This window comes from Danio aesculapii, chromosome 16, assembly GCF_903798145.1.
Source record: "Danio aesculapii chromosome 16, fDanAes4.1, whole genome shotgun sequence".
Taxonomy (NCBI): domain Eukaryota; kingdom Metazoa; phylum Chordata; class Actinopteri; order Cypriniformes; family Danionidae; genus Danio; species Danio aesculapii.
In genome coordinates this window covers 48,270,520-48,396,309 of record NC_079450.1, presented here as the reverse complement: position 1 = coordinate 48,396,309, position 125,790 = coordinate 48,270,520, and the positions used below count along the sequence as shown (strand labels likewise).

The window sequence follows — 125,790 nt, the reverse complement described above, 5'->3', positions numbered from 1 at the left end:
AGACCCTTACAGTCTCCGATATGTTACCAATTACAGATAAACTACACACGGCGTACATTTATTCCTTATTTGGGTTTAAAAACAACACGCAACATATAGCACAGTCAGTACAAACCTCTCATCTGTATCTTTAATCACCAGCACATGTAGCCTCTGTTAGAAAGTCATTGTGTCATTCTGAGATCATAATAGTCTAAAAGGTGATGATAAACATGGCAGTTTGTTCATGATTCAGGTTGCTGAAACAATTCGCTCCTTTGTTTTTTTGCGCTTGACTCTCGCATTTGTCCTTTTCTAAAAGGATTGGATATTTCGGAAGCGCTTCAAAATGCATGTTATTACCATCAGCTCAAGAAGTTCATTATTTCAAATATAGATGCGCGCACGAGTGATCACGAGCTCCCTGGAGAAAGCGAAACCGCTCGCACTTCGTAAAACAAAAACGGGACACGGCAGATTTTATTGTTCTTGACTTTGTGGTTGTTCATCAAGACAACAACAAGGTTTGTTTAAGCTCGGGTCAACCGTGGCTTGTTATTATATGTATATAGTTTTACCATGTAATGTCTCGGCTGTATATTTAAAATGTTTTCATTCTGGCGAGCCCCACGAGCGAGTGACGCTTCTCTGTAGACAAATAGCATTCAGTTGCATGTCTTTGGGTACCCTTTAGTCCTGCTCGGTACCCTTTGCAATGGGTAACCAAAAAGTGGTACGGTATGGTTCACTTTTAGGTACCTTTTGACAGTGGAAACGGCCATGAAAGCGTACTGAACCAAACCGTACTATACCGTACCACTCAGTGGAAACAGGCCATTAGGGAAAAGGGAGATGGAAAAAAGCCCCTCTCAGACTGTCCTTAAAGTAGAGCAGTATGAGGTCAGGGGAAAAAAGCATAGAACATTTGACAAATAAAGCACTGTTTCCATCCAATGTGTCTAAGAGAACAAAATTGCCAATTCCTGATAAACTGACGCCAAATATCTAAAAGAAATATGGAATTTTACGTTGTAGGAGAAGGTACTGTAGGCCTTTTTTTCTTATCTAATAAATTACTTGCACCTCAGAAGATAAACCACAATGCTTTTGAAGGCTTGAGACTGATTTTTGGCACGCAGATGCTCAAGACTGTTCTGACTGTTCTCAAAACTTAACTTCTATAGCGCTTTTACACTGTACATTGTGTCAAAGAAGCTTAACATTTGAAGTTCTTTTAACTGAAACTGTGTCAGTTCAGCTTTCAGAGTTGAAGTTCTGTTCAGTGTGGTTTAATCACTGCTGAAAGTCCAAACACTGAAGAGCAAATCCATCGATGCGCAGCTCAAAGTCCCAAAACTAAGCAAGCCAGTGGTGTGGAACTTCACCACTTGACGAAAGTGAAGGAAAAAACCTCGAGAGAAACCAGGCTCAGTTGGGTAAGACCATTTCTCCTCTTGCCAAAGCCATGGGATCAACGTGGAGACTCGTCTGTCACTGGGCTCCCCACGACTACCACAGCATCTGCTAAGAATACAGCCTGGTCCATGATTATGGAGACCTCGGGATGAAAACAGACTAACATAAGCATAGATGTCATTCAAATTATAATGTCTTTTGGGAAGTGTCCTTGGCTCCGGTTGCCCTAATTAATGCAGCCTAACAATTCTTGGGGACTTTGATAAAAGGAAAAAAAAATACAATCCAGTCCACAATTACTTTTAATATTGAAAATACGTTAATTTTGTGTGTTTTTTTCACCAAATCAGTGACATCATTTATGAATTTGGCAATAAAAGAGTTAAAGTCCTGTAATGTTCTAAACAATTTGGTAGTTTTGATCAGGACTGAGGTTAATGTATGCAAAAAAAATGTGAAAAATATGTATCTGATGCATTTTTAACAGCAGTTTAATTTAGTGGATGTTTTCATCTCTAACATAAAAGGGTAGTAAATTTAAGTATCATTGAGATTTTTTTTTAATTTAAAGCATTTGCTCAAAATATGTGTCAAAATAAGATTTATCACCAAAAATCATTCTGCTAGCTGAAACACAGAAAAAGTTATGACCAAATTAAAGGGGAAATGAAGCAGTCAAATTTACATTATTTTGTACATTGATTTCCACTTTAATAAAAATATATGAAACAAACTTGATTAATTTAACAATTTAGAAGAAAACTGCATGTTTTACTATAGAATTTAGACCTTGGGCGCTGCCATCTTAGAATGACGCTGTGTCGGACATCATGGGGTTGGTTCCGTTCCCTCAGCTAAACAGATACAGTGGAAGTAAAGGACTGAACACGGAGACTGCAAAGCCTAACTTAACCCAATGCGTAAAGTTGTGAACTTGGAGCTGGTGCAAATACAAGCATCAGATGTGGGTCTAATATAGAAATATATATTCTATTTTTCTTTTCCCCCCTTTTACTTACCGATCATTTGATGCGCTTTGGTCCACTCTCTGTATTATGCTGCCTGTCTGGGTTTCAATCCTGGGTTCAACAAGGTCCGGTGGCAACATAATGGGTGCAGGTACTTTCACATTTCACTACCACAGCCCACACTTTTCGTGTTCAAACCAAACTAAGATCGGTGCAGTTTTTCACATGGCAGGTTTTTACATCCTTCATACATGTTGAGAGATCGAATTGATAAGGGAATATGTCTTGACATAATCCACACAGACGTTACTTAAGCCCAATTCCAATTCTATTTTTGTCCCCGTTCCCCTTCCCCTTGGCCCTTAAAACTGAGTGTGAAGGAGAAGGGCTTCAAAATGTACCCCTAAGAATTGGGACACCACTACAGCACCAGCACACTTCATCATATGTCATTGTGATCTCTTGCTTCATATGAGATCAGACGATCGCGACTGCTGTAGTTATTCCAGTTGTTTTATTTTTTGGTATTTATCTTCAGGAAATCACTGAAGGCATATATTATGTTATCATAACAATATAATGTGAAAATAAGATCGTAGTTGTACTGTGCATTTACAACGTGGCCATATTCATCTATGTAAACACACCAAAAACAACATTAACATTATAGCAGACACTGTAAAAGGTCATTCCCAGCCACTAGGCCTTTTCGGACAGGGTATTGTAGTGTCATCGAGTGTCAGAATGTTGTAGGACTGCTATGCATTAGTTATTATTATGGATTATAGGTGGCGAAATTTATCGGTTCTTATTTTAACATTTTTTTTAAAAGCATGACGGTAAAACACGAATGCGGTTATGAATGTATTAAAACATGTGCTTGTGTGTTGTAAAATTCGAAATAATGACAAAAAAATACTAGTTTGTGGATCTCCTTACTTCCGGGTGCAGCTATACTGCTGTTGTAGATGGTGTATTCTGGGAAATTTTCTTACCCCTTGGTTTTGTGTGTGGTCCTGAAAAATTTCAGTTTGAACGGGTATCTATAACTTCAAGCTAAAGAGAATTGGGACTGGGGTAAGGGGAAGGGCTAAGGGGTAGAATTGGGATTGGGCCTTAGTAAAGCGTGAAGTCATATATCATTTTAATCATTGTCTGTATGTAAATCCCCCTGGTCAGGCAGCGCTGGAGCAGTGTGAGAGAGTGGACCAAAGCACATCAAACGAAAGCTATTATCAAAATAAAAATACTCACCTTAGTACACAACTTAAATGCTTGTATGTTTTGTATTGGCACCAGCTCTGCGATGCACGTCCACAACTTCATGCATTGGGTTAAATCAGGCAGCGTAATACAGAAAGTGGACCAAAGTGCATCAAATGATCGATAATTAAACGGGAAAAAATAGAATAAATATATATATATTTTTTTAAAATAGACCCACATCTGATGCTTGTATTTGCAGCAGCTCCACGTCCACAACTTCATGCAATGTGTTAAATTAGGCTTTGCAGTCTCCATGTTCAGTCCTTTACTTCAACCGTATCTGTTCAGCTGAGGGAACGGAACCAACCCCGTGACGTCAGACACAGTGATATTCCAAAATGGCAGTGCCCTAGGTCTAAAAGCTATAGTAAAACATGCTCTTTTCTTCTAAATAGTTACATTAATGGAGTTTGTGCTGAGTTTGTGTTTGTAATGTGCTGAAGAAAACGCTTAGATGACCCAAGAATACAATTTTAGAATACAAAAATACAATTTTAGTCTGAACTATCCCTTTAAAACTGATTTTAAAGGCTAAATGTTATGAATCAAAAATAAGAGACTTGATTATAGATACTGGAGTTAACAAACAAACAAACTACAAGTCAATATTTTCTCTTTTAAATGTGAACATTCCAGTTCTTTTGAACACCCTTTCTTATCGTTATACACCCCAGAGTCTGTCCCATCTGCCAGACAACAAACATTTTCCTGCAGGCTTAAACTGACCTTCTGGGCTACGCCCCGCCCCGCTCTGACCTTTGACCCGCTGGTATGCAGAGACGCCCATTCCTCAAACAGCATTGGTGGCCTTAAGAGGCTTTTGTTAAGTAATTTAGCCAAAACAAAGACTCCTTGTGATAGTACTCTTTAAACAGGACGACAAATATTTCAGTGAGTGATTTAAGGAGCAGTTACCGTAACCTTGTCTTTAAACGCTATCGCAGCGAAGATCGTTTTTCTGCAACTTCTTTCATTGGGGTGAACAAATAAAAGCAACTGAGATCTGAGAGACGGGCTCAAATACTCCCCTCCAGTCATCAGATGTCAGTTTACAGCATCCTGAGGTTGCTTTCATCAATCATGAGCAGGAGGCGTCTTCCTTTGCTGTCAGTGAGAAGTTCCACAGTCGTTCAGAACAAAGAAGGCTCATCGGATTACACAGATTCTAGACTACAGAGCTGAAGGTTTATGTTGGAGTCGTCCTTGTAGATTGCAGTGAAATTACTGTCCTAATTTCGAATATAAGTCGCTTTCCAGAACCTTTTATTTCAATGTTCCTCGCTGGTGGAATGATCTTCCCATCAATAGTTTTCACGTGTTGTCACTAGGCATGGGACGATAACCATCAAGGTATATCGCGGTTTGGAAGAACCACCAAATTTTTCTGTAATAGTTTCTAAAGTATGTCTAAGATTTTTTATTTATTTTTTAGTTCAACAATACCTCCAGCAGAAAAGCTGTCCAAAGATGTTGTTTAAATGGTAAAGAAAACTGTGTTTTTGAAACAAATGAAGACAGCAGAAGTCAATGATTTATTCTACTTATTTAGCCTGACATGTCTACTTTTCCGAAATATTTTAAATGTTACTCAAAATATAATATATTGTGTTCAAAGGGGGGAAAAGGTTGTTGATTTTTACCCAAACATTTAAAAAGAATATATTTTAGAGCAGTAATCACAATACCATGGTACCGTGAAATCATGATATTTTTATCCAAGGTTATCATACCTTCAGAATCTTATACCAGCCCATGCCTAGCGTCACACCATTAGGGCAACGCACCTGTGGCAGGCAAAACATTACTATCTCCCCCTGACTGTCAAGTCACGGGTCCAAAAATGGATAACTGTTGCGCAATAGGGTTTACCCGACCTGTGCTTCTGCAGAATTCCTTCAGCCAGAAAGCAGAAATGTATGGGTTTGTGCGGAATGATAGCATCATTGACCCATAACAATGCATGGTACCTATACCTGTCAATGCGTTTGTAGGATTTTTATACAGTTTCTATTCTAATTTGCAGGTCAAGTGTAATTCAAGTATAAATTAAAAGTTAAAGTATAAATAGCAGAGGTGAACAGATTTTCCCTACCAGCAAATATTAATCTAAATAAAGGAAACGATTATAAAAGCAAACACTTAAGTGCCATAATAGCATCACTAATGATTAAACTGCTGAGGAATATCCAAAAGATAATGTTAGATGTAAGAATTGGAGCTCTGAGAGGGACATGACGGTTTTATATGACTGAAAAACAGGGCAGTATATGGATCGCAAGTGCCCACAATTTACAGTTTGCGATCATATCTCGGTTCTGTTGATATGTGATCTAAACATTCATAGTTTGAAACAGATTGAAATATGACCGGTTTGTGCTGCTTTTCTATGGAGATCCCAGTGTAGCTGCCATTATGGCCTGTTGTTGTTTTTTCACTGATATCATTTAAATGATATCATTTAATGACAAAAAAAAAAACAAAACATCTTTTCCATGATCACTTGAAACCTTCTGAACAAAAAGACCCCCCTCTTTTCTCCCCCAGCACACCACACGACTACCTCAAAATCATGCAATTCTGAGTGTACCTCACACAGGTGAGTGGGCTTGACAAACCACCTGTAGCGAACACACACTTTCACCTCTTTGACACTTTAACCGACACTTGCACCAGACTCTTTCTTACTATAACTCCATGTCTTCAAAAAAAAAAAAACTGTATTAATGAAGTGTGCCTCACACAGGTAAGTGGGCTTGACAAACCACGTATAGAAACACTCTTCTCTCTTTTTAAAAAAAAAAAAAAACACTTCCCCTCCTTACTCTTAATTGTCTGCGCACTAACCGTTCTTTTGTAAAACTAGCACTACTTGTATGTACACTACCTGACAAAAGTTTTTCGGCCTATCCAAGATTTATGAACAACATATAATAACTTGACTTTAGTAGATCATTTGGTATCAGAAGTGGCTTATATGAAAGGCAAAGGCCTCTAGATTACACTTATCAAAATAAAGTATGATCATGCCTTGATTTTTAGTTAGGACATTAAGGTCTTAAATTTGCTCAGACAAAACTTTTCACTTAACAGAAATAATGTACAGTAGAATATAAAGTGATTGTGCAGAGGGAAAATAAATTATTATTGGACTGCATCCATACATCTCTGCATGAATCACTTAAATCTACTTTTCAAGCTGTTTGGACAGACATATGTGTAGGGATAGTGTATAGACCGTCATATTGGGGTGAAATAAACACATCCAATCCTTTTTTTTTTTTTTTTTTCAATTTAACAACATAAAAACGGTGGACCAATTGGAGCGGTTTTGAGACCGACTGCAACTTGACATAGGAGTGCGTTTTCCCCTCCCACCAAAATGATTGACAGCTGCGTATTAACATGTGTCCGTAGTAATCCATATAATCATATTAACAAGACAGGACGAGCGCAAAGCAACTGGGAATAAAAAGTCTGTTCAGTTCATTAGGATTATCAATCATCATCAAATGTGATCGAGTGAGTTTTACAAGTTTGAAACGTTTATTAAACAGTGCATGTGTGTCATGAAGTACAACGATTTAGCTTAGCTTTACTTCATCAGCACAGCCGTGTGTCAGAACACTTATAAAAGACGCATCATTTCCAGTTTGTGGACAATAAATCAGGTTTATTTTGTACATTAACATAACAGATATCCATACAGCACTGGATATTAACCTGTATCCTGTCACATATGGGTGCAAAAAGAGTGCAAAGCAAAACGCGCGCTTTCTGTGTATGTATCTGTATGTGCTTGAACACAACAACTGTTCAAACAACACAACAAATGCATCAAATACTCATTGGTAAAGTTCTTACTGCAGTACGTTATGTGAGATCTGCTTCCTTCATGTCTGTCTGTTGTCTGAAGCAGCCAAGGGAGGAGATTAAGGCACACTGACAGGCATGTGGAAACGGTGGGCGTGAAGGACTAGCCTTAAAGGCACAGTTCACAAAAACCACCTCTTAATGCTTTAGAGCTATAAAATAGAAACTTCTGAAAGGTATAAATATTCTGATGGGTGTTTTGAGCTGGAACTTTACAGACACATTCTGGAGACACAAAAGACGTATATTAAATCTGGAAAAAGGGGTAAAATAGGTGCCCTTTAATAATAAAGTCATCTGGAATGGCAAAGAAAGCGTTCTTGCAGGATTCCCGGTGTTCATCAAGATTCTTTGGATTTATCTTGAATGCCTCCATCTTACTCCAGACATGCTCAATAATGTTCATGTGTGGTGACTGGGCTGGCCAATCCTGCAGCACCTTGACCTTCTTTGCTTTCAGGAACTTTCATGTGGAGGCTGAAGTATGAGGAGCGCTATCCTGTTGAAGAATTTACCCTCTCCTGTGGTTTGTAATGTACTGGGCAGCACAAATGTCTTGATACCTCAGGCTGTTGATGTTGCCATCCACTCTGCAGATCTCTCGCACACCCCCATACTGAATGTGAATGTAACCCCAATCCATGATTTTTTTCTTCACCAAACTTGACTGATACTGTGAGAATCTTGGGTCGATGTGGGTTCCAGTAGGTCTTCTACTGTATTTGTGATGATTGAGATGCAGTTCAACAGACGATTCATCAGATAAATCTACCCTCTGCTGCTTTTCCAAATGACCAACTAGAAATCTAGAAGTCAAGTTATTATTTGTTGCTCTTACAACTGGGATAAACGACAACACATTTGTCCGGTAGTGTATACTACATGTAAATAAAGTGTAAACTTTTCAAGTGTAGTCCCGTCACGTATAGCAAATCGGTGTGCAGGTGAAATGACATGAATTGCTAAACAATATACTCTTGCAACATAAAAATATAAAGCCTGTCCAAACAACGGTGAAACGCAATTGTGTCTCATTTAACAAACGGTTTTATTTACTGGGATTATCGGTCCTTACACTGAATTCTTGCCATTAGCCAATCAGTGCATTGCTAGTCGTGGTTTTAAAGATCTGTTTATATACACTTATGCACATGCATTCGTTTCAGATATCTTAAAGCAGATATTTAAATCAGGCTCGGAAAAAAAATTGTTCCAAATTAGTCGATCAGCTATCACAAATAAAACACCCAGGATCTGACAAATAAATGTTTTAAGTGAGGTCTGAAGAACTGACCCCTGATAGCACTCACTTTCACAGTTAGTCAAAATGGCCTTCTTTTTCCGCCATGAGTGGGTGTGCTGCTGAATAAAGCTGTTCCGTTAGCATAACAATGGAAAGAAAAACCATGGCTGCGTCCAAAAGCTTATGCTGCCGACTTGTTCCAGTGACCCCGGAGGCAGTGTTTCTCCACAAAGGACCTCTTTAAATGGATTTCAGAAAGTCTTCGGAGACAAAATAACGATTTAATCAGATACAACAAAACAGAGAGTGCTTTGGTGATCATTAAGGGGATATTTGCTAACTAAAATAGTATCTTCTCACTAGAAATCCCATCAAAAGTTGGTCAAAAACATACATTTACACCTAAACTGCCACACAAGCAACGCTTTGTGATTCCATCCTTAATTTTTAGCTCAGAAGTGGAATGCACAGGATTGATGGATATTGAAGGGCTGTGATGGATACATCTATGCTGGCTTTAATATTGATTAAATAATGGACCTTTCAAGACAGTATATGACAATTTGGACTTGTCTTGATGTCTTCTTACCTTAGAGCAGTGTTTCTCAACCACGTTCCTGGAAGACTACCAACACAGCATGTTTTGGATGTCTCCTTAGTCTGTCACACCCATACCTGCCAACACTCCTGTTTTTCCTGAGAGTTTTTCCGGAAAACTCCTGGAATTTAATCCGCGGGGTTTTGGTTGGGTGCAGTAGGACCGGTTGGTCACACGCGGGGGCTCGTCCGGGATGGGAGTGAGGTTTAGGGGGTGAGTGTAATGGAGGCCAGCTAGTGAAGTGCTTTGCAGGTAAACCTCACTCCTCTGTCCTCTAAAGACAGACGCTAGAGGCCATGGTCTTAGGCTCCTTAAAGCAACCCACTCCCATACAAAGAATCGCCGGTTCCATCCGAGCTCAGAGCAGGTTAGATGCAGCAGGAGCGGTGGGTTACATACATTTACATCTGATTTTTTATCATTTTCATCTTTGTAGAGTTGACATAACCTACATTGTATATAATGCATTTAAAAATAAAGGTGACTTGACTAATCTCTCCAAACATCCCCAAATTATATATTTTTAAAAGGCGTGTCCCTGTAAACCGGCTTATGTGTGTACATCCAAGTCAAAACAATGTCAACATACATCTTTGTTTCCCAGTAAACCCCATAAACCTGTACACACACAGCAGGCTTTACTGGTTATACAACAGACTTAAATGTTTAAAATCTTCAATATTCATAATTTAATAATAATAAAAAACACAAATACAGAATCCAAAGAGGTACAACTTTATTTAATTGTAAACAACCAAACATAAAAAAAAAAAACTGCATAGGAAATGTTTAAAGTCCACAAAGACGATAGAACAAGACTGCAGACCACTTCATATTTTATATAGTCTCGTCAGCCTTATTCAGAGTAATAAATGACCGATCTGTTGCTTTGGTTGAGGGGGTGACACTGATCTGATGTAGAGTTACACACACACACAAAAAAAAAAAAGAAAGAAAGAGAGAGATGGTGGGCCTCTTGGAGGGCTCCTCAGCCATTATAATCCACCTGAGAAGACAACTGACCTGGAATCAGCGTTTGCTACTTTGATTCTACCCTAATCGTTGTATTTTAAAAGGCAAAATTGATTCCAGGTCAGAGCTTTGGGGCAGAATCTCCCCAAAGCCATCGCTTAGCCTGTCTCACAGCCAAGCCTCTTAAAAAAAAAAAGCACTGAGACTTTACGGGTTTTGGAAAGTATTGATGTACACATGTCAGTGCCTGGAAAATGCGGTCTAAACATTTATTTATAACTATCTGAGAAACACAGTTGCCCAAAACTAGTGTTTTATCAAGCTTGAAGGCATTTCTGATCATCTCAAGGCAAATGAAGTTTGTAGCAGCCTTTGAATGCAAACATGTCCATATATTGGTTAATTATTTCTTATGATGGTAATGATAGTTTAAAAAAAGAGAGAGAGAGAGACATGCTGGTTTAAAGGTTATGAATTGTTCACCCCCTCACTGTGACATGGTTGAAAATGATCCCATGGAATTTAATAACAGCATTTTTTACCATCGAAACAACACACAAAAAGCTCATGAGGTACTAAACAAAAGGATTCACTATCAAACTGTAGGAAACAAATATTGAATTTTAATCAAATCTCAAATCTCTACAAAGCTACCTGAGTTGTTTTAATGTGTGTGTATACACATCTCTTTTTTCCTTAAGATAATACAATCAATAAAAGGGTCTACGACCACACAATTCTGAACTTACATTTTCTGTTATTCCCCAGTAAGGAAGAAGTCATAAGCTGGAATACACCAGAAATGGTGACAAAACCCGTACAATTAGAGACCAGAGGTCCAAAAAAACAACACAAAAAAAAACCGGCTATGATCTGAAATTCAAAGACACGGACTGAGTTCAACAAAATATCTGGATCACAGTTTCAGTCCTTGAATTGTCTCTCAAACGTACACTTGTAACGTGTCTAAATCACCGCTAAAGGGGTTTTACATACTTTTATCTACACTGATCTCTCTCGGGTTGTCAAATCCCACATAAAATGGCCGCCTGATTCTATAGCCAAAAACAACACTACCACCACACAGTCGGAGATCAGTTTTCATTGATAACCGTGGGAGCTGGATTCAAACGTTTACTTTAATAATCTCTCCATCTTTGGTCCTGTAGGGCACCTGCTCAAAACCTCGTGTTTCACACAAACTCCGACGTCCTCGGTTAAAACATAGACAGCGTGTTCAAATTTAAGAATGATCGACGCCAAAATGATTGGACAAACAAAAGCAAGTAAAATAAAAGGTTTTCATAAATAACATCCACACGCTGAGGTTTCATTTGAACGAGGTCTTTGGCAGTTTTCCAGTTCTGATTCGATTCCAAAAAAAGCTAAAGCTAAGCTGCGGTAAGGCATCTGAATGGAGCTCGATGAGGTTACCTTACTCTGAAAAGCTATCTAGGAATAGTACAATCATATAGTCAACCACTCACCACAACTTAAATGATAATTCACTTTTTTTTGTTTGTTTTTGGTACAGTATAAAGTCCTTCCTCCATTTTACATCCACCCATCAACAAGAACTTTAACAGCATGCAAAAATAATAATATAATAATAATAAAAATACATTTAAAGTTGCCTCTTAAAGAGAGCAGGGATTCAGGGAGAAAACTTTACCGCTAAATAGTCAACAGATCAAATGTGATATTAATACTGTAAGACAGGGAAGATCTGTGTTGGTGGAAGCAGCAAATCTTTCTTTATTGCATAAACTCTTTACATCCATCAAACGGGGGTCTTCCGATACCCACACTAGTCCTATCGATTTTCGAAATCTAACTGTCTACTCTTAAAACGTAACATCATCATATAATAATAATAATAATAATAATAATAATAATTCACATCTCTCCTTTAAATCGCAACAAAAATATGCCTGAGGATCCACATTGAAGATCTTGTTTAGAATGAGGTAATACGCAAAGAAACGAAAAAGATCCACTTTACAAATACTCGACGCAAAAACCGTGACTTTCGGAATCCTTTTTTGGCACATGCCTACTTCCTATAGTCACCCTTTGGCAAAGACATTCAAATTTCGATTTATCTAGCATCACGAAAGGCACAGGTAACTACATGCAAGCACGTTAATACTCATGACAGGACACAAGATGACTGCAGCCTACAGGAAAACGCGAGCACTTTCCAAAATAGGTCTCCCACGTTTTCCCGATTTCAAATTTTACCTCGAACGCAAAACATCATGCTAGTTAACCCCAAAGGTTAAGGTTCTGGAAGTGGGCCTGCCACACATATGTACAGACTAGTCGGTGGTGCCACGCGCATTCAGAAAGCAATTCCTAAGCTCATCCGTTACGAAAAACATGTGACAAGAAAAACTGAGAACAAAACGAACAAGGACCGGTTAATCCCAGAACGATTTTAGTGATTAATTATTCTCATTCGCAAAACTTCACACAACAAGAAACGTTTTGAGGTATGATGTAATCTTAGTGACCTACACTTTTTCCGTCCGAAAGAAGTTTATATTTGGAGACTCGTGTGCTTTTGTTTTGCTAAATACCAGTGCTATATATTTCTACTCCTCTTTCTTCTTCTAATCAATTGAACGCAGAAGCAAACAACACTTTAAAGTGGTTACCCACAAGTCAGGCACAAACTATCCGATTTCAAACTGGGCTCAATTGATTCTAAGTGTTTTCAAATGATGTTACGCTGACGGAGTGAATGGTCTCCCTGGAGATCCTGCTTTAAATAGGCACAGGAAACACTGTAGGCTATGCTGTAATCAATAGAACAACAAAAACCAACTTGTGATCTAATGCAGCTGTTTATAATGAGACTCCTACAAGCTCTGCCTCAAAATAAAAATAAAATGTCCTCAGTCTGAGAGGAACTGGATTATATCCTTGTTTGCCAGTCATTCATTCATGTGCCTATATTTTAACTTTTTATAAATACCTTGCCTGAATCGTGCATAAGAAAAAGAAAAAAGATAAGGGCTAAGCCATTTTTAGACTTTGATATTCTATCTAGTGTCTACATTCTGTCAATATGTCCCAATGCTAAAATAAAACAGACATGAAGATCTTCTTTGAAGAAGACCCACTATTTTTTCCCAATCATAATTTCTAAAATAGTCATGGTATTTGTTTGTTCTGCTGCTGCGTTTCTCACAGTCAGAGCAAAACTCTTGATTATATCATGAAGGTCTTAAGGTCTTTAAATTATTTGTCTAGCAGTCTCTTTCATTAGTTACACAACATTCATTTTTGGTAACTGCTTGCATAATTTTCAAATGGAAAAGACCATAAAGTGAGGTAAATGGTGTAATGAGGCTCATAGACCCAGAGGTATAATACGGTAAATGAGGTAATAAGTTTAGATGAGGTACGAGATAAAGATGATGTCCGATTTAAAATGTACACAAAAGTCAAAAAAAGAACACATAGCAGTAGATATATCAAAACCTTATCCTAATGTTTCTGCCAAAACATGCAGCTCTGTTTTCGTCCATAGTTATGAGAAACATTCAGGGATATAACTTGCGTTCTGTGCACAGTAACAATCAAGGGAAAATTGTGCGAACTGTGCAAATATCCAAACATTGCTTCATTTAGGTTTTTTTTTTAGTTTGTCTTTTTTTCTTTTATCTGTCATGTCCCTCACATTCTACGAGAAAAAAAAAACCACTGAGGTAGACAATTTTTTTTTTACAAAACTTCACCGACTAGGTCTCTGCACAAACGCGAGTACATTCATACATAAGCTAGATGAGGTAGGTGTAATGCAGAGAGAAAATATTTCAAGAATGCAAGAAATTCCCTGAGAAAAAAAAAGGAAAATAATAAAAAAAAAAAAAGATTTGAAGACACATACCAAAAGCGAAATGCTCTCAGCTTGCAGCAGTCAAAACTGTGCTGTAACGGCAAGCATTTTGGTGTTACGTGATCATTGAGAATCGTACAAAACTATAAAGTCCTACAACTGCTGTCACCTCGCTAAGATCAAACTGCATTTGCTCCTGATAGATGTGCAAAATCTCCTTTTTCTATTTGTCCACAGTTTTGGATTTCAAATCTTAAAAGGTCAGAACATGAGGATTCGATTGTTTCCGAAATCCACGGCCACAATCACTCCATCTGGGGTCACTGCTATACCAGAGGGGCGATCCATTTGGCCAAAGCCATTACCGTGAGTCCCAAACTTGCATAAAAAGTTGCCGTTGGGTTCGAACACCTGAATGCGATGGTTGCGGGAGTCCGCCACGATAATTCGATCCTCCTGGTCCACAGCTACACCTTGTGGCCGCAAGAACTGGCCATTCCCAGTTCCCTCGGATCCAAGGAAGCGTGCGGACTGGCAGTCAGGCCTGATGACGAGCAGACGATGATTGTTGAAGTCAGTCACAACAAGGTGACCTTCCTGATTGAAGGCCACGCCACGAGGGGAGTCGAAATGTTTCCAGAGGGCACCTTCGAATCCATACTTGTTGAGGAAAGTTCCGTCTGGCCCAAAGAGTTGCACGCGGTGGTTGCGTGTATCTGAAACCAAGATCTTCCCCTCAAAGTTGACGGCCACATCCCATGGGTAGTTGAACTGACCATTTTTGGTTCCCTTCTCACCAAACTTGAGAAGAAACTGCCCATCGAAGGTGAAGATCTGGATGCGGTGATTGTCCTTATCTGCCACAATGATTCTCCTCTGGCTGTCACAGGCGACCCCAGCGGGGCGGTCAAACTGGCCCGGTCGTGAGCCCAAAGTGCCAAACTTGTGGTGGAATGTGCCACAAGGCTTGAAGATCTGCACGCGGTTGTTGCTTCGGTCAGCGACCACCACATAGCCCTCCTTATCCACGCAGATGCCCCAAGGTCGACACAGTTGCCCGTCCCCATCCCCCTCTCCACCAAAAGACGCCATGGTCAAACCGACACCACCGTAACTGCGACCCGACTTGACCATCACTTTGAAGGGGCTTCCCTCAATGTGCTGATTGCATATAAGCACAGACAGCAAATGCTCCCCCTCACCTTTAGGCAGATAGCTGACTGTGTACGTTCCATCCTGGTGGTCGGAAACTTCTGCACTGGACAGATTACCATCTGGACTCATAAGCACGACCGAGACACTGTCACCACCGGACAATCTGGGCTCTCCATCATGATCGTATCCTACAACAGTGAAGGAAGCTAGCTTTCCTTGCAGCGCCCTCTTAATGCCTTCTCCGTGAGCTTTGGATGCTGTGGCAAAAGCTCCACTGCTGATGAGGCCCAAGGACTTGATGGCAATAAGAAGAGCCTGGTCTGGAGGGGTGAACACGATGCGATCGTCTTCCTGGGGCTGTAGGATGCAACGGAGAGATTTGAGCTCCTGTAGTTGATTTAACATGTGCTCGCGGGCTAGCAGGACATCTATGCTACGGCCCTCTTCAAGAACCTGTGTCACTGTGGCAATAGTACTATCCAGCTTTGTGAGATTCTGGTGTAGTTTCTCAACCTGCAGGTAGAGTGACTTTGCCTTCACCTGGCGGATCTTCTCCACCTGTGCAGAACACAAAAATTGTACCTGAAGTTTCAGAATGTATTCCAACCCAACGCAATGACTATATCATACCAAAACATACAGACAGACTTTCAAAAGACTTTCATTTACCTTCCAAAGCAGCTCGCATTCCCGTTCTTCCAGGGCTTTCTTATGACGGAGAGTGATTGTTTTTACTTCTGACTGCACAACCTTAGCCTTCAGCTCCACCTGTTCAGCAATGGCCTGGGCTTTCTCGATGCTCAGCTGAAAGAGAATTCAAAAAAAGGGCTTAGAGTTAAAACCGTTTGGTCATTTTCAGTCACAGTTTAGTATATCGTAATAACCAATAATAGATAGACCTTCCTAAAATAATAGAGCCATGCCTTGATTTTGAATGATGCCACACAAGAACATTTGGATTCGCATTTTGGATAACCATGGACCAGGGATATTACGGAACAAGCCAGGAGTTATGCTTCTATCATCTTTAATTCCAAATAGGTATCAACACTACAATTTACACGGTGTGTGCGTGCACATTTGTCCTCAGGGTGTGATCTGTACCGCCCTCTTGTTTTACCAAGAAGATTCAACCACTCTTAACACATATCAGGAAAACTGGTTAAGATCATTTGTAGAACCATCAAGTTAATCTGGTCTTTACCTAGGTTTGTTGAAAGGAAAGCAACCCACAATTGGCCTGATTACGACCTGATAAAAACTCTGACCTAGGTTAAGGGTTAAAGATTAAGAGGAAGAAAAAAAAAGTGTGGAAAGGATTTGGGAAGATTTAGTGTGAAGGAAAACACAAGATCACCTCATCTGAATGCAAGGATAGAAGAGAGAGAGTGGGTCTAATGCATAAAGCATAAACATCACATAATGTAAATGTGCCCTGAACAAAAACTAAGAGTCCCTGATTCATTTGAGTGCCTTTACAAGCTATGTTTCCATACACATTTGGATACACATAAAAGAAACTGCATTTTTATGGGATAACTAAAATGGGAGTTATGGACTGGAATTAATAAACCAGCGAACAGGCCACATTGCACAACATTGGAAATGTTGTTTTGGTCTTTAAAATCCTTCAGCCAAAATCCATCATCAAAGTGGTTCAATATTATTACCTCACAGAACTTTCTAGAGCAGGAATGTCCAAACTCAATCCTGAAGGGCCGGTGTCCTGCTGAGTTTTGCTCCAACTTGCTTCAACACACCTGCCAGGGAGTTTCTAGCATATCTGGTAAGAGGTTGATTACCTGGTTCAGGTGTGTTTGATTAAGGTTGGAGCTAAACTTTCCAGGACACGGGCCCCTCCAGGAGCGAGTTTGGACACCCCTGTTCTAGAGCGTCTGCACTCCCTAATAGTAGTCAAATGCCTCAAAATCCACCGCATGTTAATTAGGTTTCATCCTCTACAAGGTAATTTAATATACAAGGGGAAAAAGGCCACAGTTCATTCTCCTAGTCCAGAAAATTCTTTTTTTCTTATTGAGTTTGGTGCCAGTTTATCAGGAAGAGACGATTTTGTTCTCTTTGACTCACTGAATGGAAACTATGCTTTATTCGCAAAAGTGTGTGATAATTTCGCACAAATCAAATGTGCATCTTTGAATAGTAACGTGGCTGCTGAAATTTCTGGAACTTTACCTCTTTTCTCTGTGTTGCCCCTCGAACAGTTACATATTGTGGTATATTGCCAGAAATTCGGGGTTTGAGGTCTCGGCTGGTCACTGGTTTGAGTCTCGGCTGGGACAGTTGGCATTTCTTTCTTTTTTTAAATATTTTTTTTCTTTAAATGAATAGGACAGTAGAGAGTATTGCGATGAAAACATGGGGAGCAGAGAAAGGGAAAGGAATGGCTTAAGACCTCGAGGCAGGAATCAAACTCTGGTCGCCGTGAGCACCAGAGTGTGCGTCAACGGACTACCACTACGCCATTGGTGCTGTTAGTTTTCTGTGGAATTTGCATGTTCTTCCCGTGTTGGCGTGGATTTCCTCCAGATGCTCATTTCCAAGTCCAAAAACATGCGCTTTAGGTGAATTGAATAAACTAAATTGCCCATAGTGTATGTGTGTGAATGTGAGAGTGTGTGGGTGTTTTCCAGTACTGGAAGGGCTTCCGCTGTGTAAAACATATGTTGGATAAGTTGGTCGCTGTCATTCCGCTGTGACGCCCCCTGACCAAAATTGTCAGCACGGTGGCTCAGTGGTCAGCACTTTCGCCTCACAGCAAGAAGGTCACTGGTTTGAGCAACCTAAGGGACTAAGCCGAAGGAAAATAAATGAATGAAAAACTAAATTCTTTATTACACAAAATTGTACTTATATGAATGATACTTCACACTGTTTGATGCTTTCCACTTGTATATATTTACAACTGACCCCTAAGATTGAGCTGTCAATCACTGAACACAAACCAGTTAAGAGACACATATGGGAACTGGGAGAACGTAGTAAGCAGCTGCAAAATGACAGGTTCAAATCCAGTAAATGAGATTATGCAGTGCTAAGGAAGACTAAGCTGTCAGGGGTCGGTTATGGAATGGGCCCTTCATGGGCAGCGTGCCTCTAGAATGGAGATTATGTCCCCGAGCTGAGGTTATTGTTAAAACCTTGCATGCGCTTTCAAACCTATAAACGTTTGGAGACTTCCCATTTAACACCATCTAGTAACAGGATTAGAGACACACTAGAACACGCAGCCAATCAAGCTCATGAAAACACAGGTCAGGCACTTTCAGTGTTACAGGGCTGAGCCTGATCAACCTTTAGGAGAGGTTTATGTAATGGCAGTGTAAAGCAGTCAGTATGTTTGTAAATAATGGTCAGTGCAATGGAATGCAGTATCCCATAAGGTGTGAAACAGTATTCTACATTTTAGGGATGGGTGATAAGAGACTAATAACAATTATCGTAATTTTTAAAAATCCCTCGATAAATGATTCAATTTCAAACACTGCTTCTTTTTTTTTTTACTAACCATAGATGTTATGTTTTTTAATTACATGTGTGTATTTGAATACACACATAAATTATACATTTTGACTTGTCACAAGCACTGCAGACCTCTTTCTATACTTTAGTGCAAGTGTAATGATATTAATTTAGCAGTTGACGACGTGTTCTAAATGTTCTAATCACACCGGTGTGAGTAATCGCACTTGGAAAAAGGTTAAACAGGCCTGATAAAACAGCACTGACATTTTTAACACAAATGCATACAAGGGAATCACTGAGCCACAATTCAGTTAGTAGGAATTTCAAACCTCAAATCACCAACATTTATTACAGATTTAAACCAACTACAACCGTAGTCATGGCAGAAATGTAGGGCATTCATTGAATTGTACACTCACCGGCTACTTTATTAGGTACAACTGCTAGTTGACGCAAATTTCTAATCAGCCAGTCACATGGCAGCAACTCAAAAGCATTTAGGCATGTAGACATGGTCAAGGCGATCTGCTGCAGTTCAAACAGAGCATCAGAATGGGGAAGAAAGGTGATTTAAGTGACTTTGAATGTGGCATGTTTGTTGGTGCCAAATAGTCTGAGTATTTCAGAAACTGCTGATCTACTGGGATTTTCACACACAAATATCTAATTTACAGAGAATTTTTCGTAATAGAGAAAATATCCAGTGAGGGGCAGATCTGTAAGCACAAATGCCTTGTTGATGCCAGAGGTCAGAGGAGAATGGCCAGACTGGTTTGAACTAATAAAAAGGCAACAGTAACTCAAATAACCACTCGTTACAAAGGAGGAATGCAGTAGAGCTTCTCTGAACACACATGTCCAACCTTAAGGCAGATGGGCTACAGCAGCAGAAGACCACACCAAGTGTCACTCCTGTCAGCTAAGAACAGGAAACTGAGGCTATAATTCACACAGGCTCACCAAAACTGGACAATAGAAGATTGGATAAACGTTGCCTGGTCTGATGAGTCTCGATTTCTGCTGCGACATTTAAATGGTAGGTTCAGAATTAGGCATCGACAACATGAAAGCATGGATCCATCCTGCCTTGTACCAACGGTTCAGGCTGGTGGTGGTGGTGTAATGGTGTGGGGGATATTTTTTTGGCAAACTTTGGGCCCATTAGTACCAATTGAAAATTGTGTCAACACCACAGCCCACCGGATTATTGTTGCTGACCATGTCCATCACTTTATGACCACAGTGTACCCATCTTCTGATGGCTACTTCCAGCTGGATAATGCGCCATGTAATCAAGCGCAAATCATCTCAGACTGGTTTCTTGAACATGACAATGAGTTCACTGTACTCAATTGGCCCCCACAGTAACCAAATCTCGATCCAATAGAGCACATTTAAGATGTGTTGGAATGGGAGATTCACATCATGGATGTGCAGCCCACAAATCAGATACAAATCAGAACAACAAAATCTCTAAGGAATATTTCCAGTATCTTGTTAAATCACTGCCACGAAGGATTAAGGTAGTTCTAAAGACAAAAAGGGTCCACCCCAGTACTAGTTTTAGGTATACCTAATAAAGTGGCCTGTGAGTGTATTTTACAATGAATTTGAACAAATTACTTCCATTATCATTTTAATAATTCACAGTACTTACATTTCTATGTACATTTACATGTATTTGTGTTTTGTCCATTAGTATAATAGTGCTTTATAGTGTTGGTAGTAGAGGTGGAATGGTTTACAGCATAAAACACACAGCCTTGTATAGTATATTTTTTTAATCCTCAAGGTCATGTAATCAATTTCCAACCTCAATTTTTGGGTGAACTATCCCTTTAAGAAGATAATATTGAGAAATGTCTCTGAAATGGTGTTAACAACATTTTTAGAAAGGCAACATGACAAGATGAATGACATGTTTGGGTTCAATTATCTAATTAAATTGCTTGTATTTGGAAAGTACAATTCAGCATCAGTGATTTTTTATTTCACATCACATTTAGTTCAATAAGAAAAGTCAAGCACGATTCTGTATCATGAAAAATCCCATGTGTGGGAAGCCCACTGGGGTGTATTCAAATGTTCCCGGCATGTTTGAAAAGCCGAGGCACATAAACTGCTATTGGAATTCATTCCCTTTAACAGAAACCTCTTCTGCTTTTCACTTTCAAATTTTCCAAGGTTTCCATGCCAACTAACTCTGCGTCAGTGGAGAAGGACGGATCTAAACAGCCCTAATGGGTGCTGTTTTCTCCCCCTACCGAGCCTCTTTGAAGAGTGTCAGAGAAATAGAAACATTTCCTCTGTGAGCGGCTAATGATACGCCCAGCGAGGGCCATTAGGATGCTGAATAGGGGCAGTAAGCGAGCACTGGCCCGGTGTTCCTCCCTCTCTTCTGTTGTCTTCATTGAGGTTGAGTGGGGGTGAAAAAAATCACAGTGATGCTAATGGAAAGCCAGCTTGATTCTACAGGCCCCCTTTTTTACAATTCGCTTTACTTCCACAAAGCTAAGGGTCATGTGGTTGCAATGTGCATTAAATGTACAAAAATCAAGTATTTAAATGAATTTACAATAGACATCTATGGAGCGAGTGCACTGGAAAGTGCTAAAATAATTTTTCAATAAATTAAATTTTTTTTTAATTATTTGTCAATCGATATCTAATGTTGCATTTATTTAGGTATTAGAACTGCTTTTGTATATGAAGGAGTTTTAGATCTTTATTTATTTGACTATTCTTTTAGTATGCACTTGTAGATTTGTACCATGTATTTTGGTGATTTCTTTCCCTATTAAATTTGAGGCCAGAGACTTCATGGAAATCCCTGAATTCCACCGATGTGTTCAATAATCCACAAGATCATGAAATATTATAATTTAAAATAACTTTTAATATTTAATTGCTTTAATATTTAATTCATTTTATTAATGTGAAGGCAAAATGTTTCGTATTTTAGTAGGGCTGCACATTTGTCTGGTAATTTTTGGTATAATCAGCAGTAAATCGCCAGCATGTGCATTCAGATGGAGCAGCGTTTACTACACAAAGCCAAAGTTGACTGACGAGCTACGCAAAATATTGCAATTTATATAATCATGCGATATTTATATTAGATAATAGTGGTGTAACGGATCACAAATCTCATGCTTCGGATTACATTATAGTTTTTTAGTCCCAGATTGGACCATTTTTCAGATCAGCCAAAAAGGGAGGAGACAAATGTAATTCGTTTTCCATTTACTACAAAAACAGTACTGCAAGACACTTTTGGTTTTAACAAACAGAACTTAGAACCTGTAATTTTATTCAAAATATTCCAGTGCTTCCCACAGGTTTAAAATATACTGGCAGTGGTAGCCGAATTGAAGCACACCTTTTACCCACAGCACATAAAGGGTCAACCACATGTGACAAGCAAAAATAATGTGATTTTTAACTATATTTTGATTTAGTTTCACACTGTTATACACACATTTTCTTCTCAATGGGTTAAAGTTCTAAAAAAAAGCTGTTGAAATAAAAGAAAACCACTATTTCTCTTCCTTTTATGCTGTTTAGAAGCCATGTGCACCCACTGACAGGTTCTCTCTCTCTCTAAAGTTGCTTTATTGGCATGGCATTTATAATGTGATGCCAATAAAGCATATAGTACAGTATAGCCAAAGCATTTTAGATATGTATAACGTAATATATTAGCATCATTAAGTGAAGTTTCATAAACTAATTTCGAGAGGAGCATGTGATATGATTGAGCACGTCTGGCCACTCATCTGTAATCAGTAATAATCCAATCAGAGTGATCCTAGTTTACTATAAATGGATCATTTTCTCCCAACTGCTCTAACTTCGTTTGGAAGAATCCCCCCTTCCACCCCATCTCCTCCCTTTCCTCCCTTTTCTAAAGGGGGAGCTCTCGAGACCTACCTGATCTCGGATCTCCTGATATGCTTATTGACCGGGCGGGAGCCCTGGGCTCAAATATCTCCGAGCTCAGAGTTCTCTCCTGGGACAGCATGCCAAACCTGCTTTAAACACCAAGCATATCTAACTGGGAACTCTTGAAATTAATAAAATTTACAGCAAATGAGAAATAAATAAGAGAACATATGAATAAAAATTAAAAATGCGAAAACTTATAATAATTACAAGAAAAGTGTAGATGAATTAAATAAAGCAAAGTAGTTGATTAACCATTTCTAATGGTGTACAAATATTTTGCATCCAGTAGCCTATATTTTGTTTTCTCCGAGTTTAAAGCTTATCTGAGTCGTTAATTGAATAAGCGTTTAACATTTCTCTCTCGGCTGTGCGCACCACAGTCAGCTGCGAAAAGATAATGCAAAAACGCAAACAAATAACGCCAACTTTAGGAAAGGCGAAAGTAAAACCCGTATCCCGAACATTTTAGGAGATTCAGAAACTACGGTTGGACGCATTTTGCCGCAAAAGTCTTTGTGGGTCTGCAGTGCGCGGGAGAGTCTTTTTGAGTGTTCATGGTTTTTGCACACACAGAACCAGTAGTAGGAAACGAGCAAGAGAAGATTTTTGCTAATGTTTGGCTTTTTTTGTACGGATATAAAAAAAAAAAAAAATTGTAAAAGGGTGATAATAATAGTATTCATGTGTCACCATCAAATATACTTGGCCAGCCGTTAATATACCTGTAAAAATAGTTGGCCTATCAAGCAATGATCATGTTTCATGAAGATAATTTATAATTCCCACTCTCACAACAACAAATGAAATATGTTTGCTACTTATTTTTCTACTGATATTCAGATTTTAAACAAAGAATCCCAAGTATTGTTAAATACAAAGTAAAATGAACAATTATTCAAATCCCCGGCAGGTGTTTGCACTGATGTCTGTTTAAGAGAGGTTATAGATGTTGTCTAACCTGTATGGCCTGTCTGCCCTGCTGTGCGTCTGCGAGGAGCTGGATGGTCAGCGCTCTGGAGTCCTGCAATGCTTCCTGCAGGTACGTGAAGCTGTGACCCGCGTGTCTGCCCAAACTGCACTCTCTACAGATTGGCACGGTGCAGCTGTCGCAGAAGAAGCGCAGGACCTGTGAACCAAAACAAGAGAAACTAGGTCAAATAAACTGAATCTGTGATCAACTGTGGAGTACAACACAAGCTCTACAACACTCAGACTTGAGCACTGGTTATTGGAGGAATTTTGATACATTTTTGTACGTAACAAAAAAACGTCAAATTCCCAAACTGAGACTGGCAGTACGCCAAATATATGGGCGGATGGACGGACACGCACCAAACAGCAACTGTCTGTCACATTCAGTCTTTATATGATGCACTGTGTTTGTCAAAGTTATATCTTTATTGAAGGCTCTTGTTAAGTAATTCTGTATTTACCTTTTAGTTGTACGATGGTTCTGAATTGTCAAAACACCTCTTAAAACGATTTTTTGGATGCAGAAATTATTTTTTTTACGAAATAAAAATGAAACCCGATTCAATATTTTTCATGACGGACGAAAACTTTGGAGGCAGTGTGACAATACAATTGACATAACGTGAGCAGGGCTGGCGCATCCATAGAGGCGTGGCATAATAGTGAGGGCAGCGAACATCTGCATAATTAAGGGCGTGGCCACTTGAGTGACAGCTAGGTCTCGCTGGTCACAATCACTTCACCTCAGCTGATTCCGGCTGATTAGCCGCTGAACTCTGCGTATACATTGTATTTTTGTTTTATGTGGCTTTACACAGTCAGTTGCTTTTTGGAATTATTTCCTACAATTATCAGATGATATGGCATGCTGTATGCACTTAATTGTGCTCACAAACCATTTTTATGGCCTCCATTTCCCAAGTTAGTTAAATTCTATACTTGTATACCATATCTATAAATGTTTTTGTTTTATTTAAGATCATTTATCGTTTATATTTTTTCTTTAGAACTGTAATGCACTCCAGAATCTGCCAGATTGATTAGCTTGTAGGCTATCGAACAGTCATCTGAAAAGTTGTCATACAGTTTTATGCCTGGATTTCATAAATAACCTCGTATTTACTAACGCAGAATATATTTGTAAGTATTTGGAAGTAGTTTGCATGTATTACAATAGTGTTTTTAAAAGTCTAAACACTTTATTAATACAATATACAACCAAGCACATGTGGTCAGAACACAAACGAGTATTATTAAAAGTATTAAGCGTTTCTCCCAATAAATAGCATGTCCTAGCAAAATACTAGCAGGCATTTGTAGCTCTGCTCACGCTCTGCCTTTTTGCCCTTGTTTGATATCCCTCGCTTGGTGTGATGACGCAAACAAAATGGCGTTGGTTAGCCATGCCTACTGGTAGCTTCATTTGCGTTCTTCAGAAACCTATGGGTGACGTCACGGATACTACGCCCATATCTTTTACAGTCTATGGCTGGGACACACCAAGCCAATAGCAAACGACTAGCAGCAACAAAAACCGACTGTTGTCAGCTTGCGTTGGCTGCATCTGGTCCCATCTAGACCAAAAACCTTGTGTATGTGTGCGCTCTCTCGTTCCAAAAAGGGAAACCGGAACTTTTGTCACGCACACACAAATTGGGCTAGGCGATATTGTAAAAATGCAATCTCGATAATTATTTTCCATATTGAACGATAACGCTATAGATTGTGATATCAGTTGATAATGCTTCCAGATTTAAAAGGAGTACCCCAACAACGACTGAAGCCACAAAAATTAGAGGGTTCATTAAAAGCATAACATTTTCAGCTGGTAAATTTTTAGTGGCCGACAATTCGGTGCATCTCTAATATCAAATACACTTCTAGATTCCCATTGTTGCACATTTCTGCTGTGTGATTGGCTCTTAGATCAAAATAGAGTAAAAAAAGTCCTGAGCTTATCATTGTTATTGACATTAATTTTATCGCAATTTGATATAATATTGTATACTGGCCCAGCCCTACACAATAGTCACTCACTACTGACGAAGAGATTCCCTCGTGACAATTTCTTATCATCTAATAATCCATATTCTTTGCAAAAAACTTGATAAATGATGCAAAATTACAGCCAGTTCCTACTTGACTTGATTTGTTTACTTGGGTACACCACTTCAGCTTTTGTACTCGCACTCTAATTCGTTGTTGAATAACCAATCAGTGCACTCTCTTCAGCCGACGGCCAATTCTACATGTTGAATTGGGCCAACAAGCTCCACTGTTAACCCAACTAGCCGGCCAACAAAGCCCAAAAGCTAACCATCAGCTTGGTGTATCCCGGCCCTTAGATAGCATTTTAGTATGACATCCTGAGCCATCTTGGTGTAAAAAAAAAACATTTGGGTGGAAAATCAATTTGAGAATTGGACCAAAAATAGTTCGCAATGAAGTCATTAAGTTGCCACCTCATTAGGCATCTAAACAGTAAATGTGTTTTTTTTCTAGTTGCCCCCCCCCCCCCATTTAGATCAAATTGAACACAAATGTAAATATTAACTCAACATGTAAAAAAAAAAGCATACCGAGCTAAAACCACTCTATAACACTGAGCTCATAAACAGTTGCACATTGGTCAGCTGCCAAGAACATTAATGTTAATAGTAACATGAAATGGGAAAATGTGTTTATTGCTTATACATTCTCATAGAAGCCAACAGTAAATAAGCATCCTTAAACCCAGTACTTTTAATTCAAAAATAAAACCAAAGCCAGAATATTGTGTTACCTCTGTAAACCCCACTTTAACCCAAGTTAAGAACAATGCATTAAATTATTTATAGTTACAAGGAATGAGTTGCAATCATCCAACAACTAGCCAAACTAGCCAATTACTTGACTACTTTATATAGATTTTTTTAAAGAGTGGATCCATTATTCGAAAATAGCCTGCTGAGCTTTTACCATCTAAACTGTGTTTAGTCACATGGATTAAATGGCAAAACTAAGTCAATCCACCACTCAAAAACGATCAAAATGGATTTAATTGGACGACAATGACATTGAGATCATCGTTCTGTGATAGTGTCAGCCGTTTGCATAGTCACTTAAAGAACTACAGCTCTGTGTAATATGCGAAAATACCACAATAACATAATTTTACCTTAAACTCACTTCATAACTGCTAAATTCTTCTGTAAGTGGATTCTATCTTCAAAGTCAAAGTCAGCTTAATTCTCAATTCAACCACATGTACAGGACATATAGAGAATAGAAATTACGTTACTCTCAGACCCTAGATGCCTAACATATAATATTAATACAAAAAGTAGAGTTTTTAAACAAAGAATTTACAATAAATACAATTATACAAAAATGTAATCTAAAAAAAAAGAAGAATAAAAATTTGTAAACAATACAATACACTGACATTAAGGGCAAAAATATTATCATCGTCATGTGATTATTAGTCACGCTTAACCAATGAAAGCAGTTAAACATGTTTATAATGCATCTCTACACTGTAAAAAATGCTGGGTTGCACAATCCATTTGTGATGGGACAACATGAAGAAATCAAATTACCTTTTGTTTTTACAAAAAACAGTGGATTGTGGATTGAAGTGGATTGAACATAAAACAATTAAGTTGTCCAAAAAACCCTCAAGAATGGTGTCGTTTCAGCTCAATTTAATAAATTCAATAATTAGCTTGAACAAACAGCAAACATCATTTTTGAGTGTATGAGGATTTCCTGGGTTTCTTCTTGGCGAGTGTTTAAAGTTTCCTTATTATGCAACCACTGACAAATCGCAGCTTTGTTAACAGAGTTTTTGCGATTTAATTTAATTTATATCGCCTAGTCCTATAAAATGTATGAATTATGTTTCATCATGGTGTACAGCAAAATGTTACTTCCAATGCAGTGTTAAGATAACCAAAATGGTTTAAAGGGCATCCAGATTCCCCCTTTTCAAGATTTAAGGTCTTTTGTGTCTCCAAAACGTAAAGTTTCAACTCAACACCCATCAGATTATTTATTATACCTTTCTAGATCTGGGAAAATTGAGCTGTAATGACTGTTCAGCTGTTATGCTCCCTCTGTATTGTTCTGATGCATGTAGCCTTCACTTAGATAAACAGCACAGTGACAGACAAGAATGAAGCAGATCTCCCTTACTACAGTAAAACTTTCCCAACGGTTATTTGACATTTGTTGTGAAGTTAAATCAAGCCTTTCTGCAATGATGAGTCACACACAATGTCATTATGAAGTTCGCACAAACACACACACAGACACACGTTTAGTTTTGCACGGTTTATGCACGGCAAACGTGACAGGACACACATTAATATCCACTGCTGTATGGATATCCGTTATGTTAATGCCCAAAATAAAGTTGATTTAGTCCACAAACTGGGATTGCGGCGTCTTCTTTTATATTGTACTAACACTATGCGGCTGTGGTGATGAATTACGAAGTGACTTTACTGTCTTTATTACAAACATCCACGGTTTTAAAAACGTTTTAAACTTGTACAATTCATTCTCGAGGTGCAGATGATCACAGAGAGCTGAACAGATCTTGTAATCCCAGTTGCTTTGCGCAAGTCCTGTCTTGTTTGATTTTATGATTATATGCATTACTATGAAGACATACTAATACGCATCTGTCAATCAATTCGGTGGGCGGGGAAACCACACTCGTATATCACGTTGCGGTGGGCCTCAAAATGGGAGGGATTTGGATCCAAAAAGAGACTTATTGTGCTTCCGTCACTCCAACATGACACACTTTACCTACACAGTTCTGTCCAAACAGCTTACAAAAGATGATTTCATCATAGGTGCCCTTTAATTCTGGGCAAAAATACTTAAATTAACTCTTTATTTGAACAGGAATTGAACATGGAATATAAAATGTGAACTCTTTGAAATGACTGCAAAGTAGAAGAATTTCCCCCTTCAGCTTGGGTTTGGGTTTCCTGTGATCTGACAGTCAGATGATGGATTGTTTAAAGTCTATTGTTATGTCACTCTTCTGACTCAGTCAATTCATTGTGTTTTCAAAACGCATTCATAAAGCTTTTCTGTAGCTTAGAGTTGACCAAGGCTCAATGGTATGATTCCCCGGGGAAAAAACAAACAAAAACTAAATGCTTTGAGGTAAAAAACTTTAAATTATAAAAATGGAAAATGACCAAAAATTCATAATTAACAAAATATAATTAACAACAGAGTAAAACTATTTATTCATTACTGCAAAATTAAGATAAATGCACTGCTTAAATCCGAACCGCATCCATTCAGGCTAGCTTTCTTGAGTTTACAACGAAAAGCTTAAAGTGTGTAATTGAGCTGAACTCTCTCTCAACCAAACCCAAGCACCACCTTCCTAAAAGTCAAACTCAGTGTCAGGTACAGTAACCCAGAAGACCGCTTTCCTGCAACTTAATGACTTTACCAAAAGACCGGATCAAACGCTAATTATATCTCACTTGGCGATCCAGCGGCAGCAGCTGCGTGTAAATCTAGAGTCGTGATTCCACTCGAGTTACCTGCTCGTAAAAGCCGGTCCCCTCTCTGTGGACCAGATGCTACAACTTCACTAGTGTGTACAGAGGTCACATGGCAGCACTTTTTGGGAAGCTATGTTTGGGACTGACGGGAATTGGCAGGAAGGATCATGGAAGGGTTGGGAAGACACCAACCACCCAGGATTCCCACATTCCATCTGAAACATTTACGTAGTGTTTGCCTCATTCAGTTAACTCAAATTTCACTCGCACTATGTGTGGAATAAATGTATTTCCAACAGCTGGTAGGATCCAGAAACCTTCTCATCCTCATGAGTGTTTCCTGGTAATGTCCCAAACTATTCCCATGACGTAATTGTTAAGACCAAAGTATTGTTCCATTTTGTTTGTTTGTACTTTGTATAATTTCTGTAAATTTTGTCTTGGACATCCATGACAGGGCTAGAAACATCACAACACAAATTAAACATGTAAAATTATTTAATTACGCATAGGCTGTGTTGGGAAAGTTACTTCAAATAAAGTAATTAATTATCAATTACGTCATTAAATTTGTATTTAAATTACATTTTTAAAAACTCAGTTAGTCAAAAACACAAAAATTGGTGGTGTAACGGATCAGTTTGGATCACATTATGGTTTTTAGTCACAGATCGGATCATTTTTCGGATCACACACATCTAACACATCTTAATGAGAGCACTTTAATGGTCAAATACATGCACATTTGTGTCAGAGCGCGGTGTTTTGTGATTATTCATATTAACCCTCATTTGTGTAATAAACAAACGAGTTGAGAATCAAAAGACGTGTGAAAGAGAAACCATATCAGAGCCGCACTATTCTTAAAGTGACAGCATGTGATATTCCTGCTGCAGACTGTTTTTATCATTAATCAAACAAAAGGACAAAATCCCTCACTGCTCTTGACTGAAGGACTTTTGTAGCTCAAGTGTTTTCCATACAGTGAAGATGCTTAAAGCACAGTTTGTTTCATATTTTTATTCTATTGTATTTATTTCCCTTCCCTTATTTAGAGGGAGGAAAATAACTGTATATATACAGTTAAAGTCAGAATTATTAGCCCTCCTGAATTATTATAGACCCTTTTCCCCTGAATTTCTGTTTAATGGAAAGATTTAGTTTCAACCCATTTTTAAACATAACAGATTTAATAACTATTTCTAATAACTGATTTCTTTTATCTTTGCTATGATGACAGTAAATAATATTTAACTAAATATTTTTCAAGATACTAGTATTCAGCTTAAAGTGCAATTCAAAGGCTTAATTAGGGTAATTAGACAAGTCAGTGTAAAACAGTAGTTTCTTCTGCAGACTATCAAAAATATGTATTGCTTAAGGGGGCTAATAATATTAACCTTAAAATAGGTTTCAAAATATTAAAAACTGCTTTTATTCTAGCCGAAATTAAACAAATTAGACTTTCTCCAGAAGAAAAAATATTATAGGAAATACTGTGAAAATTCCTTTGTTAAACATCATTTGGGAAACAGAAGGGCGAATAATCGTGATTACAATTATGACCAAAATAATTGTGATTATGATTTTTTTTCCATAATCGAACAGCCCTACCCTAAATGTATGTCAAACTTCTCTGTTAAGCAATTTAACAGCAGTTGGCACTAGGCATGGGCCGGTATAAGATTCTGACGGTATGATAACCTTAGATAAAAATATCACGGTTTCACGGTATTGTGATTACTGCTCTAAAATATATTCTTTTTAAATATCTGGGCAAAAAGATTTATAATATTTTAGAGCAGTAAACATGTCAGGCTAAATAATGAAAATGAATCAATGACTTCTGTCTTCATTAGTTTCAAAAACACTGATTTCTTTAAAATTCTTACAAAAAACCACGGTACACCTTGAAAACAGTTATCCCATGCCTAGCCGATACAAATGGGTTCTTATATAGATTGGATTTACACATCAAAATTCTTAATCGTCTCCCTGAATGTAACATTAAAATTCTCATCTAAAACGTGTGTGTATCATCAGAAACGAATAGCTTAACTTTTCTTACATTTTTAAGGCAGTCAGTACCAGTCTGAAAAGTTTTGATTTTAACTGGACAGTCCATATCTTATCAAACTTTTATAAACAGACTGGTAGGAAGGAAATAAAATCCTCTTATTTACTCCTAATACCTTATGCAAAAAGTATAGCCTCCGATAGGAACATAGGTATTTGATGCGAGAAGACCAACACAATGGATTGTCTATGAGGGGTTTTCACAATTCTGGGTTTCTCAGCAGCGGAAATCGTCATAGTTGGGTAAACTTCCGAGTGCAGTGAATGGGACCCCAAAGATTTTTTACAGTCCTATTTGCTCAAAAAACGAATAGAAATACAAAGTGTTATCAAGACTTTCAGAAAAAAATTGTGTGAGTATTTATTTGATTTATTTAGCTGATGTTTTTTTCCTACATGTACAAGATAACCTTCCTTTTAACTGCTCCTGTACGCCAAAGACATCACTGTGATGAGTGGTGTGTACATCTTAGAAATACTACACATGCCATCTTCCACAACTACATCCCCACACCCCCGTCACTCTTGCTCTCTCTCAGGACGGAGGCCTCTTGTTATGCCTGTGGCGTCCACCAGCTTTTCTTTAAAAACAGGTGTGGAAAGAGAGTTTCCCCTCTTTAGATGTAAAAAAAAACATTTTCTAAAAAACAAACAAACAGAAGTTACTAGAAGTGTGATGATGCTCCAGCTTTGGTCAGCTAATGTCACCCATAAACTACATGAATGTCTATGCAATATAGACATGCATACATGCACAACCTGAAGAATATGGATGAGAGAATGGTTGGGGATTCTCTCATTTGTCACCATCAATGGCATTTTCATTCGAAACACATTTCACACCACAAGTGTTACAAACACGTCCAGATGTTCGGCCTCATAAATATTTCTGTCATATTGTGTCAATTACAATTTACACTATGCGATCACAATTGTGAAAAAAGACGTCAGTCTGCCTCAAATTTCAGCCTTTTGTTAATATGTAGTAGATTTAATAAAATATTATTTATAATAACATTAAATGATAATGTTTCGATATTTTGTGCAGCGATAAGTGTTGAAAACATTTAAGTGTGGAACAACAACAAAAAAACAAACAGTTTGAGATGCTTAGGCAGCGGTTCTCATCAAGGGAACCTTTAGGGACACTTAAAATGCTTAACCAACTTCAATGCCTAAGCAATAGCGATCATGCATAACTTAAATATTTCAAAATAAACCCAAGTTTAAAATTCACCAATGTTAACACTGTATCTAAGCAGTTTTGCAGAGCCTTTACCATATTAAGGCAATAATTTGGGTTCACTGGGCATTATGCCATTGGAGATAAAGACACATGTGGAACATGTTTTTAAAAGTGATGCCACATGTAGGGATGTTAAAAGTACTAACTTCGGTACTAATCAGTAGCAAATTTTTTTTTTTTTAAATTGACATCACCAGCATTTCCTGTTTGCGCTGCTGGTATTGTAAAAAAAAATTTACCAATTCGGTTGAGATTAATATCGAAGTTGGCGCTGCTAAGTGAATTCTTGAAAACCCCTGATTGGCTATTGTGTTATATGCTCAACAGATATGATTGGCTCCAATGATCATCCCCTCACCCTCCTACAATACAAATACATCAAGATTGGAGCATGTGAACACAATGGCCAATCAGTATTGGTTGTATTCACACTTGTCTTGTTTGGTTTGTTTGAAAAACTAGTTTGTGCAAATGTGAATACAGCAAAAACACTAGGGTGTCCACTAAACAAATGGACTGAGAGTAGGGTTGTGCCGACAGACGATAGTATTGTGTATCGACGATAGGCAAAGATCTATGATGATTTTACAAACGATATTTAGCTTGTTTTGCATTAATGTAGACATTTCACACGTTTTAATTACATTATTAAATAAATTGAATGGTATTATTTTTAATCATCATGATTAATAATAAATGAACTACAAATAATTTGACAGCTTCAGCTGTTCACATCAACATCATTGACCGACACTTTCGGACTGCAGACTGCGCGCTGCACGTGAGAGCACTATAATACACAGCCACATCTCATCATTGCAAATGAATTTGCAGCTTTGTTGCAAAAAAATAATAGGCTAAATAACAAAAAGGGATTTAATTAACAAACAAGTTAAATAAAACAATTTGTAAAAACTAAACAACCGAAAAGGAAGAAATAAGAACTGAAACCAGCTCAAATGTTCCCGAAAAAAACGTGTTGCGGTAATACAAAATCGTTGTTCATTTGAGACTCCTTTATAACAGCACTCCTGCAAGATTCTCTATTGCTTTCACAACAAAATAAAGTTTTTTTATCTTTCATTTATATCCGTTATTAATAGCCTATTTAAGTTTTCCAGTGCCTGCATTGACTGCTTCTTCAAACACACGAAATACATATATGCGTCTTATTTGTGCTTAATTCGATGGAATGTCAACATGGACGAGCGCATTTTTCAGAAAATAGCCTGTTTATTTTATTTAAAAATATATTAGGCCTATATTTACTTATATAGGCTATTAAATTATATTTTATTTATTTATTTAAACTAGCATATATTAAATTAAAACTTATCAGAAAACAAGATATATCCCAAGTGGAACATTGTGTTAGATTTTAGCAAATTCAAACGTAACCTTGTTAAATTTTTCCTTTGCGACGATAATGATCAGACCTGAAGTCGCGTCGCGCTTTACTGAATGGACTCGAAGTCACCATCAAGTCCTGTCCTGCGTCGCACTGTTGCATAGAGTCTTGTTTGAAATTATTTCGTCTTAGCGAAACTATAAGAGCAAAATGATTTGCATTGGTTTTAATTATTTTCCAAGAGAAAATGGAATGGCAATGAAGTAGAATAGTAAGTTTAAAAAATGAGCCAGAAGGTTATTAAATACATTTAGGAATGGTTAAATAAATGAGCAAATAAGCAAACATAACACTGCCCCCATGTGATAGTATCGTGTATCTGCAATCTTACAGGGGGACGATATGGCGATTTGAAAACTTTGTATATCGCCCAACACTAAGACCCAGTTGAAAAGAAAATTCTTGTTAGGGTTAAGGTATCCAACCTCGATCCAACACATTTGCAAAAAGCCCTGCCTGTTTTAATTTATCAAGATGCCATAATTTGAGTTCTGCACCCATCAGATGTTTCCAAGCATCCATCAGCCATGGTCTCTAATGAACCACCATGAAAAAAAAAAAACAACTCAACCTTTAATCCAAGTTTTATCGATGAATAAAAGAAAAAGACATTGTAATGTTTGGTTGTTCTGCATTTGTGTAATACACATTTGATGACAGCGTTGTTTGCCTTTGCTTGCATCAACACATACAAAAAAATAAATAAATAAAATCAACTTTGTGTTTAGTCCAGACCAAAGCAACTTTCCTGGAGTAAAAACCTCTTAAATGTCGGGACACACCAAACCAATGCCAAACAACTAGGGGCGGAGACTTCAGTGTTGTAACCTCGCTTCGGCTCAGGTCTGGTTCCGTCTGAACCAAAAAGCTGCGCGTGAACACACCAAACGGACGAAAGGTGACTAAAAAATTCAAGGCATGATCATATTTTATTTTGTTAAAATAAGCGTAATCTAGAGGACTTTGCCTTTCATATTAGCCAGTTTAATACCAAATGATCAACTAGAAGTTATTATTTGCTGTTCCAAAAACTTGGATAGGCGACAAGACGTTTGTCAGGTAGTTTGCAAATATTTGAGAAATTTATCAAAATTACTTTGTGTTCTTGTTTGACTTGAATTGTTTACTTGCTACATCACACACCAACGGCCGACCGTCAGCTTGGTGTGTCCTGACCTGACAACAGTTCCCAAATGGACATTTTTAAAATATTAGTACTGATTGGTACTGAATAGGGTTGCTAAGATACTGGATTTTGATACCAATCTGTACTGAAATTTTAAAGACGTCCATTTCCACGTTCTTAAACAGCGCTGATTTGCCGTTGTGTTCACGTGCTCAATAAAAATGACTGTGATTGGCCACAAAGCTCATCGGTTCACCGAACTCACTGCTGTTTACTTAGTGTAACCACAGATGCAGGGAGACTAGAGCGTTTCAAAGTCACGTCGATCACGAACATATGACATACGAGCGATGTGCTGATGAATCGCGCGTTTAAAAAGCTCCAGTTTCCCTGTATCCATGGTTACACTCAGTAAACAGCGCTGAGTTCAGTAACGTTTTGAAAAATTCAGTACTGATTGGTATTGAATTCCAGTATCGTGACAACCCTAGTACTGAAGTCGGTACTTTTGGCATCCCTAGGCACATTACTTCAGTACAGTAAAAGACTTGTATCTAAATACTTAACGCACCACAAGAGTCGACGACTACATCATAGCCATCACCACAATCACCCTTAGCATTCCCTGACTGCAAAGACGTAAAGAATAAATACATCTTTCCCAAATTCTTTACCATAAAGTCAGGCTATATAGAATAAATTTGACCGAACATCAAACATCCTGCAAAGTATCTAATGCTAAAATAATAATAAAAAAAAAAGATCCATATGCTTCAAAGATACTTTCAAGAGCAAAAGTTTTATGATCTAGCATTTTCAATTTAAATCTAGAACGACTGCTTATTGAAATGCGTTTCAAATAAATTACATACATCAGCGTTAAATTGTGAATGACAGGCAAAACTTTGTTTAAAGACTACAAAGGCTACTACGCTAATTTAAGCACTATGAGGTAACCGCCAGGCAAACTTAAACTGCCCTCTGCTCTCTAATCTTTTTTTCTGGGAAGTCACACATCCCCTTTGAGGTTTTCTCTTTTCCCAAAACACACATGGACAAAATTTCTCTCTCTCTCCACACACAGAACCACATGGCCATGCACCCGCGGTGGGAGGTGTCTGCCCATTTAAATGACCTTATTGGCTGCCATGAGAAGCAAAAACAAAATCAGCTGGGCCTCTGGCACATCGGATTCCGGAGTGCACACGTGTGTGTTTTAGTGAAGCGTGAATGAGTCTGTACAGACACGCCATGCAGACAGCTGAAGTCCAATCTGCAGCGCTTTATTGAATGAAGAGAGCTTCTGCACCTTTACATGCCCACCAAAGAGAGGCTAACTCTAGATTACATTCGACATTAGCATGGGCTGGCTAATCGTACAATTAAGCTAAATAATAATGGCATCAGACCAGGAATAAAGGATAAGCTGTAACTGCACTGCGAATAGATTATATCAATGAGATCAAGCTTTCCGTGTTAAGCTTCAATCCTCTGTTGATGTTGGCCTTTCTACTTGTTTAGGTTTTACGGGTAAAAGCATTAAACTGATCTCCGAATAAAACCCAATTAAGCATTATCTCATTCACTGAAAGAGTGTATGAACTAAACTGTACATTAAACCAACATATGAATGTTTTCATGAGCAAACCATATACTTAGAATTGTTTTTTTTTACGTTTATAGAAATAAGTATTATAATACATAAGTTAAATAATTATTATAAATAAGTAAAATACATTTTTTATAAAAAAAAAAGAATTATTATAAATAAGTAAAATAAACTTACATATGCACAAAAACAAAACGTAGTGGGAACAATTAAGTATTTAGGTTGTAGCTAAATAAACTAAACTAAATAAAGAGCGTCAATTCACAGCATTGCACTTGAAGCTACACTACAAGCATATTTGTGAGCTTCAGAACTTATTACCTACCGAAAACACTGGAGTTTTGTTGATTGTGTGCTCGCTTAAAAAATTTATCTGCTTGCAAATTCTGTCATCATGGCATGTTTTTCCGAAAAGCATCATTAGCCAACTAAGGTTATAAGTTCCGTCGCTACAAACATAGTTTGATGATTTGACGTTTCCCAAATCAATTCGTTCCAACAATTCGCACATTGTGTCGCAAACTTTGATTCTAACTACAGTTCTAGAGGTGAAGTTGAAATCTCCCCTATGCTCTATTCCGTTCAAATGTTCCAACATTTAAAACTTGAAAGAATTTTTAAAAAAGGTGTAATTTGTTTTCAAAGTATTTGGTCGCACTTTATTTTGATGATCCGTTTGTTGAATTTAAGTTACATTGCAACTAATTCTCATTATATTATAAGTAGACTGTTAGGTTGGAGTTAGACTTGGGGTTAGGGTTAGTGTAAGTTGACATGTAGTTGCAAAGTTTCTTACAGTCAGTTAAATGTCTGTTGAAGGAGCATATCAACAATAAGCAGACAGTCTACTAATACTCAAGTGCACCATAAAAATAGTGTTACCAAGTAGCGAACTTCATGTTGACAATCGCGTTCCCTTCCTAGTGCACTTTGAAAACACGTATGCCCTTTCCAAAGCGGAATTTAAGTTACGTCTCCAAAGCTTGTGAAAACAAATATATATATATATAGCATACAGTCGTTAATAGTTTTAATTTATAGTACGCTATGGGGTGTGTTGGGTGGTTGGTGCGTCGTGGATGAAAGTGATGAGGGGGGGGGGGGGGGGGGGGGGGGCTGTTGATTGGGCCCCCTAATTCTAGATTTGTCTTAACTTGCATATATTGCAGTAGTTATTTTCAATATTATTTTGCATAATTTACATACAATTTTAAACTTTGTCTTAATGTTGGTAAAGTAGGTCATGTTCAAGGATCTCAATTAATTTCTGGGTAATAATGGATTTTAAAGAATGCCAAATGTTTGCAGAGAAGGAAGGGTTGAGCAAAAAACATCTATGTAGGGGGGTATGTGCATGTTTTATTTAAATGTCTAGCCTCAAGCTACTCATTAACAAAATGTAATATTGTAAAATTACAATGAGATTAAGAACAAAAAAAATCTAATTCATACATACGTGTAGTACGGGTGCAAATTATACATAAATCAGGGGGTCATTTTTTTGCAATCTAAGTTTGTGTAATGCATGCTTTATTTAATCAAATTTATGAATTTATTTAAATTACATCTAATTCATTAATAAAACATTAAAGTTTTGAGTGTTTTGAGGGATGTTTAGTGTATTCTGACCTACGGTCTCCTCTGATTAGCTATTTTATGAGTTACTGTAGGTCAAACTATATAAACTATGCATCTAAGTTGACTTTACTTTGAGGGCATGTGTTGATACAAACATATTTACAAGAAAAAGAGTCTTGAGAACACTTACAGTGCTCTAGATCAGCGGTTCCCAAAGTGGGAGTCGGAATCCCCTGGAAGGTCGCAAGACAATGACAGGGGGTTGCTTGGAGATTTCCAAAAGTCAAATAAATTTGATTAAACTATTAGAATTACCATATTTTAGCTTCAACTGAACATTGAGGATGATCTCTGAGTGACAGTCTCCAAAATTAAACCTTACAACAAAGACTTGTGCTGAAAACATTGTGCCCATCGATCTCATTAGGTGAGGTTATCATATTAAATTAAACAAATTGATAATTGATTATAGAAACTATAGCCTATGGCTGTTAGACGTGGCACTGTTTTGTGTTGTCAATATGCTTGTGTTTATATAGGCCTATTGTTGTGTGCGCAACATTTGTATAATTATAACCACCTCCGAGGAATGTGGGGGTCGTGAATCACTGCATTGTTATTTTGGGGGTCGCGGGAAGTTTGGGAAGCCCTGCTCTAGATCTGCCAGTTTCAGTTTGAATGAATTTTTTTCTGGTTTTGACTGATCGGCGTGATTATGGTATGAACGGTTATAGGGGTGGTCAAATAATAATAGTATTTAAGACACAGATTAGGGAAATTAGGAAAATCTCACTATTAAACAGTTGACCCCTCCATACATTTTGATTTGACATCCTTCAAGGGGATCAAATGTTAAGGTGGGGGGGGGGCTTTGAACTGCTTTGAACTGCCAAGCAATTCTAACTTGCCTTTTTATGTCCTGAATTTGATTAAGTGAAAGGCCATCAGACATCACAAAACAGTTCCTGTTTTTGTTGGTGGTTCTCCCTATGGCAGTATCCTGGTCATAAGACAGGAAGTTAGTCCTGTACCCGCAAACCCAAAACACAAGCCTCAGGGCCCATCACTATCTCAAAACATAGTCTGCATGCCATAAGGATTTCTTTGATGAGGTGCCAGGGGTATCTTATATAAAATTATGAAAGCATTTCCATGTGGCATTGCTATATGTATTCGATGAAAAAAGAGAAGTAGAAAGTCCATCTGGATCGCTGTTAAACCCCTCAAAGCTCATGAGCATACACACAAGGCCAGCCAGATCTAAGTTCAACATACACATGCAGAAACGTCAGAGGTGAAGGTTGAACAGTGCTAGAAGGCACAACTGTCCACAGCCAAACATTACCATATTTTAGGACGGCACTTCTAAAATCTCCCTGAAGCAAGCAGTGACTTCAACACATTCAGATACGTGGCCCTGGTATACTTCGTTTCAAACTTTTTGTCGTCAAACAAAACAGAACGTCAGTTAAGTGATGGTATATTGTTTTCAAACCTTCCGAAACTCCTGTGTTGCAGTAAGCGGGGTTGTAAATGTGTCAGTCTACGGTGTACTCCTAAACACAACAGTCAAACACGATCATATTTCAGGATGGCACTTCCAGAATCTCCTTGCAGGACGCAGTATCAACACATTCAAAAACATGGCCCTGGTATACTTCGAAGTTCTGTTTCGTTTGAGGTCAAAAAGAAGTTCGTAAAGGTTAAGTGATAGTATACCGTGTTTAAACCTTCCGAAACCCAGCATTGCAGTAGGTGGGGTTGTAAATGTGCCATTCTACGAAGTACTCCTAAATACAACAGCCAAACACTGCCATATTTCACTATGATGCTATGTAGCTTCAACACATTCAATACATGGCCCTTGTATACTTCGAAGTTCTGTTTTGTTTGAGGGAAAAAAGGTTGGGTGACAGTATTCTGTTTTTTTAATTCTTTCGACACCCCTGCACTGAAGTAGGTGGGGTTGTAAATGTGCCATTCTACAGAGTACTCTTAAACACAACAGCCAAACACTACCATATTTCACAATGGCACTTTGAGAATCTCCTCGAAGGAAGCAGTAACTTCAACACTCACATAAGTCACCCTGTACCACAAAATTTGTCTTGAGGCCCTGATATACTTGAAACTGTTCCGTTTGAAGGCAAAAGGAAGTTTGAATAGTGATAGTATTCTGTTTTCAAACCATTCGACACCTATACGCTGCAGTAGGTGGGGTTGTAAATATGCCATTCTATAGTGTACTCCTAAACACAACAGCCAGACACTATCATATTTCAGGATGGCACTTCTAGAATATCCTTGAAGGAAGCGGTAACTTCAACACATTCAAATACATGGCCTTGTACTACAAAATTAGTCTTGAGGCCCTGATAAACTTGAAACAAAGTTCTGTTCAGCTTGAAGGCAAAAGGAAGCTCGAAAAGGCTCGAAAAGTGATGGTATTCTATTTTCAAACCTTTCGACACCTCTGCAGTGCAGTAGGTGGGGTTGTAAATGTGTCATGCTACAGTGTACTCCTAAAAGCAACAAAAACGGCAACTTAAATAAAACATTTTTTTGGGGTGCACAATTTTGGAAAAAACTGACCTAGCAATATTTCATTTTTCTTCAGTTAACATTGCAATATAAATATAGTTTCACAACATTTAGCACTATTTGGCAGTTTTCTGGAAATCTAACAGTATTCAGGTAGAGAAATCGAATAACCACAATGCATCAACTCGTTTCTAGTCCAAATATCTCAAAATTCCTAGATCAGGTAAAAAAAAAAATTGTTTTCAACTTCACAAGCAATAAATAAATAGTTTTTCCTTAAAACAAGTCAAATGATCTCAGTGGGGTAAGTAAAATAATCTTGTTTTTGCTTTGAAATACAGATATTTGAACTAGAAAAAAGTTTTTTCGTTCCATAAATCGGAAAATATTCCATATAAATACAGAATTAAACATATCTGTAGCTCCTAGTCAACTTTAATTCAGACTCAAAATTGCATATTATTCAATGCGACTATTGCGAATGAACATGTTATGAAATCGATGCTGAAATGATATATTGCGCAGCCCTAAACTGCAGCATTTCACATTGCTTTCTTTGTTATGGACAGACAGCGAATGCAACAATGTTTAAAACTTTATCAGACATGGCATGATGTGTTCAGTGTGACCCCCTCTGAGTCTTTCAAATCTTTCCATGAGCAATCATACAGGTGCGGATATATCTGCACCAGTTCTGCTACTTGACCCTCCAGTTTATTCATGTTGCTAACTTAGTGTTTTGCTGGAGGTTTTTCTCCTGTCTGATTTTGAACTCTGTGGATACAAAGCATGTCAAAGGCGGCGGAGCTCCAGGACACACCCATTGATTGCGTAATTATCACAGATCATCACAGGTCAAAGGTGTTCAGCAGCCAAAACAAACTCCTCCAAAAAAGTTCATTTTGGTGAACAGTTTCACAGTTTTGGGGGTGATTGATTGGGCCCCCTAACGGTGTGAGCCTTAGAACTGTCCTAACATGTATATTTATATTATGCATTATTTTAATATCATCAAATCCAACCCCATCAAACCCAACTGTAATTCGCACCCTGCGTTAGGGCTGCACAAGATATCGTTTCCGCATTGATATCGCAATTCGTTCAAAATTACATAAAATCAGTTCGAATCAGTTCAGTTTTTCGAATTCATTTAAAGTATACGGTGGCCTTTAAGTTGCATAGGTATTTTTCAGCAGTAGCAACAACTAATTCAATACCAATTGGTACTGAAATAATAAATCCATTTCCTGCTAACATTGTGCTGTTGTTGCCATTGTGTTCACGTGCTCGACAGAAATGACTGTGATGTTGTGAAGGTCATCCGTTTACTGAACTCACCTCGGTTTCCTGAGGCCCTGTTTACACCAATACATTTTAGCTTTAAAATGGCGTTTTAGAATGAAAACGATCCGCGTCCACCCTGGTGTTTCACCCAGCATTCCTGAACAACTCTCCGTCCACACTACACCACTGAAAACGCACATCATGTGACCACACGCATACACTGGCATGTACTGCAGCGTGCTTTGAGCAAATCTACATGAGAGCTGTGCACGTCGAACTGTTCAAAGGATCTACCGCTGGATCTCATCTCACTATATTTGTTAAATGTGATATTTAACTCATCTTGTTGTCTATATCTAGCGACATATTCCCAGACTTTGGTCTTTTGATTCGATTACTTGTTCTCAGGTAACGTGTTTTGGCTGAGCACAAGTTAGGCCTCAACCTTTTAGTGTCTGCTAATATCAAAATGAAAATAGACAGTTCCTCATATCATGTTTTCATTTTATTGTTAAGAAAGTGAAACAGCGTAGCCAGGGTGATGTGAATGAGGTCATACAGTACACTGTTGCCTTTAAAAATGTACCCGACGTGTCCTCAGGAGTTTGTTTTCCATATCAAACTTGCGAAGTCTGAACTTACAAGGAGAGGATGAAAGACGGAACTTTGTTTAGGCTACTTAATAGAGGAAAAAGCCCCAATCAGATAGGTGAATTTCTGCAGCCACGCATCCGTTTCCAGATGTCTCCATTTTACCCCATCCACACTAACATGGACAGCAGAGTTTTCAAATGAAAACGGCCTCTTCAGCGTTTTCAAAATGCTCCATTTACAGCGTTCGAAAACTCCGTTGTAGTGTGAACAGATAGCGTAACCATAGCAAAACTTGTGTTTTAATACGAAAAAGATTTAATGTAAACGAGGCCTGAGTGTAACCAAAGATACAGGGACATTAGAGCATTTTAAAGCTGTGAAGATCAGTCAATTCATCAGCGGATCGCTCCTATACCAGCTTATAAACAGACCAGCTGATCTTTGCAGATTTAAAACGTTTTTAAAATTTCAGTACCGATTGGTATTAAATTCCAGTATCGTAACAACCCTAGTACTGACGTCGGTATTTTCGGCATCCCTATTACAATTTTAAGAAAAGCTCACGTTCCATACAGATGTTTTGTATATTTCCTATTGTAAATATATAAAAACTTTTTATTAATAATAATTTGGACGACTTTAAAAAGGGATTTTCTAAATATTTAGATTTTTAACCCTAAGATTTTCAAATAGTTGCATCTCAGCTAAATATTGTTACATTTTAGTAAAGTATACATTAAAATGAATCAGCTTTCAAGTGATATATACTTTAAATATAGTCTATATAGTCATATGTTTAAAAAGTAGAACTTACGACTCGCGTATAAAATTAAGACTTACATACTGTGGTCCGAATAGTCACATATAATCAAATTTTAACTCGTACTACATTCATCCATCACCCATGACACCAAAAGATATGTTTGTTGCCTCCATTTCATGTAACAAACAGCCTCCAAAATAACTTTTTATACAAATCTGACCATTTGAGCCCTTAAAAACCTGAAGTCTAGACAGAGAAGTGGGGAGTCTGGTAAAATTTGCCGTGGAGTGTTTTGACTGGGGGAATTACTCAAAGTTTCCACAGCGGGTCCTATGGAGTGCGCTCCTTTCCTCCATCCTGACTGGCTACATCTGTCTTTCTTCTTCTAACAGCATTAAATGTTCAGACATATGTTGCTCTTTCACTGCATCCTGCTTTACAGCTCCAGGCAGAGCCTCTGGCCAGACACTTTTAAAAATGCTTTCAAGAAGGGCTTGGGGGAGGATGGAACATATTAAGCCATGCTAAAAACCAAACTCGGAGCTCTCCCTCTGTTAAAGATGCTCTATATAACACTGTATGGAACACAAATGAGAGTCTGCTTTCGACTTCATATAGGGAAATATTTACAGGGAGTCTTAGCTGGCTAGACATCGTATCAGCAAGGGATCTGCCGTATAACGTGCTGACAAGTCCACATTCCTCATGGACATCGGAGGAAAACCCTCTTCTGCAAACTCCTCTTAACCCCTGAAAGACTCGCTTCCATATGGCTTGCATCTTGCTTCCTGAAAAGTTGAGTTTGTTTTAAGTGTGGACCACCAGATTCTATATCAAAGCAGTGAGATGAGCGCATGTGAAAACAGTTAAAACAAAAGAGTCGCAGGGTAATGGAGTTCCTGAGACGAGGCTGTAAAACGCATGCTGAACTGCATTCATGAAGACCCCCCGCTAAAAACAGATACGAGTCATGAAAGTTCTCACACAGCCAAACAAGAAGAAAAGCAGTTAGACGACTTGGTGACACAATGTTATTTCAAGATTGAATTGGGTACATTCAACGTGTTGAATGGTGAATAAAACATTAATGGGTTACTTATCTGCTTTTATGAAACATTACAAATTGAATCATTTAGACCAGAAATTTTATTTATTTGAAAAATATATATATATAAAAAATTATTACTTATTTTTTGCCTTTGACATTTAGTAGCTTTGACATTCTGCAGAAATAAAAATGGAAGAAAATGGAGCAATATAGGGATATTGGTTCCAAATTAGCGATGCTCAAAATAACCAATTAACTGTTAACTGAAAGAGTGTGTTTTTAACCGATTAATGGATCAGTTAAACAATTAAAAAATATAATTTTATATATCACAGCGAACGCGCTTTTTGCGTACAGAGAGGCGTCTTTTGAATGGTTTACTAATGGCCGCGAGTGTTTTACACGCTGCTTATGCTTAGACATATGACTCGTATCTTTTTGAATGGGGAAAAGTGAAACAGTCAATATGGTGAATAAAGCCCCTCACACTAGTACCGGAGCCAATCATCAATCGATATATGTTAATAAAGTCTACCTTCGAGTACATGAGCCAATCCGCGATCGCTATAGAACGACAATTCTCCAGGGTAGGTAGGGGCTTGGACCAGACGTGAGATTCTGCAGATTTTGTTCGATTCAAACTTTTAGAAATGAAACTAAAGAGAGAGTTGTGGTTTAATTTTATTGGCGATTCCTAATATGTAACAATCGTCAGCTTGGCAAGCAGTTTTGGAGAATTTGATGTTTCCCCATTCAGACAGAATGGCCAAGCATACTGCCCGAGAGGTGTTTCAAAGATGGATGCCGAGTGAAATTACTTGCCTTAAAGGGACTTTGCTTATGCGCCCTGCACGCCTCGCGTTTTTGCTGTTGTGCTGGCAAGTGAAATAAAAGTGAATCCTGAGCGAAAAAAGTGCGTTACGTCAGTTGCGTCTTTTTCATCTTTCAATCAAATGAAAGCAGAGGCGGGGTTTCCATTGACATGACAGCAGGGGTTTGTGTTGTTAAGACGACTATGGAGAACTTTTAATGATGGAGGAGAGACTTGGTTCAAGTCATCCAGAACTGTATGACTTTACAAATCTTGAATATCACAATGTTATTAAATATTACAATTATAAGAACATCGACAGAAACACTCGTGCACAATACGGGTGAGCTGATTCAGTCGTAGTGACATAAAAAAAACTTGCTTTTTTTTTTTAACAATAAAGAGCAGTGTGATGCACCACACATTTTTGGAACGGAAAAGCGCGTTTGGTGTGATCGGCCCCTAAATGTGTAACACATTTGTTAACTCACAGGATGGTAACACGTGCAACCACATGTGCCAGCGCTGATGCTGATAGCCCCAGTGCTGGATCTGCATCATAAACTCAACAAATAGGTTATAGTTTTGATAATTTAGTGTACAACCAACAAACCAAACTTTTTTCCAGTCGGAATATTACAGTTATTAATAGTTCTTGTATGATATCAATTTTTAAAAAGGGCCTAGATAGCCTAATCTACGAATCGAAGAAATCCAAAGATTTTCTTGATTTTCGCATAATGATAACTCCCTACCAAACTGAGGCTTTCATTTTAAAGCTTATAAAATATGTATGCAATTTAATGCAAGATCATATGTAAACAACAAAATTGTTATATGCTATAGTAGCTTATACTTTACAAAAGTCAACATATGAGTCTTATGGTTCATTGTCTTTCATCACACGCAGCGTGCGCACACATGAACCGCGAGTGAGACGAATTAGGAATTAGGAATTAGGAGGAAATAGGTCTCAATCATAAGACAATCTTTAAACTAATGACTTCTATTAAAAATGTTGACAGAGGTTTATGATGTAAGAATAACAGTGGAGCATTAATTAAATGCCTATTTTCAATGGAGCGATCGATTTGAGGTAGCCTGATATTTTTATTTGACGAAAAAAAATAAAACATATGATAGGAAAAAAACATCCTATATGCGGGTTGTTAAAAAGGATTCAATCAGTGTTTTTGTTTTGTGATCTAAATTTGTCAAATTATTATTCTTTTTATTTAGTTTAATCTTTTTTTCTATGCTGTTGGAAACACTGCAGGTGCATGAAGACTTTCTGTTATGTTCTGTATGCTGCTGTTCGCATGTTAAAATAAATAAGTATATAAAAATGCAACATTCAATGTGTCACAAATAGACACGGCAATTATTTTTTTTATTAAATAGTAATTTACTATTAATCTGACCAGTTAACCGTAACGAGCGGTGTATGTCGGTTGACAAAATTAATCGAAATGAGCATTCCTATTCCAAACCTCTCTAAGTTTCTATTCTCACAAAATAAGACATTTCGAAATAAGCTGAAAGGGAAAATACTAAAGCAAGGTTATAATAGTTTTGGATTTTTCATTAGTTTTAGTTTATATTTCGTTTTGACTTTTTGTTTTCAAATTTTGTTAGTTTAAATACATTTTTATAAGCAGATTTACTAGTTTTTATTAGTTTTTAGAGGAGGATTTACTAGTTTTTATACCTTGAAATTGCTTAGTTTTAGTTTAGTATTCATTAGTTTCAGTGTTGGTTTTAGTTTTTTTTGTGTGTGAGTTTTTTTGTTTGTTTGTGTAAATTAGGATATTCTTTAGGTGCAAGATTCAAAATAATCAGAATAAATATTGCATAAGAGAAACTCAACCTAGGCTAAAAACTAGCTACATTTTTTTAACACGTGAACACTACCATCTAGCCATCCTCAAATTTAAATATATCAGCCCACAAGACAGCAGCCTTAAGTAAAATATGTGTCCTGAGGTTAGATACACAGTCGTGATGGGAAGTTCGGATCTTTTCAGCGAACCAGATCTTTTGTGACAATCTTCCCAAGTCTGGACTCAAATCAAAAATATGTAGTCAGCAATAATAATTTCAGGCAGTTAAAACATAATCTGAAAAGTTTCTTACAATTACATTTTACAACCCAACTGAAGCATGATTCACTTATTTATATTATATCAGGCATGTTAAAAAGTTCTTTGTGGATAAGTGACTAGCGTACGTTACTGGACACGTGAATCGTTTCAAATGACTCAGTTTGATTTGGTAAATTAGTTGAACCTGTTCCCTTAAAAGTTAACAATAACGATTCGTTCGCGATCACCAATACGGAAATAAACCCATTATTGGGCACAAATGTGTTAAATTAATACTTTTAAGTATCTGCTCTAGTCGCATTTGATGTCACTGTGCAGCTGTCATGTCCATGTTGTTTTTGTCGCGGGAGTAACAGCAAGGATGACTGGAGGAGGACCGGCTTGATCTGGCCAATGGCATCAGGACTACAGACTCTGAGGTGCTGTATGGTCAAACAACTGGCAGCGCGAAGCAAATAGATTTACTTCTAAAAAGGCTTACATTATGTATTAAATACAATTACAAAGATGAAAACGAAGGATAATTTTCCTATATGTATGTACACAACAGAGTATCAGTTAGTTCAAGTTTTTTTACTCTCGTTTTTATTTATATTTCAGTTAATGAAAAAGTTTTTCTAGTTTTCGTTAGTTTTTGTAACAATATGTATAATATAAATTTCGTATAATAACCTTGATACCAAGGAAGACAATGGTTACAGGTTTCCAGCTTTCTTCAAATTACTTTAATACTTTAATAAATTTTACATTTTAATGCATGAAAAAATTTTGATTTATAGCAGCCACATACTGAAATTTTGTCTGGGGAAAGAAAGTCTGTGGAAAGCAAAATTAAACTCTACTGGTGCACTGGGTAAACATTTCTCACAGTTTGGTACTTATCACAATTTTGGAGTCATGGTTTTGGTATGGCTTGTAATATGACATGAATAAAAAAAAACAAAAAATTATTTTAAAAAGCAATTAATTCAACATGACTAATACAAAAGATGATTTCAACTAACACTCGACTCAATTTAAGAGCTGATTTAGGAGTAAAATGTTTTTAAATGTGGTATTTTTATGTCACATTTTCAACACAGAGCTGTAGTTCACAGAGAAAGATGCAACAGACGACAAATCAGAGAACAAATCTCTCGATTTCAGAATCACGCAAATTAAATCATTCCCAATCTTTAGCGTAGCTTGTCAGTGAACTATGGCTCCGTTTTTAAATTTTGCTTCTTCTGAAAGCTTTATTCATTATTTTACTGATTACTGAGCCATTTTTTTGACATACAAAGCATGGCAATTGCCTCAAATATTAATGATGAAAATTAACATTTAAAAACGTAATTAACTGGAATCAATACTCTAGTTTTCATTGTCACATCAAAAATGTATTTAATTCATCGATTTGAAGTTTCAGAAACATTTCTTATAACCATCAAAATTGAATATTAATATTATTGCGAACATCCAGAAAGCTTATTCTGCACCGTTTTATGGCTAAGTTCATTAGTAGAAAAAATATAAAAGCATGGTTGACATCAACCCAGTCAATCCCTCAATCCCTAGCTCCAGCCAGTCGGTGTCGGGAACTAAACTAAGAGGGGAAAGAATCTGCATTCATGTCACAAAAATGATGGATAGTTCATGAGAGAGAGAGAGAGAGAAAGAGAGAGAGATAGAGAGAGAGAGAGAGAGAGAGAGAGAGAGAGAGAGAGAGAGAGAGAGAGAGAGAGAGAGAGAGAGAGAGAGAGAGAGAGAGAGAGAGAGAGAGAGAGCGAGAGAGCGAGAGAGAGAGAGCGAGAGAGAGAGAGAGAGAGCGATAGTAGGGTAGGGGCTTGTCTCTATGGTACTTCACTGACCCAACTAATCCCACACAGAATCCATTCTGGCTGTTTGGGATGACCCTTAACCCAAAGCCTTAAGCAAAAGAAGACAACAAGCTTTTGGATATTATGCTTTCCCATGCGTCACCACTACAAAACAGCAGGCAGGCAACATATGGTGCAAACTAAGTGCTATTCTGAATGAAGTTAGGATGACACACCAAACAGAATTCAGGTTTACCACTGACCCTGGCAGGATTTTCCAAAATATCATTGACAGTTACATTGGCTGTGGACTTTCACATTACCAGTGGTGCCCAAACACACTCTGGAGGTTATTCAAAATACTAGGGCTGGGCGATTAATCCAATTGGAGAAAAACGATTGAACAAATCTGCGACTGTCGTGCACATCTTCTCAAGGAAAGCACAATGTGATTTGAAGTAAATGTCCTCCGAAGGCCAGAGGGCTCTCTTGCGGGAAAACCCACAAACCTGTCCAAATACACATGAAGAAACGCAGGAAACCCCCTGTGGAAAACAGCGGTTACTGAATAAACTGAAGATTCAACTGCTTTCTTGATTCATTGTGACTAATAAACATACGACTATGGATTCATATAGCAGAAAGAGTCCTTTCAAACACTTGACTGCAGTTATGAGGGGAGCAGAGTAAAAACATGCTATTATACAGGTTGTAACTTCACGTGAAACGTTTACTACAGCCATAGTTCATTGAGAAGCAAACAACTGTCATTATTGCAGAATGATTATATCGACATTATTTTTGACAGATTAAACCGAATTAGAAATAAACTTATATTTTGTGGAGCTTATGAGTGTCCTACAACTCTGTAGTAAACTTTGATTACTCTAAACGTTTGTGCTGAAGGATTACCAGAACTGGTTTTACTGACAAAATGTGTAAGAAAAAAAAAACCACTAGTGTAATTATATCTTGTAGGGATGGTCTTGATGCTGCAATTTCCGTACCAATCAGTACTGAAACTGTAAAAACATCCATTTGCTGCTAACATTTAAACGCTGTTGAGTGCATTTTAAGTGCTCTGTTTGCAGTGGTGAACTGAAGACCGTAATAGCCAATCCCAGTCATTTCTGTTGAGCATGCGAACACAATGGCAAATCGCCTGCGTTTAAGAATGGGAAATGGATGTCTTAAAAATTTCAGTTCCGATTGGTACCAAAATTGCAGTATCGTGACAAAACTAGTGTGATTGTATCTTGTAGGCATGGGCGATTTTCATTGGTACCAAAATTCCAGTATTGTGACAACACAAGATCCCACCACACCACAGGGTATACTCACACTAAAGGCACAGTAACCCTAAACCTTCTTTGGCCTGCATTCCGCCTTTCGAGCCGGAGCATGCTTATATTATCGATGATGCGACTATTCAGTTTAACAGAAGAGAAGCACTCTCACGCAGCACAACAAAGATTGCTTTAGCTATATAATTTTGTATTATGTTTAGTCATCTGGAATGCAGTGACATGCAATCAAATAGTTTGTCGAACAGATCCACCACTTTTGATGCTCATAAAATAATCACAAAAGTCCTCGTGCTGCAGGTATTAGGAGGTTTGCTGAAGGTGCTGTATCTTTAATAAACAAGGACGGTTCATGTTCATTGAAAAGTAAGAATGATTAATAAATCCATATGAAACAGTCCCTTAAAAGTGACATCGAGTCTTCAGTTTCGCACTAAGCCACGCTTTGCACCCTCACTACAAGCATGCCGCACAAAAGCCCAACCGAACAGCACTCTGGCACACCTCTTCCAACCAGGCCAGGGCCGGTGTTCTGTCGATTTGTTCTACTTTGTCAGATTGTCCTACCTCCCATTCAAAAAGTAGGTAGCACATTTTGATGACGCAATATGTTACCAGTCAGATTTTGCTATCAGTGTAAATTTTAATGTGGAGTAGTGTGATGTGAAGCTGTAATATAGCACTAACCTACCTAATCCTACCTAAACCCCAACTCCAACCTCAGAACCAATCAAATAGTGTTGGTAGCTTAATCTGATGGCAGGGCTAAAATGTCAGGACACCAGTCAACTGAACCGCGCCTGGGCACGATTCGGAGCACTCACACTTGTCAAACAAACTAGGAAACGCACCCCAGCACGGTTCGGATATTGTAGTGTGAGTGCACCCTCATGTAGTTTCCATTTATGTCTTGTTTTCACTAAGAGGAACAGTACACTAGAGTACTGTATGCTTTCACGTTTTTAATAAAGGTAAAAAAAAAATGTTTGGAGAACAGAACATTACCAAATAGGTGGATCTAGGCTCGCAGATAAACGCTGTTGGTTTACAGAATCATTACCAGCACAGGAAGCATAGGATAAAAACAAAGAACCTCCTGCCACATGGCGAAATAAAAAAAAATGCTTTATGTCTTCTATTGTTGTTTACAAGAGTGTCTAAAAATGTGTGGAAAGGGCAAAGTTTTCTCTCAAATCGCCTGAACTTGTCATGGATCTATTTTCAAAATAATTGACTCGAGTTCTCAACAGAATGACCCACACAACATTATTCTTTGAGAAAATGAACTTTCTGCTGTAAACTACGCCTAACAAGTAAGTGTACTACTGGCAATGGAAACACAAGTCTGATCAAGGTTACCCATACTCAGGGCTTAATCTGTGCTGGAACACGCCGGATCTGGCACCTCATTTTACTGATCCCCTTCCTCAAACACCCTTCTCCCATGTCGCTGTTCACTTTCGTTTTCTTCTGCGACCCTCTTCACTTCCGCGACATCCCTCCGTTATCCACGAGTTAGGTACATACTTGGCATCTACCTCACCAGCACCCCAACCTTCATGACTTTACAAATTATAAATATCACAATATTATTAAAAAGTGTAACTACACTAATATCAACAGCAACACTCGCACACAACACGAAGCTGATTCAGTCATTGCCAAGTGACATAAAGGCCCAATCCCAATTCTATTTGTGTACCCCTTCCCGACGATCGCGACTGCTGTAGTTATTCCAGTTGCTCTATTTTTTGGTATTTATCTTCAGGAAATCACTGAAGGCATATATTATGTTATATCGATCTAATGTGGCAATAATATCGTAATACTGCGCATTTACACAGTGACCATATTCATCTATGTAAACACACAAAAAACGACATTAACATTATAGCAGACACTGTAAAAAGCTCATTCCCAGCCACTAGACTTTTCTAACAGGGTATTCCAGTGTCATCGAGTGTCCGAATGTTGTTGGACTGCTATACAAGAGTTATGGATAATAGATTTTTATTTAAGTTAAAGTTAGCGATTTTTATTTTAGCGTGTTTTTTTAAAGCATGACAGTAAACCACGAATGCGGTTATGAATGTTTCAAAACATATGCTTGCTTCTTGTAAAAATATGTAATAATGACAAAAAAAAAATACTAATTTGTGGATCTCCTTACTTCCAGGTGCAACCATCCTGCCATTGTGGCTGGTGTATTCTGGGAAATTTTCTTACCCCTTGGTTTTGAGTGTGGTCCTGAAAAATCTTTGTTCGAAGTGCTATCTACCCCTTGCCCTTAGCCCTACGCCTTAAAGCAAAACAGAATTGGGACACCCCTTGGTTAATGTGGCGCGAATGTCTGCTGAAATTCAGATTTTTGAACTAGAGCGTTTCGCGTGATTGTGCGTCAAACGCGTAAAACGTTCAATTCGCACCACGCAATTTGCGTCATTCGCGCGTATCGCACAGCAGGATGTCTATTTGCGACTTTGCATTGACTTAACATGTAAATCACTCACGCTTGGCGCTTCTTCCGCGTCTGGTGTGAACACAGCATAAGGGAAAGAACTGGGATTAGGCCAAAAAATCGTTTTGTGTGAAAAGTGCGTTCAGTGTGATCAACCCCTATATAGTATAAATGTGAGTAGTATGAATGGATCTCAGATGTACTACATCCGCCATTTGTCATTATCACGTGACCTACCCATGTCAGTTGCATCACTTCACTCCCATTCATGAATTCTCTCGTGGGTGATCATGGGATAGCATAACACCCATCAAACACACACTTCAGAATCCCACTGAAAGTAGTAGGCCAGCGGTGTCTAAACCCAGTCCTGGAGGACTGGTGTTCTGCTGAGTTTACCTCCAACTTGCTTCAACACACCTGCCAGAAAATTTTTATATATCCAGTAAGAGCCTAATTAGCTGGTTCAGGTGTGTTCGATTGGGGTTGGACACCGGCCTTCCAGGAGCGAGTTTGGAGGTCATCTGGTGACTTCTTGCAAACATTTCCGATTATTATGAATTCGGACATACTGCTCTGCTTGCATACGGTTTTTAACATGCTACATCAAGTCAAGTCAAGCTTTATTGACATTCTGCTACATGTGTGGACATACATTTCATATGAAAAATATACTAAATATAGTATGGAAGCATGCAATTTTGGAGGCATCCAGTAATTTAAGTCTTAAGTGCTAGTAAAGGGGTGAGAAGGAAAATGACGTGAAAAATACTGCAAACGAACATTAGGCTTGTGGTGTAAATGCGCTCTAATAGACCAGTCCTTTATGCAACAAAAGGAGTCGATAGTGCAAAGTGTGGACAGTGCATGAATAATGCAAAGGCAATTACTTTCAAACAAAGAGATGGACACCATTAGTCCTTCCATTAATTAAAGAGGAGAACATGGGGATATTAATGTCCAGTTTAAGTGTATTCAGACTGCAAAAAGTTTAACATCTGCAAACTTGCAATTTATATTACAGTTAAAATGGGTCTACGCAAAGGAGCAGATGTCATGATGGCTCTGGTAAATGTAAGCTCTGAATTGCTTTAAGCGCAGGAACGAGGCTGGATGTTACTCACCAGACTCATGCGCTTACTCACACTACTGTTGACCTTTCGCCAGGAGGATTTCTTAACCTCTAGCACACACACAGAAACAGGAATGTAAAAAGCACCTAATGGCCAGATCGGGTTGTCTCCAACCAGACAGAGATGTAGACAATGATTGAGAATCCCACTGGTCTCCCAGGTGGCTACTGGGAAATGATGTCATAGCATTCCAGGAGACACAGCCTCCGAGCAGGAGCATCCCGTTTCCCCCCTACTGAGGATCTACTCCACTCTCTATGGAAATCAATTCACATCACCCAGCTACTTTATGTGCATTTTAGAATATCGCATAAAAATGCTTAATTGATGCACTTAATTTTGAAGATGTGTATTAATAAATGTATGCGCACAACGGAGTAGGATAAACGTTTTATGCGAGAAGTAAAACTGCGCATTAAGGTTGGTATATATTTCTGCATTAAGTGATCACCATGAGCCATGGCGCCTGCCTTGCGCATAGTCATGCATTTATACTTCTGCATGCTGTTTGTGTCACTCTGCAATAACACTTCCAAAATGCTAGCTGGGAGTATGCTCTTATGTTACTCTGTGTTGAGTTTCTTCGTGGGAGTTTTGTTTTTTCGGAATGCTACCTTAATGTACAAGTACCTAAAACTCATCCAGAGGTGGGAACCGACGAACGTGCAACAACTTAAATCATGAAGTAAACGCAAAACAAATGTTTCCATCTGGAGCTCCTTCACGGGACTCGACACTAAACACTCACTCCATCGGGCTCGCAGCTCTCAGCACTGCCCACACTCATCACAGCTACCAAGCCAACCAATCACGAAGCTTGCGCTATGCGTTAGGGGTGGGCGGTACACCGGTGTCATAGTCATCACCGGTGTGACATTGCGCCACGACATGGATTTTCTAATACCGTCAATACCGTAATAAATCAATTATGTGCCTTGAACAGCTGCATTTACATCAATAATAGCTAATTCTAAATAACAAGGCATTAAATTTTCTTCAAACGTTCAGTTGTGGTCTGAATACCTGTCCTTATACTACAGGGCTCGAAATTGCAACCATTTTGGTCGCACGAGCGCCCGAAATGTAATCTATGCGCCCTCATAATATATTTGGGAGCATTTGCAGTGCACAGGTTTGCAAACCTCACCTAAAGTTATAATAATAATAATGGCGCAGATGTAAGCAATCAAAACATGAGGTAAATGTTGATCCGCCAGCTGAGATCAATCGAGTGTTTTCGCAGAAAATGCCTGAATCTTGATGCGTTGCATTCACCGCGTGTTCAGCGCAAATGTCCGCTAAATATAAAGTCTAATACTGTAGACATCATCGCCAAAGAAACTCGCCTTTACTAAGTTTACACTGAAACTACAGCTCACAACAAAGAGCGGTATTGCGCCGGTGGTCTTCATGAGAATCCTGCTCTGTCTGCTTATAAATTGGTGCTGCTGACTTGCCTACTTTATTCCACCAACACAGAAAAATGAAGATCAGCTCATAACGAGACTGAGCATTTAAAATGACCCAAACCGAAACTTTAAAAGAGTGATAGAAGTGAGACTTTCTTTTGTCCGTTCTTCCTTGAGATGTATATTATTTTGCTATTTAAAGTAATACCATGATATTATACCGTCACCGTTCAAAAGATGAAAAATACCGTGATATTAATTTTAGGTCATTTCGCCCACCTCTACTATGCGTCTTCGTAACATGTAGTTACATTTTTTGAGAGGTGAGCGTCAGCGTCAGCCACGGCAAGGAGTTTACGACTGCGCAAAGATTGCGCCGGCCCTAAAAACAGCAAGGATGTGAATTCGTCATCTGTATCAGAATGTTCTGATTGGCCAGAGTAAATGTCTCACGTCAGCACGCTCTAAACCTGTACGTGCTCATTCCGGTAAATTCCTTCTGCGTTCACACGGAGTAGCACTCAGGAAAATTACTAATAATGTTACAACTTCTCTTTCTGGAAAATTTCTAGAATGAATTTACCAGTATTTTAAAAAAAAAAGCCTGTTTACAAATGATCCCTTTTGTATCTAAAAACTTTGTATCTATGAAAGAGGTCATTGATGGAAACGGTGCTTTTTTCACAAAAATGTTCCAGTTTTTTCCACTTTATTCCACATTTTTGGATGGAAACATAGCTCATAACTAGGGCTGTGCGGTTAATCGAAAGTTAATCACAATTGGGATTTGAAACATTGAGATTAGCTTAATCGCAAGAGTCTGCGATATGAAATATATATTATTTAACTTCCCCCGTCCATAGCAAATGCGTGACCGAAGTCTTTGTGTGCCAGTCTTACTAGCCAATAGAGTGAGCACACTTTTGTTCTGCACAATCAGAATTGCGCCAAACTATCCGGAAAGCCCACAATAAAACAAACAAGCAGGAAAGAATGGACAAGTGGGATGATGGCGTCTGCTGTTTCAGAAGGATTCATAGACATATTCATATCAAAGAAAAACAGAATGTCGATAATATGGGAATATTTTGGTTTCAAAGTCACAAACACCGAACAAAAACAGGTAATTTGTAAGAGCTGTCGCAGAATTGTTGGCAGGGCATGAGGAAATACAACAGCCAGCACCTAAAAAGCACCACAGGCGGCAATATGAGGAACGTCTTGCTAGAAATCAACTAAAAGTAATCACACTCAATCTAGTAGCAAGCAACAGCAAAGTACAATTTCAGAGTTGTAATACAAACAACGTTAATATCTTTTAAGTTCCTTTTTTTTTTTTTTAAATAACACTCACAGCATTTTAGCAGTAAGAAGCTACAACACAGATTATTGAGCTAAAGCTTGACTACAAATAATCGCAAATCAAACCGCAATCACAATATCTGTCAAAAAAATATATACATTTTCCCCAAACCGAACAGCCCTACTCATAACACACATTTTCTTGTTATTAGACTTCTAAAAAAAAAAAAAAAAACAGCGCATGTGCATCTAGGGGACCAACATGATTCATAAATCTACAGCTTAAATCTTCAATTTTACAATTGAATAATTTATCCTAGGAGAATTTACTGCTGGAAAATATGGCCTTGATGCTTGGTAGACTACAGCAATTCTTATGGAATTATGTCATGCTATTAATCATGAGTCAGGCACTAAATTACTGTTGAATTGTTCATAATGTCAAAGAAATATATGCGCAAGCCGTGCTGTTAATGACAGTAGCTCTGAAAAATATGAGGGGTCAGTGAAACTGGAGTCCCTGCTGTGTGTTTGTGAGTCGGCTGATGGATGGTGCGCCGTGTTTCTGGATGGTCGAGTGCAGTGCATTGTGGACTGTGTGTGAGCTATGCAGGATGAGCCCACAGCTGATACCAGCAGCATGACAACGCATTGTGCATGCAGGAATCAACACGCCCACTGTACTGTAAACACTCCAAACACGTGGAGGAAGGCGTGACGAATTTATGCTGGCTTACTTTAAAGAAAAACAAAACTAGACGTATGAAACATTAGATATAAAGAGACGTTTTTGTTAAAATAAACTAATTAATTAATTAATTAATTAATTGATTAACAAGCTATTGATTAATGAATTGATTAATCATGTACACTGGCATGCGTGTCTGCACAGCAGTAGGGATGCAACGACTAACTGGTTTCACTATTAACCGTGCTTTAATTCATCACGGTTAATCATAAAGGCTTCTCAACACCGCATTTCTGCATTGAACAAAACTGCTGCACTAAAAGTAATGCCAGCTGTGCATTAGTTTAAAGTTCCAAGCTTGTACATGGAGGCTAAAGGCTGGTTTATACTTCTGCGTGGAGAGATCGCCGAGACCCACGGCGCCTGCCTTGTGCGTAGTCGTGAATTTATACTTTTGCGTGCTGTTTGTGTTGCTCTGCAGTAACACTTCCAAAATGCTAGCGGACAATAGGTAATGTTCCTCTGTGTCGAGTTTCTTTGCGGGTATTTTGTTTTTTCTGAACGCTCAAACGCACTCAATCAGAGGTGGGAACCAGTGGATGTGCAACAACTTTAATTATAAGGTAAACACAAAACAAAAGTTTCCATCTGGACCTCGTTCACGGGACTCGACACCTGTAAACACTCAATCCATCGTGCTCGCGGCTCTTAAAACCTCACATGCTCCTCACCGGTACCAACCCTTCCAATCACAGAGCTTGAGCTATGCATCATTGCGACATGTAGTTACATTTTTTGAGAGGTGCGCGTCGGCGTCAGCCACGGCAAGAGCCATATGACCATGTGAAGGGTGAAGTATAAATCAGCCTTAATACGCATGCACAATGGATTACCTTTGGCTGAGGCTATTAACAAAGGGTCGTTTACATATCACGTCTTTTGCGCACGCAAATTGGTTATTTCTTTTCTTGCACGCATATTATCGATAGCTGCGATGTGTTCACGCGCAGCCTTTGACTGAATTTGTTCTCTTTAAAGGGAAATACTAATAGCTAATGTTGATTAGATTTACATTAGACAAATACTTTTTTTATTTTTTTATTTATTCATTCATTGTTCTGTCATTTACTTTCAGGGTAAAATTGTTACTTATGTTTAAATGCCACAAACTTTTCATTCATTCAATCATTTTCTATTTCGGCTTAGTCCCTTTATTAATCAGGGGTCACCAGAGCGGAATGAGCCGCCAACTTATCCAGCACGTTTTTCGCAGGTGATGCCCTTCCAGCTGCAACCCATCACTAGGAAACACCCATACACACTCATTCACACACATACACTACAGACAATTTAGCTTACCCAATTCAGCTATACCACATGTTTTTGGACTGTGGGGGAAACCGGAGCACCCGGAGGAAACCCATGGCAACACGGGGACAACATGCAAACTCCACACAGAAACGCCAACTGACCCTGCCGGGGCTCAAACCAGCAACCTTCTTGCTGTGAGGTGATTGTGCTACCCACTGCGCCACCGTGCAGCCCGCCACAAACCTTTCACCTTTCTTCCACTTACTTTTAAATCCAAAGAGAAATGGACTATTGTTTGTTTGTTTGTTTTTTATTATTGTGTGTTGTATTATTTTGGTTACTGATAAATAACACTTTTCACAAATTACGAATGTGATTTTTCTAAACTAGTAGTGTTCTGAAAATAATGAATGCATAATAATCATGATAACCGCGATTATTCCTCGGACTATAATCATGCAAAGAAAATCTATAATCGTGGCATCTCTACATAGCAGTTTATTTTCTTTTAAAAACATATTTCAAAAATGTTTGCATTAAAAAAAACTGCAAAAAGCAGGTAAAATTATATTCATTCATTCATTATACAAAATTTAGTTATATAAAGATATATTAATAGAAAATATTCCATATAAAATAAATATATAATCGATCATAGAGCACTTTTTGTATTTAAATTTGTTAAACCTAGCTTTTTGTGGCAAAGTAAACATTTATACGTCATATAATTAGCATTTTGAGTACCGAGATAGTTCATTAAATATTTGTGTTTATTAGTATTTTAATGATTATTGATCTAAATATGGCTGAGAATATTTTATTGGTATATAAACAACGGTTACATTCAATGACATTTACGCAGCGGTCTTCTGTAAAATATAGGCTCATTAAAAATCATTTATGCAAATCAATCTAATGAATAAACGAAAAAAAGGTGTATGAAATGTGTTATGGATGGACAGACAGACAGATAGATATGGGAGATATTACTGTTGAGTATTGCGATATCAATATTTCTTGTGAATAAAAGAGAGAAAAGCTATTTTTAATTAGCTTTTTAAATATATATATATATATTTACGTAATGATCATATTAAAATAAACAGATAATAATGGATGTCTGATCTAATAGACTTTTCTGATCTAAAAAAAACATTTAGACAGTCATATAAACTAGTGTTTAAGTATCGACTTTGGTACCAATCGGTACAGAAATTTCAAAAACACCCTCGTTAACATTTGAGCGTAGTTCTTAAGACGTGACTTTAAAACGCTCCAGTGCACCATGCTCGGTGAACACTAATAACATCGGTGAAAAGTGATGAACACAATGGCCAATCAGCAGTGTTTAAGAATGCGTTCAAATGTTAGCGGGAAATGTACTTTTTTCATTTTTATTTCAGTATCAATTGGTACCGAAATCGATACTTTTGACAACAATACAAACCTACATTTAAAAAATTTGGACACTACGAATGTATGAAAACTTGGGCCGATATTTTAGAATGTAATTTATTACACCTCCATGGGATATGAATATTGCATATATGCTGTATATATAGTGTGTAGTCCAGATAGATATCTGAATTACATAACTATGGACTATCAATCTAACTAAGCTTCTCTGCACCTACATTACGTACAGTGCAAAGGCCACAGGTAGAAACACAGTGATAATTTATATACTATTTGGCCTGTGATGCTGGTGCAGCTCTGGGCAACAACACAGCTCAAACATAAAAAAGCATGTGCCAGATAAAGACTTGGAGGAAAGAACCCTCATGAAACAGCATTGAAAGCCCTCGCATCAATCTAGAAACCATATGGATGCCTGAAGCTATACTATACGCAGCTGCTCTGCATATTGCTTTGGAATTCATAACACTGGGAAGAAGAAATATAAAGTGCTGATTTCTAGAAAGCATTGTGACGGGCTGATCAAAGTCTGAGAAGCAAACTTCCAAAAGGGATGTTAACAAGAAAAAGACTTCAAACAACTGCATGGTCAGAAAGTCTTGAAATGACAAAAACACATCCAAATGGGTATAGAGCATTTGAACTGATACAAAAACAGATGTTTACAGTTGTATACTTTAATAACGTTAAGACTTTGAATAAATAATTATGACTTAACTCGTAATAAAGCAATTAATTGTCAAGAAAGAAATAACATTTATATTTATAGAAATTAATGAAGAGTTCAGCTGCAAAAGTGCCATCTGAAATATTCTTCTAAAATCTGTTTTCTCAGGTTAGAGGGTGTGTATGTTAGTCATTTTAATTTTATTGTGATGATTAGGTTATTTTCGTCCCCTTTAAAATGAAATAACTCAACATAAAAATAGAAGACTGAGAAAAACCGCTAACACTTTATGCTTTTTCTGCATAGTGTATACTTTTGATGGTCCTTATAACACATTTTGTTAACTTAATGTTGCATTACAGCTACATGCCAATTATTTCTCATTAGAGTATAGGTAGACTGTCTGCTTAATATCTGTTGATTTGCTCCTTCAACAGACATTTAACTGACTATAAGAAACTTTGCAAGTACATGTCAACTTACACTAACCCTAACCCCAACCTAACAGTCTACTTATAATATATTGTGAATTAGTTGGCATGTAGATGCAATGTAACTTAAATTCAACAAAATGCGTTAAAGGGACCATGAAAAAAAATCAAGTGACACTGAAAAATCCCATTTTAGAAGAAAATTTCTAGATTTCCTTGCTGAGAAAAACAGATTAAAGCTGTTGGCTGACTAAGCTGATTGACCAGCCTGGTTTTTGAGGGGTTTCAGCCATTTCCAGCCTGATCTCAGCTGGTCAGGCTGGAAATTACCAGCTAAAACCAGCTAGACCAGCCTGGTGTAAGCTGGACATAGCTGGTTTTGGCTGGGCTCCCACACACACACACACACACACACACACACACACACACACACACACACACACACACACACACACAGGTATTTATATGCACGTTCAGATGCAAAAATTCAAATAATTAACATTAATTTCGTTATTTCTTAAACTATAATATGGATTAATTTAAAATAATTACTAATTACTAGTAATTTAAACTGTTCATATATATATGTTCATATATATTCATTGATATTGCTATGTGCTCATAAGTAATAATTACATCGCATGATATGCAATGTTAGGTCTAGATTATAGTTGACCAGCGGCTACAGAACTGCATTTAATTACAGTGTTTATATAGAATTCATATGATTTATGCAAAAAAATGTACTTTATTTGTCTTGTTTCTAGTCCGAATATCTACATTTCACAGCAATACCAAGATTACTTACCCCACTGGCATATAATTCTACTTGCTTTAAAGGAAAAACTCCTAATTTTGCCTCATTTCTTATGAAGTTAAAAACACATTTTTTACTTGATCTAAGAATTTTTTGATATTTGGACAAGAAATGAGGCAAAGTAAGATAAGCATTTTTCCCATTGTCATAATTCAATTTCTGTACCTGAATACTGTCAGACTGCTTTTCAAAGTATTTTAGAAAACGGTGTTCATATCGCAGAAAAATATCGCAATATCATATTTTTCCAATACAATGCAGCACTAACATACATATGCAAATATAAACAAACAATATAATAATAAATTAACAAATATTACAAGATGATTCAACTTAATCTTATGTATTTATTTATGTTTTTGCATTACTGTGATTTGCACTGTAGATCCGCCTGACGATGAGGACCGTCAGTCATCTACTATGTATATGATTTATATATATATATATATATATATATATATATATATATATATATATATATATATATATATATATATATATATATATATATATATATACACACACACACACACATACATTTATTTATTTATTTATTTATGTTTAAATATTGTTTAGGGTCATTTCTATTGGAACTGTGAAGCCAATGCGAAATTTCGTTCTGTGTGTACATGTGAATGACAATAAAGTACTTGACTAATTTCAGCTCTGCATACTGGGAACACTTGTTCATGTTTATCTGTGTTGTTGTTGTTGTTGTTGTTAAGACTGATCTCTATAATTAACATTCAGTTTTCAAAATGAGCCATTAACAGAATGACACCATAACAGAAATTTAGAAGACACGTCCTTCCAGATTAGTGGCCAACCAGTATGCTTAATTATAAACTGTGCTGTAATTCTTAAATACCTGACCACAAACTCTACTTTTGTAGGCATGACTGGTAACGAAAACAAATTAAGATGACTTGATCCACAGCCCAACAGCAGCAAAGGCGTGGGCACAGATCAGTGAAGGATCTTTGACCAACCCTAATGAGCTTTGAACTCACAACCTTTCAGTGAGCAGCTCTTAAACCGCGCACACTAGTAGACAAAACCACCAAAACATGGACTGAACAGATCATAGAAGAGCAAGCTCACCGCGTCATCATGGTGCTGGCAAAAGTCCATCCTCTCCTGGAAAACATTGAGCATGGAGAAGCTGTTGTGGAAGGACTGGGAGATGGAGACCGGGGTGTTGGAGTTGTTGGTGCGGTTGGCCAGGTGTAGGCTCTCCAGCAGGCCCTCGATGAAGTGGTCTTTGGTGAGTCGGACCCTCTGGTGGGCCCTGACGCAGTTGTCGCACAGGTACTCCTGGCAGTCCAGGCAGTGGGAGGTAGCGGGGTTGCCCTCGTCACAAGAGCTGCACTGGGGGTCCGAGAGGTGCTGGGGTCGCAGAAGACCACCGTGATGGACCACCGCAGAAGACCGCCCGTTCTTACCCTGCTCTTCAGCGGACACCACCACGTCCAGCAGGTTGCTGAAGAGAAAGTTGGAGGAGGGCAGCGCGTCCACGCCCGACTCCGATAGAGACACCTTTTGGTCGCATGTGGGGCATCTGAGCTTCAGGGGGTCGCCGGGGCTCCGCTGGCCCTCCAGGCACTGCCTGCAGAAGGCGTGCAGACAGGGCAGGACGTGCAGTCTCCTGGTGGATGAGGTAGATGAGGAGTTGGAGGTCTGGGAGGACGAGGAGGAGGTAGATGAGTTGGAGGAGATCGGAGCAGAGCAGCCGCACAGCTCCTTGCAGAGCGGACATGTTTGCAGGTCGGAGTCTGGGAAAGACGCCATTTGCGCAGAGGACCACAGAATAACTTCACACATAAAGATGCGTTAAGACACACGAAGGCTTTTCCCGAAATGGTTCCCTGATCAATTAATGCAGATTACAGATTTAGCAAGCTGTGCTGTGGTGGGCTACATTCTTGTCAAATACATTCCTGTTGAAGGGTTTCGATGGAGCTGCGCTCTCTGGCTTTTATGTTGTTGTTGTGGTGGTGGTTATCGACACTATTTCGCAGAACAAACTCTATGCGCAACTTTGCGGGTGCACTTCAACCAGTTGGAAACCAAGTGTCATTTTGAGGCCTTATAATCCCTCGGTGTGGGGCATTAACATTGTTGCGAAACATGAAATCCGCTGCGAGGTCCCTGCTCCGATCCTCCCCCACCGCCGCATGACGAGAGGGGCCAACCACGCTGATTCACGGTCACTTTCTTCCGTGCAAAGCGCAAAAACGTCCGTTTTCCATCAACGCGCTGTAGTCTAGCATCTGCGCGTCAGTATTGTCAAAACGCGCTTGCGCAAGCCGCAATTAAATAATTCAAAGTATGTCCCATGTAGCTCGTTAGCACGCAGCGCCCCTCAATATCCTGTTACTGTGATGAGGCTGAAAAGCCCCTTTAACTTCCTTCAGTCCGCTTGCTGTAGTTTGACGAGGGGTATAATAGTCTCAACTGCCCATATTCGTCTCGCGTCTGCAGCGTGAAACCAACGCTCTCCCCGCGCGCCTCTTCAATCCGCCTTCATTTTCATTGGGAATGAATGACGCCGCCGCGGACAACAACTCTACAGCGCGTGACCATCAAGCGAACACGTCCATACTAAAAAAGTCTAGAACGCACTTCCGTCTGAGAGCACTCGAGAGGGGCGGGGCTTGTGTGACAGTGGGGCTGGGCTCGGCTTTGAGTAATAAAACAGCTACACGTTCAGAAAAAGATGATTATTTTTAATAGTGCTCACAGATATTCACTCATCTGGAAAACTGCAGACCCTCTTTTGATCAAATAATTTGTCATGTTAACTGACAAATTCAGTTTTTTAGTCTATTTGAGTCATGTGTCATGTTAACATTTCGTGTGTGTTCCTCTTTGGCTTTAAAAAATAACAAAATTAGTTGTTCTTTAAATGTCTGGTGGCAATTGCCACTAAATTCGGAAGATAATTATAAAAAACAGTATTTTTAAATAAAACAAATTAATTTGTTATGAAGAAAATAAGTTTCTTAATTAAAATAAAACGAAGAAATTGAACATATCTGTAATTTTAATTTATTAATAATGGTGTATTTGCATAATTGAATTTATTTTAGTACCATTACTCTGTAAAATATTTTCTCTTATTGATAAACAAATAATACAAAAATAGATTAGTAAATTTCAACATAAAAATACAGGTGATATAACCTGTAACAGTCTGTCTTTTAGCTATATTGTGTTGCCTATCGGTTTTTGTTTTTTTTTTTAAATGAAAGTAAATCTGTTTTTATTTCAATCCTTTTCCCTTTTTGTTTTTACTCACCTACTGACTCATTTAAATCAATAATTACAGCTAAACAGCTCCTTTGGGAAGAAAAATGAACAAAAATAAATAAATATAAATGAAAAATACGTCATAATTTATTTATTAGTTTCTATCTTCAGTCAAACACAAAAGAAGATATTCAGAAAAATGTTGGATAGTAGGAAAAAATAATGGAAGTCGATGACTACAGGCTTTCAGCATTCTTCAAAATATCTTCTTTTGTGTTCAACAGATTTTTTGGCTAAACTATCCCTTTAATGCTAAACGATATAAACTGTAAGACCGTCTTTCAGCTTCATGATTAATTAATTGTGTTTTTCGACATTTATTTGTAATTATTTAGCAGTTTTTAAAAATAAAAGTGTTCAAGACATTATTTTTGTATCTGTTTTTATTTTAATACTTTTCTCTTTCTGTTTTTACTCACCAACTGACTCATATACATCCTTCATTACAGTTAAACAGCTCCTTTTGGATGAAAAATAAACGAAAATGAATAAATATAAAGGAAAATTCCATCATAATCAAACCTTCATGAGTTTCTTTTTGCAGTCAAACACAAAAGAAGATACTCTGAAAAATGTTGAATAGTAGAAAAATCAATAGAAGTCGATGACTACAGGCTTTCAGCATTCTTCAAAATATTCCTTTTGTGTTCAACAGATTTTTTGGCTAAACTATCCCTTTAATGCTAAACGATATTGACTGTAAGACCGTCTTTCAGCTTCATGGTTAATTCATTATGTTCCCGCCATTTATTTGTAATTGTTTTGCAGGTTTTAAAAATAAAAGTTCAAGACATTATTTTTGTATCTGTTTTTATTTTAATACTTTTCTCTTTCTGCTTTTACTCTCCAACTGACTCATATACATCCATCATTACAGCTAAACAGCTTCTTTTGGATAAAAAATGAATGAAAATGAAAAAATATAAATGAAAAATTTGTAACATTTTACTTATGAATTTCTTACTTCAGTCAAACACAAAAGAAGATACTCTGAAAAATGTTGAATAGTAGGAAAATCAATGAAAGTCGATGGCTACAGGCTTTCAGCATTCTTCAAAATATTCCTTTTGTGTTCAACAGATTTTTTGACTAAACTATCCCTTTAAAGCTAAACGATAATGACTGTAAGACCGTCTTTCAGCTTCATGGTTAATTCATTATGTTCCCGCCATTTATTTGTAATTGTTTTGCAGGTTTGAAAAATAAAAGTACTCAAGACATTATTTTTGTATCTGTTTTTATTTTAATACTTTTCTCTTTCTGCTTTTACTCTCCAACTGACTCATATACATCCATCATTACAGCTAAACAGCTCCTTTCGGATAAAAAATGAATGAAAATGAATAAATATAAATGAAAAATTTGTAACATTTTACTTATGAATTTCTTACTTCAGTCAAACACAAAAGAAGATACTCTGAAAAATGTTGAATAGTAGGAAAATCAATGAAAGTCGATGGCTACAGGCTTTCAGCATTCTTCAAAATATCTTATTTTGTGTTCAATAGATTTTTGGGTGAACTATCCCTTTAATGCTAAACGATATAAACTATATAACGGTCTTTCAGCTTCATGTTTAGTTTATTGGGTTTCCTGACATTTATTTATGATTACTATAAATTGTTTTTTTTTTTTCAAAATAAAAGTACTCAACACATTATTTTTGTATCTGTTTTTATTTTAATACTTTTCTCTTTCTGTTTTTACTCACCGACTGACTCATATACATCCATCATTACAGCTAAACAGCTCCTTTTGGATGAAAAATGAACGAAAATGAATAAATATAAAGGAAAATTTCATCATAATCAAACCTTCATGAGTTTCTTTTTGAAGTCAAACACAAAAGAAGATACTCTGAAAAATGTTGAATAGTAGGAAAATCAATGAAAGTCGATGGCTTCAGGCTTTCAGCATTCTTCAAAATATCTTATTTTGTGTTTAACAGATTTTTGGGCGAACTATCTCTTATTATATCCCTTATATTAATGCTAAACGATATAAAGCGTATAACGGTCTGTCAGCTTCATGTTTAGTTTATTGTGTTTCCTGACATTTATTTGTGATTACTTAAAAAAAAAATCTAAATAAAAGTACTCAACACATTATTTTTGTATCTGTTTTTATTTTAATACTTTTCTCTTTCTGCTTTTACTCTCCAACTGACTCATATACATCCTTCATTACAGCTAAACAGCTCCTTTCGGATGAAAAATTTATGAAAACGAATAAATATAAATGAAAAATATCGTAATATTTACTTATACTTAAAATACGTCATTATCAACCCTTCATGAGTTTCTTTATTCAGTCAAACACAAAAGAAGATACTCTGAAAAATGTTGTATAGTAGGAAAATCAATGAGGGTCAATGACTACAGGCTTTCAGCATTCTTCAAAATATCTTCTTTTGTGTTCAACAGATTTTGGGGTGAACTATCCCTTTAATTCTAAACAATATTGACTGTAATGCTATTTAAAAGCAACAGAATCCTAGTTTGGTGTCAATGAAAGGATGATTGAGCGTTATTGATGAGGCACAACAAAAAGAAAAAAATCCCCTTTGTTCTATCATTACTTCTCATTAATTCTCCAACCCATCATCTCGCTCCCCAGTAGGCTACATGCTAATTTCCCTCCCACACCTGAACCTATGAAATCAATCTCAACCTTTTTTGTAATCGATGCTCCCCCTCCTGAGGGCCCCTCCTGTAATAGATAGCTACCACATGTAGGACTGGCTTTTGTGTGCATTTATGGGCACTTATAGAGCGGGGTTGCTGGGGTGGCTCTTGTGACAAGGGGAGGAAGCTTCTCGGTGGGGCTTAGGCTCCAGATGCGGGGCTGCCCAATAAAGCAGTGGGATGCCAGGCTGAAAGACAGGGCTTTCGGAGAGACCCTTTGACCCCATTATTATGGCTGGGATTAGGGCTAGTGGAGGCTGCGGAGCTCCGGCCATCCCAAGGACATTCCATTGATCTGCATGAGGAAAAGGCCGGAACGGGGGTTGGGTTGGGGTGGGGTGAGGGCAGAGGCTCAGCGAAAACTAAGCAAAGCAAGGAAGGGTCATGTCAAATGGTGGAAATGACCACAGGCCATGTGGTCAGGGGGTGTTATGAGTACGTGCGTGTGTGGAGCTGGGCTCGGATTGGAGCGCTGATTCAGGCTCAGGAAATAGCCGCTCCTTTTAACTGTCACTCATAATTAACATGGGATGAATGGTTTTTATTAACATCCCATATCTCTGCGGTAAAAAATAATAATAAAATAAACTAGCAAATATAATTTTATTCATTATTTCACTTTCTGTGCATATATATATATATATATATATATATATATATATATATATTTATATATACACACACACACACACACAGTTGAAGTCAGCATTATTAGCCCCTCTTTAAATGTCTTTCTTTTTTAAATAATTCCCAAATAATGTTTAACAGAGCAAAGATATTTTCACAGTATGTCTGATAATATCTTTTCTTCTGGAGAAAGTCTTATTTGTTTTATTTTGGTTAGAATAAAAGCAGTAACCTGTGTAGTTAACCTAATTAAACTAGTTAAGGCTTTAAATGTCACTTTAAACTGTATAGAAGTGTCTATATATCTAGTAAAATATTATTTACTGTCATCATGGCAAAGATAAAATAAATCAGTTAATAAAAATGAGTTATTAAAACTATTATGTTTAGAAATGTGTTGAAAAAATCTTTTCTCCGTTAAACAGAAGTTGTATATATATACAGTTGAAGTCAAAATTATTAGCCAATGTTTCACAATTGCGGTTTAATGGAGAAATTTTTTTAACACATTTTTAAACGTAATACATTTGATAACAAAATTTGACTAATTTAAACTAATTTATTTAGTCTTTATTTAGTTTAGTTATTTTGCAATATGCTAGTGTATATATATATATATATATATATATATATATATATATATATATATATATATATATATATATATATATATATATATATATATATATATATATATATATATATATAGTGCTCCGCATAGAGTACAGCCCATTTCGAAAAATAAATGAATATAGGCAATGTATTTTGGTGCATTTAAACAAAACAGATTTATTAAACAGATATATTTATTAAAACAAAATTTTAGTCACACACATATTTAGAAATTGAAAGACAATACAATTAAATTCAAGCTAAATATTGCAAACAAAATTACAATCTACAAAATGTCAACTAAATGTTTCCAATTTTTTCGTTATCGAAAGTTATAGTATACAAGTTACAGTAAGTCCAGATTTGGCTTCAGTACTGACTTATGTAATGTATATGCACAAATATAATATTGTTTAGCTTCCTGTTAAAAATATGAAGAGAGATAATGAAATAATGAAAGAGAGATTTGTGAGGGGTGTACTTATATATGCTGAGCACTATCTATCTATCTATCTATCTATCTATCTATCTATCTATCTATCTATCTATCTATCTATCTATCTATCTATCTATCTATCTATCTATCTATCTATCTATCTAGATAGATAGATAGATAGATAGATAGATAGATAGATAGATAGATAGATAGATAGATAGATAGATAGATAGATAGATATTCATTGAGAGCTAATAAATGCATAAATATAAATGTGATCTTAAAATTGTTAAAAAAAACCCTGCTTTTATTTTATCAAAAATACACCTCATACTTCAGCCTCCACATCAAAGTCCCTGAAAGCAAAAAAGGTCAAGGTGCTCCAGGATTGGCCAGCCCAGTCACCAGATATGAACATTATTGAGCATGCCCGGGGTAACATGAAGGAGGAGGCATTGAAGATGAATCCAAAGAATCTTGATGAACTCTGGGAGTCCTGCAAGAACGCTTTCTTTGCCAGATGACTTTATTAATAAGTTATTTGAGTCATTGCAGAGATGTATGGATGCAGTCCTCCAAGGTCATGGAGTCATACACAATATTCATTCTTTTTCCACTGCACCATGACTTTATATTCTATACTGTTCATCATTTCTGTTAACTGACAAGACTTTTGTCAAAATAAAGTCAGACCTTTCTGTCCTAATTAAATAATTAATAAGACATGGTCATATTTTATTTTGGTAAAACAAGCGTAATCTTCTAGAGGCCTTTGCCTTTCATAAAAGCCACTTCTAATACCAAATGATCTACTAAAGTCGAGTTATTTTTTGTTTGACTGTTTACCACTATTTATTAATCCCAGTAATTTCCCCATAGGCAAATAAAACATTCGCAGAAATACTGTAAGCTTACTTCTACATTGTAAAAAAAGGCGAACATAGGCCACACACTCCTAGAAATAAACAATACTGTACCACAAAATACATTTTTAACGCACAATTGAAAATAAATAGTAATCATGGCTCATGGATTCTAAATGTTTCCTTAAAATTAGTTTTTTTTTGTTTTTAAGTGGCATGTAGGCCAATGAAAATGAACGCGATTGTACATTTTTGATTGGTTTAATGCACTTAAGACTCCACAACGCAATTGGTCGATTTGCTAGCAGCGGGGGTTTCCTACAGGCCTGTCTTAATCACTGGATTACATTTAGATCCACTTAGCTAACAAAGAGTCTTGCACTGTTGTCCTGGCTGATAATTAGCCTTTTGTTAATGTCTCCAAAGATAGCTTTCACTTTCAAATGAAGTACGCGGTGCTGTTTGTCCGTATTCATGATTCATTCACATAATTCCCCCTGCTGCCTCAAAATAGTTTAGGAAAAGAACTATGTGCATTAACTCTAAAAATGAAGTTGAGTCAACTTAACCATTTCAGAAATATATGTCAGTTGATTGTTGGTCCTGCTAAATAACCAAAAATTCTAGGAAAAAATTAAATGACAACAAAGTAATGGACAGCTCATTGTATCATCATTTTTTTACGTTTATATTTAGACATTTGGCAGACGATTTTATCCAAAGCGACTTACAATTGAGGAGGCATTCAGTGATTCAACAATAAGAGAGAAGTGCTAATTATATGAAGGAACAGTTAGTGCTTCGAGAATTTAGTGCTAGAGTTAGGGGGTGGGGATGTATTTTTTAATAGAAAGAAGAGCGTTTCTACAGGTGGTTTGTCAAGGCGTAATAGCTGAAGGCGGATTCACCCTGCTTTGACTGAACTCTGTTAAATATAATTTACTTGACCCTAATGATCAGAGTGATCAGAGTTAGGTTTGTATTCAGTGAGCATATCTGTAATGTATTGAGCTCCTAGGCCATTTAGTGATTTATAGACAAGTAATAATACTTTCAAATCTATACTGAATGTAACTGGGAGCCAGTGTAAAGACCTGAGGACAGGTGCGATGTGCTCTGATTTTCAGAGTTCTGGATGAGCTGCAACTGTCTGACTGTCTTTTTAGGAAGGCCAGCGACGAGGTCGTTACAGTAATCCACCCTGCTGCTGATAAAAGCATGAACAAGTTTCTCTTAGTCTTCACTGGAAACAAATCATCTAATTCTTGCTCTGTTTTTGAGATGATAGTATGCTAACAGCTTTGACATGACTATTGAAACTCAAATCTGACTCCAGAGTCACACCAAGACTCTTGACCTTATTTTTTGTTGTTTGACCCTTAGAGCCAAGGTACGCATTCACCTTGAGAACCTCATCTCTGTTACCAAATGCAATGACTTCAGTTTTCTCTTTGTTTAACTGAAGAAAGTTTTGGCACATCCAATTGTTAATTTCATCAATGCATTGGCAGAGGGTGTCAATAGGGCTGTAGTCATTCGGCAGTAAGGCTAAGTAGATCTGAGTGTTATCAGCATAGCTGTGGTAGGAGATTTGGGTCATCATTATGTGGCTCAGAGGGAGCATATAAAGGTTGAACAGGAGAGGTGCCGGAATCGAGCCTTGTGGGACTCCACATGTCATGGGTGTCCACCTCGACCTATGGTTACTTACGCTGCCATAACAACCTCTCCCTTCAAGGTAAGATCTAAACCTTTTGATGACCATCCCAGACAGTCCAACCCAGTTTTCCAGCGTATCCAGAATTATGATGTGATTTACAGTGTCAAATGCAGCACTGAGATCAAGTAATACCAGCACGGTTAGTTCGCCTAAATCTGTATTTAGGCGAATATCATTGATTATCTTTATAAGAGCGCTCTCTGTACTGTGATGTGCTCTGAAACCAGATTGAAAATTGTCTAAACATCCCGTAGAGCTTAAGAACTTGTTAACTTGGTTAAAAACTACTTTTTTAATGATTTTGCCAATGCAAGGGAGATTTGCAATCAGCCTGTAGTTGCTCAATAGGGTGATATTTAGGTTGCGCTTCTTTAAGAGGGGTTTAACAACTGCAGTTTTAAGTGAGTTTAGAAAATCCAAGAGAGAAGTGAAGCATTTACTACTTACAGAAGATCCATTTCCAGACAGTTAAACACCGTTTTGAAAAATGATGTGGGGAGTTAAAGTGTCAGTAAGATTTTCTCCACAGGTGGTTTCTCAAGCTCACTCACCTGTGTGAGGCATCACCTTAAGATGCGAAATGCACAAATAAATGAAGCTATTCACGTGTGAACATTTTGCGTTTACCCGCTTCATTTGCGCATCAAATTCGCTTCACAATAGACGTGGATTTGCATCATGGCAGGGCTTCTCTCTGCCCTGTGACTCTAGCTTCATTGCTAAATGGCTAAAATGGATTTTATCGAGAGAGTAGCTGTGCTTTATGTGCTTTAGGAATGTTGAAAAACAGGGTAGATTTGTCCGGCGCCGAGTCCACTAGATCTTTTCAGATGTGTACCCAGCTCTGTGAGTTCATCAACTCCTCCAGAGACTATACCTGGATGATAGAGGCTTTCAGCGGTGCTTCCAGTTTGATGAGCTGTTGTCCAGTGTCGGTAGGATTTCCCTTTGGGATATCAACAACAGGCACAACGTCATAATCATGTCCCTACAAGAGCAAGCTCCTGATTGGTTAACGCGGCGCGAATGTCTGCCGAAGTTCAGATTTTCCAAATCGAGCGATTTGCACATTAAGCACGTCAAACGCCCAAAACGCTCAACTCGTGCAGTGTCATTTGCGCCACCTCATTCACACGAATCGCTCTGCAGGATGCCTATTCACATCTTTGCATTGACTTAACATGTAAATCACCTGCGCTTGCAGCTTCATCTGCATCTGGTGTGAACACACCATCAGAATTGCATAATGATTTGAGGTTGTTGTGTGGTGTGGTGTGGTGGAAGGTAATAATTTTTAAATGATTAAAAATCAAATGAATGTTGATTAATGTCTTTAAAACTGAATGTTGTTGTGTAATCAGAATCAGAAAGAGCTTTATTGCCAGGTATGTTCACACATACGAGGAATTTGTTTTGGTGACAGAGCTTCTACAGTGCAACAGGATTACAGAGACAGGACAAAAAACAGATAATAAATATATTTTTTAAAAAATAGAAGTAGTGAGTGCAAATATACAGATTGACAAGTGTATGTACATGTTTATTACTTTATACAACGTTATATGTGCAGCTGTTATGTGCAAATTGGCATGTAAAGAGTGTTGTTAAATAAGTGTATATGTGTATAAAAGTGTATAGCAAGTAGTGATGTTGGTTTCGCAATTATTATCATCAAGTGTTCATGAGATGGATTGCCTGAGGGAAGAAACTGTTTCTGTGTCGGGCTGTTCTGGTGCGCAGTGCTCTGTAGCGTCCACCAGAAGGTAAAAGTTCAAAGAGGCAGTGTGCTGGGTGTGAGGGGTCCAGAGTGATTTTGGCAGCCCTTCTGCTCACTCTGGATAAGTACAGTTCTTGGGGAGTAGGAAGGGTTGTACCAGTGATTCGCTCAGCAGTCCGAACTATTCAACGTAGTCTTTGGAGGTCATATTTAGTAGCTGAGCTAAACCAGACAGTTATTGATGTGCAGATGACTGATTTAATGATGGAGGTGTAGAACTTTTCAGCGTTTCAGCAGCTCCTTTGGGAGGTTAAACTTCGTCAGCTGACGAAGAAAGTACAGCCTCTGTTGAGCTTTTTTGACAATGGAGTCAATGTGAGTGTCCCACTTCAGGTCCTGAGAGATGGTGGTGCCCAGGAACCTGAATGACTCCACTGCTGCCACAATGCTGTCCATGATGCTCAGTGGGGGGACAGCAGGGGGGTTTCTCCTGAAGTCCACTATCATCTCCACTGTTTTGAGCGTGTTGAGCGTTAAGTAATGTACTTAACGAAGAGTTATACTATGATGATTGTTGTTAATAAAGTGATTGTAAAATGCACTAGATGTAAGGATGCAATATTCTGACTGAAATGGCCCCTTTGGTCTTGATCTTGACAGAAAGCTTCAGTCTCTTTGGAACAGCTAACTGTCTCCATGTGATCAAATTAAATTAAGTGAATTCATTTAGGATTTGTCTGATAATAAGCAAACTGCCACCAGGTGCCAAATTAATAACAATAACTGTGAGGTTTTCAAAGGTGTTCAGTAAAACTGCCCCCTTTCTCTTATTAGGCCACATTGAATGGGTTTCTAATGTGCGCGGGTGTTTTGTGAGAAGCTAAAAAAAAGCGCGATATGTCAGTCGTGTCATTTTTCATTCATCAATTCTCCAAAGTGAAAGCAGAAGCTGAATTTCCATTGAGGTGACAGCAGTGTTTGTGTTGTCATGATGACTACAGAGACTTAAGGGTGCTTTCACACCTAAACTTTTGTTTCGGAACCTGTTTCGTTTGCCCAGTTAGCACGGTTCGTTTGGCATATGTATAACCAGCAATCGCTCTCGGATCCGCGCCAAATCAATCAGTCCGAGATTGCCTGAATGAGGTGGTCTCGACTCGATTAAAACGAACTCTGGAGCGGATCGATTGTAGTGAGAAAGCGATAGCCTACGATGCGAGCCCGGCTATGTCACAGTGTTTTATGGATATGTATGAAAGAATTATGAGTAGGACAGGAGGTCATTCCAGACATCCCAAGTCTCCTGCATGTTGCCTACAAATGAGTGATAATCTCCTGGAAAACACACGTCTCTCTCTCGGTCCTCAAATACGTAGCGCACCCTACTCACCCCTCCCCACCGCATCCCTCCTCGCTCTTCAGACACGTTGCGCGCACCTTGTCAAACACCAGCAATACCCCCCTCCCCTCGCTTATATTGTCTTATTGCTCATCGGCATAACTTAAATAAGGAAGCATGTGAGGAGAGTTTACTCACACATGACTTGTTTGAGCTATTTTGGTCCATTTAGAAACTTTGCCGTGTGAAAGCGAACCGCACCAAGAACAAAGAGCAAAAATTTAACAATTTTAATCTCTGTTTTGGAACAAATGAATCGATTCACAGGTGTGAAAGCACCCTTAAAGATTGAGGACAGACTAGTGGTTGCTCTTTTAAGTTATCCAAAGCTGTATGACTTCACAAATTATGATTATCACAATATTATTGACTATTACAATTTTAACAATATCAACAATATTCAAAAAACAAATAGCTGATTGCCTAGCGACATAAAAAGAGCAGCACACTCCTTTTTTTTTTCTTGTCAACAGCTACAACAAAACAGACAGTGAGTGCAGTGCGCCTCGTATACTCAGACCTGAAAAGCATGCTTGGTGTGATCAGCCCCTTGGGTGGATTTAAATAGGACTATGCAGTGACTTATTAAAGGAATAATTCACCCAGAAATGCAAAAAATGGAAATGATCTCATAATGAAATCCCCCTCAAGCCAGTTGGGGTAGTTTTAAATGTTATCCATATTAGCCTGCTGTAAGATGGCGTGCCTTTTTGGAAGCTTAAAAACATCAAAAGTACATCATAAAAATAACCCATATGCCGCCAGGGTGTTAACGCATGTCTTATGAAGTAAATCGATGTGTTTTTGTAAGAAACGCATTTCTAATTTCTAAATTCTAAACTAAAATCTCTGCCAAATCAATTCTGGCTGCAATGGGAGTTCTCAACAACTTCATGGCTGACCTCTGACTCAACCAACACGATCACACAGCAATTCGTAACTTTTTTGATTTAGTGGCTAATTCGTATGAATTTGTAAAATCTAATTCGTACAATTTAGTACGATTTGCTCATCCCCCAATGACGGTTGAGTTTAGGGGTGGGGTTGGGTGCCATGCCAAAACCATACATTTCCGTACGAATTCGTCACTAAACTGAGAAAATGTAAAATACTTAAGTTTCCTCGTGAGATCAGGCTGGACTCAATGTATCATGAGGCATGATGTAAGGCACATTTATAGTGGAAGAGTAGATGAATGAGGATAACTAAACTCTGATAACAACATGCTAAAAACAACAACAACAACAACGTTCTAAACAGAAACACTTAACCATGTTAAAGGACAACATAAAACAACAACAACAGCAATTTTAAATAGACTCATTTACATCTTCCCTAGTGTGGAAAAGTTGAGTATGAACATTTTGGAATTAGGCAATAAGATTCTGACGGTATGATAACCTTGGATAAAAATATTAAGTTTTCACGTTATTGTGATCACTGCTCTAAAATATATTCTTTTTACATGTCTGGATATAAAACAGCACACTTTTTCCCCTTTGAAAACAGTATAATTTATTTTTTGAAACATTTAAAATACTTTGAATTAGTAAGCATGTGAGGCTAAATAATGAAAATGAATCATCTTTTCTTCTGGAGATACTGTTATCCTTAAAAACAAAACCAAGTACACATACATTAGGAACGATATTACAGAAAATTTTGGCGGTTTTAAAACCTTGTCTTTCCAAACAGCGGAATACCTTGAAAATGGTTATCTTCCCACGCCTATTTGGTATCCATTCAGCTGATCTCAGTCTGTCGGGTGCACATTTAGCTTAGCTTAGCATAAATCATTGAATCGGATTAGACCATTAGCATCTGGCTTTAAAATGAGTTAAGTTTTGATCATTTTCTCATTTAAAACTTGGATCCTCCGTAGTTACATCATGAGACCAACAATATTAATATTAAGACCAACAATAATCAAGGAACTTTCCTGCAAGCGTGGTACAGCAAAGTTCTTTGAGGAGCAATGGTATTACATTACATATTACGCAGTATAATTTGATGTATTCAACCAACCAACCCTTTTCCATTCAGATTACAATAATTAATAGTCCATATAAACCATACATAAAACATACTCTATGAATAAAACATTTATAATACATGTTTTTGGCAGGGGGTGTGTATTATTTATGTTTAACTACTAAATAAAATGGCTAATCATTCTTGCCCACAGGGATGTGACTCAGTCTCAGTCTCTGTAAGTAAATCTGTCTAACACAGACATGAACAGACTCAACAGTTAAATGTTTGAAAGAGATGATTCATGTTCAGTCATTCTGGGTTGAGATAATTGTCAAAAATGTGAGGGGTCTGTCTGAGCCTTCTGACATGACAAGTGTGCAATAAATTTCAGTGAAAAACCTCTTAAAGGGACAGCTCACCCAAAATGGAAAATTCTGTCATCATCTACTCTCCCTCACTTGTTCCAAACCTGTTTGTGTATGAACACAAACCAAGACTTTTTTGGCAGCACAGGCTCATTATTGATACGTACACCTGCATGCATTTCTGGAGAGCACCAAATATGTCCCAGGAGGTACTTTTTTTGGCAGTTTTTGTTTTCGCGAATCCACCAAAGGGCGCTTTCTCAGATTTCAAATTTCTCTCACAAGTGACATTCGCGCCTGCTCGTCTCGCGTAATCCACCAGAGGCTGCTGACGACTGATTGATCGACTGATGTCCCAACTCACCCCCTTTCCTAAACCGAACCAATACAGACCACCTAGTTTTTCACAATTTTTTTGTGATTTCTTTTTTGATTTTGTGGCGATAATTCCCAGAAATTAGCGGACAATTTTATGATAAAAAAACAAATATGTATATATTTTTGAAGTCAGAATTATTAGCCCCCCTGAATTATTAGACCACTGTTTAATTGTTCGATTAAAGTAATATTATTGACTAATATAAAAATGTTCATCTGATTTATGTACAAGGCAGTTTGTACAGTAATATTTTCTGTCTTTTAGTAGATATATTATATGAGAGACTTGCTTTGTTTACCAAATAATGTAAATCTAATTGGATTTGCATTTTAAACATTAAATACAAGTTAAAAATATATAACTTTTATTTCACTTATTAAGGTTTTAGTTATGATACTCCCAAAATAAATCAGCAGAAATCCGCAGATTTTTACCAAAATTCTCAGCAGAAATTGCAAAAAAACATCCACAGATTCTGTCTGGCCCTACTAATAACTGATTTATTTTATCTTTACCATGATGACAGTAAATAATATTTGACTAGATTTTTTCAAGACACTTCTTTACAGCTTAAAGTGACATTTAAAGGCTTAACTAGTTTAATTAGGTTAACTAGGCTGGTGAGGGTAATTAGGCAAGTTATTGTATAACGATGATTTGCTCTGTAGGCTATCGGAAAAAATATAGCTTAAAGGGGCTAATAATTTTGACCTTAAAAAAATTAAAAACTTCTTTTATTCTAGCCGAAATAAAACAAACAAGACTTTCACCAGAGGAAACAATATTATCAGACATACTGTAAAAAAAATGTCCTTGCTCTGTTAAACATCATTTGGGAAATATTTTATAAAAAAATTTAAAAAAATCCAAAGGGGGGCTAATAATTCTGACTTCAACTCTATAAATGTAAAAAGTATATGTATTTACTATATTTACGTTAGGTGTGCAATTTGAAACAATGACACAAATGATGAGTAACGCTTCTTTATTTTGGTCTCTTGTCAAGACAAGATCTGAAACGATAGTGATTAAGCCAAAGAAAGGTGGTATAACTCTTATTTTTATCTACGATCTTACTTTTTTCTCTGATTTTACTCCCCGGAGCATCTGGCATCGTCACACATAGGACATGCGTTAGGGCTTCCCCTACTGTAATACACCAAAAACGCGGATTGCCGTAAATCTCGTCAATGGTAGAGAAGCGTTTTCTCTTGTCAACGGCAGAAAAAGAGTTAAATGAAACATTTATCGATTTTACGCACACCATAATACCAGCCATACATGTAAAGCACAATGTCCTTCAATTCGGTCACGTCCAGCGGCCGTAATCCTTGATCTCATCTCATTTTCAGCAGTCTGTTCCATTGCTCTGTTTGTTCAAACTTTCTTTTGCAGTCTGAAGCACGTCGAACGCACAAAAACACCCAATCCATGCCACAAGAGGTCTGTATCTTATCTTTGCTATGACTATGCTATCACATGTAAATCACTTGCGCTTCATCTGCGTCTGCTTACTGCACAAGCTGAAAACTCCCCCACCCCCAATACCATGTAATGTAATCTATTGTGAGGGCGCAGCAGGTGAGACGTCATTTTTCGAGAGACACTCAAATACATCACGTGCGCCGTGTATGCAACGTCTTTACGTCATATAAAACAATTAATTGCAAACTGAAATAAATATAATTTGATTATATGGTTTGGAATTGGTTTTATGAGGTTATTTAAATTTTTTTATGATTATTTTGTGTTTAATTAAGAATTTTGCAGGATCGCAAAAATTTGTGACTTTTTTTTGACGCTTCATCGGACTCGAACCATGTTGTCATGGTCAACTCCTCTCTGCGTCTCAAATCCGCCAACGTATGCGGCGAACCACTGGGCAAACTGGTAACAGCGGAAAAGCTGCCCACATGGACAGCTGGTACTGCGAAAAGAAACAGAAGCCGTTGGTGGCTTCATACCACTACGTACACTGTAAAAAATAAATCAGTAAAATTTACGGTAAAAAAAAACGGCAGCTGTAGTTGCCAGTATTTTACCGTTAAAAATACGGTACAAACCGTAAAAGTAATTTCTCATTTTTACAGTAAACGACCGTGTTTCATTCATTTATAGATGTAATATGTCTATATTTTGAGTTACCAAAATCTACATATTTGCCGTAAATATTAAGGAAACATACTCTTAAACAGGTTTCGGATTTTTGCTGTAGTATTTTTAACGTTTTTTTACTGTTGAAATCACGGCCATTTTTTACAGTGTAGCGTTCGTTTTAAAGACAAATTGCAGCCATAAGTACCTCTGGCTACATAATTTGCGCTTTCCAGAAATGTATACAGGGGTGCGTATTCACAATGAGTTCTTCCTAATAAGGAAATCAATGGTTACGGGTTTTCAGCATTCTTCAAAATATCTTATTTTGTGTTAAAGAAACTCATAAAGGTTTAAAACCATTTGAGGGCGAGTAAGTAATGTGGAAAACTAGTGATGTCCTGTGAGAGACTATTCATTCATTGTCCTTCAGCTTAGTCTCTTTATTCATCAGGGGTTGCCACAGCGGAATGAACCGCCAGCTTATTCAGCATATGTTTTACACAGCGGATGCCCTTCCAGCTGCAACCCAACACTGGGAAACATCCATACACACTCATTCACACACACACACTCATTCACACACACACACACACACACACACACACACACACACACACACACACACACACACACACACACACACACACACACACACACACACGGTCCCCTTAGTTCATCCAATTCATCTATTCCGCATGTCTTTGGACTGTGGGGGAAACCGGAACACCCGGAGTAAACCCACACGAACACGGGGAGAACATGCAAACTCCACACATAAACTGACCCAGCGACCTTCTAGCTGTGAGGCGACAGTGCTAACCACTGAGCCACCATGTCGCTCCTGTGAGAGACTAGTGAAACTTAATTTTACTCTAACAGGGTTCATACATTCTTACTACTAAAATTCCATGACTTTTCCATGATTTTTCCAAGACATTCAAGTCCATTTTCATGACCTAATGTTTCATTCAAAGTCTACATACACGTGATAAAATAAAAACAATGCATGTTCAAATTTATTACAGCATATCGTAAAACACGCAACAATCGATTTAGTTTCAATTTATATAGATGTAAAACTGACTTAGATAATGCTTACACCGCACTAATAATGTGAGAGTGTGTGATTGGCCAAGGACAGAAAGTAAAGACAACTTACCTATATTTAGGCATACAAATATCGGTTCTCCATGACTTTTCCTGGCCTGAATAATGCCATGTCAACATTCCATTTTTCCTTGACCGTATGAACCTTGCTCTAATCAATATGATAAGAAAATGTTCTACAGACATTAGTATATTACACATCTGAATTATAATATTTATTGATGTTAATTACAGTGGATAATTCACAGAATTGTCCAACATTAAACATGCTAAAGCAAACAGGTAGAAAATGACTATGGTGATAATTCAAGCTAGAACCATGGTTTAAACCATGTTTTTACATAGTTCATTATTGATTGTCCGTACAGATGTCCCGTTATGAACTTTTAAAATAATATCGCAGCAAACAACACGGATATACTGTACGTCTCAGGACAGACACCATTACAGCATTCAGGATTGAAAATACACAGAAGAGAACACTTCAGATTTTCAGTGAATGTTTTTGACTTATTTCTGTAGATGCGCAGAATAAATTATTTTGACTGTGCATTTTAGATTTTGGCAGTGTTTCCGTTAGAAATGCGTTTATCTTTTGAGAGTTAGGGTGTACTCAGACTAGGCTATCCGAATCGTGCTCAGGCACGGCTGACCCCCTTTTCCTGGTTCGTTTGACAAGTGTGAGTGCTCTGAATCGGGCCCAGGCGTGGTTCAGTTGACCAGCCCTGTCACATTTTCTGCTTTATCAGGAAAATGAACTTCCGTAATTATCAGCATTTCCAAAAGCTGTTTTTGAAATACTTAAAGCGATAGTTTGCACAAAAAAAAACGGTACTTTCTGTCATCATTTACTCCTCCTTGTTCCAAACCAGTTTGAGTTTCTTACTTCTGTCGAACTCGAAAGAAGCTATTTCGAAAAATGTTGAAAACCGGTAACCATTGACTTTCATAGTATTTGTTCTTCCTACTATTTTAACACGTTTCTGAATATGTGTTCAAAATACATTTCTTTTGAAAAGACAAAGGTTTAAAAGCACTTGAGGATGAGTAGATGGTGACAAATAATTTTTGCGAGATAAAAAAAATCAGAATGATGATTGATAGAAAAAAAGAGGTTTTCTCTGCCAAACATAAACAAATGTAATTGTTACTTTTTAATTCTCACAATTCAGATTTGTCTTCTCAGAACTGCTCATTTACATCAGCCAGAACAGTAAAAAGTCAGAATTGTGAGTGATCTGTCGCATTTTCTTTATTGTTATTCTGCTTTATCTTGAAAACGAACATTAGCATTTCCAAAAGCTGCTTTTGGAATACTTAAAGCGATAGGTTTTCTAAAAAAACGGACATTTCTGTATCATTTACTCATCCTTTACTTGTTCCAATCCAGTTTGAGTGCCTTTCTTCTGTCGAACACAAAATAAGCTATTTTGAAAAATGTTGAAAACCGGTAACCACCAACTTTCATAGTATTTGTTCTTCCTGCTATGAAAGTCAATAGTTATTCATTTTTAACACATATTTCTAAATATGTGTTCAACATATATTCTTTGGAAAAGACATAAAGGTTTGGAAGCACTTGAGGGTGAGTAGATAGTGACTTAATTTTTAATTTGGGGTGAACTAAAAAACTCAAAAGGGATTATGTTAATATTGATGTGTGTGATTAGCTTTTGCAAATTTTCAAAACCTATTCAGTGCTAAGTTACATAACATCACAGTGCCCTACTGCCTGAAAACCGCAACACTTTATGGTAGTACTTTACATCCAAAAGTGCATTTATGATTATGCCTAAACATTAGGCCAGCATCTATTATTTTTAATAGGACTACATGAACCTGGAAGGTAAAGTAATCCGATATAAAGCTCATTGATATGTTTCAGCCTTTCCAGTCCCAGGGAATACACAGATCCCCGTCCTGCATGACTGAATAGAAATGCGACACACACAGATGAAGACCTTGCATTTGAGGAGATCGTTCCTCCATCAGACGCCGGCAGCAGGGGATCATCTGATTGCTGGACACGCTGGGCTCTTTCGACAGGCTGCGCAGACACAAATCCTCCAGACAGCTGGAAATGATGTCTTCTTCCTCCGCCTCCAACCTGTAGAAACAATGCTTTGTGTTTTAACGGAAGCAGACTTTAAAGAGCTGCTATATAAAACAAAAATCTTAAGGAGTCATCATGTCGTTGAAAAGCTAAACACATTTTTTTATAATGCAAAGACATTTAAGTTCCTCCACTGAAAGTTTATTAGCCATAAAAAAAATTCATGAAGCGATGCAAAATTTAATAGACCATTTTAATTTGAGTCTTCTGGTGAAATAAGATCAAGATCAAACCAATGAGGTACATACTTTCTGTGAGATTACAACAAAGAAAATTTCCCACCTTTTTTAAAGTTTATGAAGATTGTATTATGCTTACTATGTATGTGGGACTCTTATTTTGAAAACAAAACAGGCTTTATGCTTTTATTTCATCTGTCTACAGTGTATATTGTGTAATAATAAAAAATCTTAAGGAGTCATCAAGTCGCTCCAAAGCTACACACAGTTTTTGTATAATACAAAAATGTTTTAGTTCCTCCACCAAAAGTCTAGTTGCCTCAAAAACATTCAAAATTTGATCGAATATTGAATCAAACATTTGAATTTGAGCGTTCTAGTGAAATTCAAATCAAGATAAAACCAATGAGGTACATACTTTTCTATTGAGATTACATCAATGATAATTACCATTAAATTTATTTAAGCTTGTGTTATGCTTACTATGTATGAGGGACTCTTATTTTGAAAAATGAGTCAAGCTTTAAGATGGCAGTCATGTGTCTCATCTGTTCACAATGCAATAAGAGGAATAATATCTTTTGTTAGTTTAACGTGTAAATTGTGAAATTTGCCACATATGTTTGTAATGGGGTAACAAACACATGTACACTGCTGAGTAGAAGTGTTTAAAGCACATTTATGCAGATCTTGTTGTAATCTTTCTAGAGTGAAAAAATGGCAATAAACTTTATAAAACTCATCTGTTTATGCAGAGATTGAAATTAATTCTTGTCTGTGTTTTGATTTTAGTTAACTCTATATACATCTCTGCTGGTCACTTTTGTTAGGAATACTTATTATTGAGCCTCTGTTTAATTCACAACTCAGAGGCAAACTACACTCTAAGAAATGCTGGGTTATTTAAACCCATTTATTCATTTATTTTTGGCTTAGTCCCTTTATTAATCCGGGGTCGCCACAGCGGAATGAACTGCCAACTTATTCAACATATGTTTTAAGCATGCCCTTCCAGCAGCAACCCATCACTGGGAAACATCCATACACACTCATTCACACACATTAGCCTACCCAATTCACCTGTACCACATGTCTTTGGACTGTAGGGGAAACCAGAGCAAACACGGGGAGAACATGCAAACTCCACACAGAAATGCCAACTGACCCAGTCGAGGCTCGAACCAGCAATCTTCTTGCTGTGAGGTGAACGTGATAACGTTGATAACTTTACTATGATTATGTTGCATGTGTGTTTTTCGGAGTACACTAGAATGTGTGTGTGTGTGTGTGTGTGTGTGTGTGTGTGTGTGTGTGAGCGTCAGACATTGAGAGAATCTGCTGAATCATCAGAGCTGAGAGCTTATTAATATGCACAACCCTTCCAAATAAGGTCAAAACGATGGTACCGACACAAACCGATTAAGTTAACTTAATTATTGTAGATTGTAGATCTGGGAAAATTTTGTACCCCTTGGTTTCGAGTGTGGTCTTGAAAAATCTTTGTTTCAAGGGCTATCTAGCCTTTCCCCTTACCCCTACGCCTTCAAGCTTAAGATAATTAGGACTGCCCTATCCCTATACATGTGCAAAATGAGGGGTAGGGGTAAGGGGTAGGGCTAAGGGGTAGAATTGAGATTAGGCCTATATGGATTGAACATAAACAATTAAATTGTCCCACAAAAAACTTAAGAATTGTGTTGTTTTAACTAATTTTAAATAAGTAGATTGAACAAACAGCAAAAGTCATTTTTTGAGTGTAAGGCCAAATCATGGATCTTTAAAACCAATTCTGGAGAATTTTTACTGAGCCAAATAACTTCTATGTAGAAATCAGAGAACAATTTAACATACTGTATCAATTGACACTATATGGCACATTTAATATTGTTTTCACAGTCATGGTTAGAGCAAAAAAGCAACATTATTTTATTGTCATAACATTATTATTTCAATACAAGATTATGAAAACTGACAGATGAATCATGCGCAGGGTAAATGGTCAGTTTTAGTGATGGGCGGTCAAACACTAACTTGTCTTTGCTCAGCATGCGTCTGCGTGCCTCATGAGCCTGACTCTGGAGGAAGTTCTGCAGCTGGAGGGTGTCACACATGGTGGGGATGATGAAGTGGCCCATCTCATGCAGGCAGGGGGTGGAGCGGTCACTATGGTAACAGAATAGAATAGGGGAAAAAACAACAATGATTGACAGGACATTAAGCAGCACAATGACTTCTCAGAGAACAGTGAGGAGACGCATCAGTCAGAGATACAACAGAGCCACGGGAATAACATCTTACCATTCATCCGCAATCTGTTCAGTATGATCTCTGCTGATACGTTTTACTAACACTATTCTAACTTGTAGGATTTAAAGCTACAGTGCACAAGTTGTCATGAATGTAACTCTTCGGATCACTTTTAGAGAATGGTCACATCAATAATGAAATCTGTAATGACAACTGCATATTTTATTGACATTATATTATATATACACTTGAAGTCAGAATTAATAGCCTCCCTGTAACCCCCTTATATATTTTATGGTCTGTGATTTGTACGGATCACAACTCATGGATCGGAACACACGTGACCTGTTGATTAATAATTTTTTATTTTTTTTACTAAATTCGTAACGATTGCAGAGAGATCGCCTCTCGAATCACTCAGATCACATCTATAAAAGCATTTAGGCTTTCCTGTAAATTATATTGACAGGTTTCATAAACATTTTTACTACTAAAATGCCTTTTTCAGAAATTTCAAGTAAATTTTCATGACCTAATGTTTTATTTCTATGTATATGTGGTAAATAATAATAAAAGCAAAGCACAGTTAAATGCATTACAGCATATCATCAGATACGCAACAATCTATTTAGTTTATATTTATGGTAACACTTTATAATAACTACACACTATGAATCATTTACTAAGCATTAGCATCTAGTGAATTCATTATTTGTTAAGCATTAACTCTACATTAATAAATGTTAGTAAGCAGTTTATAACTGCAGATACAAATGCTCTATTATTGACTTATAAGCACATTTAAAATGTGCTTAATAATTGTATTTTCATACTTTGTTCATGATTTATTTTTCATTACTAAATTAAGCGTCACATTATTTACAAACCATTTGTATTTAGGAGTAGATGGAGATTAAGATCATTCAGAATGAGTTAGTAAATGATTAATAAACTATTAAAATCAACGTTTATATATCTTATTATTCAGGCATATATTAATAGTTACTATGTATGTTAATAAATGCTTTATTAACTCAACTTCATGCTGTTTTGTGACCTAATCTAAAGTGAAGACTATTTATGCTTTATAAATCCCTTATAAATGACAATTAAAGGCTCAGTATCAAATGAACAATATTCATTGCAATCTTATCTAAAAAGTTAAATTACTCTAAAGTAATTATAGCAGAATAACAGGAGTGTCAAAATACAACATAAAATTGGATAAAACAACAACAATATAATCATTTAACAATATAATAAGATGCAATGTTTAAACTGTGCAGTAATTTTGTTATAATTAGAGTAATTAGATCAGGTTGCAAAAATGTTTTAATTTAAAGTACAGTTTCATTTGTGTCCCTTCAAATGAATAGAAACAAATACTGTTGTTTATTTTTATTTTTCCTGTTCAGAATTTAACTGAGCCTTTAATTGTCATTTATTCGGGATTTATAAAGCATAAATAGCCCTCACTTTAGGTCACAAAACTGGATGAAGTTGAGTTAATAAAGCATTTATTAACATACAAATTTACTATTAATATACGCCTGAATAAAAAGAATTATAAAAGTTAATTTGAATAGTTTATTAATCATTTACTTACTCATTCTGAATAAATCAACCAACTATGTTTAAATAATTGGTGTGTAAATAATGCAATACTTAATTTAGTAATGAAAAATAAATCATTAACAAAGTATGAAAGTAAAATCATTAAGCGCATTATAAATTTGTATATAAAAAGGTTGTAAGTCAAGAACAGAGCATTTGTAGCTGCAGTTATAAACTGTTTACTAACATTTATTAATGTAGAGTTAATGCTTAAATAATGAATTCACTATTTGCTAATGCTTAATAAATGGTTCATAGTGTGTAGTTAAAAGGTGTTACCAAATTTATTTTTATATTTATGTAAAATGCATTTAGGTAATGCTAACACAGCACTAATAATGTGAGAGTAGTCCTGAACAATATATCGTTTGAGCATGATATCACTCAAAATTAGACTGTTTATCAAAGATTAAAAAGTTATTATTTTTATATTTATACAATGGTGACCATGTTATTTTTCGTTTCATTGTATATGATTACTTTTACAGTCCTTAGAAAACCATAAAGCACTGTTTATTTTTCGTGTTGTGTTTATATATGCTTCTATTTTATTATATCTTATGCCTCTAATGCACTGCATAGAAAAATATTAAATTATTCCAGTTTATCTAAATGAATGAAATCTTCCCAAATAGAGCTGTTCAAATCATCTGGTGATTATTATATTCATATCGCTATACAGGGCTTAATTTGTGCCGGAACACGCCGGATCCTCATTTTACCGATCATCCTCCTCAACCGCCCTCCTCCCCAATCCTGTTCACTTTCACTTTCTTCCACGACTCCCTCTTCACTTTCGTCCGCCACTCCCAGTAACCCCCCGCGCTCTTCACTTTCGTCCGCGATTATACATTTTGGTTGTACGATTATCGTCTGAAGAATAATCATGGTTTCAAAGTTATTACATGTAATGTAAATTTAAGCTTTATATTAATTAAGTATTTAAATGAACTGTTGTTATCATCTGCGTTCACACATATATAGTAATTTTAATAATTTGTGATAATTCGTCTAACATATCTTTTGTTTACATTGCACTGAAAGCCACGCACAACTCTCACCGCTACAGGGTGAGATGTTTTCTACGCTGTGCGTCTGGGAAGCGCGAGCGCATCGATCCGCTTGCGCATGCATATTGGTATATTGTAATATTGGAACTTGCGTGCGGAAAAGATGCAATATGTGAATGGCCTGCTGCTATAGTTAATCCAGTGTGCATGTGTATTAGCCTTGGTTTATAAGCTTGGAACTTTAAACTAGCGCACGGGTGGCATAACTTTGTTTAGTTGCAGCAGTTTCGTTCCGTGCAACAGAAACGCGGCGTTAAGAAGCCTTTAAGCTTAAGTATCCAAATGTTTTCGGCGGCTAGTGCCACTCACTCGCTTAATATCAGGTGACTAACGCTCTGCGCAGCCTTCAACTGCAGCTTTTGCGGTATAAAACAGACGCACGTCACTTTATAACTATAGTGACCGTTTTTCGCCGGAAAAAATTGCCGCCAATTGAATAGCCCTGCTCTATGGTTTCGCTACATGTGGAGGGCTTCACATCACCTTCCCGCGTTTGTCGCAAATTACGTGAAGTCACCCGGACAGAGGAGTTTGGCCAGACACACCCGGTCCGAACCAATCAAGGAAAATAAATATATTTATGCTTTTTTTGGAGTGAAACACTTTGGACAACACTTGAACAAAATTTAAGACCTTGCAAAAACAAGATTAAGTCTTTTTAATACCTTTTAAGAGCCTTAATTTTCTCATAATTGATTTATCAACTTTTAATACTTTTTAAGACCCTGCGGACAGCCCGAAAATAAACCTGATTTAAGGTCTATAAAACGGAATTGAAGCTTTTATAATTGTACTGACATGCAGCTGTGGTGATAACGACGGTAAAATCACTGTAATTCATTACAAACATGCACTATTTAAAATTTTTTTTTAAACTTGTTAAACTCATTCTTGATCACATTTGATGATGACTGATGATCACAGAGAGCTGAACAGATCTTTTAATCACGGTTACTTGTCTTGCTGATATGATTATATGTGTTACTATGGAGACATGTTAATACGCAGCTGTCAATCAATTCGGTAGGTGGGGAAACCACACTCCTACGTCACGTTGCAGTGGGCCTCAAAATGGGAGGGATTTGGATCCTATTTTAACGTCAGGAAATGAAAAAAAAGAGAGACTTATTGTGTTTCAATATGACTGTGGACACACTATACCTACATACAGTTCTGTCCAAACAGCTTACAAAAGTTGATTTTCATCATAGGTGCCTTTTAAAGATATTTATGTGCAAAAGCACTGCTAAAGTCTTGTATCAGCACGACTCCTCTGTCCTTTTAGCGGAGAAATCTTGTGCCTTTATGAGCACCCTGCCTTAAATAGTTGAAAGCTGTAAACAAAGTCTTACAAACAAATGGCTGGATTGGAAGTATATGAGTATTTACTTTTCCAAGGTCATCAAGAGGCCCTGCAGGCTGCGGGGGTGCAGGGAGAGACGCTGAGGTGACACCCTTCTGAGAAAGCTGCTGAGGGTATTGTAGTGCTCCTCCAGAGTCAGACCTGGACCCAACCGCTCCATGTGGACCACCTGAATCCCTCCCAACAGGTGACTGATGCGCTCCTTCAGTGCGGCCGACTGCTCAAACAGGCTTCGGTAACTTGGTAATCTTTCAAAGAGCTGAAACAGACACAAATATATTTATTATAATCAGCATATTAGTGATTAGGGGCCAGGGTTACCACTTTCATCTCTCTGAATCTTTATCCAAGACTTGCACCAGTTTTGCACAAATGCACCAGACACTTTATAACAGTCACTCCATATCTCTAAAAAACAAACAAACATCCATTTATGAAGTGTTCTTTACATAGGTGAGTGGGCTTGACAAACCACCTGTAGAAACACTCTTTTATTTCTTTCTTTCTATCTAAAAAAAAAAAAAAAAAAAAAAACACTCCCCCCTGCTTACTCTAGCACTAAACTTTCTGAGCACTAACCGTTCTTCTATATGTATATATACACAGTTGAAGTCAGAATTATTAGCCCTTCTGTATATTTTTTCCCACAATTTCTCTTCAACGGAAATGTTTTTTTCAACAAATTTCTAAACATGATAGTTTTAATAACTAATTTCTAACTACTGATTTATTTTATCTTTGCCATGATGACTGTACATAATATTTGACTAGATATTTTTCCAGAAATTAGTATTCAGCTTAAAGTGTAATTTAAAGGCTTAACTAAGTTAACTAGGCAAGTTATGGTAATTAGGCAAGTTATTCTAAGCAAGTAAACTGCGATTTGTTCTGTAGACAATGAGAAAAATATATATTGCTTAAGGTGGCTAATAATATTGACCTTAAAATGGCTTTTAAAAAATAAAAAAACTGCTTTCATTCTAGTCAAAATAAAACAAATAAAACTTTCTCGAGAAGAAAAAAATATTATAGGAAATACTGTGCAAAACTCATTGCTCTGTCAATTAGATCAATTATTGCTCTGCCAATCATCAATTGGGAAATATTTGAAATAAATTAATGAAATCAATTAAAAAAATAATAATAATAAAATAAAAAATTATTTATATATATATATATATATATATATATATATATATATATATATATATATATATATATATATATATATATATATATATATATATATATATATATATATATATATATTTTTTTTTTTTTTTTTTTTATTAATTGCTTAAATGGACTAATAATGTAGACCCTAAAATCGTATTGAAATGTTTCAAAATGGCTTTTTATTCCAGACAAACTAAAAGAAATAAGACTTTACTAGGAAAAATTAAATATTATAGGGAATACTGGGAAAATTTCCTTGTTCTGTTTAACAACACTTGGGAAATATTTGAAAAAGTATACAAATTTCACAATAAGGCTTATAATTTTGACTTCAACAGTACAATTGAATTATTAGCCCGCCTTTGAATTTCTTTTTCTTTTTTAAATATTTCCCAAATTATGTTTAACAGAGCAAGGAAATTTTCACAGTATGTCTGATAATATTTTTTCGTATTTGTTTTATTTCAGCTAGAATAAAAGCAGTTTTTAATTTTTTATGAACCATTTTAAGGTCAAATTATCAGCCCATTTAATCTATATTTTTTCGACTGTCTACAGAACAAACCATCATTATACAACAACTTGCCTAATTACCCTAAGCTGTCTAGTTAACCTAATTAACCTAGTTAACATAATTTATTCATCCATAACAGGTTTAAACCAGTCATTGTACCAGCACAACAATGTACTTAGCAAAATACTGTTTAATTATTCTTTAAGTAAAAAAACACACGTCCCTATTTAGAATGATATTTTACTAACAAACTAAACATTAGCATGATGTTTAATTACTAAGCTGTACCTTTGTCCATTGATGATGGACATCTGTTGTTCCCAACATCACATGCCCAGAGGCATTCATCCCTGATTGGTCAGTAAAAATGATTATGTGCCCTAAGTTTTATAAAAAGAGAGAAAACTGAGTCAATATTTGTACACATGGAACATTTGGGCCCATCTAATCCCATCTCATGAATGGTATTTTCATGGCTACCTCTCAGGTTGAGCAGAGCCTCGGGGCTTTGTGTGGAGAGGCGACTCAGACTCTGCAGCTGACTGCATTTGTGTGCAACTCCCCATTTGCGCTGCCATCTACAGGACAGAGAACCACATGATCACAGATGAACATACTGACAACAGAATGTAACAACAAGATACTGTGTCCAGCAGGTCACAGCTTTTACTATTACACATACTGACATAAATATAAGGTTGGTACTTTTTTTTTAACTGTTAGACTCGTTCAAACAGCACCAAAATATAGTAAAAACAACACTGGGAAAATATTGCAAAAATGTTAGACATTCTGGTAACACTTTACAATAAGGTTCCATTAGTTAATGTATTTACTAATATGGAAAATAAATGTACAATACATTTATTAATTATCTTTATTAACATTAGTTAATTGTTCATTGTTAGTTGAAAGGTGCATAATCTAATGTAAACAAGCATAAATTTGGATTTTAATTAGGCATTAGCAAATGTTGATTAGGGCTGCACGATATTGGAAAGAGCGTACATTGCGATATTTACATTTCTGCGATTTATATTGCGATTTTTCACAAGATAATTTAATTTTAGATTGATTGGGATGATTTTGCAAGGGAGTGCATAAAATAAATTTAATAAACAAATTACAAGCAGAGATAAATAAAGTTGAGCAAATTTGCAAATGAAGGAGTATAACAGTATACAGGCACAGAAATAAAATAATCAAATGAACAATAAAGCTGTATATTCTTCATTGTGTAAATAATTAAATACAATTTATCTTTGTTAAAGCAACAAACATAATTATTCCTTATGCCCAAATGTTTTAAACTCTATTATACTTTATTATGGTTAAACGGAAATGACCCCAAAATTCTCATGTGTTCTGAAATCGTGTTCCTGGTCAACTATAATCTTGACTCCTGCAATGTGACTATTGCAGATTCACACATTGCGATATCAATGGTGAAGTGATATATTGTGCAGCCCTAATGTTGATCCATGATTAATAAATGCTGCACAACTATTTTTTATTATTATTTCATGTGCATCAATAATAATTAACATTAACTAATCAAGCATTATTGTAAAGCGTGGCCGATATTTCAGTGGTGGCAAAACTCCAGTATTTAGTGTAACATGATACATCAAATATCATTATAATACACTGAATTTGTGCTTAGTCAACTGCTTTTTTAAGGGTGAATGTTGAATATTTCTATAAAAACTACAATAATAAAGCTCTTTCTGCTTTTGAATATACTATTTTCCAGAAATCTTTAATGAATAGACAATTGAAAAATTACAAGTAAGGTAACACTTATAGCTGAAGTCAGAATTATTAGCCCCCTTTGAATTTTTTTTCTTTTTTAAAAATTTCCCAAATGATGTTTAACAGAGCAAGAGAATTTTCACAGCATGTCCGATAATATTTTTTCTTCTGGGGAAAGTCTTATTTGTTTTATTTCAGCTAGAATAACTTTAAAAAACTTAACAAAACTTAAAACAGCAACTTAAAAAAAATAATAAAAAAAAACATTTTAAGGTCAAAATTAGTAGTAGTATATAGTATGATAGTATGATAGTATACAGAACAAACCGTTATACAATAACTTGCCTAATTACCCTAACCTGCCTAGTTAACATAATTAATAGTTAAGCCTTTAAATGTCACTTTGAGCTGTATAGAAGTGTCTTGAAAAATCACGTCAGGGCGTCCTGAGTTTGAATCCCGGCTTGAGGACATTTCCCTAGCCTATCCCCTTCTCTCTCTCCAACTTCGCTTCCTGTCTCTATACTGTCCTATCTAACAAAGGCAAAAAATAAAAATCTAATATATATATATATATATATATAAATATAATTTACTGTCATCATGGCAAAGATAAAATAAATCTGTTATTATAGAAATGAGTTATTAAAACTATTATGTTTAGAAATGTGTTGAAAAAAATCTTCTCTCCATTAAACAGAAATTGGGAAATAATTCTGACTTCAACTGTATAAGGTTGCATTAATGTACTTACTAACATAAACAATGTACAGTATGTTTATTACAGTACTGTAGTATTTACTCATCTTTGTTAACATTAGTTACTGTAAATAAACTCCATTGTTAGGCCATGCTAACTCAGGGTGGATTAACTAATGTTAACAAGCATTTTAATAAGGCATTAGTAGATGTTGAACTGTGATTAATAACTGTTGTACAAGTATTGTTTATTATAAGAACATGTTACTAAATGCATTAACTAATGAACCTTATTGTAAAATGTGACCAGTAATAATAAAAATGATATGTAATATATTAAATGGTTTTACAGTCATTTGAGATCAATTTTGTTCAATTTAAGTATTAATTTATTTTTTTAAAATGTAGTTTAGAAATATATTATACCTATAATGGCATATTTTGATCAATAAATATACTCTTTTAGTCTTATTGTTGAAGGGATGCAGTTGCTATGATGATCTTAAAGAAAAGCAAGCACGTTGTAGACTGCTTATTTTTGTGTGGGTGTCATTACATTATCCTCACTGGAATATTAAAGGTATTCAATTTTAATTTGTTGTCTAATGTCTACATATTAGCTCTGGGTGGCTTAGGTAAGTGCAAAAATTCTCTAAAAACATTTTTCAGAGATTTTAAATCTACAAAAATGTAGCTCATTTTAAATTCTAGAAATGGTCATTTATAACCACAGGAATTACCCCTAAAATTAAAAGCTAGGTTTTTACCACATTTGGAATGATCATGAATATTAGTAAGCTCTGCTCTAATGCTATGCTAATATTGAAATATACACAATGAAATATAAATTCTAATTACACTCAAAAAAGGAGCTGCCACATGTATTTAGAGTTGTAATATAAAGTTTTAATGTATATTTAAACCACAGGCAGGGATTCATTTTAACAAAAACTCAAACAGATGAGTTTTATGAAGTTATTCTAATGCTGTGTTCACACCAGATGTGGCACACATGGAAAAATCATGCTATTCCCGCATAAATAGACGCGTAAACACTTTGAGTTTACTCAATTCATTCGTGCATAAAATCCGCTTCATTCAGATGTCAAATTCACTTCACAATAGACGCAGATTCGTGTCATGGGCAGGGCTTCTGTCTGCCCGGTGACTCTAGCTTCATTGCTAAATGGCTAACATGGATTTTATTGAGAGAATAACTAATTATGTGCTTTTATAAAGGCTGAAAAACAGCGCCGATTCATTTGGAGCTGTGTCTGAGTCCATTATATCCATTCAGAGGTGCACCCATCTCTGTGAGTTTATCAACTCCTCTGGAAACTTAACTTGGATGATGACAGCTTTCAGCGGTGCTTCTGACTGAGCCGAGCCCGGTTTGATGAAAAGTTGAATGGTGTCGGCAGGAGGTTTTTCCACTGGGACACCAAAAACAGGCATCATAATCACGCTACTACAAGAGAAAGCTCATGATTGGTTAACGCGGCGCGAATGTCTGCTGAAGTTCAGATTTTCCATACGCGCATTAGGTGTGCGAAAATGCTCAACTCGTGGAGCTTCATTCATGCAAATTGCATTATTCGCGCAATTTGCGCTGCAGGATGTCTATTCGCATCTTTGCATTGACTTAACATGTAAATCACTCGTGCTCAACCTTTCATCCGCGTCTGGTGTGAACGCATCATTACACTCAAGAAGAGCTGGGTGATTTGACAGCATAAATGTGCATTAACACTTATATTCAGCAGTCTACATTTATTTGTTTGCCTTATTACAAACAAATGTGTCAAATTTCCCAATATACATGTTAAATTAACAAAAGATACTGTTAAATCAGAACATATTCCTCATCAGGCTTATGCTGAATAAATGTATAATCTGTATATCCTGCATTTTGTGTTCTGACAAGCTTTGAACCCTGGTCGCTGCCTGCTTCATAAAATTGCTGTTTTTTAGTTTCCCTGTGTCTCCTGTTTTTAAAATAAGAGTCCTACATAGTTAGTTTGTTTAATATAAGCTTAGATAAACTTACAAAAAGAGAAAATATTTATGATTGTTGCAATCTCACTAGTAAATATTGTGGCCAATCAAACACTGCCTGAGACGTGCATTTTAATCAGCAGAGGACAAAAAGGAAGACGAGTAAACTTCGGATTTATGCAAATTACAGGAGTCGCCCCAAACATAAAATCTGTATTTATGCGCAAAAATAAATAAATAAATAAATAAATAAATAAATAAATAAATAAATCACATCCCTGATTGATCCCATATGGATTGAGTGTTTTGATCCGATTGACATGTATTTCACCAGGATTTTAAACAAGAATTAGGAAACAATGGTATTTGAGGCTCATATTATGTCATTTCCTGAACTCTTAGAATTGAGCTATGCCTATAGGTATATTCAGATGTTAATCATTTAATGGCTTTTTAAGTTTTTTTTCATAATAAATTTGAGCCTAATCATCTCTTTAAGAAATGTAATTGCACTAATAATTCAACAATTAGACTTTACATTTACAATGAACTACATAAGAACCTTTAAGAAGATTTAAAAAAATATATATATTGAAATTAAGTTAACGGAGTATAATTTCAAATAAATAAATTTCACATCAGACAAAATACTACATGAAAGTTGAATGATGAACAAATATATACTCTTTCCAAGACATGTTTTAACATGGAAAATCAATATCACAGATCTCTCTGCTACCTGAAGAATTAGGCTTAGTTTAATGGTAGTATTGAGTATCCACAATGCCACACCACCCTAAATTAGCACATAAACAAAATTCTGAATGATTGAATGAAAAATATTTCTCAGAACGTAAGAGTTTCTACCTTATATTCAATAAACCGAGTTTCTGAATCAGCTCCCTTTTCAGTCTTTTCAGCTCCTCACGATGTGGTAGACTGGCATTCTGTTTCTTTGTGGCCTCTGGCTCATTTTTTCTCAGCCATAAACTGAAAATAAACACAAACAAAGTAAGATTATGCTTTAATGTGTGTGATTATGTACATACATTTCACACTATAAATCACATTGTTTTCTAAACCAAACATCTTGTTCAACCTAAATTATTTAAGAAAAAGAAAAAAGAAAAAAAAGCATCCATATTATGACATGCATACACTGTAAAACTGAGCAGTGGAATTAATTAAATGAAGTTTCTTTGACTTACATTATTTAAGGAAAGTTCATTGAACTTATTAGAAACAAGTTACATGAACTCAAATGTTGATCGTATTAGACTGAACTTAAACTGAATGATTTGACCTAACCATGTAGATTTCTAGCATGCTTTGTGTCAGACTGGAAAATAAAGTGCCTAAAGTGCTATCGTGTGTTTTTGAACACGATTAGCATAGGAAAACAGGATTACAGATCCAGTGAAGTCAACAAAACATAAATGGTCTAAGTAAATGACACTCAGAATAAGTAAGAAATATTTTTAATATATTAGTTAAATAAATGAAGGCAATGAGTTTGCACTATTTAATTAGGTTAACTGCAATCTTTTTCACAGTATAGTATGATACAGAATATGGAAATCATTCTTTGAGTTAAAAAACAAAAACAAAACAATTCTATTTAGAAGTCCAAACCGAGCAAAAATAAGCAATTTGGTGCAGTTATTGATATTTATATTGCCAGAAAATAATATACAATCCTACCAGCTTGTAATGTAAATCAATCTACATAACAGAACAGCAGATTAAATCACATTAAATGCATATAAAATCCATCTATGAACCAGATTTACTGAACAAAATTAGTAAATTAGCCCCATTTAGAGCACAGTTCAGAGGTCTAAAGTGATCTACAATATGCACAATAAAGCATTTATGCATGCTAGAATTTTTATTTTTAAGTTTTACATCGACGCTTATTTCCATCATGTTCAATTGAGCTAATGATAATCCGTTGCGCGTAATCTACTAACAGGTGCAAAAAAAGGTTAATGCATGGATTTTATGGAGATAAAGAAATTGGCACAAATGACAGTAAACTGACAACTGCAAGTCAAAATGACAAATTTCTCCACCCATAAATATTGCATCTGAAAGTGAAACTCCCACAAATGCATATGCCATTGGTTCCCAAAGTGGGGGTCTTAGTACTGATGATGGAAGAATATCTGAGAGTGGCTGTCTCCAAAATTAAACCAAGAACAGACTTGTGCTGTAAACATTGTGCCATTGTGTTGGGAGTCACTGGCATTGTTATTTTGGGGGCTGCAGGATGAAAAGTTTGGGAACTTCTGGCATATGCAAAAAGAAACTGTTTACACCTTTGCATTGTTATTTATCGCTGTTTTTATGACAGTAACTCCTGACATAAGATTTTTTTTTACCCCTTAAAAGAGAGTATACACTGTTACGGTACATTCACACAGGGCACCAGCGTCAATGCTTGAAAAAAGGTGTATCTGAAGCTTGGCGCTAACGCGATCATCATAGTGCTGTCAGCCAATGATAAAATCCTGAGCAGCTGCTGTGGTGGTCATGGAGGAGTAGAGAGCATGAGTCTGATTCCTGTGAGACTTCAGGGACAGACGAGTCTTCGCTGAGGTCCAGCGTTTTCCAGCGCCTAGACTGCAGCTCTGCACAAGACGTTTGGCCGTAGAAGAAATGGTCATGCCCAACTGAGCCTGGTTTCTCTCGAGGTTTTCTTTCCTTTACTTTCGCCAATTGGTGAAGTTCTGTCGCTACTGGCTTGCATGGTTCGGGACTTGCAGAGCTGCACATCGATGGATTTGCTCTTGGCGTTTGGACTCTCAGCAGTGAATATTAAACCACACTGAACCTGAATTGAACTTAAACTCTAAAATCTGAACTGACACTGTTTCAATTCAATATAATGTTCAATGTAAAGCTGCTTTGATGCTATCTACATTGTAAACGTGCTATACAAATAAAGATGAATTGTCATAAAGGACTGGGTGATTGCCCACCGCAAAAATAAGTTTTTCCTCCATTTTAAATGTATCCTCCATTTATCATTATGGAACTATATGAATGCCATTGGTTACTGTCTAAGCGGAGGTATTTGTATAAAGTGATTTGATTGGCTGACGCTTCCATTGGAGTTTGAAAAAGCGAGAAATTTCCAACTTCTGCAGCGAGCAATGCCACTGACATGGTGCCAACAGATCAACCTCAAAGTGAATAGGAAGCATTGCCACTGATGTCCTGTGTGATTAGGGCATTAGTAAATCTGACCTCTATATGATATTTATCTGATAACCAAAGTTTTATTAACAAAAAACTGAAACATGAGAACATCAGGAGATGCACAAATAAATGTTCCAATAAACCTGGTTTATTACAGTAAATGTTCATCTTAAGATCCACTGTAAAAAGTGGAAACTTAAAAAAAATACTTTGACTTGTTACAACTGAATTAAGTTTGACAAACTTAATTTAAAACAGTTTTCAGTAATAAATTAAGTTAGTTATTTTAGGTGTAACAGGTATTAGTAATTTATGGCAAGTATAAGTACTGTTTACTATCAATAATGAGCAATACTTGTACTTCCCCAAAAATAAATATTATTTTTTTATTAACAAAAGAAGTATTTGTATTGTAATAAAAGCATTTTACTATTATTATTATATTAACAATATTGAAATGAAAATATTGAAAGATTTGTACTGTACTGTATGTACTGTTCCATTCTTGTTTTCCTATATAAATTACTAAAACCTGTTACACCAACAATAACTAGCTTAATTTATTAATTTATTACTGAAAACTGTCATAAGTTTGTCAAACTTAATTCATTTAATTATAACAAGTCGAAGTAATTTGTTTAAGTTTTCACTTTTTACAGTGTATAACTAATGATTTAAAACTTTTTCTACATTTATATTTACTTGTTTTGCAAATGATTTTATCCAAAGCGACTTACTTTAAAACTTACAAACTGACCTTTTTTTTTTAATAATAATAGCAATAAGTATATTTTTATTGTTATTTCACAGCAGAAAAGGTCCATATACTGCAGCCTCTGTGGGGTTAAATATGCGTGACAAGTTTTTTTTTTTTTTTTTTTTACTGAATTTCCACAACCTCAGTGTTTCCAAAGCTATGGGGCCCACTGGAAGGTTCCTGCTAAGCCTGGGCTCATCTGGGGTTCAATGTACATTTTACTCCTTGTACTAAATAGCACAAAACTATTGTGGAGTCCTTATTCATAGTAAATACACCAAATGGCTTGAGGAGAAAAACTGGAGAAAGTTTCTTGTTCCAATAAAAAAGCTTCAACAATTCTACAAACTTTCAATTAAAGATTAAAGGGATAGTTCTCCTAGAATTAAAATGATGTCATGATTTAATCACCCTTTACTTGTTTAAAACCTTTAATAGTTTCTTTTTCTGTTAAACACAAAAGAAGATATGTTGAAGAAAGCTGGAAACCTGTAGCCATTGACTTCCATAGTATTTCGTTTTTTACTACTATGAATGACAATGGTTACAGGTTTTCAGCTTTCTTGAAAAAAAAAATCTTCTTTTGTGTTAAACAGAAGAAAGAAACTCTGATATGAAACCACTTAAGGGAGAGTAAATAATAAGAAAATGTAAATTTTTGGGTGAACTATCATTTAAACCAAGAATTAACCAAGAACTAGCAGTTCGTTTTATATACTTGCTGTGGTCGAAAGAATGGAAAAACAAATGGACAGATTTTTTTTGCATTTGTTGATCAAGGTTTTAAGGTTGTTCAATGTTTAGTTCACTCAAAAATGAATATTCCATTATACATTTAAAACAATTAGTAAATTCTGTTATTTTTATCTTCAGAACACAATTGAAAATTTTTCAGATAAAAACGGAGAGCTCCCCCATCCTCCATTTACAGCAACGGGTTTGAGACATTCAAAGCCCAGAAAAGGAAACTGTAAAAATAACTTCGTTCACCTTTGTCTTGTGTTTCATGACTGTTTTGGTCTGTTTCTGGACCTTGCATGCCCTGACTTTTAAATAAGCCTTTTTAATAAAACATGCTCCCTCCACATGCACAATTGTGCCAATCTCATTTTTTATTTTTACGACGCTTTTACGTTGCACGTTGGTGTGCACGATCACATTGGTGCCCTTTCATTAGTCACAAAGCATTAAACGTCAGCAAAAAGCATCCTGGTGTGCACAGACATTTATACCGTACATACATTAGGCTATTATATTCAGAAATAATGTCAATATTTACTGGGCATTACTTGATTGTTTGAATCATTTCAGTTTAGATAAGTGTACTATTAGTAAGGGATAATCAATGGATGGCCGTGCTTTAAAGGATCTTAAATGCACAACTCAGAGAACACAAAGGTGTTGATTATCCTGCTTATTCCATTGTCATTTGCAAGTTACAGACAAGATTATTATATTATTAAGATTATTATTATATTTTAATATGTTGAATTATCCCCATCAGCTCTCTGCTTAAGCACAGGTCAGTGTCCTCGAGATTACACAAATGAATCAAAGTTCTGGCAACGGAGTTACTATGGTTACTACTGATGTTTGAAGGAAGCGCATTCATTTCAAACTGGGATCAAAACAAGATCAAGACTTACTACTTACTAGCTTGTGTGTCCTCATAACAGTTTCTTTATCACCCCGTCAATTAAAAAATATGAGGGCATCAAGTTAAAGCACATTATCCACTCTGAAGGTGCAGGATTTGAATACCGTGGAGCAGAGTTTTACGGTGTTCATATGGTTTACATTCAATTCAATTCACCTTTATTTGTATAGCGCTTTTACAATCTAGACTATGTCAAAGCAGCTTCACATAGAAGATTATAGTAAATTGAAACAGTGTCAGTTCAGTTTTCAGTGTTTAAGTTCAGTTTATCTCAGTTCAGTGTGGTTTAATAATCACTACTGAGAGTCCAAACACTGAAGAGCAAATCCATTGATGCGCAGCTCTACAGATCCAGAACCATGTAAGCCAGTGGCGACAGCGGCGAGGAAAAAAACTTTACCGATTGGCGAAAGTGAAGAATTAAAAAACGTAGAGAGAAACCAGGTTCAGTTGGGCATGACCATTTCTTTTATGGCCAAACGTCTGGTGCAGAGCTGCAGTCTAGGTGCTGGAGATACACAAGTTTGAATCTAGCCTGCAATATTTTCAGTTCCCATTACCCCTTTTCTTCTGCATTATATTTAATGTAATCTGAATGAAAAGTGCATGAGCAATGCAAATGAGGCATATGGTAGCACTAAAAGCCCTGATATACTCGAAGAAAGAACTGGTGTGATATTTGCATCAGCTTTCGAATTACCATTGGATTGTCATGTAAAAAAAAACCCACATGTACTAACTTTAAAAAACAAATGGACAATGACAGTTGCTTTACAGCAAGGCATGCATTGAAAACTGCAATTCTTTGAGCCACTGAGTTCTTTGAAATGGACACCATTTCCATTTTATTTGTTCAGTCAGTCAGTCAGTTTAGTCAGTCTTGACCAAAAAAAAAAGCATGCAGTGGTGAGTTATTTCATAAAAGAAACTAAAGTAGTATTTCTATCGTAAGCAAAACAGATTTTTTTCATGTTTTTATTTACTGTAAAGCTTTTTGATTTACTGTATAAAGGTGAAGTGACCATTGCAAATAAATAAATGAATGGTAAATAATTTAAAAAATAAATAAATCTGATGCGATCTAAATGGACTAGCCCTGAAAAACTGCACTCAACAAAACTGAAATGAGTTAATAAAGATGATTTAAAGGGCACCTATCATGCAAAATCCACTTCTGAAAGCTGTTTGGACATACAGTAGCAATGTGGAGTTGCCAACCGCTCGTTATTCACTGACAGGCACGTATTATCATGTTTCAGTATTAACGCATATAACCATGTCCACAAGACAGGATTTGCAAAGAAACTTGGGTTAAAAGATGTTTTAACTCTGATCCAACTGCACTTCAAAAAGCAGTAAGTGATATGCCTTTGAACGATAGACTACTTTTCTGAGCGTAATTCATAATCGCTGGAATCACCACAGCTGCATAACGTTAATATACACAACTATAAACGAGGGTGTTTCAGGCCCTGTTTACACTAATGCATTTTAGCTTCAGTACAGCTGGTGTTTCATCTAGCGTTTCTGAAAAGTTCTCCATCCACACAACACCGCTGAAAACGCACATCACATGATCACACACAATCTGGCATGCGCTGCAGCATATGGTCACGTCTGAGCTCCAGGCAGTCAGCAGGTGCTTTGAGCACACCTGCCCAGATGAGAGCAGCGCACGTCAGACAGTTCAACATCAACGATATATCGCTGGATCTCATCTCACTATAGTTGCTAAACGTGATACTTAATTCATCTTGACGTTATCTAATGGTCTTTTGAATCTATCACTTGTTCTCAGGTAACATGTTTTGGCTGAGCGCAAAGATAACTTAATATATTAATTTATGTAACCACATACACTGATTCTGCACATTTGACTGATTGCTTGCCTTTATTTCCTATAATTTCAACTTATTGTACATTATACCTTTATAATGGCCATTATTGATTATTAAAACTGACATTCAGCAAAAGACAGAGTATATACAAGAATCGGAGAGTGAAATTCAATACCTTTTAAGACCTTTTTTAAGTCTCTTTACATATATTTTAAGACCTTAAAACCAGTTTAGGTTTCAACCGGAAACATTGGCAAGATTTTAACTAAATATTAACATAAGAAATTAATCCAAAAGTAAAACATTATTCATATGCTATTTATATGCTACATGTCAAAATCTATTAAATCTAGCTAATTCAACAGGTTTGCGCCTATAGAACTGCAGAAATAATAGTGTTGCTTTGGTTACTGCAGTAATCAAAGCAGCATGATTTCAAATCTAGTAGGATTTCATAAACTACACAGCATGCTGATATTCGCAGATTTAATTCAGTCAAACTTTAGTATACAACCACACATTGCATAATCAAAAATGATATAAAACGTAATACCTTGCAAAATAGCATTTAGGACTTTGGCAACACTTTATTTTGATGGTCCATTTGAGTACTAGTAGACTGTCTGCTTAATATCTGCTGATACTGCTCCATTTAACTGACTATAAGAAACTTTGTAAGTACATGTCAACTTACACTAACCCTAACCTCAAAATAAATTGTGACCAAGACTTTTTAATACTTTTTAAGGGCCTTAAATTTCTCTACATTGATTTAGCAACTTTTAATATTTTTTAAGACCCCACTGACACCCTGAAAGAAAGGGTATGTTTAATGTTTTTCTAAGAAAATAAAAGGAGGCAGTTATGTTATGGGCTCTGTTTTTTGTTATAAATATACATAGAAAAGATGACAGTCATATAAATATGCAGCTACACGACGCTTCATCATTTTTAGTGTCTGTTAAGTTGTTAATATCAAAATGAAAATAGACAGTTCCATATATCATGCTTTTATTTTATTGTTAAGAAAGTGAAACAACGTACACTGTTCCCTTTGAAGATTTACTCGATGTGTCCTCGAGAGTTTGTTTTCTATATCAAACTTGTGAAGTCTGAACTTTAGGAAAGAATGAAAGACTGATATTTGTGTACTTAATATTGAGGAAAAATCCCCAATCAATCCCAATCCCCCAAACTCTGTCACTGTTTTCAGATTTCTCAGTTTTCCCCCATACACAATGACATGCAGCAGCAGCGTTTTAAAATGAAAACTGCCTCTTTAGTGTTTTCAAAAATCTCTGTTTTCAGGGCTAGAAAACTCCGGGGTAGTGTGAACGGAAGGTGCAACCTTAGCAAAACTTATGCGTTTTAAAACTAAAATGTATTAGTGTAAACGGGGCCTCAATCACACAACAGGAGTCCCGGTTTATGTACATTAAATTAAGTTTATTTTGGACAGTAACTAAGTTGTAAGGGATAACTGGTTTGTTGAGCATCCTGTTACATTTGCCGCAAGTATGAGCAAACGTGGTCAGACGTTGTAAAGGCATTTGTGTGTGGCTCATTCAGCTTACTGTGGTATCTGTGACTGTGGGGCTCCGTTTCATCATATCTGAGTTGCTGTCTGTCATTGTGCTGTGTCTATCCTGACAGGTGACACTAGTTTTCCTTCTCTGAAGAGAAACATTGCCAGGTTTGGCGGGGAGGACCAGCTCATTTTCATTTAAAAGGCACTGCCGCAAAAACAGCTACAATTTCCTCTGACCCAAAAACCTGACATTTTCAACAGGGTATAATAAATGATCTGTTGGGTATTAGGACCTGAAACTCAACAGACACATTCTTTAGACACAAAATACTTAATTTACATCTTGCTAAAAGGCCAAATGGCTTTAAAGCTAGCCTCATATAAAGGTTACATTCATTTAAATGTATTTTTTTTGTGAATTCTCTTTTTCTCTTTGAATAAACAATGCAATAAATTAAAAATGCAATGCAATAAAATAAAAAAAAGAAAGAAAAGTGCTAAGATTGTAATGATAACTTAAAGGCTCATGACATGTTTTTTTATTTTATGTGAATCTGTGAAGAGAAAGGCTGTCTCACTGAATACCTGAGCGTGGGCTCCACTCTTCTGGCCTGCTCCAGCTCCTGTTCTGGGTCCCTGAATCCAGTGAAAGTATAATACGTCTTGTCCCATTTGATGGGCCGATAGAAAGCTGTTCCAGGCTGTTGTGTTGAGCTCTTCGTGGTCTCATGCTTGAGCACATCCTGCATATGCTCAACTGAAAGACTACACGATCTTAGAACATCCAGCACTGTGCTTAGAACATCCTTAGACTGTAGAGTGAAACTCACAGACCGGAAACCTGTGGAAATAAGAATTGTACCCAATTTAAATAATGAAATAAAAATATATATGCACTATTATAATATTTAAAACATTTTAAATAGCAAAAAAATATTAATATTTTGTAAATATTACAACAAATTTTCTCTTTTATTACATTTTAAAAAGAAATTTCTTCCTGATAGCTTAGAGGAATTTACAGCGGCCACTTCTCCAGTCTTCAGTGTCACATGACTCTTCAGAAATAATTTTAGTATGCTGATATGATTCTCAAAAACATTTACTATTATTAATAATGCTGAAATTACAGATACTTAATTTTGCTACAAAATAAATAAATAATAAATAACTACAATCTCATAATTTAAGATCAAAGTTTTTATCTCTTAATTCTGATATAATATCAGAATTGCAAAATATTGACTCAGAATGGTGAGACACAATAATAATAATGCATTTTATTTAAAGGCGCCTTTCTTGACACTCAAGGTCACCGTACAAGACAACAAGCACAGCCAGTTCGAATAAGTCCATAGAATACAATACAATTTTAAAAAGTGCAGTTGAGTTAAAGAGAGTAGGCTGTTCTAAACAGATGTGTTTTAAGTATAGATTTAAATTGAAAAAGAGAGTTTAAATTATGGAGATCAGGAGGAAGAGAATCCCAAAGCTGAGAAGTAGAGTGGCTGAAGGCTCTGCTCACCATGGTGACAAGGCAGACAGGGGGAACAGTGAGGTGGATTGAAGAAGAAGATCTGTGTGTTCGAGAAGGTGTGGCGATATGAACAAGATTAGTAAGGTATAGAGGAGCAAGATTGTGGATGGCTTTAAAAGTGAGAAGTAGTATTTTATAATGAATTCTGAAAAAGATGGAAAGCCAATGAAGCTGTTGTTGAATGGGTGTGATGTGACAGAGGTGTTTTTGATTATACGGGCTGCAGTGTTTTGTACCAGTTGTATTTATGAAGAGTTTTATTAGGGAGGCCAAACAGAAGGCAATTGCAGTAGTCTAAACGGGATGTGACTAAACTGTGAACAAGAATAAAGTTATACTGAGAATTTAAAAACTTTAAAAAAATTTCTGACTTTTTTCTGCTTTTGTCTTAAAGTTCTGAGATGGTCTTTCAATGCATATCTCACAATTTAGTTTTAATTTTTATCTTATTAGATTAAAAAAAATTATTTTATACAAATTTTGAGATAAGAGCCATAAAAAGTGAGTTAAAGGGCCATGAACCCCCCCCCCCCCCCCCTCCTTTTCGGTTCAAGTCTACATCAGAATATTCAAAAAATGCATCATGATGGGCGTGGAGCTCTGTGAACAGAGGGAGGAGTGGGCGTGGCCAGCAAAGCAGGGGAAAAAGAGGGAAGCGAACAACTGTTGTCAGTTGGCTCACAAAAAGAGACATAAACAGTGAGGAGACCCATGATTATATATTTTACAAAGTTAAAATGCAAAGAAATAAACAGTAATTTAATGTTCTGCTACATATGTTATTTGTAATTTCACATACACATAATCCCAATTTGTTAAATCATTATAAAGATTATCAATTTCACTATAAATGAGGAAGACTTCTCTCCTCCTCAATCCCCGGGTCTGAATGCAGACACAGTGGATAGCAGTGCAGCAGGTCTTTTGCCCTGTCTATTTTAACCATAAGCCCTGCCGGTAATCTGGAGGATTTTTAACATAGGCGAACAAAGCAGCACGGATAGGCGATGTGTCTGAATGGTAACGAACTCAACTGATAAAAGACAAAGTCCTCCATTCTCCAATTCTCGTACAGCTCTCTTGACAAAAATGCTCACTGCACACAAACAGCATTGCTGTGACAGAATCGTGGAGAAAAACATGCAACAAACCCCGTGGATCATGGAAACAAACATATATGACCTATGTCAGTCATTGGGTCTCACAGCTTGGCAGGTCTGCCTTGCTTTCGGAAAGCATGTGCTTTCATGAATAATTAAGAGGCAGGGTCTCAGCTATGAATAATATTAAGAAACCGACGCATCATTACTCCACTAACAAATTCGCGCTAGGTAACCCACCCCCCAAAAAACCAACAAATATATATATTTTAAACCAGGAAGATGAAATTAGCTGACAAAAGCTCTAAACTATCCAGTTTTCCCCACAATTACAGCTAACAGGTGCTAACATTGTCTAAACTGATGCTCAACACACACAAATCTGTTAAAATGTAAAACAAAAAGTACTTCAAGGGTGTCTTGACCCTTCAAAAAGTAGCAATACACATTTACCTTTCATACTGTAGATAGTAACCTCCATAAAACACTGCTTCATATTTTTTATATTTTTATTAAAATTATATTTTTATTAAAATTATATTTTTTCTTTATATACAATAACATTTATTTATAATATCCTTAATGAAATTAATTTTTAAAATAGCATTTTTTGCAACTTCAAAAATTGTCACTCTTGATTAGTTTAAAACATTTCTGCATCTTTAATAAAAAATAAATAAATGAAGAATGACTTCATTTTTTGCATGGAAAACAAACAATTGCAACATTTAAAGTATTGGCAAATTAAAAGGGCTATTTTTTATTTATTTATTTGTTTGTTTGTAGCTTGACAGCAAAAAGAACAGTGTGAACTAGAGGTGGAAAACTGTTGTTACCTGAAACTATCAAACTACCATTGAGGTCTGTTTTTTCTTTTGTGTCCCTGACATAAAAAGTGAAGTTTGTAGGTTTTGGAAATCTCTCGCCAGGCTTTTGAAGATTTTCCAGATAACCATTGAGCCTTTTGAGGGAGTTTTCATTCACCTCCTATATAACACAAACAAAACAACATAAAACATTCATAAAGTTTATGCAGGAAGTTGTGCAAAGACTAATTGCAATTCATCTCATCCAAAATAAAAGTTGATTCTGACATAATATATATGTGTGTGTCATGCGTATATTTATTATGTATACATAAAAGCACACATGCATGCATATATTTGAGAAAATGTCTATTTATATTCAGATATAAAATATATAAGCATATGGTACAAATTATGAATACATTTAAATATTGATGCAAAAAAAAAATAGTTTTGGATACGATGAATAGTTGTCTGTTACCCAGCACTAATATTAATGTATAAATTATATGATTTTAAATTAAATTAAATCATATAATTACTGCAGATTAATATATATTTCAGTGCTTGGACTTTCAGTAGTGACACTGAACTGAACTAAACTGAACTTCAACTCTGAAAACTGGACTGATGCAGTTTCAGTGTACTAGAACTTCTATGTTAAGCTGCTTTGACACAATCTACATTGTAAAAATGCTATAGAAATAAAGATGAATTGAATTAAATTAATATTATAAAATTAACATCAAAAAGTAGTCAAACACTTACATTAAAACTGTAAATGTACTGTAATGTATGTACTTTATGAAATCCTTATTTATGGGTTAGAAATATAATATAACATTTTCAATTATTATTACTCTCTCTCTCGGATGCTGGCCAAAGAAATCGGGGTGCACTGCAAAGTAAAAGGGCCGCAGAGCATTAATGGCGTCTGCTCCTGAGAGATTCCTCCTCTGAAGGACACGAGCAGAAACACATCTACCACCAAGCCTGGAAAAGTGAAATATCATTAGAAAAAAAAAAAAAAGAAAAAAAAAAAAAAAAAAGAGTACATTTTCTATGCTTCTGGGACTCAAATAGAACTATAAACAGAAATTTCTATTATTTAAAAAAAAATAAGTGGTTATAACTTGCCTAATATAACGCAGGAAGGTGGTCACATACATCACGTTAGTTACTTCTGCTGAGAGAAATCAAGACACATGAGAAAAGAAAAGCATGACAGATTGTTTGTATATTAGCCCTTGTGTGCTGTTTTTTTACACATATTTTGGGAAAATGCTTTGAAAATTAAAATAAATAAATTCATTAATATTTACTGCAAATTTACTGCCATTTTCTTATGTTCCGGAACTAGCAGAAACTAATCTTTTTTTTTTTTTTTTCTTTTTTTGCACAGGCCTATCTGAAGGGTTTTAATGATGCCAAATGATTACTGATTAATAGATTTAGGCATAAACAATATTTATCTGATGCGTTTTACAGCAGTTTAATTTTGTGGATGTTTTCATCCCGAACATAATGAAAAGGTAGTCAATTTTAACACTGCACAAGGGTTTATTAAAAAAATGACAAGGCACTGATATATATTAAGACACAAAAGGAAAATAGATACAAAAAAATTATTTACTTAAATTTTCCATATTTACTAATTATCTCAAGGTTAAAAACGAGCTCCTAAATTGCAGATGTCGACAAAAATCTTAAAAATAACGAGTGTGTAAGCCCTAAATTGAGGACTTCTACTTTGTTTCAAATTTTCACAGTGAAAATCTAAATTAGGGAAACATTAGTAGCAGTGAAGAAGACCTTGAAGTCCTAAAATTAACATACAAAAGACTATCCTAAAATGGGTGTTGCCGGCAATCTGCTTTGGAAAGAAAACATTTTAGAAACTAGGGCAGCACAATTGATTTTTATTTTGTAAAAATACTACGGTAAATATATTAAGACTTATTTTTTTTATAAAATATGATATTTCTGAAGTAATATGCATTGCAAAGTGCTAAAACTGCACAACTTTAAAGGTGATTTTCTCAATTTTATTTAACAAACCATACATCAATAAAAAGATTATTTATTCAGCTGTCACACCACATATGATAGTTTGGTGTCACATACAAACTCCAATATATATATATATATATATATATATATATATATATATATATATATATATATATATATATATATATAAATAAAATATTCATATTGAATATTCATAGAGGTAAAGTTGTTTTTATTTTCGCACATTTGATCATTTAGAAGTCTCTATATTGTGTACCATGTAAATATTCGATCGGAATTAGCATGCAAGTATGACTTCTAAACAACTTTAACACTATCTAATTGACTGTGAACAATGTTGTACTTTTATAGTGATTGACTGCTAATGATTTCCCTATTTTTAAAGAATTCTTTTCTGAAATTATATTATTATAATATAAATATAAAACCAACTTTACCTCTATCAAATATTCAAAGTAACATGGTAAACAATATAGAGACTTCTAAATGAACGAATGTGCGAATATAAAAACTTTACCTTTATATTGGCTGCTAATATGAATTCTCGGTTTAGAATTTGCAAAGAATACATTTAGGAAATCATATTATTAAGGAGAAAGTCAGAATGTGCGAACATGAAACCAACTTGCTTTTCAATGAGTACATTTTCAATTTTTGTGTGAACTATCCCTTTAACTCAAAGTATGACCTACATATAGTGGACAGAACTATCACAGTCCTCTCACTTTGACAAATATCAAGCAAATAAACAAACAAAAAAGACACAAACAGCAAGGCGAAAAACAATTTCATCCCAAAACAAACGAAACAAAAAATCTTGTTTAACGTTACATTCACAGCCGTTTGATTTAACATGCATTCAATAAGCAGGTTGACAAACACTGTAAACAAAAACAAACACAAAGTCTGCGCGCCTAAAAATAACCACAACTGACCCAACCTTAGTCACCAACACACACACACCTCATGTCAGACATAAAAAACGTGCAAAACACCACAACATTGTTTACCTGGGGGGTTACGCAATCCTACATGTTCGCTGTGGTTGAAACTCCATCTGAACTAACGCACTCCATTCAGGCCCAATCATCCAGGCAGTAGTCATCAAACGCCTACTTCAGCACAGCAAGTGCAGCGAATGGGATCGATCTGCTCATCCATGAAGCAGGCAGAATTAATCGCCTGCATGGCTCTGCTTGCTTCTGTAAAAAGCGATATATTAGTGCTAGCGCCATCTAAAGGTTATTAAAGAAGAGAGATTTTTATGCACGCTACAGTGCTCAGCATAAATGAATATATAGACTAGGGCTAAACTGACATGGCGATATTTTATTCAAAATAAATTGCAATTTTGAATATCTAAATTCACTAGTTGAAATTACTTTGTCTATTTGGAAAGAATTCATAATTTTTCAATAAATTGGGATGATTTTGTAAGGGAATGCATCAAAATAAACTATAAATAAACCAATCACAAACATATATAATGGAGCAACAACACTGTGCAAACAAAATACACAGTGCTATATGATTTTCTGCAAGTCTAGCAATATTTAGATGCATACATTAATTTATTCATTCATTTTCTTTTTGGCTTAGTCCCTTTATTAATCTGGGGTTGGGTCGCCACAGCGGAATGAACATGCTTTACGCAGCATTACTGGGAAACATCCACACACACACTCATTCACACACATATACGACGAACAATTTTAGCCTACCCAATTCACTGTAAAGGTGCGATCCTCCTATAAGAATGAAGTAACGGTCATATTTCTGTATGTTCTACATTGACATTCCATGACTAGGGCTATACAGTATATATATATATATATATATATATATATATATATATATATATATATATATATATATATATATATATATATATATATATATATATATATATATATATATATATATATATTTATAAGTAGTAATTTAATAGTAAGAAATTAAGTTGAAAAGTTTAATATGGTGGGGTGTATGCAAAGTAATATTCCACTGTTCTGCAAAAACAGAGATAGCCATTTCAGTGAGCCAAATAGGCTCAACACACTTGTTTACCGTAGTAAAAAACACTTTCAATATTTAAGTACATTATTTGTTTCCATGTATTAAATAAATAAAACTGCCACTTTTCTAATTAAACTGCTAATTTAAATATATATATTTATTTTTTTTATTTTTTTTTAAACCTACAGGCTAATTCACATATTTCATCTGATCTGAATCACAATAATATATACGAGTTTTTTAATACAAGACAACACATGATGTTTTTATCTCTGTCAGTGACTCTGAGAGTTAACATGAGTACATTCACTAAGCGGTTCTGTTTTTAATTCTTTCTGTGCAAGACTGTATGGTAATATTAATGCCACATACACTAACACAAAACGTGTTATAGATTGGTGATTAATTTTGAAATTAAAATAGTGAAATGTTCGATAAGAGCTACTTTTTCGAGGAAACAGCTGTGATTATGAGGTGAGCACAGATGAAACAGTAGATGGTAAACCAGATTGCTCCTCCATGACATTGGGGTACAAGTAATACAAGTGTATCTATAGCAAAGAACTGCAAATAAGCAGATATTATAACAATCTATCGATAAACATACACCTTGTTCTCTCACTCTGCACAGCAGTGGTTTGCTGATCAAATGAAAAACAAAAGATGGGGAGGATCCGAATTCCTCCACTGTTTTCATATCAAATTTAAAGGAGACTAAGACGATAATTTAGTGTACAGTTCATAAGCTAATCGCAAAAGTTTTAGCGGGGCTGAGTAGAAATATAGGGGGGCCGCCCCTAGGTACAGCCCCCCTAAAATAGGCCTAGCAACGCCCATGTTCTATGATACTGTGATTGTCAGCAGGTATAGCTAATGGCCAAATATACTCACTGGGCTACTGGTTTCCAGACATCTTGAATGAATTACCATACTGCAAAAAAAAAGAAAAAAAGAAATTGCAAATATATTTTAAAATATACAAAATTTGGCCAAAATATTTCCTAAACATTTTGAAAATATATTTTCATGAATATATTTACATATATACTCTGTTGAAAATAATTTGGGAAATATTTGAAAAAAAAAAAAAAGAAAATCATAAGAGGGCCAATAATTTTCACTTCAACTGTATATGCACTTACTAGGTACAGCTGTCCGACAGCTCGTTAACGCAAATTTCTAATCAGCCAATCACATGGCAGCAGCTCAATGCATTTACGCATGTTGACATTGTCAAGACGATCTGCTGCAGTTCTAACCGAGCAAAAGAATGAGGAAGATAGGTGATTTAAGTGACTTTGAACGTGGCAAATTCATGCAGAGCGTGAATTTCGTGACCGTCACCATAGTCCTTTGCCTAGAGCGGCAGTTTGCTCCGGCCCCTGTGAGCACCTGCCCATTTAAGAGTCTGTGCATGGCACTGGATCCATCCTACCTTGAATCATTTATAATTTATAAGGATAGCAAACAGGTGGGGATAGTGCCTATTTTAAATATCAACGGTTCAGGCTGGTGGTGGTGGTGTAATGGTGTGGGGGATATTTTCTTGTCACACTTTGGGCCCATTAGTATCAATTGAGCATCGTGTCAACGCCACAGCCTACCTGAGTATTTTTTATGACCACAGTGTATCCATCTTCTGATGGCTCCTTACAGCAGAATAATCTGTTATGTCATAAAGTGTGAACCATCTCTGGTTTCTTGAACATGACAATGAGTTCACTGTACTCAAATGACCTCCACAGTAACCAGAACTCAATCCAATAGAGCAACTTTGGGATGTGGTGGGATGTGGTGGAATGGGAGATTCGCATCATGGATGTGCAGCTGACAAATCTGCAGCAACTACGTGATTCTATCATGTCAATGGACCGAAATCTCTAAGGAATATTTTCAGTACCTTATTGAATCTATATGCCACAAAGGATTAAGGCAGTTTTGAAGGCAAAAGGCTGGTGGGTATATATAAACAGTATTTTTTTGTGACTATATACCTACAAATAAAAACATTTATAAAAGCATTTAACCTTTTTTATTCAATTTCATCTCAGTGTCAGAATCAAAATTCTTTACTTTGACGTAGCATCTTTTGGTTCACCTTGCGTTGCTCTCAGTTTTTCACCGTAGCCCTAAAATTCTCTCTGCTAGTGCCGTTAATTTAAAAATGGATTAAACACCACTCATGTTGACCTCCTCAATGATCCTAATTGGTCCTCATGTATGCATTCAAAGTGCTGATTAGCTCAGAATTTTATAACAAAGTCAAATAAAAACTTAAAATGTAAACAATTTTTAAAAATTAAATTTTAATCAATTTTCACAAAAAATCCAAGGCTGCATATCCTAGTTTTGTTAATAGTTTGATTTATATTTCAAACTATTAACAGCCCAGACTAACATGGATTGTTATATAAATTTATACAACTGTTCTGTCTGGTTCTCGGATCTGATTGGCTGATAGCCGTGAGATATTGAAGTAATATCAGCACTCCTACAGCCTCTTCACCTTGTGTATTACTCCACCCACACAAGTGGCAAGCAGAGGAATACAGTTTGACAAATATTGCAGCTGTAGGACAACATAATGTATTATGTATAATGTATTAAGGATTTTTGGGCAAAAATGTAGTTGTTTAGATTGCAACTATGCAGTTTATTTATAAGGATAGTAAACAGGTGGGGATAGTGCCTATTTTAAATATTCATAATTTCGGAGATTCAGTGCATTGAGATTCAGTCAGCCTCTCATACTAAGCAGAGCTAAGACGGTTGACGTTCCGCCCCACAAGATGGCGACAGAGACCACATAATTCTCCCCAAAAAGTCCTTTGGGGAGAAAAACAGCATTTTTCAGCGTACGTTTAAAACTACAGCAGAACAAATTATTACAGAACAGGTAAGTGATATTTTAAGTCCATTTCTCTCTTTTAAAATTTGTATTTCTGTATTTATACCATAGTAATCTGCTAGTTTTTGCTTTACTTTGGTTTTTTTTGGGTTAATTATTGTGATTTCCCGATAGCAACAGAGAAATACTGACAAATCTCTGTGGACTGATGACATTTCATGCTGTTCAGCCTTATATCCTTAAAATGTGAGCAAAATCACTGGTTTTGTCATCATTTTAGACATTACGCAGGAGAATCATTCAAATATTAGCTCTAAAGTGACGTTAGTGAAGTAGCAATGGTTCCTGTTGTTCTGACGGTCAGCTACAGATGTGTATGAACGGTGGAAGAAAGTAGTTCCTGTTACAAAAAGGTTTTTGAGAATTTCCCTGTTTGATTTTCTTTTTTATACACATTATAATGCCGTCAAACTGTTATATAAACACAATATCACACTCGTAGCAGTGCGACATATCTGTATATCAATGGGGGGACACTAAGGCACTCGGCCTGCGACTTTGAACCAATGCACACGAGCTAGAATGAAAGCAGTTTTTCATTTTTTAAAAACCATTTTAAGGTCAATATTATAAGCCTCTTTAAGCTATATATTTTTTCGATAGTCTACTGAACAAACCATCATTATACAATAACTTGCCTAATTACCCTAACCTGCCTAGTTAACCTAGTTAAGCTTTTAAATGTCTCTTTAAGCTGTATAGAAGTGTCTTGAAAAATATCTAGCCAAATATTATTGACTGTCATCATGGCAAAGATAAAATAAATCAGTCATTAGAAATGAGTTATTAAAACTATTATGTTTAGAAATGTGTTGAGAAAATCTTCTCTCCGTAAACAGAAATTGGGGAAAAAAAATAAACAGGAGGGCTAATAATTCAGGAGGGCTAATAATTCAGGAGGGCTAATAATTCTGACTTCAACTGTGTATAAAAACAAAAAACAGGTGATTTCATTGGCCATTTCAGTGAGGCACAAATTGTCTCAGTAGGTTACTAGCATGACCAAAACATGAATCTGCAAATTAGATATAACATATTTATAGAATATTTATATTTATACATATTTATTACCTTGTTTAAACATCAAATCGTTCTGTTTCATAATATAACTCCAAGTCATCTTTGTACAAAATCATATATCTGTACAGGACATAGCATAAAATATGGGCGTAAAGTAAAATACAATATAAAATGCACACTTTTAGCAACCATTTTGCTCCAAATAAAAGAGAAAATTTTATTTTCTGAGCCTTAGGAGATTAATTTCAGTCTTTTTTATCGTAGTGTTGAAGGCGATGCATTTCTACCCGATTTCTACTGTCTTTATCGTCCTCTATTCTGACATGATAATTTGTAGCTCAACATGTTATTAGCGTCAAATCGGTGTTTTGCCACCTGTGAACTTCCGAGTCTGTCACCCGTGATGTTGTAACCAAATCGAGGTGAAGCATACCTTTTTGCTGGATTCATGTGGATTTCGGAAGCTTCCTAAATATGGTGTTTTGACCGTCACAAGTGGTCAACGTTGTGATAAAAATAAGGTTGGAATGTATTCCCTCAATTTTTCTTTGGCCGAAAAAAGAAAGTGTACATGTTGGATGGCCTGAAGGTGAGCAAATAATTTTCATCTTTGATCTTTTAAACTATGAAACTGGTTTGTATCCACTAGAGGGAGCAAATGCTGTAAATTTATAATTAATAATGTCACTTAGGTCTACTTATAACATGGTAGGCCTATTTCTGATGTTATGATGTTATATAATATTTCAACAACAACAAATATACAATAAGTAAAACATATTATTCTACAAATAATTATACATATTCATTTTCAATATGTTTCATTAACTTTCAAACATAATACTGGAGAGATATAATAATATTATAAACACATTAAAATAACACGACATAACGACAAGAGTAACATTATGTAAAATAATAATAATAATAATAATAATAATAATAATAATAAAAATAATAATATTAATAAAAATTAGAAAATGTGTATGATTAAAAAACAACAAAAATGGTTATTATTATTTATCAAAAAAAATTTTGTTTAACTTTTTTCATAGAAATTACTAGCAAAAAAATTACAATAAAGAAAATTATTAGAAAAAGTAAATATTCCACACCATAATTCTTGTACTTTTTTGTTTATTATTATTATTATTATTATGCATATTAGGGGCGTCACGCTGGCGCATTGGATAGCACAATCGACCCACAGCAAGAAGGTCACTGGTTCAAGCCTCTGCTGGGTCAGTTGGCATTTCTGTGTGGAGTTTACATGTTCTCCCTGTGTTCGCGTGGGTTTCCTACATGCTCCGGTTTCCCCCACAAGTCCAAAGACATGTGGTACAGGTGACTTGGGTAGGCTAAATTGTTTGTAGTGTATGTGTGTGAATGAGAGTGTATGGATGTTTCCCAGTGATTTGTTGTGGCTGGAAGGGTATCCACTGTGTAAAACATATTCTTTCAATCATTTCACGTATATTTCTGTTTCATAAAATCAGTTATTATATAACATCAAAAAAGCTGATAAAAAATGTGTTTCTATCAAACATTAATTGATGATTTATATAATTTACTGAAATAATAAGAAATAAAACAAGCACAAAGGAAAATACAAAAAATACCAGCACCACCCAATTGTATTATTTTTATTAATATTTATTAATACACAAATTTACATAATACGCATATCATATAAAAATACACAATACAAAACCCCCCTGAAATTATAACTAACCTTAACTGCCATTCAAAAATTCAACAGCAATTACTTTGATATTACATTTATGTTTCTGATATCACAATCACTAAAACTTACCTGTCCGATTTAAGAATTCAGTCCACTGATATGATTGGATTTACACTGTAAAAAATTCCGAGTCCCACACAATTTCTTCATGTTGTTCCAAAACAAATCAATTAAGTTACCTTATTTGTTTTTACAAATTTTAGTGGATTGAACACAAAACATTTAAGTTGCCCCCCCTCCAAAAAAAACCCTCAAGAATTGTGTTGTTTCAGCTCATTTTAAATAAGCAGTTTAATCAACCATCCAAAATCTTTTGTTTGAACGTACACTGTAAAAAATGCAGGGTTCCATACAATTAATGTTGTCCCAACACAAATTGATTAAGTTAACTTAACACTTTTAACAAATTTATGTGGATTAAGCATAAAAAATTAAGTTGTCCCAATGAAATCTTGAAATCTCCAGATTTGTGTTGGTTCAGCTCATTTTAAATAAGTAGTTTGAACAAGTATAAAAAAGTGTATATTCAGTGTGAGAATTATATAGTATAATATATATTATATAGTATATTATATTTAGCGATCAGGGGGGAGGGGATAGGGGGGGCGATTTAAAAAAAAAATTTTTGGCAAGTTTTCAGTGAATTAAATTTATCTATTTATTTAAATGACATCAAATTTATTAATAAGACAAATGTAAGTTTTCAGTGTTTTGAGGGATATTTAATGTACTGACATACAGTAACCTCTGATTATTTCAGAGGTTGCTGTAGCTCAAACTGCATCCAGGGGCGTAGCGGACATTTTAAAAGTAGGGGGGATGGCTATATGAGATCATACGTTCATATAATTAATAATCACCTGTTTCTAAGTGGTCTGTCTTTAAAAGTGAGGGGGACGGATCCCCCCCATCCCCCCGGTTGCTACGCCTGTGTGCATCTAATTTTACTTCACTTTCAGGCTATATGTAAACACAAACACCTATTTAACAAGAAAAGTGTCTCGTGACCACTCACAATATCCATTGCTCTAAGTCTCCTGTTTTAGACTGTTGAATGATTCTTGCAAAGACTGATTGGAGCGATTATGCATGAACCCCTATAATGGTATGAACCATTTTACTGTATGGGTGTTTAAATGTATATTTGAATTATCTTTTATTTTAATTATTGATATTCTTATTTAAAGGCTGCACGGTGGCGCAGTGGGTAGCACGTTCGCCTCACAGCAAGAAGGTCGCTGGTTTGAGCTTCGGCTGGGTCAGTTGGTGTTTCTGTGTGGAGTTTGCATGTTCTCTCAGTGTTCTTGTGGGTTTCCTCTGGGTGCTCCGGTTTCCCCCACAAGTCCAAAGACATGTGCTATAGGTCAATTGGGTAGGCTAAATTATGCGTATGTGTGTGAATGGCTGCGTATGAGTGTTTCCTAGTGATGGGCTGCATCTAGAAGGGCATCCGCTGCGTAAAACAAATGCTGGATAAGTTGGCGATTCATCCTGCTGTGGCAACCCCAGATTAATAAAAGGACTAAGGCGAAAAGAAAACGGATGAATGAATTATTATTTAAGATACAGATCAGGGGAAACCAATTCTCACTATTAAATGGCTTACCCTTATACATCTTGTTTTGACGTCCTTTAGGGGAGATCAAGCAGTAATTGGGGGGTCAATCCCCCCAAACCCCCCTGTAATTCGCCCCCTGTGTATACTGTAAAAAATTTCGGTTTCCACACAATCCCTTCATCTCGTCTCAACCCAAATTAAATAAGTTAGCTTAATGGTCACTTAAAATGGTCAATTTTAAGTTGATATAACATAAAACAATTAAGTTGTCCCCCCAAAAAACTCAAGAATTGTGTTCTTTCAGCTCATTTTAAATAAGAAGTTTGAACAAGCAAACAAAATAATTTTATGTGTGAAGACAGAATATACTTCAGACGTATGTTGGTGATCGGTGGACAGAAATCTGGATCTTCTGGCTGGGTCACTGGACGGGTGTTTGTGTGACAGTGTGTGAACGGTGTTGCTGTGTGTGATGAAGTGAGACCCTGGTGTTGTGAAGAAGCCGTACCCTTTCACCACGGCGGCCTGATTCACAACACCAGCTGTCCTGCTCCATCAGAGAAACTAGTTTTAGCAGTCTCAGGTCATCATCATCATCCATCTCTGCAGATCCACCTGCTGATCACAAACACACATCACTCATATTAGACAATCCTGCTGTATTCGATTTGGATAAAACTACAGTTTACACACAAATGAGACACTCTTGGTTTCTTGATTGTAATATAATAGGTGGTCAAAGGAAAGAGCTGAAATCTGTGAAATTATTTTTTTAATATGATTTTTATTACATAGTTTAGCATTAGTAACTGATTTCTAATATTCATTCAATCACTCATTCATTAATTTTCCTCCAGGTTAGTCCCTTATTCTTCAGGGGTCACCAAAGTGGAATGAACCGCCAACTATTCTGGCATGTGTTTTGAACAGTGTATGCCCTAGCTGCTACCCAGTACTGGGAAACACCCATACACACTCACATTCAACGCACAAACTCATACCCTTTATGACCAATTTAGCTTACCCAATTCACCTAGCGCATGTCTTTGGACTGTGGAGGAAACCGGAGCACCCGGAGGAAACCCATGCCAACACAGAGGGAACATGCAAACTCCACACAGAAATGCCAACTGACCCAGCCAAGGCTCGAAAATTGTAAATCCAATGAATCATTTTATTCTGTGTATAAAAACATAGAATTATTAAATTAAACCCAGGGGCGCCACTGGGGGGGTTTGACTTAGAATGATTCTAAGGGCCCATGCATTTTTGGGGCCCCAGAGATATTATTAATGACCAAATGACCCCCGCTCATCACTTTCGTCTGTGACAACCCTCCCCCACCGCTCTTCGCTTTCGTCCGCAGAAGGTTGTCATAGGGCACGTGCCGGCCAGCGGTGCCCCAGTCCAAACCCAAACCCCACCCCTAAAACCAACTGTCATTTGAGGATGAGCAAATTGTACTAAAAATACAAATGGGATTGTACAAATCATTCATTCATTCATTCATTCATTCATTCATTCATTCATTCATTCACTCATTCATTCATTTATTCAATTTCCTTTGTGTTAAGGCAGGTTTATACTTCTGCGTCCAGTGATCAGCGTGACCCACAGTGCCTGCCTTGCTCATAGTCGTGCATTTATACTTTTGCATGCTGTTTGTGTTACTCTGCAATAACACTTACGAAACACTAGCTGGCAGTAGGTTAGTATGTTCGACTGTGTCGAGTTTCTTCTCTGGTGTTTTTCTGAATGCTACCTTAACATACAAGTAGCTAAAACTCGCTCATTCAGAGGCAGGAACCAGCGAATGTGCAACAACTTTAATCATAAGGTAAATACAAAACAAAAGTTCACATCTGGAGCTCCTTCACGGGATTCGACACTAGTAAACACTTGCTCCGATGGGTTTGCGCGGCTTTTGGTCCCACCAACACTGGTCACAGCTACCTAGCCGACCAATCATAGAGCTTGCGCTATGCGTCGTTGCGACATATAATAAAAAATTTTGAGAGGTGTGCGGCAGTGTCAGCCACAGCGAGGGCTAAGCGACGGCTGCGCCAGAGTATGCGCATGCGCTTGACACAGAATTGTAAATAAGCTTTTAGCCCCTTATTTTTCAGGGATCCCCACAGCGGAATGAACTGCCAACTATTCCTGCATATGTTTGCACAGTGGATGCCCTGCAACCCAGTATTGGGAAACACTCATACAAGGTGAATTTAGTTCATCCAGTTCACCTAGAGCACGTCACTGTGGGGGAAACCGGAGCACCCGGAGAAAAACCCACACTAACACGGGGAGAACATGCAAACTCAGAAGTGCCAACTGACCCAGCTGGGACTCAAACCAGTGACCTTCTTGCTGTAAAGCGACAGTGCTAACCACTGAGCCACCATGTCGCCTAGATTGTACAAATTAGCCACAAAATCTAAAAGTTACGAAGTGTCGTGAGATTGTGTTGGCATTACTCATTAACAATAGTGGAGATTACAATGTTCACAATAGTGGGGAATTCCTGATATCTCCATCCTGATTACAAAAGGTAAAATGCCGTTTATGATTTCATTTCAAAGACTAAAGTGACTTGAACTAATTTACTGAAGTATTTTTTTCATATGAAAATGCCCGTGACTCCATTATTTGGTGGTTCTACTATCCCATCTTTATCCAGCGCAGGTTAATCCATGTTAATTCCCAAATAGATGAACATGTAATATCCAGGCAATATGTTCCCCCTCTAATCCTGTTTCATCAGCTCGCATGCCCTTTATGGTCAATCTAATTGCGACAAAGCCCACATAAGGGCTTTTGAGCCAAGAACTTCTTTAAGGTTTCAATTAAGGGCCAGAAGAGGCAAGATACTTTTGGATGTCTGCCAGTGTCCTTCAAACCCTGACTGTCACAGCGCAGAGCCATAAAAAGAACACAACAAAGGCATGTGTGTAAAGAAAATACATGAAACTTTGGCCATGGATCTGTAAAAGGACGAGCGTGTGTCTGTGTGTGTTAAAAAGTGACCCGTCTTTGAGACACGCAGAAGTGATCAGGCCCTCTCTCTCCACTTGCTGCCAGCAGCCTTTGAGGATTGTAATACCCTTATTGAAGTACGCTGAAGTTTAATTTTCAGATTGACCTCACAGATTTGTGCGCGTTTAATAATAATCTTCAACTGCGCAGCTCTCACCTCTGCGGTGCCGCTGCGCTAGTGACTGATTAATCTTTTTTTTTTTTTAAATGAAAGCTTTCAGATGGGACAATTTCAAAGTACTGTATCTAATACATCAAACACAATATATTTTAAAACAGCTATATATTAACAACACGCTTTAAAATTATGCTTTCAATTTGTTCTCCTTTTGAGTTTCTCAGAGATCGGTTCTTACAAGAACCATTTTACTTCTACGCTAACTCTCGGTTTGCCGTGACTGTTGATTCAATGCAGGGACTAGGAGATCTAACATGTCATAACTGACAAAAATTTGGTGAAATATTGCGCTGCTAAGAGAAAAAACTGCTTTAACTTGTCTACTTGGCCAGCAAGTTTCCCAGCAGGCACATGATGTCAGATTGATGTTGTACCCCAACATTGTGGGGACATTGCATTTTGTTTGGAAATGAAAATCGGGTTGACTTGAGATGCAGGGAGGAGCTGACTGTGACAACAGGGTTTAAATATGGTGAAGAACTTTTCCAGAAAGCAGGTAAAACAAAAACAAAAGGCAAAAAACTAAAATAAACAAGTACATAACATGGTCAGAATGTGGTAAGATCTGAAAAAATTGTAAAAATCAGGCAACCACGAAGGCTTTTCTTTTTGCTTTTGAAAACACTGTTGGTTGGGTTTAAGGAAGGGGGTGGATGCTGGTCAGTCATTGCTTTCAAAAACACTATCGGTTGGGTTTAGGGATGTGGGTGGGCGCGGGTCAATTGGTGCTTTTGAAAACACTAACAGTTAGGTTTAGGGAAATCGGTGGGCGCTGGTCAATCGGTGCTTTAGAAAACACTATTGGTTAAGTTTAGGGAAGTGGGTGGGCGTGGGTCAGTCGGTACTTTTGAAAACACTACCAGTTGGGTTTAGGGAAGTGGGTGGACACAAGTCAATCGGTGCTTTTGAAAGCACTATTGGTTGGGTTTATGGACGTGGGTGGGCGAGGATAAATCAGTGCTTTTGAAAACACTACCGGTTAGGTTTATGGAAGTAGGTGGGCGCTGGTCAATCGGTGCTTTTTTTTTTCGGTTGGTTTTAGGGAAGGGGTTGGGTGGAGGTATCGTTTGGTGGGTCAGTCAGTCAGTCATTTACGCGAAAAAAGCAGGCACGAATGGTACTTGTGAGAGAACGAATGGTACTTGTGAGAGAAATTTGAGATCTGAAAATGCAAACACGGAGACCTTGGGTGGATTCACAAAAACAAAAACTGCAAAAAAAGTAACTCCTGAAACGAATTCCGCTCTCTCCAGATTTTTTTTCTTTTTTCTAAAATGATGTTCAACAGAGCAAGGGAATTTTCACAGTATGTCTGATAATATTTTTCCTTCTGGAGAAAGTCTTATTTGCTTTATTTAGGCAAGAATACAAGCAGTTTTTAATTAAAAAAAAAAATAATAAGGTCAAAATTATTAGCCCCTTTAACCGATATGTTTTTTCGATAGTCTACAGAACAAACCATCATTATACAATAAATTGTCTAATTACCCTAACCTGTCTAGTTAACCTAGTTAAGCATTTAAATGTCACTTTAAGCTGTATAGAAGTGTCTTGAAAAATATCTAGTCAAATATTATTTACTGTCATCATGACAAAGATAAAATAAATCTGTTATTATAAATAAGCTATTAAAACTATTATGTTAAGAAATGTGTTGAAAAAAATCCGTTAAACAGAAATTGGGGAAAACAATAAACAGGGGGGCTAATAATTCAGGTGGCTAATAATTCTGACTTCGATCTTATATATATATATATATATATATATATATATATATATATATATATATATATATATATATATATATATATATATATATATATATTCTTATATATATACACACGGGTATGCATCCATAATGAGCCTGGGTTGCTTTAAATGCTTCATTGCATCTATAAAGTTTTTGTGTCTTGAGGTCATTCAATCTGATGCAAGTTTTATATGCGCAATTTGATTGGACGGGAATCACAGATTATTGTGCTTAAACAATCTCCATAGATAAGAAAAAAAAATGATTAAAGAAATAAATTAAAACAGAAATACAAATTAAAGGAAAGAAGTGCAGTAAAAATACTGATACAGCACTAAAAATGTACTCATGTGAAAGTACACATTTTTAAACTACTTAATAAAGTAGTAAAAATTAATAAAATAAAAATAAAATAATAAAAATTATATAAAATTCCTGAGAAATTCTACAAAGTAATTAGAGAAATATTTCATTCATTCATTTTCTTTTCAGCTTAGTCCCTTTATTAATCTGAGGTCGCCACAGCGGCATATCATCCAGCATTTGTTTTACACAGAGGATGTCCTTCCAACCGCAACCCAACACTGGGAAACACCCATACACTCTTTCATTCACACACATACACTTCAGCCAATTTAGCTTATTCAATTCACCTATAGCGCATGTCTTTGGACTGTGGGGGAAACCGGAGCACCCGGAGGAAACCCACGCAAACACAGGGAGAACATGCCAACGCCACACAGAAATGCCAACTGACTCAGCTGGGGCTCGAACCAGTAACTTTCTTGCTGTGGGGTGATTGTGCTGCCCACTGCGCCACCGTGAAGCCATTAGAGTAATATTTGTAATTTGTCACTTTACACCACTGACAATACTGTGTGTTCACAGACCACAAAACCAGCCATAAATGTCAATTTTAAATAAAGAAAATAAGCTCTCCCTTGATTCATTGTTTGTTAGCATAGGACAATA

General features: G+C 36.5%; 2 protein-coding genes across 6 annotated transcripts; both read right to left on the bottom strand.

The window, feature by feature from the left end:
- Positions 1-10,059: 10,059 nt before the first annotated feature.
- On the bottom strand, positions 10,060-64,751 carry trim71 (tripartite motif containing 71, E3 ubiquitin protein ligase). Its single transcript, XM_056475125.1, has 4 exons — positions 63,247-64,751; positions 23,698-23,865; positions 15,981-16,115; positions 10,060-15,869 (listed from the first exon to the last, which is right to left on the bottom strand). Exons 1-4 carry the CDS (start codon positions 63,964-63,966, stop codon positions 14,418-14,420), a joined length of 2,475 nt encoding a protein of 824 aa, XP_056331100.1. The 5' UTR covers positions 63,967-64,751; the 3' UTR covers positions 10,060-14,417.
- Positions 64,752-81,183: 16,432 nt separating this feature from the next.
- Positions 81,184-111,736, bottom strand: tcaim (T cell activation inhibitor, mitochondrial). 5 transcript variants are annotated; one of them, XM_056475979.1, is made up of 11 exons: positions 111,626-111,736; positions 109,718-109,766; positions 109,441-109,573; positions 108,629-108,761; positions 105,723-105,978; positions 97,024-97,146; positions 92,191-92,288; positions 91,999-92,090; positions 90,047-90,279; positions 85,758-85,889; positions 81,184-83,541 (listed from the first exon to the last, which is right to left on the bottom strand). In XM_056475979.1, the coding sequence occupies exons 2-11, from the start codon at positions 109,747-109,749 to the stop codon at positions 83,316-83,318; spliced, it is 1,458 nt and encodes a 485-aa protein (XP_056331954.1). In that variant the 5' UTR covers positions 109,750-109,766; positions 111,626-111,736; the 3' UTR covers positions 81,184-83,315. The 5 variants fall into 5 exon arrangements, with proteins under 5 accessions (XP_056331954.1, XP_056331953.1, XP_056331952.1 ...); XM_056475978.1 differs by having other exon boundaries at positions 81,186-83,541; positions 108,611-108,761; positions 111,622-111,735; XM_056475977.1 differs by having other exon boundaries at positions 81,186-83,541; positions 108,611-108,761; positions 109,718-109,763; positions 111,622-111,735.
- Between the last annotated feature and the right edge of the window lie 14,054 nt (positions 111,737-125,790).

Bases quoted from the DNA above. Each gene is read 5' to 3' on its own strand.
- trim71 (XM_056475125.1), bottom strand. From the start codon at position 63,966: ATGTGTGAAGTTATTCTGTGGTCCTCTGCGCAAATGGCGTCTTTCCCA. The intron at 16,116-23,697 runs GTTAGACAACAT...ATTCTCTTTCAG, and splicing joins AGGGCAGACAGGCCATACAG to CTGAGCATCGAGAAAGCCCA. The intron at 15,870-15,980 runs GTAAATGAAAGT...TGTTCTGCACAG, and splicing joins AATGCGAGCTGCTTTGGAAG to GTGGAGAAGATCCGCCAGGT.
- tcaim (XM_056475978.1), bottom strand. From the start codon at position 109,749: ATGTATGTGACCACCTTCCTGCGTTATATTAG. The intron at 92,289-97,023 runs GTAGAAACTCTT...TCTGTCCTGTAG, and splicing joins CTCGGTTTATTGAATATAAG to ATGGCAGCGCAAATGGGGAG. The intron at 90,280-91,998 runs GTACAGCTTAGT...TGTCTGTTTCAG, and splicing joins TCCATCATCAATGGACAAAG to CTCTTTGAAAGATTACCAAG.